The sequence below is a fragment of the Schistocerca americana genome, chromosome 4 (genome assembly GCF_021461395.2).
Source record: "Schistocerca americana isolate TAMUIC-IGC-003095 chromosome 4, iqSchAmer2.1, whole genome shotgun sequence".
NCBI classification, from domain to species: domain Eukaryota; kingdom Metazoa; phylum Arthropoda; class Insecta; order Orthoptera; family Acrididae; genus Schistocerca; species Schistocerca americana.
In genome coordinates, this window is record NC_060122.1 from 171123682 (window position 1) to 171267860 (window position 144179).

A 144179-nucleotide genomic window follows, 5' to 3' on the forward strand; every position below is an offset into this window, starting at 1 on the left:
CCCTTCAGTATGCCCATTTCAGTATCACAAGGCAAGCGTCTATACTGAATAGTTCGGCATGTCCAAGCAGATCGTGCCTGCAACAACCACGTCCACAAGCCATGTGCAGCCTTGCTAACATTGTCCATGCCAAACAACACTGCTGGTTGACTAATCTTGCTTAAGATACGCCTTTGCGGTTCTCAACCAAAGTTGAAGCTATTCTAGCAGACAGAAGAGTGAGTACAGGTTCTTTGAGACATATCGGTACTTATCACTACATGTAAACACCTCCGTATTACGTATTAAATAGTCGCCACTGTATGCACTCTTGAAAAATGTTTAAAAATCTGTCTGTGTAAGACGATATATGAAAACATACATATGCTCTGTGTACGTATCTGACTTTCCTTCTTTTCAGCTCAAGTCTATTTGTATTTTAGTTTGAAATTTTGTACAACCAGCAGCTTGCACACTGTCAACAGACCTGCGTAATGATAATGAATACTAAAAACTGTAAATGAGTTGCAACTATGGGTTGGAATTTGAGTGAAGATTAGATAACAATTCTGCAATTAATTATTTTACTTAGATATATAATACTATTATGCCTGCGTATAGATACTCCATATAGCAATACCAGCTGCCATCCACTCTATATATTTGTAATACGACAAAGATTCTTCTATTGGCTACGTATCAGCATTTAGTATTACTCGTCATTATTTCTCATGAATAATATCCATGCTTGTCTATCAAGATTAATTTATCTCGATAAAATAATGGATTTTAAATAAAAACCTTCTTAATACTGATTTTCGGAACCAAAATTGTAATAATAAGGTGCCTCTACATGTGTAGTCTATCCTTCAGTATATCGTTGACTTTCGTGTAAGAAACGTACGTTAAGCACTCAACAACATATTTAATTAACTTCAGCTCATATGTCGACAATTATAAACGAGGGAGGTAACTGAATACAAAGTCAGCGAGGCAATCTTTAGTCGACATGATTTGTTTTAGTTTAAAGAAATATTTCTTTTCTATTAGCTCTTACTTATGTTTCCTTCCTAAATATTTTACTATGAATTATATCTGTGAATTATATATGTGATAAGATAAATGACCTTTCTTCAAATATTTTGATCTCTTTATCTGAGATTCTGCTCACAAGCTAGACGTAATGAAAAGTTTCTGCATCTCTGAACTTCATTCTTTCGTTCACTTAACTATTAGCAAACAGTTAATATCGTTGCACTAATATCTTTTCCTGTGCGAACTTTTTGAAGTTGCATCTCTTTAAATTAATTTCAATAACCTTTTCCTTCAAGAACTCTGTGGGGAAAACTTTAATTTTCTGTGAATGATAGTCGGGAACTCTTTCATTGTTTTGACTGACAGGAGCTTTATTTTAACTTGTCCAGTACATCAGAATTCGACGGTAGTGTACAAATGCCAGCAGATCTCTATTTGTCAATACAGCGATTTAAAACTTAAAGACAATGCCACCATCATTTTGGGCTCTGAAATGACAATTCAAACAAAACTCAAAATCGAGACCTATTATTTTAACGTAATTTAATGGTTACTCACCTGTTCAGAATTCAACGTTATGATATAACTGTGACGTGCTTGCATAAATGAGTCCAATATTCATTTGTTTAAAGTTAAGGGAAAGATCATTGCGTGTTATGGGTGATTAACACTGTACGACCAATATTTATCTCCGTTTCGAAATTTCCTAGTAACTGATTAACCAAGAACGTTGCCAGTTGAGTCAATATGGCTCAATTCAATTACAAATCCATTCACCACACCAATGGTGAAACACACTATCCTCCAAATAACATAGCTGAGACTCGATTCCCTCCGAGTGGGCTGACCATAAATACAAAATTATAGCAGTCGTCAGTCACCTCTGAGTTGCTGAACAGGAACATTAGCTAGAAGACACCGAACATTCCGGGACAGTATCTGGACGTACATCCTGTCACATATCAAACTTAACAGTTGGTCTCAGTACATTTCTCACTAGGAAATATTTCAATAATCCAGCAAACTGATTAAACTCACTCTTTACCATTACATAGGCGGATCTCCCTAATTAGTCATTCAATGATTCACAATGGGAACTACGAAACAATATTTCATTGGTGTAAACTCGCAGAGTTATATCAATCAATTATCTTGAGCCAGCAATTCCTCGGGCCTTTGATTACTCGGATTACCATACAACTGCGAGTTCCACTACGTCATAGAGACTATCTGTACTACAGTTTATTGTGACTGCCAGCGTATGACCCACATTGAGAATGTTCCAGTGAGAAATTAGCTGTTCTGCTTGACTTCTCCCGACCACTTCCCTGACAACTGACGCTGGAACACTCCTCAGGACAACTGCCTCTGAGAAACTGCTCTTTACAACTAGCTCTTCACAGTTGCCCATAAGTTCCATGGCAAAACATTTTGGGACCATTTAGCCTTACAAATGCAAAGTGATAGCACTACTTTCAACAATTATGTCATTATTTCAGAGGGCCGCCGACTCTCCGTTGCAGAGTCGGATACTACTACTGCAGAATCTTTGCCGTTCGAGCTGCTACTGCCCTCCACCCCTGTCGTAATTACTATCTTCGCCGATCGAAGCGTGAATACAGATTTTGCTTCTCCATGGCTACTCTACACCATACTGAACACAGACACATACAAGTAACATGACAATAAATAATGATGAATCCCCAACCCACAACATCGTAAATTTCCGCTACTACACCAGTAGATTGAGACGACAAAACTACCGAGACGGCAACAAAATTAAAACATCACCGTCTGATTCGTAACATACCATTACATAGCTTTTGTCAGTGTGACAACATACACTGCTGGCCACCGTAAATGCAACACCCTGAAGGAAGCATCCGAATCAAGTGAAATTTACACCATGGGTTTGCAGCGATGAGATATGCAACTGATTAGAATTTCAGCGCAGACGCACATCACGCGCGCCTGTGGCGCCACCTCATAGCGTCATTTAAGGCTTGGCGATTTCGACGAGTGTACGTTCGGCACGTGTGTTTACCTTGTGGTTGTTTCACAAGACGATCAGTTATGCCTCGTAGACAACAGCGAACATCGTTTGATCAAGTATCCGAGTTCGACAGAGGAAGGGTAGTGGCTTACCGAGATTGTGGATTATCATACAGAGAAATCGCTAGTCGTGTTGGACGAAACCAAACAACTGTAATGCGGATATGTGACCGTTGGATGCAGGAGGGTACGACGGACCGACGTGGTCGATCGCATTCACCTCGGTGCACCACTGCACGTGCTGATAGGCAAATTGTGCGCATGGCAGTGACGGATCGCTCAGTGACATCCCGAACCATAGCACAGCACATTGCGTCTGTAACGCATCATCCAGTGTCTGCGCGTACCATTCGACGCCGTTTATAGCAGAGTGGTCTGTCCGCAAGACCTCCATTGCTTCGTCTACCATTGATGCAGAACTATAGACGCCTCCGTCGCCAATGGTGTGATGACAGACGGATGTGGACGGCAGAATGGAATGACGTTGTCTTTACTGACGAGGCACACTTCTGTTTGCAGCACCACGATGGTCGGATTCGAGTGTGGAGACACCGTGGAGAGAGGATGCTGGACAGCTGCATTATGCACCGCCACACTGGTCTTGCACCGGGTATTATGGTATGGGGCGGTATTGGATATTACTCTCGCACGCCTCTAGTACGCATAGCCGGTACTTTAATTAGCCGGCGCTACATATCCGAGGTGCTGGAGCCAGTTGTCCTTCCTTACCTTCAGGGCTCGGCCACAGCCATATTTCAACAGGATAATGCGCGACCACACGTGGCACGCATTGTCCAAAGGTTCTTCGTCAATAACCAGATTGAAGTGCTTCCCTGGCCGGCTCGCTCTCCGGATCTTTCGCCGATAGAAAACATGTGGTCCATGGTTGCTCAATGAGTGACCCAGATTACATCCCCAGCTGCCACACCAGGTGATCTTTGGCAACGTGTGGAAGCTGCTTGGGCTGCTGTACCCCAGGAACACATCCAACGTCTCTTTGACTCAATGCTGAGACGTGTGGCAGCGGTGATCTCCAACAATGGCGGCTACTCTGGCTACTGATTCTGGCAGAAACCACATGTCACCGACGTCTGTAAACGTAATCATTTGATACTTGGTCAACATGTTATCTACAAAATAAATTTTGTTGTGCTACCTCTTGTCTTTCTTGGTGTTGCATTTACGGTGGCCAGCAGTGTACATAAGACATTCAAATCCTCTATCAGCGAAGATGAAAATCAGTCTTTATGTGCACAAAAGTTTTATTAGATTCACTTTATCTGTTTCAGCAACTTAAACTGTTGTATTAAAAAGTTTGAAATAGGCTCAAATCATATGTAAGCTAACTTCAAACAAGGATCAGTCGACAGTGTCCTCCAAAGCATTGGAAAAATGTATGTAAAAAGAATATGCTAAAAACAATAGTACAAAGATTGAACAGTAGAGGAGTGTAACAGGTTTGTGAGCTGTGCAGTGGCTCGCGTTGGTGCCATAGCTGGTTGGCATCGTGTAATAGGGGTAGTGGCGTCTCGTTTTCTTCTTGTATTCACTGGTGCCACTACGTTTGCTACACTGTCTGTTCGTGAGTGGCGGCAGCAGCGATTATCGACATCTAGTACTGTGGTATTGCCTTTGGCAGGACGGCAAGTATTTTCTGGGTCGCAGCGTGTTGGAGAGTTCGGTTGGGACGGGGGAGCAGTGAGGTCGACCACATGCCGGGACTGCTGGCAGCATGCAGGCATGCAGGCACTGCCAGATCGAGGGCTGTAGTTCGGAGTGCCATAAACTCATTGTCCACCGGAACCAGGATGTTTGAGCTGAGTGAACATTAACCCAGTAGTGAAACCGCCACTACTTTGAGATCACGCTGTTTGTTCACGTTTTACTGCTCGCAGGGTCGCTGAGACAAAGAGCAACCAGTGGAGTGTTTGGAGTTGGCGAAATTAATTAGCCAACCTCCACTTCTTATTATTAATCATTGAATTCCTTGTGTTTATTGATGAAGTTCAACCAGTGGTAATTTTCTACCTAGTGGCTGCTAACGCCGCGGTTACCTGCCATGGAGATCAGTATATTTTTGCGGCTGTGTACCTTTCCTCCCCTTGTCTCTTAGACATGGTCTCTTAATAGTCAAATTTTGATGATTGTCATTTTTAATAATATTTTAGTATCTCTTGGAGTAGTTTAACTGGTTCTTAAGAATTTGCTATCCAGGCCTTCAGCCATCAAATTGTTTTTTGAGTTATTACTATTGGGGCCTTCAGCCGACAAGTAATGTGAATTTCTTGTCAATAAGGCCTTCAGCCGTGAATGCAATTGGCCTTAAGAATTTTTAATTACATATTCTCTCTTAATAGTGAAAATTTGTTGATTGTCTTTTTTAAAAAAAATATTTTACTATCTCTTGGAGATACTAAAATATTGCCATACGTGAACCGAGGCTTGTCTCGCGGTTCTAGGCGCGCAGTCCGGAACCGCGCGACTGCTACGGTCGCAGGTTCGAATCCTGCCTCGGGCATGGATGTGTGTGGTGTCCTTGGGTTAGTTAGGTTTAAGTAGTTCTAAGTTCTAGGGGACTGATGACCACAGCTGTTAAGTCCCATAGTGCTCAGAGCCATTTTAACCATTTTTGTGAACCAAGGTTTGTTGTTGAGTATACCATTGCAGGCGTTCCTGTCTGTGATCCAGTATCAAGGGTAACTGCAGACATGGTCTCCGAGCTGATAGTCCATGCTGGTGTAAACGTCGTTGAACTGTTCGTGCAGATGATTGCTGTCTTGAAAACGTCCCCATCTGTTTACTCAGAGATCGAGACGTGGCTGCACGATCCGTTACAGCCATGCGGATAAGATGCCTGTCATCTCGACTGCTAGTCATACGAGGCCGTTGGGATCCAGCACGGCGTTCCCTATTACCCTCCTGAATCCACCGATTCCATATTCTTTTAACAGTCATTGGATCTCGACCAACACGAGCAGCATTGTTGCCATATGATAAACCGCAATCGCTGTAGGCTACAATCTGACCTTTATCAAAGTCGGAAACGTGATGATACGCATTTCTCCTCCTTACACGTGGCATCACAACAACGTTTCACCAGGCAACGCCGGTCAACTGCTGTTTGTGTATGAGAAATCGGTTGGAAACTTTCCTCATGTCAGCACGTTGTACGTGTCGCCACCGGCGCCAACCTTGTGTGAATACTCTGAAAAGCTAATCATTTGCATATCACAGCATCTTGTTCGTGTAGGTTAAATTTCGCGTCTGTAGCACGTCATCTTCGTGGTGTAGCAATTTTAAAGGACAGTAGAGGATATAAATCGCTTCAGGCAATTGTTGGTATGGTTCCTTTGAATGGGGATGGACGATATCGTTCCTCATTTTTGAAATGTTCCTACCCTGTTCTCTGTCCATAATGATCTCGATGCCGACTGGACATTAAACTCTAACCTTACTTGCTTGCTTGGAGCTGTGAGGATAACATAATCTGATAAACCACAAATAGGCCGCAACTCTCCTGATTTGTGTTAAAACCTATTGCGAGGGAGAAAGCAACTCAGCATATAGATGCGTGTACTATTTTTGTTTATGATTGTATATGCGGAGAGAGAATATATTCTGGAGAAACAACTTGTTTATAATGGTTTAAATGCCCTGATAACGTACTTAAAACAGACTGTGCAAAAGAAAACGAGCACCATGTAAATATATGAAGTAAATTGGTCAAGAACTTTTCGAGATTTTTGCTAACAGTGCTTACTGTTTATGTACACTCCTGGAAATGGAAAAAAGAACACATTGACACCGGTGTGTCAGACCCACCATACTTGCTCCGGACACTGCGAGAGGACTGTACAAGCAATGATCACACGCACGGCACAGCGGACACACCAGGAACCGCGGTGTTGGCCGTCGAATGGCGCTAGCTGCGCAGCATTTGTGCACCGCCGCCGTCAGTGTCAGCCAGTTTGCCGTGGCATACGGAGCTCCATCGCAGTCTTTAACACTGGTAGCATGCCGCGACAGCGTGGACGTGAACCGTATGTGCAGTTGACGGACCTTGAGCGAGGGCGTATAGTGGGCATGCGGGAGGCCGGGTGGACGTACCGCCGAATTGCTCAACACGTGGGGCGTGAGGTCTCCGCAGTACATCGATGTTGTCGCCAGTGGTCGGCGGAAGGTGCACGTGCCCGTCGACCTGGGACCGAACCGCAGCGACGCACGGATGCACGCCAAGACCGTAGGATCCTACGCAGTGCTGTAGGGGACCGCACCGCCACTTCCCAGCAAATTAGGGACACTGTTGCTCCTGGGGTATCGGCGAGGACCATTCGCAACCGTCTCCATGAAGCTGGGCTACGGTCCCGCACACCGTTAGGCCGTCTTCCGCTCACGCCCCAACATCGTGCAGCCCGCCTCCAGTGGTGTCGCGACAGGCGTGAATGGAGGGACGAATGGAGACGTGTCGTCTTCAGCGATGAGAGTCGCTTCTGCCTTGGTGCCAATGATGGTCGTATGCGTGTTTGGCGCCGTGCAGGTGAGCGCCACAATCAGGACTGCATACGACCGAGGCACACAGGGCCAACACCCGGCATCATGGTGTGGAGAGCGATCTCCTGCACTGGCCGTACACCACTGGTGATCGTCGAGGGGACACTGAATAGTGCACGGTACATCCAAACCGTCATCGAACCCATCGTTCTACCATTCCTAGACCGGCAAGGGAACTTGCTGTTCCAACAGGACAATGCACGTCCGCATGTATCCCGTGCCACCCAACGTGCTCTAGAAGGTGTAAGTCAACTACCCTGGCCAGCAAGATCTCCGGATCTGTCCCCCATTGAGCATGTTTGGGACTGGATGAAGCGTCGTCTCACGCGGTCTGCACGTCCAGCACGAACGCTGGTCCAACTGAGGCGCCAGGTGGAAATGGCATGGCAAGCCGTTCCACAGGACTACATCCAGCATCTCTACGATCGTCTCCATGGGAGAATAGCAGCCTGCATTGCTGCGAAAGGTGGATATATACTGTACTAGTGCCGACATTGTGCATGCTCTGTTGCCTGTGTCTATGTGCCTGTGGTTCTGTCAGTGTGATCATGTGATGTATCTGACCCCAGGAATGTGTCAATAAAGTTTCCCCTTCCTGGGACAATGAATTCACGGTGTTCTTATTTCAATTTCCAGGAGTGTATTATACCTATAGGTGTTTATATACCATATACATGAAAATATACATAGCCTATGTCGTACCAACTGTCTATTGAAGTGTAAGTTAAAAATCTGAAGTAACACAACCAAAAACTTATATATATATATATATATATATATATATATATATATATATATATATATATATATAGCTCATGCCTATCTAAGTGTTTGTTGTTGTTGCTGTTACTGTTGTTCTCTTCAGTCCAGAGACTGGTTTGATGCAGCTCTCCATGCTACTCTTTCCTGTGCAAGCTTTTCAACTAACTACTGCACCCTACGTCCTTCCGAATCTGCTTAGTGTATTCATCTCTTGGTCTCCCTCTTTGATTTTTACCCTCCGCGCTGCCCTCCAATACTAAATTGTTGATCCCTTAATGCCTCAGAACGTGTCCTACCAACCTATCCCTTTTTCTAGTCCAGTTGTGCCACAAATTTCTGTTCTCCCCAATTCTATTCAGTACTTCCTCATTAGTTATGTGATCTACCCATCTAATCTTCAGCATTCATCTGTAGCACCACACTTCGGAAGCTTCTATTGTCTTCTTGTCTAAACTATCTATCTTCCATGTTTTACATCCATGCATAGCTACACTCCATACAAATAGTTTCAGAAAAGGCTTCCTGACACTTAACTCTATACTCGCTGTTATCAAATTTCTCTTCTTCAGAAATGCTTTTCTTGCCATGCCAGTCTACATTTTACATCTTCTCTACTCCGACCACCATCAGTTATTTTGCTACCCAGATAGTAAAACTCATCTACTACTTTGTCTCATTTCCTAATCTAATTGCCTCAGTATCACCTGATTTAATCAGATTCCATTCCATTATCCTCGTTTTGCTTTTGTTGATGTTCATCTTATATCCTCCTTTCAAGACAATGTCCATTCCGTTCAACTGCTCTTCCAGGTCCTTAGCTGTCTCTGACAGAATTACAGTTTCATCGGTAAACCTCTAAGTTTTTATTTCTTCTTCATGGATTTTAATTCTTATTCCAAATTTTTCTTTTGTTGCCTTTACTGCTTGCTCAGTATACAGATTGGATAACATCGAGGATGGGCTACAATTTTGTCTCACTCCCTTCCCAACCACAGCTTTCCTTTCATGCCCCTCGACTCATATTACTGCCATCTGGTTTCTGTACAAATTGTAAATAGTCTTTTGTTCCCTTAGGTATTTCAGTGCTTTGTCAAATTCTTCACGCAGTATAATATCTTCCATTCCATCTTCAGTAACGTCCTGTTTTATTTCCATAATATTGCCCTCAAGTACATCGCCCCTGTATAGACCCTTTATACACTCCTTCCATCATTCTTCTTTCCCTTCTTTGCTTAGAACTGTTTTTCCATCTGAGCTCTTGATATTCACACAAGTGGTTCTGTTTTCTCCAAAGGTTTCTATAATTTTCCTGCAGGCAGTATCTATCTTACCCCTAGTGATATATGGCTCTACATCCTTACATTTTTCGTCTAGCCATCCCTGCTTAGCCATTTTGCACTTCCTGTCGATCTCATTTTTAAGACGTTTGTATTCCTTTTTGCATGCTTCATTTACCCCATTCCATATTCACCCTCTACTTTTCCTTTTGTTCCTTTTCCTACTATCGAATTCCAGAACCCCATGACTATTAAATTTCCGTCTCCCTTCACTATTTGAATAATTGCTTTTATCTCACGATACATGTCTTCAGTCTCTTCGTCATCTGGGGAGCTAGTTGGCATATAAACTTGTACTACTGTGGCAGGTGTGGGCTTCGTATCTATCTTGGTTTCAATAATGCGTTCAGTATGCTGTTCATAGTAGCTTACCCGCATTCCTATTTTTTTTATTCATTATTAAACCTACTCCTGCATTACCTAATGAACAAAGTAAGAGCATATGGACTATCAGACCAATTGTGTGATTGGATTGAAGAGTTCCTAGATAACAGAACACAGCATGTCATTCTCAATGGAGCGAAGTCTTCCGAAGTAAGAGTGATTTCAGGTGTGCCGCAGGGGAGTGTCATAGGACCGTCGCTACTCACAATATACATAAATGACCTTGTGGATGACATCGGAAGTTCACTGAGGCTTTTTGCAGATGATGCTGTGGTGTATCGAGAGGTTGTAACAATGGAAAATTATACTGAAATGCAGGAGGATCTGCAGCGAATTGACGCATGGTGCAGGGAATGGCAATTCAATCTCAATGTAGACAAGTGTAATGTGCTGCGAATACGTAGAAAGATAGATACCTTATCATTTAGCTACAAAATAGCAGGTCAGCAACTGGAAGCAGTTAATTCCATAAATTATCTGGGCGTACACATTAGGAGTGATTTAAAATGGAATGATCATATAAAGCTGATCGTCGGTAAAGCAGATGCCAGACTGAGATTCATTGGAAGAATCCTAAGGAAATGCAATCCGAAAACAAAGGAAGTAGGTTACAGTACGCTTGTTCGCCCACTGCTTGAATACTGCTCAGCAGTGTGGGTCCGTACCAGATAGGGTTGATAGAAGAGATAGAGAAGATCCAACGGAGAGCAGCGCGCTTCGTTACAGGATCATTTAGTAATCGCGAAAGCGTTACGGAGATGATAGATAAACTCCAGTGGAAGACTCTGCAGGAGAGACGCTCAGTAGCTCGGAACGGGCTTTTGTTAAAGTTTCGAGAACATAGCTTCACCGAGGAGTCAAGCAGTATATTGCTCCCTCCTACGTATATCTCGCGAAGAGACCATGAGGATAAAATCAGAGAGATTAGAGCCCACACAGAAGCATACCGACAATCCTTCTTTCCACGAACAATACGAGACTGGAATAGAAGGGAAAACCGATAGAGGTACTCAGGGTAACCTCCGCCACACACCGTCAGGTGGCTTGCGGAGTATGGATGTAGATGTGGATGTAGATGCAGATGTAGATACCTGTATTTGATTTGGTATTTATAACGCCGTATTCACCTAACCAGAAGTCTTGTTCCTCCCGAAACCGATCTTCACTAATTCCCACTATATATGACTTTAACCTATCCATTTCCTTTTTTAAATTTTCTAATTTGCCTGCCCGATTAAGTGATCTGACATCCGAATGGGGGGACTATTTTACCTCCGGAATATTTTACCCAAGAGGACGCCATCATCGTTTAACCATACAGTAATGCTGCATGCCCTCGGGTAAAATTATGGCTGAAGTTTCTCCTTGGTTTCAGCCATTCGCAGTACCAGCACAGCAAGGCTTTTTTGATTAATGTTACAAGGCCAGATCAGTAAATCATCCAGACTGTTGCCCCTGCAACTACTTAAAAGGCTGCTGCCCCTCTTCAGGAACCACACGTTTTCTGGCCACTCAACAGGTACCCCTCTGTTGTGGTTGCGTCCATGGTACGGCTATCTGTATCACTGAGACACACCCCCTCCAATGGCAGGGTCCATGGTTCATGGGGTGGGGGGGGGGGGGATGTTTAGTAGAGCTTCAAAATGTTTGCTATCATTTCTCATTTATATATAATTCTACACTGCAAATATTAAAAATATGTAGTTTAGTCCTGGCTGAACATTTCTTAGAGCATCATGTAAATATAAACAGCGAATTGCCTTATATATATATATATATATATATATATATATATATATATATATATATATATATATATATGTTTGTGTGTGTGTGTGTGTGTGTGTGTGTGTGTGTGTGGCGTGGGCGTGTGTGCATGTGGGTGTATTTATGTGTGGCCAAACGCTTATTAGAGTATCAGTTCAACTATTGGAGATAATCAGTCAAGAACTTTTGGAAGTTTTTGCTAAAAACATTTTCCTTTTATATGGCAAATATATATTTATATGCCATATATATTGAAATGTGTAGACTATATCCATCCAAACGTTTATAAGAATATCATGCCAAAATTTGAAGAGAATAAGTCAAGAACTTTTCGAGGTTTTTGGTAACAACTTCAGCTGACTTGTCTTTATCACGTATTCTGTGTTTACTGATTCTGTAGCATATGTGTGTATGGATCTCATACTTAACTATTTTATATTTGTTCTAATAAACTTGCCACACTTCTCTGTTGCTCAATGTTTGATCATTTGCTTTTAAACTGCTACTTTTGTACATATATTTTTTCCCAGTTCTTTGCAGGATACCATTTTCTGATACTTATTTGAAGTTGTCTTAGCTATGATTTGAGACTATTCCAGAAGTTTGTAATGGGCTCAAATTGTTTAAATTGTTGAAACCAGTAAAGTAAATTTAATAAAATTTTCTTACAGTTGACGACTGATTTTCATCTTCGTTGAAAGCACACACACTACAGTTGGTGAACTACGACTATGAACTTACTCATATCGAAAAACACGTTGGTGAAGCTACTGAAGTGGAAACATACATGCTCAATGTTTTGAAATCAGTCACAGTTTATTGTGATTTAGCTTCTTGACATAGCCAATCGTTACATACTGATCTAACTGCCAAATATTGAAGTAAAATGTCCATTTCGCAATAAGAGAATATCCTATGCATGAAAAAGAGTAATTTAGAGAAGTACACATCGACTGTGGACTCATAAAAAAGACTATTAGCTATTCATAGATTTTTAAAAGCTTTTGACTCGATTTCAGTAATAGCTGTTCTAATGGTCTGCGAGAAACAAGAAATAAGTAAATATTAATACGTATCACAGCTCATATTTTTTGTAATTTTCTACAGGGCGTGCATAACGTTCAAGTTCTGATCCCCCTATCGAGCCAGTATCTTCTCAGTGAAATACTGGGAACGCTGTCAGAGGGTCAAATGGACGACCGATCAGGAGTATTTGTAGCGGGTCTCCAACCAAAGGAAAACTCCCTAAAAACCGTGACCAGAACCAGGGAGTAGACACAGTTTTAATTTAATTATGAAATAAGGTGTTCCGTATGGATATATGAAAGCCTGATGTATACGTAAGGACGTTTGTCACATTACTACAGGCTGACTAGGTCTGTCTACAGAGGCGAATGTGCAGAAGGCTGTGGTGTGATTCTCAGGTACTGCAGCAAGCCTGAAGTTTATCAGCGACCAATGAAATGTCAGATTGGAAGGATTATAGACCCACGTGTTGATTTAAATTACTAATGTATCTAGCGCATTGAGGATTTATCACAACGAGCTACATTTGGTACGATTTCCTATAACTGAATGCCTCTTATTGAGACAACAACAGTAAAAGCCACGAAGAGATCCTAACATACTGTTAAAGGATGCTTGTGTTCAGCATGGCCCTGTGCTTAGGGACAGCGATTTATACTCTTGTGACAAAAGTCGTGGGATAGCAATATGCATACATACAGAGGGCCCAAGTATCCCGTACACAAGGTATAAAAGAGCAGTGTATTGCCAGAGCTGTCATTTGCACTCAGGTGATTCACCTGAAAAGGTTTCCGATGTGATTGTGGCCGCAAGACGGGAATTAACAGACTTTCAGCACGGAATGGTAGTTGGAGCTAGAGGATGGGACATTCTGTTTTGGAAATCGTTAGGTAATTCAATATTCCGAAATACACAGTGGCAAGAGTGTGCCGTGAATACCAAATCTCAGGCATTATCTCTCACCATGGGCAACGCAGTGGCCCAATGCCTTCACTTAACGACCGAGAGCAGCGGCGTTTGCATGGAGTTGTAGGTGCCAACAAACAAGCAATCCTGCGTGAAATAACCTCAGAAATCAATGTGGAACGCACGACGAACGCATCCGTTTGGACAGTGCGCCGAGACTTAGCGTTAATGGGCTATGGCAGCAGACGACTGGCGAGAGTGTCTTTGCTAACAGCGCGATAGTGCCTGTAGTGCCTCTCTTGGACTCGTAGTCGTATCGCTTGGACCTAGACGACCGGAGAACTGTGGCTTGTCAGATGACTCCCGATTTCAGTTGGTAAGAGTTGAATGTAAGTCAACTGGCTCACACCCCACGTAGCCATGTCCCAAGTCGTCAGAAAGGCACTGTTGAAGCTGGTGGTTGCTCCATAATTGCGTGGACTGTGTTTACATGGAACGGACTGGGTTCTCTGATTCAACTGAATCGATCATTGATTGTAAATGTTTGTGGTCAGCTACGTCATTTTAAGCTTTTGATGGACTTCATTTTCCCAGACAACGATGGAGTTGTTATGGATGACAGGGCGCCATGTTACCAGGCCACAATTGTTCACGATTGATTTGGAGAACATTGTGGACAGTTTGAGCGAATGATTTGGTCACACACATCGCCCGACATGAATTCAATCGAACATTTATGAGACATACTCGAGAGGTCAGTTAGTGCAAAAATTCCTGCACCACAAACAACACTTTCTGAATTATGGACGTCTGTATTCCTGCAGGGGACTTCCAACGACTTGTTGTGTCGAGTTCCTGATCTACACGGTGCAAAAGGAGATCCCACATGATATTAGGAGGTATCCCATGACTTTTGTCATCTCAGTATATGAAACTGAAGTAAGCATGTTCATATCCTGCTGAAAGCAAATGTTTTTTTCTTGTTGAGTTTCTGGGTTCAACAATGGCATTCATGTTCTTCCTTTTCACAAATATTTGGCAGTTTTAACCGAATATGTCGTGAACTTCGAGTGTCTGACTAGGCAGAAGAGAAGAAAGGGATAAACAATGTTGAGGATTTCAACTCCAAAGGTATGGATAAATTCTTCAGCAGGAAACAACGACGTATACAGACTTCACTGAGAGACTACTGAATTTATTTTAATACATTTTTTGTGAATTTGTTTTCGTTTATTTTTGTGGTGTTGCCGCACATTGATAAAACTGTGCACGAATCATCATTGCTTGCTAACTTCTGAACTCTTTCAGTCGAAACAAAATAGGTCCGCTCGTGGTTAATAGGCAGCGAAAGACGATACCAACGGTGTCGTGAGACTGTGGCAGTTGGTGGTAGGCAGTGGAATTGGGTGATGCAAGTCTACCTGTCAGCACGGTGACGTAAGGCTGTGCCAAGTGGTAGCCGAGTGCCGGCGGTTCTCTGTGGTGGCGGAGAAAATTGTGCAGGTCTCACATTAAACCTGTGACCTTCAGAGTCTAGCTGGAGCGTGGCGACGGCACCCACTGGATGGCTTCACTTAGGCTGATCAAAGCCAGGAACCATTAGGGCTAGCCTACAGCTCGTTGACCAGGATCTTTGGCTACTTGTTGATGGTGCTTGATGAGGCTCGAGTAGCTTAGCCGTATACTGGACCACTGGACCAATGTTTGATCCAATATTCGGTTGTGGAAATGCTACATTGTGCTACTGCACATAACAACACAGTCAACCGTTGACAGCAGAAGGACGAGAACGACGAGTTCCAGGGTGCTATGCCATACTACTGCAGGGCCTAAATGCAGAATTAGAGTGCACAAAGAATAATTTGGCTGACAGATGTGCAATCGGCAGGGTGCATGTGGCGAGAGCAGTAGTGGTGGGGGTTACAGGCAGATGCTGCAGGGGAAATGCCAAGTACTGGAGGAGAACCGGCCGCTGTGGCCGAGTGGTTCTAGGCGCTTCAGTCCAGAACCGCACTGCTGCTACGGTCGCAGGTTTGTGTCCTGCATCGGGCATGGATGTGTGTGTTGTCCTTAGGTTAGTTAGGTTTAAGTAGTTCTAAGTCTAGGAGACTGATGACCTCAGATGTAAAGTCCCATAGTGCTTAGAGCCATTTGAACCATTTTTGAACTGGAAGGGAAACGCAATTCTGTACTGACTCACATTTCTTATAAATATTAAGTGCAGCCCCTTCACATCCACACCAGCATGGTGATCTTTCAACGACACCTGTCACCTCTTGTTTGGTTAGTATCTAAAAGGAATTTCGCTGAAAATGCAACAAAAGCAGTGATTTATTTTCACCTAGCTTTTTAATCATTTGTAACTTTCAGAGAAGCTCCATGAGTGAAGAATTTTGAGTAAAAGCTACGTTTCTCTTGTTGCCAAGTTAAAATTTGCTTTTTTTTTGGCAAAACTCTGCGGAGTTTTCACAATGTCACTTCACTAACATGTCGTGCAGGTGTAATTGATAGAGAACCCTGAAACAGTGATTTATTAAGTGAGGAACGAGGAAAAGGAAGGTATGCAGAAAGCACATCCTCGGTACAAGAATAAGTGTGTAATATCTTCACTTATGTTGTTCCAATACTCATAGCATTTCTCGTTTCACCAGCTATCGACAGCCCTTAAAAATTATATTATTTCATCAAAAATGTCCGTAATTAGTGGAATCACCCAGTAGGTAATGAAGTTTTGCATAATAACTATATGGCAAAATCGTCTCCTCTTTGTGTACTATCATTTTCCAAAATCGCATTTCGAGATTTCAAACTGCTTATGAAATGAGAGGAATGCTATGGGCATGTCATTCTGGCTTTATCGCTGGTGCGCGCGATGACAAATGTCAGCTATATCAGATCAATTTTCTCGAGATTGGTGACAGATAGAGAGCTCCATCCAAGTCTAAAGAAAAGTTCATTACGTTAGCTAAATTTCATACGTAGCAACATAGTGTGTAATATGCCCAAACGCAAAATCACAGTGACCCCTATTTGTCATTGCAAACATCGTTTGAGAAAGATTGTAGGGCGTGCGCCTCGATCCTGTTATCGCGGACCAGCCAAAAGTGGGCAGACACTGTCGGCCTCGACTTCCGAAAAAACAAATGAACTCGCCCAGCGCTTTGGATGAAAATTGGTCACTGCTCATCGGACATCGTATCCGACGTAGACTCTACGTCGCTGGCTGGCCTGCATATGACCTGGCTTCTGCGATGACATGCCTAAAGTTCACGCCGAGGCAATGTGTGCACAGACCACTGGAATAGTAATTGAATGAAAACTGAAACGACAGAGAGAATGCCGAAATACTCAATTCGGTCTTCCAAAATTGTTTCTCTGTGGTAGTTCATTATATAGTCTCTCCTTTCAATGAGAGTACAAATTTCGAAAACGCAGATATTGAGGAATAGAAAACCAAATACAAACACTCTGTAGTGAAGGCCTATTACAGGTAGCTGGGACACATTGGGAAAGGGTGGAACGATTGATTGAATTTGGATTACATTTGCATTTTTAAAACATTTATTGAAGACCAAATTTGCATTAAACTTCGGTTGCTGATGTCCTTACAAAAATTTATATTTAGATTGATCCAAACTTAGTGTAATAGTATTAGACATTGAAACGTTGAAACAACGATTACTCTCAGAGGCTAGTATTTAAAAACAACAGTTTAGCGCTGAAACAACCCGTAGAAAGGACCTGACACCCTCTCAATTAAATCAGTAAACTTCACAATACAGCAAAGTAACCAAAACTTTTTCCTGCAATAAATTTCAACGGCGTTTACTTCACGCAAATAGAAAAGAACTGGCTCATTTCTCACACTGACATACGAAGCCCACGTTAACAAAGCAGCTGAAACCGATACAACTCAGTAACCCATTAAGAGTTTCACACTTCAGAAGAAAGTCTGTACCACTAGCTGTTAACACTCACTAATTAGTATATAATCTGGGGAGGTACATAGCTTCTCTCTTTTATAAACGGCTGGTCGTGTTCCGGCAACTGCTTCACTGAATCCACTAGCACACTCATTGTTTCAACTTTAGTTATTCTGGCCCCTGCTGTAGTGTAATAGTACCATATGAATAATTGTTTCAACGAGTGGGCCTGATCTAGTTGATAACGTAGTATCATCATCATTACACAATATCATTTCACAAATATGTTCTGAACAGCTACACAATGTGATCAAAAGTATCCGGAAACCTCTATAAACAAACGTTTTTTATATTATGTGCATTGTGCTGCCATCTACAGTCAGGTATGCCATATCAGCGACCTCAGTAGTCATTAGACATCGTCAGAGAGCGGAATGGGGAGCTTCGCCGAACTCACGGACTTCGAACGTGGTCAGTGTGTCATACATCTGTACGCGAGATTTACCCTCCCCTAAACATCCCTAGGCCAACTGTTTGCGATGTGATAGTGAAGTTTAAACGTGAAGGGACACGTACAGCACAAAAGCGTACAGGCCGACCTCGTCTGTTGACTGACAGAGACCACCGACAGCTGAACAGGGTCGTAATGTGTAGTAGGCAGACTTCTATCCAGACCATCACAGAGGAATTCCAAACTGCATCAGGATCCACTGCAAGTACTATGACTGTTGGGCGGGAGGTGAGAAAACTTACATTTCATGGTCGAGCGGCTGCTCATAAGCCACACATCACGCCAGTAAATGCCAAATGACGTCTCGCTTGGTGTAAGGAGCGTAAACACTGGACGATTGAACAGTGGAAAAACGTTGCGCGGAGCGACGAATCACGGTAGACAATGTGGCGATCCGATGGCTGGGTGAGGGTATGGCGAATTCCCGGTGAACGTCATCTGCCAGCGTGTGTAGTGCCAACAGAAAATTCGGAGGCGGTGGTGTTACAGTGTGGTCGTATTTTTCGTGAAGGGGGCTTCACCCTTTGTTTTGCGTGGTACTATCACAACACAGGCCTACATTGATGTTTTAAGCACCTTCTTGCTTCCAACTGTTGAAGAGCAATTCGGGAATGGCGATTGCATCTGTTAGCACGATCGAGCAGTTGTTCATAATGCACGGCCTTTGGCGTGTAATGGTCTGGCCTGCACAGAGTCCTGACGTGAATCCTACAAGACAGCTATGGGATGTTCTGCGCGCCGGCTTCGTGCCAGGCCTCATCGACCGACATCAGTGCAGCACTCCGTGAAGAATGGGCTGCCATTTCCCAAGAAACCTTCCAGCACCTGATTGAACGTATATCTGGGCGGGAGTGGAATCTGTCATCAAGGATAAGGGTGAGCCAACACCATACTGAATTTCAGCATTACCGATTGACGGCGCCACGAACTTGTAAGTCATTTTCAGCCAGGTGTCTGGATACTTTTGATCACATAGTATGTCTAGTATCTAAAATAAAGGTGCACAATTATAGAACACCAATTTTAATCACCAAGATCAAGGTGACACTAAAACTGCCGAGCTACACCACCTGTACCTAATATACCATCAACACAACAGCTGCATTTCACTACACGCAACTGTCCTCGAGAGACATGTTATGTGCAAGTCGCCAACTGCAAGCTGCTTTCCCATACACAGCATGCAAGCTACTAACCGCTCTTTCCAGCGTAGCTTCCAGTAAACAAACAGCGGCGCTCGAAACCTGCTCCCCGCTTCCGACAACCAGCGTACCGTCCTCTAGCGTCCATCGGCAAAACTCTTACACTCTGCCAACCCAGGTCAAATTGCGTGCGAGGGACAGACCTCAGGGCCAGATGAGATACTGCTATGATTTCACAGAGCTTGTGCGAAAGAACTTCCTTCCCTTATAGCAACAGTTTGACGTAGCTCGCTGGAGCAATGCAGTGTGCAGGAAAAAGGCGCAGGTCATTCCCGTTTTCAAAAAGGGTCGTAGGACAGTTTCACATAATTACAGGCCTAAATTGTTGAAGTCAATCTGTTGTAGAATTACTGAACATGTTTTATGCTCAAGAATTATGACGTGTTTAGAGAACGAAAATCTCCTCTACAAAAATCAACATGGATTCTACAAACAGATCTAGCGAGACTGATCTCCATGAGATCCATAGTGCTGTAGAGATCGGCGCGCCGTGTTCCTTAACTTTAGGAAGGCTTTTACACTGTCCCGCAGTGCCGCTTAGTGTGAAAAATACGAGCTTTTCGAGTATCCGACCAGATCTGTAATTCAAGGCTTCCTTTCAGAAATAACTTAGCACTTCGGTTTTTATTGAACAAAATCGGCAGATGTCATTGTTATTTCCGGAGTACCCCAAGGAGTACAGTTACTGTTTGCAGTGTATATAAATGATCTAGTAGAAAGAGATGGAAGCTCTATAAGACTGTTCACTGATGACGCAGTTGTTTATAAGAAAGTAGCAACGACAGAAGACACTATAGATTTGCAGAATGACTCGCAGAGGACTGATGGATGTTGCAGGTTCTGACAGTTGACCTTCAACGTAAGTAAATGTAACATATTGTGCATACAGAGGAAAAGAAGTCCGCTACTTTACGAATACACTGCTAACGACAAACTGCTGAAAACAGCATCTACCTGCCGTAAAATATCTAGGAGTAACTACGCTGAGCGATCTTAAGTGGAATGACCACTTAAAACAATCAGTAGAAAAATCGGTTGCCAGACAGATTCATAGGAAGAATCTGAAGGAAATTTAACTCATCCAGGACGGAAGTGGCTTACAAAGAGCTTATTCGACCGATTCTTGAGTATTGTTCATCAATCTTCGGTGCTCACCATGTAGGGCTGGTGGAAGAGCTAGATAAGTTCCAACGTTTGGTCAAAGGTTCGTTTTGTTGGCGCCGTAGCGTTGCCCAGATCGTGCACAAACTCCAGCGGCAGATGTTACAAATGAGAGGTTGTGCAAAATGGTTCAAATGGCTCGAAGCACTATGGGACTTAACATCTGAAGTCATCAGTCGCCTAGACTTAGAACTACTTAAACCTAACTAACCTAATGACATCACACACATTCATGCCCGAGGCAGGATTCGAACCTGCGACCGTAACAGCAGCTCGGTTGCGGACTGAAGCGCCTAGAACTGCTCGGCCACAGCGGCCGGCTTGAGGTTGTGCATCACAGAGGATTTACTACTGGAATTCCGAGAGAGTACTTTCCGGGAATAGTTGAACAATATACTGCTTCCTTCTACCATATGTCTCGCGAAACGACCACAGCGAGAAATTTCGAGAAATTAGAGCTAATACAGAGGCTTACCGTCAATCATTCTTCCCACGCGCCATACGCGAATACGATAGGGAAGGTGGGGATGAGTTACTGGTACCATAAATACGCTCTGCCACACTCCGTCATGTGGTTTGCGGAGTACTGTATGTAGATATAGAAGAAACACGATCTCATTTGCTGTTGCAGCACGACAACGAGCGAGGACATTCACCTGAAGATCTCGTCGCGAAACTGTATGACTCGATTATGAACAGCTTCCACTCCCCCGTATTCGCCCGAGCTGGCTTCTTGCAATTTTCCTTTCCAAATATGAAGAAATTGCTTACAGGTAAAAAATTCTTCTCAAACGAAGTCATCAGTGAGACAAAGGTGTATTTTGGAGGGCCTTACAATTTCTCATTTATAGAGGGATTAACAAATGTCTGGGATATTGGGAAGGTGGAACACTATGCTGAAAAATAATGATTAGTTTTTTTTTAACAAAAAAGACGTCTTTATTGCTTGTATGGTTACCTGTAGAGATAGGTTCGCATATTTTTTGCCTCATCTGTTTTTCCGACTGCCACATTAATCATTTGTGTCATTAATTTCATGTTCATAATTTTATCCAGCATTGTAGAATGGAAGCAGTTTTCACCGGGACAAAAAGTACATACGCTTTCCTACGGCACTGCATTTATTAGTTTTCATTCCGGGTCGTTCTTCGTTAACGCGATTCTAACGGTTCAGATTACCAGCACGGACGATATGTTCTGCGTCATGTTTGATTTGATTACCTCAGATTTAATTTTTTCTGCTCTCATAATGTTTTATATTGAATTTAACAGACAGGCGCGCTCGTTTAAAAAAATGCGCTACCAGTTAAATTACGTGACATCAGCCTGTCCGATGTACAAAAATTAAATAAGGTAATGCAGAGTAAAAAATTCATGTTGGAGGAGCATGGTGTGGCAGCTCAGTGATCCAGCCGGTGGATTTCTAACGATTCCTGAATGCGCCGATTTTGAACCAGAAAAAAAGGACGAGGACTGGTGTTTAACGGGTCGTCGACGATGAGATCATTAGAGACTGAGGGTAAGAACTAACTGGGGAAGGCTGCGATAGGAATTCGGCCGTGCCGTTTCAAAGTAAACATTGTGGCATTAGCCTTAAGTGATTTAGGTATATTGTGGAAAACTAACAGCTGCATCTTGCGACTTGGATTTGAATAGCTGCGACCACGAATACGAGTCCAATCTGTGACCACTCCGCCACCAATAGGTTATTCAATTGTGTGAGTGACTTGTGACTGGCGTCTCAGAGTCTTTCCCCACATATCAAATACCGACGTCATTCTATAACTGCAATACCACATCGGATATGTCCATAATCTCACATTTAACAGTGCGTAATACTAAATCTTCCCACATCGCCTTCTTCATTTTGCCCATGACTGTCTAACAAACTACCCTATAATCTGTGTGTTAGCGTGTAATAGCTCACGCTATTCGTCCACGAGACTCAGAGGGCCATAGACACGGGTTCCCAGGTAGATGCCGTCATTCTTGACTTCCGCAAGGCGTTCGACATAGTTCCCCACAGTCGTTTAATGAACAGAGTAAGAGCATATGGACTATCAGACCAATTGTGTGATTGGATTGAAGACTTCCTAGATAACAGAACGCAGCATTTCAGTCTCAATGGAGAGCAGTCTTCCGAAGTAAGAGTGATTTCAGGTGTGCCACAGGGGAGTGTCGTAGGACCGTTGCTACTCACAATATAAATAAATGACCTTGTGGATAACATCGGAAGTTCACTGAGGCTTTTTGCGGATGATGCTGTGGTATATCGAGAGGTTGTAACAATGGAAAATTATACTGAAATGCAGGAGGATCTGCAACGAATTGACGCATGGTGCAGGGAATGGCAGTTCAATCTCAATGTAGACAAGTGTAATGTGCTGCGAATACATAGAAAGAAAGATCCTTCATCATTTAGCTGCAATATAGCAGGTCAGCAACTGGAAGCAGTTAATTCCGTGAATTATATGGGAGTAGGCATTAGGAGTGATTTAAAATGGAATGTTGATTTAAAGTTGATCGTCGGTAAAGCGGATGCCAGACTGAGATTCATTGGAAGAATCCTAAGGAAATGCAATCCGAAAACAAAGGAAGTAGGTTACAGTACACTTGTTCGCCACTGCTTGAATGCTGCTCACCGGTGTGGGATCCGTACCCGATAGGGTTGATAGAAGAGATAGAGAAGATCCAACGTAGAGCAGCGCGCTTCGTTACAGGATCATTTAGTAATCGCGAAAGCGTTACGAAGATGATAGATAAACTTCAGTGGAAGACTCTGCAGGGGAGACGCTCAGTAGCTCGGTACGGGCTTTTGTTGAAGTTTCGAGAACATACCTTCACCGAGGGGTCAAGCAGTATATTGCTCCCTCCTACGTATATCTCGCGAAGAGACCATGAGCATAAAATCAGAGAGATTAGAGCCCACACAGAGCCATACCGACAATCCTTCTTTCCACGAACAGTACGGGACTGGAATAGAAGGGAGAACCGATAGAGTTGCTCAAAGTACCCTCCGCCACACACCGTATGGTGGCTTGCGGAGCATGGGTGTAGATGTAGATGTAGATACATTAAAGAAGTGATTAAAGGTGTATCTGTTATCTCAGGCGTAGCTTCCCTCTCGGTATATTCTAGCTGTTTTCTTCCAGTTCTACAGGAGCCAATATCTCAGTCACACGATAAACTTATCTATGCTTTTCTCATCCCTATCTATTTCTGTTTCTTCCCTCCAAGTCATCCGCAGATCTTCCCAAATATTTCTCGCTTTTTCTCTGAACACTCAGCTTCTGCTTCGTACTGATTCCTTCTGTACTACTACTACATAGTTCTGTCACTACTCACATTCGACAAGAACATAATTAGTAAATTACTTACAAGGGATCCTCCCCATCGCACCCCCCTCAGATTTAGTTATAAGTTGGCACAGTGGATAGGCCTTGATAAACTGAACACAGATCAATTGAGAAAACAGGAAGAAGTTGTTTGGAACTGTGAAAAAATAAGCAAAATATACAAACTGAGTAGTCCACGTGTCGCATAGGCAACATCATGGAGAGAGTGAACTCAGGAGCGTCGTGGTCCCGTTGTAGCGTGAGCAGCTACTGAACGAGAGGTCCTTGGTTCAAAGCTTCCCTCGAGTGAAAATTTTATTTTCTTTACTTTTTCATAGTTATTATCTGTCCGTTCGTTCATTGACGTCTTTGTTCACTGTAATAAGTTTAGTGTCTGTGTTTTGCGACCGCATCGCAAAACCGTGCGATTAGTAGACGAAAGGATGTGCCTCTCCAATTGGAACCGAAAACATTTGATCGCAAGGTCATAGGTCAACCGATTCCTCCACAGGAAAACACGTCTGATATATTCTATACGACACTGGTGACGGCATGTGCGTCACATGACAGGAATATGTTGTCGACCCACCTAACTTGTACACTTGGCGAAGGGATAAAAAGATTCTTCTACATTGCCCGATTTAGGTTTTCTTGTGGATGTGATAATCACTCCCAAAAAAGTGATGAAAATATAAGAGTTTGTCACATAAGCTGAAAATAAAAAACTAATCTTTTCACTCGATGGAAGATTTGAACCACGGACCTTTGGTTCCGCAGCTGCTCACGTTACCACGAGACAACGGCGCTCCTGCGTTCCTAGAGTCCTTGACGTTGCTTATCTTCCCATGAAGTACTCGGTTTGTATATTTTGCTTATTTTTTCATAGTTCCACACAACTTCTTCCTGTTTTCTCAAATGATCTGTTTTCAGTTTTTCAAGGCCTATCCACTGTGCCAACTTATAACTACACTCCTGGAAATTGAAATAAGAACACCGTGAATTCATTGTCCCAGGAAGGGGAAACTTTATTGACACATTCCTGGGGTCAGATACATCACATGATCACACTGACAGAACCACAGGCACATAGACACAGGCAACAGAGCATGCACAATGTCGGCACTAGTACAGTGTATATCCACCTTTCGCAGCAATGCAGGCTGCTATTCTCCCATGGAGACGATCGTAGAGATGCTGGATGTAGTCCTGTGGAACGGCTTGCCATGCCATTTCCACCTGGCGCCTCAGTTGGACCAGCGTTCGTGCTGGACGTGCAGACCGCGTGAGATGACGCTTCATCCAGTCCCAAACATGCTCAGTGGGGGACAGATCCGGAGATCTTGCTGGCCAGGGTAGTTGACGTACACCTTCTAGAGCACGTTGGGTGGCACGGGATACATGCGGACGTGCATTGTCCTGTTGGAACAGCAAGTTCCCTTGCCGGTCTAGGAATGGTAGAACGATGGGTTCGATGACGGTTTGGATGTACCGTGCACTATTCAGTGTCCCCTCGACGATCACCAGTAGTGTACGGCCAGTGTAGGAGATCGCTCCCCACACTATGATGCCGGGTGTTGGCCCTGTGTGCCTCGGTCGTATGCAGTCCTGATTGTGGCGCTCACCTGCACGGCGCCAAACACGCATACGACCATCATTGGCACCAAGGCAGAAGCGACACTCATCGCTGAAGACGACACGTCTCCACTCGTCCCTCCATTCACGCCTGTCGCGACACCACTGGAGGCGGGCTGCACGATGTTGGGGCGTGAGCGGAAGACGGCCTAACGGTGTGCGGGACCGTAGCCCAGCTTCATGGAGACGGTTGCGAATGGTCCTCGCCGATACCCCAGGAGCAACAGTGTCCCTAATTTGCTGGGAAGTGGCGGTGCGGTCCCCTACGGCACTGCGTAGGATCCTACGGTCTTGGCGTGCATCCGTGCGTTGCTGCGGTCCGGTCCCAGGTCGACGGGCACGTGCACCTTCCGCCGAGCACTGGCGACAACATCGATGTACTGTGGAGACCTCACGCCCCACGTGTTGAGCAATTCGGCGGTACGTCCACCCGGCCTCCCGCATGCCCATTATACGCCCTCGCTCAAAGTCCGTCAACTGCACATACGGTTCACGTCCACGCTGTCGCGGCATGCTACCAGTGTTACAGACTGCGATGGAGCTCCGTATGCCACGGCAAACTGGCTGACACTGACGGCGGCGGTGCACAAATGCTGCGCAGCTAGCGCCATTCGACGGCCAACACCGCGGTTCCTGGTGTGTCCGCTGTGCCGTGCGTGTGATCATTGCTTGTACAGCCCTCTCGCAGTGTCCGGAGCAAGTATGGTGGGTCTGACACACCGGTGTCAATGTGTTCTTTTTTCCATTTCCAGGAGTGTAAATCTGAGGGGGGTGCGATGGGGAGGTTCCCTTGTTAGCACAATATTAATATGACCGACATTTCCTAAATTCCATAAATTCATTAGGATATACACACATCAAAAAAAGATTTGATTAACCTCGGTTCCAAGAGTTTCGGAACCTGTATAGAAAAATGGAATAGAGATCAACATAAACATAATTTCCGCCCTCTTTATTGCTCATGAAAACCATACATCTCATGTTGTACCACCATACAGCGAGACCTTCAGAGGTGGTGGTCTAGATGCTGTACACACCTTTACCTGTAATACCCAGTACCTCGTCTTCTTGCATTGATGCATGCCTGTATTCGTCGTGGCATACTATTCACAAGTTCATCAAGGCACTGTTGGTCCAGATTATCCCACTCCCCAACGGTGATTCGGCGTATATATGTGAACACATAATGTGTAGTGGGGCGATCACTCTGTTATAAAAATAATTCAAAAGCCAAGATCGCTTAAATACTGTTTACTGGATAACCAGTTTCAACACACTAAAGGTGTCATCATCGGATCTGAATGTAGATTAACATTTCTTAATTTTTGGCACAATGCTTTTATATCAGCTGGTCTCCCTCATGCATTGTTATCATGTATTTTTATCATGTATTGTTGTATCATGTATTGTTATATCCAAATGGTTTACAAATGTTAATCCACATTCAGATACGCTGATGGGAACTTTAATGTGTTGAAACCGCTTATCCAGTAATATATATTTGTGATAGATGGCGCTGTAATAGTAACAAACGTATAAGTACGTGGTATCACGTAACATTCCGCCAGTGCGGACAGTTTTTGCTTCGTGATACATTATCCGTGTTAAAATGGACCGTTTACCAATTGCGGAAAAGGTCGATATCGTGTTGATGTACGGCTATTGTGATCAAAATGCCCAACGGGCGTGTGCTATGTATGCTGCTTGGTATCCTGGACGACATCATCCAAGTGTCCGGACCGTTCGCCGGATAGTTACGTTATTTAAGGAAACAGGAAGTGTTGAGCCACGTGTGAAACTTCAACAACGACCTGCAACAAATGATGGTGCCCAAGTAGGTGTTTTAGCTGCTGTCGCGGCTAATCCGCACATCAGTATCAGACAAACTGCGAGAGAATCGGGAATCTCAAAAACGTCGGTGTTGAGAATGCTGCATCAACATCGATTGCATCCGTACCATATTTCTGTGCACCAGGAAATGCATGGCGACGACTTTGAACGTGGTGTACAGTTCTGCCACTGGGCACAAGAGAAATTACGGGACGTCAAGTATTAAAGTTAGAAGCTGTGTGTTTGTTTGTGTGTGTTTGTGTGTGTGTCTCGGAAGAGCGTTAACCGACGGCGCGTAAAATACCAGACTTCATCCATTATTTAGGAATGAGAGCACTTAGAGACCTCCAACAAAGTTTACACATTATTTCAGACATTTAAAAAACATTTTCTCGGTGACAGGCCCTACAAAATGATGAAAGAAAAGAGTTCGTAGGTTACTACATTTTCGCTGTTCATGCAGTAAAGTCGGAATCAGGCATGGCTTTTAATTTATTATTTCTTTACTGAAACCTCTTTTGGGAATACATTTTGCAGAGAGTATCCACACACACCTGATCAGCCAGAACATTATCACCACCGACCTGCTGTCGATATAAATCCGTCTAGGTCAGAGCCGGCCAAACGCTGCACAGTGTGCAGACGTGCGGAAGTGCTGCACGTGTGCGCACGTGTGCAACAGCGAGCGACAGCGACATCTGTTATTAGACTTGTGTCCTAAATGAACGGCGGCGGTTTCACTTCCTTGTTTATGTGGTACAAGCAAGAGCGCAACATACCCAGTCTCGTTTACCCCTGGTAACCGTAACCTTAACAGAGAAGTACTGAGAAATGGCAGGTACTGTGAAGAAGCAAAGGACGGGAGATCTATGTTCTCAGTCGTTTAAAAATGACTGCGAACTGCAATTCTTTTTTGTAGCCGTTGGTGAAAACTCACAGTGTTTGCTATGCCGCCGAATAATAGGCGGCCAGCGTAAGTTTTCAATTGAAAGACACTACAATACATATCACAAAGACGAGTGTAGTGTACTCAAGACTGAAGAACAGCAAGCAAAATTAAATGTCCTTAAGAAAATGGATGAGACACATTAACTCGATTATCATTTCTCATGACCAGTGATAAACGTGTTTGGATTTATTCCTTTCATAATTAAAAATTATTGTTTACTAACTGTGCATTATTGCCTCATTCTGCTCCATGTTACATTACTATCAGGAAAGTTAGTTTAAACCGATTGTTACAATGTATACTTACATTTACGGTTTTTTTTAATGTGTGAAGGGCTACGCTCAGCTGAAGTCGATAAAACGTAACATTCATCTAATTGTCGGTTATTATGCAGATTTCAGACGGAGCTGCTGAAAGATGTAGCAATAATGGTATTGAAATAACAGGTAATCATCGAGAGGTCTGCGGTTATCATTCTGTTCCGAGGTCAGTGAGACAGAAATTATGTGGGTGTAACTGAGGGCACCCAGAATTAGTTATAGGAAACCTTGCATTAGTTTAATGTTATATGAAATCATGAATAAGGTTCGTTGGAAGTCGCTAAGTGCTCTCTTTCTTAAACACTAGATGAAAAACATTACTCGTATTTACGTGCCGTCAGTCAAGCTGCCTTAATAAAAACCCACGGTTGTTAACTGTATTACTTGTCTTACTGGGTTAAACTGTTAACATAAAAGTAGACGTCTCAATGAGTAGACTGTGAAAGTATTTTAAATGTTTAATACGCGAAATACCTTCCCATGGTTGGCTTGCATACTGTGGAAAGAGCACTAGAATGCCCCGGTACAGAGTATCCCAGCAAGTGGATAAAGCGACATCTGTGGGTAGAAACACGCACTACATGAACGCTGACGGCTGAGGCGTGCACGCTGTGACCCGGAAGTTGCACATGTGCAGGAGCACCACACGCGTGCAGAATTTCTGGCCGGCCCTGGTCTAGGTGATAGTAGCGTCACCTGGCGAGGAATGACTGCTAGTCAGGCACACACACGGTGCGTTTGGTATCAGTTAGTGTGTTGTCTGCGTGTAGAATGGAGAAGGCGCGCGATCTCTCTTTGACCGAGGGCAGACTGTGACGGTCTGGAGGCTCGACACGAGCATTTCGGAAACTGCACGACTTGTTGGCTGGTCGAGGGGTGTTGTGAGTGTCTTCAACACGTGGTGAAACCAAGGTGAAACCAGACGTAATGGGGTTGAGCGGCCACTCATTGTTCAAAAATGTTCAAATGTGAGTGAAATCTTATGGGACTTAACTGCTAAGGTCATCAGTCCCTAAGCTTACACACTACTTAATCTAAATTATCCTAAGGACAAACACACACACCCATGCCCGAGGGAGGACTCGAACCTCCGCCGGGATCAGCCGCACAGTCCATGACTGTAGGCTGGGCAGAGTGGTAAAAAAGAACAGGCGTGGAACTGTGGCAAAACTAACATCAAACTTTAATGGTGTGCAGAGTACAAGTGTGTCTGAATGCGCAGTGCATCGTACACCCCTAAAGATTGGCCTCCGCAGCAACGACTAACGCATGTGTCAATATTAACACCGTGAGATTGGCAACTACGACTGAAATGGGAACATGACCATCGGCACTGGACGTTGGCGCAGTGGCAGAGCGTTGCATTATCTAATGACTCACGATACCTTATTCATCATACCGATGGTTGCGTGCGAATCTTCTTCCAGGGGTACAGCTTCTTGACACCTGTACCCCGGAACGGAGACAAGCTGGCGGCGGCTCCATTATGCTTTGTGGAACATTCACGTGGGCATCCATGGATCGAGTGGGGCCCGTCCAAGGCACCATCACTGCCGAGGACTATCGCACCTTGATTGCAGACCATGTGCACCCCTTCATGACTATCATGTTTCCCGACAGCAGTGACATTTTTCATCAAGATAATGTGGCATGTCACAAGGCCAGAGATATAATGTGTAAGGTTATGGTTAGGTGGTTTCTTATTCTATGACTGAACACAACTTTGTAAGTTGTAATGACATTGTTTAATATTGCAATTTTGTCACGGAAGTACACACTTTTACACAATTTACGTTGTGACAATGTTAAGACAGTTGTCAAAATGACTTATCTTGGCCTCTGAAAGTGAACTGATCCTAAACACAACAGTATTAAATTGTAACTCTCAGAAAGTTAAATAATCCTAAATATAACAATACTAAATTTTAACTAGAAGTTTCATTACAAAATTATTCTTGCGATTACGTTATGTTGTTGGCCAGTACTACAATAAATCATCCGATTCCAGTTCAAATGTTCGGTACTATTTTTAGGGTGACAATAAAGTCTACAGAGGATGGTTAGTTTTGTGACAAATCGAGCAAACGATTACCCAAGGCTGCTCGAGTTTACAGTGGACACAAGCTGGTGAACCAACAAGTTTACGCCTCGGCACGTGGTATTTACCTTAGCTGCTATGAGTTGTTGTCTGCATGGCTGCTCTCGCCCACTGAAATTCCAATAAAATCTAACTAAGCCTTTGCTGAATTTTTCAGCAGAAACTCTCCCTACATTTCTCGATATGCAAGAAAACATGAACTCATCGCTAGTCTCAGACTATGGCGACATATATACGCATGGCAGGAGCAGTGTGTGTATTATAATGCCCTCTCAGTTCTCGCAAGAACAATTAACTAACTGGCTGGTTCGTTTCCCCACAGTTGGATCACAACGATGCTACAGCTAATTTCTAGCTGGAGGTCAGGTGCTATGAACGCAGTGTTCACACAAATTTCTCCTCTGCGTGGTACAGAGCGTTATGTGCTCCATTCTACAATTGACGCCAGTTCAGAGAACACGAAAATTTCGCACTCGTCTTTCTCATAGCCAAACTCTCTTCCCACCTGGGTTCTTTCGTTCTCCACGTCATGGCTTTTTTCGACCAATAGGAGCGTTCCTCTTATTTTGTGGAAACTCTCTCTACAAATCGCAAGGGTCCTACCAGTGAACCGCATCGAAATCTTGGTACATTACTCCTTCCTGGTGCGTTTCTGCCTATCGGACTTTTGTTTCTGCTCCAGACGCCTAAAAAGTTACATGTGTCTATCACGTGTGTACCACTTCCAGTTCACGTGATCGAATGCATCACTGGTTTTGTGCGTATTCCTTTGGCATTCCGAAATGCAGTTTTCTAAAGCTTCTCTCTGTCCTACTTCTGGTGGCATGTTATTCGCCCTGCAGTATGTGTCAGCTGTTTGGTCGCTGACTCTCGCTGTGGTACATGCCCCCTTATGAGCTTTCTGTAGTGCCTCATGGGGTGCGGCCTCTGTGTCTGCCCGTACTGGAGTCCACACTAAACGTTTCCTCACGCTGCTTGTTTCACCTTCTGCTCAATGACATGCATTATATAGGAGTGGTGTGTTAATACCGTTGATTGAGTGTCATCCCTTTTGCATTACTTACTTATAGGCAAATCTGCTATTACCGCTGAAGTAAGTTAGGTGTCATATTCACCTTACCGTTATGATGTAAAAAAAACTCTTACGTAAGGTGCGAAACTGACCTTCGTTTGTTCTGCCACCTTGCAGATGGAGTGGTTCGAGGAACACAGTAATGAATTCCAATTGATCTGTTGACTCCCCAACTCGCAAGATATGTACCCTTTCGAACACATATGGGATGTGATTGGATGTGGCGTGAGAGCTTATTGCCCCACTCCCCAGAATTTACGGGAATGAGGTGACTTGTGTGTGAAGAAGTGGTACCAGTTCCCTCTAGTGACCTACCAAAACCTCATTGCTTCCACGTCACGATGCATCGCCGCTGTTATCCGTGACAAAGGTGAACATACCAGCTATTAGGTAGGTGGGTACTATGTTCTGGCTGATCTGTGTACTACTGAATGTACCTCCAAAATTATATCATTCTACGACACAAAGTTCAGGAGAAAAATCAAATGGCTCTGTGCACTATGGGACTTAACTTCTGAGGTCATTAGCCCCTAGAACTCGGAACTGCTTAAGCCTAACTAACCTAAGGACATCACAAACATCCATGCCCGAGGCAGGATTCGAACCTGCGACGTAGCGGTCGCGCGGTTCCAGAATATAGCGCCTAGAACCGCTCGGCCACCCCGGCCGGCAGTTCTGGAAATATAACGACATAAACATTGAGACGCGTAAGAACCTAACTTTTACTTGAAACGGAGCTCAAGTTACGCACACTATATTGATCCCGTGTTTGATAATGAGAACACTATGCTACTCACTTCAAACATAATTTCAAACTTTTCCTCACTGAAATGCTTAACGTCCAATATAGTCATCCAGAGTTGGATAATGAGACCACTTAGCTACTTTCATCTAACTTTATGCATAATTTCAAACTTTTCTTAACTTTATCTCGCTCGCATGCTTAACATCAAATATTGAACACATTAACTAATTTGTACAGTAATCAGAGATTTGGAGCAATCTTATGCATGGAAGTTTGATTCATGAAAGGATCAGGGCGAGCTCCACACTAACCGAACATCAGAAGGACTGACGTGTCCAACAACAGTGTTATATATATTGCTGCTGTTGTATTGTTGTTGTTATAGTCGTCTTCAGTCCGAAGACTGATTTGAAAGAACTTTCCATGCTGCACTATCCTGTGGAAGCCTCTTCATTTCTGAATAACTGCCGTAACCTACGTCCAATTACACCTACTTACTGTATTTGAGCCAAGCTCTGCTTCCGTAAACCATCCCCCCCCACCCCCACTCCCCCCCTCCCTGCCTCCCGTACCACCACGTCCGTTGATTACAAAACTGATTATTCCTTCATCACTTCTTTTAGTCAACGTGTGCCATAACTTTCACTTTTCCTCAATTCCATTCGGTACCTGTTCAGCTATTACTCGATCTACCCAAATAATCTTCAACTTTCTTCTGTAGCATCACATTTCGAAAGCCTCTATTCTCTTCTGAAGTTAATTGTCCACGTTTTACTCCCATGCTTTCAGAGAGGACTTTCTAACATTTAAATTTACATTCTATACTACGAGATTTCTCTTTTTCAGAAATGCTTTTCTTGCTATTGCCACTCTGAATTTATTTCATCTCTACTTCTGACATCATCAGTTATTTTGCTGCCCCAATAGAAAAACTCATCTAGTACCTGTACTGTCTCACTCACTAACCTAAATGCCTCAGGATAGTCTGATTTAATTCGACTAAATTCCATTACCATTGCTTTAATTTTGTTGATGATTATCACAAAAATGGTTCAAATGGCTCTGAGCACTATGGGACTCAACATCTTAGGTCATAAGTCCCCTAGAACTTAGAACTACTTAAACCTAACTAACCTAAGGACATCACACACACCCATGCCCGAGGCAGGATTCGAACCTGCGACCGTAGCAGTCCCGCGGTTCCGGACTGCAGCGCCAGAACCGCACGGCCACCGCGGCCGGCTGCTTATCACGTAATAAATTTTCAAGACATGCCGTTCGAATTCATCTGCCAAGTCCTTTGCCATTTCTGATAGAATCTTAGTGTCACTAACAAACTCCATAGCTTTTTATTTCTTCTCCTTGAACTTTGATACACTTTCCAAATTTCTCCTGGGTTTCCTCGACAGCTTGTTCAGTGTAAAGATTGAAGAACATCGAGGATAGGCTACAACACGTTCCTCTACTTTTTCAACTGTTTCCCTCTCATGTTGTTACGCTCATAGATCCGATCTGGGTTCTGTACAAATTGCGAGAGCTATTTGTTAAAATTTTCTAGGTTGTTCAGCAGAATGGAGGCGTCATCTTGTCGCTACGTTTTGTACCCTGTGTGTTATTCCTGAATACCTTCAAAATTTCAAAGAATATTTTCTAGTCAACATTGTCAAAATTTCCGGGTATAAAAATGCTATAAACGTAGGTCTGCCTTTCTTAAACCTATTTCTTAGAGAATTTGTAAGGTCAGTATGATTTCACATTTTGCTACGTTTCTTCTGAAAACCGGTCTTCCCCCCAGTTTTTTTTCATTCTTCCGCAAATTACTCGTATCATTGCAATACAGACACGACTTATTAAACCGATAGTTCGATGATATTCACACCTGTCAGCACCTGCCTTTCTTGGAATTGGAATTTTTACATTCTTCTTGACCTCTGAGGCTACTTACACTGTCTCATACATCTTGCAAACCAAGTGGAATGGTTTCGTCATGGCTGGTGCTCCAAAGGATGTCAATAATTATAAGAGAATGTCTTCTACACCACGTAATATCTTCCATTCCATGTCCCTTGTTTCGACTGACGTCTGTCAGTTTTTGTCAAATTCTTCTCTTCACATCTACATTTACTTTCTCTTCCTTTCTATATTATTTTCTTCAACCTGAGCACATATCTTACGCAAGATTATTAGCTAGATCGAGGCATCTGCAGTTTCTATTATTCATACTGAACTACATCACGGTACCAAAGATTGGCACGACTAAAGACTGGAAAAAGTATTGTTTTATTTGAAGTGGAAATATTTGCAGAAGTTTTGAATTACCTGTATACAGGAGAGAGAGTCCCAGCGTGCTATGACAGTTCTGTATAGGTTTAGAAAAAGGAGGTTTGTTTGATGTTGTCTGAATTCTCTGATGCATCTAAAGCGTTGCCACCTCCTCATGTTTTAACCGTCGTTTTATCACTTTCTATGCATGTTCAATACAGCATGGACACTGAGGCGATAGAAGTCCTGGGATATCTTCTAATGCCGTGTCAGAGCTTCTTTTGTCCGGTGTAGTGCAGTAACTCGGCGTGGCATGGACTCAACAAGTCGCTGGAAGTCTCCTGAAGAAATATCGAGCCATGCAGCCTCTACAGCCGCCCAGAATTGCGAAAGTGTTGCCGGCGCAGGATTTTGTGCACGAACTGACCTCTCGACTACGTCCCATAATTGTTCGAAGGGATTCATGTCGGGCGATCTGTGTGGCCAAATCATTGGCTCAAACTGCACTGAATGTTCTCCAAACCAATCGCGATCAGCTGTGGCCTGATGACATGGCACCTAGTCATCCATAAAAATGAAGTGTGGGAATGGCTGCATATGGTTTCCAAGCAGCCGAACATTACCATTTCCAGTAAATGATCGATTGAGTTGGACCAAAGGACCCAGTCAATTCTATGTAAACAAAGCCCACACCATTGTCGATCAACCATCAGCTTTCATAACGCCTTGTTGCGAATTTGGGTCCATGGCTTCGCGGGGCCTGCACCACACTCGAACCCTACCATTAGCTCTTAAGAATTGAAATCGGGACTCATCTGAGCTCAACCGAGATGGTTAGGAGCTCAGGAGAGGCGCTGCAGACGAATTCCTGCTGTTAACAGAGGCACACGCGTCGTCGGTCACAGCTGCCACAGCCCAGTAAGGCCAAATTTCGCCGCACTGTGCTAACGGATACGTTCGTCGTACGTCCCACATAGATTTCTGCGGGTATTTCACGCAGCGTTGCTTGTCCGTTAGCACCGACAACTCTACGCAGACGCCGCTGCTCTCTGTCGTTAAGAGAAAGCCGTAGGCCATTGTGTTGTCCGTGGTGAGAGGTAATGCATGGAAACGTGGAATTCTTGGTATGATCTTGACTTCGTAGATCTCGGAGTATTGAATTCCCTATCGATATCCGAAACTGAATGTCCCATGCATCTAGCTCCAATTACCATTCTCTGTTCAAACTCTGTTCCCGTCATGCGCTCATAATTGCGTCAGAAGCCTTTTGACACGAATCACCTGAGCACAATGGCAGCTCCGCCAGTGCACGGCCGTTTTATACCTTGTGAACGTTATAATACTACCGTCTTCTGTATATGAGCATATCACTATTCTACGACTTTTGTCACCTCAGTGTTACGGTATCGTTGTTTATGCCCTTACTAATTAAAAGATTATAAACACTTGCTTCCAATTATAAACACCTACTTCCGGTGGCTTTCATATCACTGGCTTTCTGGAAGGTTCCAGCTCGTAAGTTTTCGCGCAAACAGGCGGGGAGTACCCCCCAGTAGATCGTGCATACTTGTGCAAATGCGGGACAAGCTGGTCAGTCTTGGAGGAGCAGCCAATGTTGACAGCCGGGATGCGGCCTCATTGTGGAAGCGGTTATGCTAATCAGAAGAAATACCCGCATGATTAAGATTTCAGGAGTTTAGTAAAGAGAGGAAGTAATTCTATAATTGTGGAAGGCATTTTGTCAACATATTTGCGGGGAATCGGAAGTTAGAACTGGAAGTGAGATCTCCGAATATTACGCGTGTAGCCACCATTAATGCCACGTGGGTGTTTCTACATTAACAATGACCCTTAGTATTACTGAATCTCGGAAAAAGTTATAGTGCCTGTGTCAGTAAGTCAGTTTAACATTTCATAATGTACTTTTCAGGTAAATTTTACGCTGTGGCTAGAAGGAGTGAGTTGCGGAATTTGCTTCTTAGTCGCTTCAGGGACCGTAAACGTGTCTCAAGAGTCAATAAATTCTTTTTCCATAGAGTGGCTTATCATACTTTGGTTTCACACGGCAGAAATGCCAAAACTCTTCTCTCATTGCCCGATAGCCTAGAGAACGATTAATTAATAACAAGGGGGACGTTTACAAGCAGCACGTTAAAAGCCGACCAGCTTCGCCATTTTCGAGATGCTTGTTCCCATGTGCCGGGCTATTGTATTTATTTATTTATTCATTGTTCCGTGGGACCAAATTAAGGAGAAGTCTCCATGGTCATGGAACGAGTCAATACATGAAATTATAACACGACATTAGAAACAGATAAAATGAAATATAAAAAAAACATTTTCAGGTGACAAGTCGTAAGTTTAAATAAAGAAAATCAACAATGTAACACTGGAATTTGCTTAATTTTTTAGCTCTTCCAGGAGCTCCTCGACAGAATAGAAGGAGTGAGTCATGAGGAAACTCTTCAGTTTAGACTTAATAGAGTTTGGGCTACTGCTAAGATTTTTGAGTCCTTGTGGTAGCTTATTGAAAATGGATGCAGCAGAATACTGCATTCCTTTCTGCACAAGAGTCAAGGAAGTGCATTCCACCTGCAGATTTGATTTCTGCCTAGTATTAATTGAGTGAAAGCAGCTAACTCTTGGGAATAGGCTAATATTGCTAACAACAAACGACATTAAAGAAAATATATACTGTGAGGGCAATGTCAGAATTCCCAGACTATTGATTAGGGGTCGACAAGAGGTTCTCGAACTTACACCACATATAGCTCGAACAGCCCGATTTTGAGCCAAAAATACCCTTTTTGAATCAGAAAAATTACCCCAAAAGATAATACCATACGAAACAAGCGTATGAAAATATGCGAAGTAGACTACTTTTCGTGTTGAAGTGTCACTTATTTCAGATACTGTTCTAATGGTAAATAAAGCAGCATTTAGTTTCTGAACAAGATCCTGGACATGGGCTTTCCACAACAGCTTACTATCTATCCGAACGCCTAGGAACTTGAACTGTTCCATCTCGCTTATAATATGCCCATTCTGTCTTATCAAAATATCGGTTCTTGTTGAATTGTGAGTTAGAAACTGTAAAAACTGAGTCTTACTGTGATTTAGCATCAAATTATTTTCCACAAGCCACGAACTTATTTCATGAACTACAATATTTGTTATTGTTTCAATATTACACACAAGATCCTTCACTATCAAGCTGGTGTCGTCAGCAAACAGAAATATTTTTGAATCACCTGTAATACTAGAAGGCATATCATTTATATAAATAAGAAACAGCAGTGGCCCCAGCACCGACCCTTGGGGAATGCCCCACCTAACAGTGCCCCATTGGGACTGAACATCACTACCACTCTCAATATTGCGGAGAATTACCTTCTGCTTTCTGTTCTTAAAGTAAGAGGCGAACCAATTGTAAGCTACTCCCCTTACTCCATAATGGTCCAACTTCTGCAGTAATATTTTGTAATCAACACAGTCAAAAGCCTTCGTTAAATCAAAGAAAACACCTAGCGTTCGCAACCTTTTATTTAATCCGTCCAAAACCTCACAGAGAAAAGAGACTGTAGCATTTTCAGTTGTTAAACCATTTCTAAAACCAAACTGAACATTTGACAGCAAATTATGTGAATTTAAATGCTCCAGTAACCTTGTATATACAACCTTCTCGATAACTTTAGCAAACACCGATGGCGTAGAAATAGGTCCAAAATTGTCAACAATATCAATATACCCCTTTTTATAAAGTGGCTTCACTACCGAGTACTTTAATCGGTCAGGAAACCGACCACTCCTAAAGGAAAAGGTACAGATATGGCTAAGTACTGGGCTAACATACATAGAACAATACTTCAGTATTCTGCTAGATAGCCCGTCATATCCATGAGAGTTCTTGGTCTTTAGTGATTTAATTATTAACTCAATCTCCCTCTTGTCAGTATCATGGAGGAGCATTTCAGGTAACAGTCTCGGAACACTTTTTCTAAGAGCGCTAGATGATTCCCTGTTGGGACTAGGTTTCTATTTAGTTCACCTGCTATATTCAGAAAGTGATTATTAAATACTGTACATATATGCGACTTATCAGTAACACGGACATTCCCACTACGCACTGATTCTGTATCCTCGACCTGTCTCTGCAGACCAGCCACTTCCTTTACGACTGACCATATGGTTTTAATTTTATCCTGAGACTCAGCTATTCTATCTGCATACCACATACTTTTTGCCTTCCTAATAACATTTTAAACACCTTACAATACTGTTTGTAATGGGCTGCTGCATTTAGATTTTGACTGTTTCTAACGTTTTGATATAATTGCCACTTTGTTCTACAAGATATTCTTATCCCTCTAGTCAGCCACCCAGGCTGCCGGTTTGTGCTAGTACCCTGTTTTGAACGTTCTAACGCAAAGCAACTTTCAAAGAGCAAGAGAAAAGTCTTGAGAAAAGCATTATATTTATCGTCTACTGTATCAGCGCTATAAACATCTTGCCACTCTTGTTCCTTGATAAGGTTTACAAAGGTCTCTACAGCAACTGGATCAGCTTTCCTAAACAGCTGATTATATTTAACACGTGTTGCAGCACAAAAATCTTTTAGAGTTAAAATTTGTGCATCATGATCTGAAAGGCCATTCACCTTTTTGCTAACAGAATGCCCTTCTAGTAATGAGGAATGAACAAAAATGTTGTCTATGGTTGTTCTACTGTTCCCTTGCACTCTCGTTGGAAAGAATACAGTTTGCATAAGATTATATGAATTAAAGAGGTCTACCAGCATCCTCTTCCTTGCACAATCGCTTATACAATTAATATTGAAGTCATCACATATAACTAACTTTTTGTATTTCCTATAAAGTGAACCAAGAACCTCCTCTAGTTTTAGCAAAAATGTTGTGAAATCGGAGTCTGGGGATCTATAAATAACAACAGTTAGAAGTTAAGCTCCGTTAAATTTAACCTCACCTGCACAACATTCAAACACCTTTTCAGTGCAGTACTTTGAAACATCAATTGACTCAAATGGGATGCCGTTTTTCACATACATGGCTACTCCCCCACACCGCAAAGAGCTCCTCGAAAAGCTGCCAGCCAACCTGTATCCTGGTAAAGCCAGCCTCTGAGTTATCTCCTTATTTAAGAAGTGTTCAGATATACCAATAATTTCATAGTCAACATCTATAAGCAGTTCACTAACCTTATCTCTAATACCTTGTATATTTTGATGAAATATACTAATTCCCTCATTACTCGGATACCTAAGCTTTGTCAAAAGTGGTTCCTTTGTTAGAGAGACTTCCCTTAAGCAGGAATACCTATCAGCTGACTTCAATCTAAAAAAGGTACAGCTCTAACACCCACTACTGCAGGAATTTTCCCATGAGTGATCCCACCAACCCCACCAATGCTGTCACCTATAAGCTTTGCCAACCTCCCCTTCCCATACCTGTTGAGGTGCAGGCCATGTCTAATGAAACCCGTCCTGCTGATATACTCCACCGACACCACTGAAATGTGACCCATGCTTTCTGTCATCAGCGCACCCCCAAGTCTCATGTTATTACGCCTGACGACTGTATTAAGATGAGGCCGATCGTGACGCTGAAACAGTTCCGCGAAAGGCACATTCGTGTTGCCAGTCTGAGTGGCTATCTTTTTCAGGTCAACATCTATGTTATACTCCCCATCCCTATCAATACTATTACCAGCCCCACCCACAATCACTACCTGATCCTCTTTGGTAAAATCCGTACATAAACCCCCTATGTTAACAGTTACCTGAGCCAATCCTGCATTAGGCTTCACAATGCTGGTGACCTGGTACTCACTCCCCAGCACTTCCTGCAACTGCTGGCCTACACCTCTGCCATGAGAACTACCTAACAGCAGAACCTTCTTCTTTCTCTTCGACTTTGCAACTGTTCTAGCCACAGTAACTACTGAGGTCTGCTGCATACTTCCTACATCTACAGCTACTAAAGATTCCTCTCCACTAGACTCTGACAGTTGGTCATATCTATTGTAAACACCAATAGTAAAACTATCTGAAAATCTTCTTCTCCTAGCAGATCGCTTGCCAACAGCCAGCTCCCATTCCCCATTCCCCAACCCCCTTCTCCCTCCTCATTCTATCTAGCTCCTCCTGTGCGTTTTTCAACTGCACCTGAAGGGCACAGATCTTACGCTCCTGCTCCTATATCAACTTACTCTTGCTACATAACCTGCAGTTCCAGGAGAGGATCTCACCAGAATGCCCACTGGCTTCCCCACTGCATTCCCCCCAGTGAAAATACTTCGAACAAGCCTCACACCGCAATCCACTACTCACGAACCTACGGCAAAGCCCACACTTCTCACTCATTGTAAAATTTTACTTTTTCTAAGTTCCGCTACTACAATAAAAAGATGTTAAAAACCTGAGTACAATAATCACAAACTTACTCTACAAGGGAAGTAACTACTATTATTAACAGTATTAATAAACAACAAATGTGAATATAACAAAAGACTAATACAGAAAGAGAATCAAACGTCTAGTGACACAGTAACGAAGCTGAAAACAGTTCCCAAAAGGTTCTTATGAAATTATTTCACCAGAAAACACCAAGAACACCGGTTGAAGACTACTAAAGTTTCTAAATAAACCACTATACACGAACAATTAATTAGATCTTAGCTTTCGATGCGCCGCTACAGCTGCAACTGGTGAGCGCGGAATGTAAACACAGGCAAGAGGTTAAGTTGCTCGATACGAAACACTCACAAATATCAGGTCACAACACAAGAAAGGCAGAGGTGAATGAAGAAACCACTAATACGTCACTTATACAGTAAATATTATCACAAAAACCGTTAAAATATGAATCTGAAACCTAAAAATATATGAAAACTTGGAGAGCGATCTCACACGCAGTCACTCGCTTATGACGTCACACCAAAGATAATAATCTGCCTTTGTCAAAGTCACTTATGTCAGTGGATTTCCAAATCTGCGGCCCTTATTGTCGCTAGAACATGCACCATGTCTGGCCCACTTATACACTGGATGATTATACACTGAAACTGGTTCACCTGTCCAATATCGTGTAAGTCCCTCTGCGAGTACGCAGAAGTGGCACAACAAGACGTGGCATGGACTCGACTAATGTCTGAAGTAGTGCTCGAGGGAACTGACACCGTGAATCCTGCTGGGCTGTCCCTAAATCGTTGAAAGTACGAGGGGGTGGAGATCTCCTCTGAACAGCACATTGTAGGGCATCCCAGGTATGCTCAATAATGTTCATGTCTGGTGAGTTTAGTGGCCAAAGGAAGTGTTGAAGTGTTTAAACTCAGAAGAGTGTTTCTGGAGCCAATCTGTAGCAATTCTGGACATCTGGGGTGTCGCATTGTCCTGTGGGAATTGCCCAAGTCCGTGGGAATGTACAATGGATGAATGGATGCAGATGATTAGGCAGGATGCTAACGTACGTGTCACATGTCAGAATCGTATTTAGACGTATCAGGAGTCCCATATCACTCCAGCTGCACACGCCTCACGCCATTACAGAGCCTCCACCAGCTTGAACAGTCCACTGATAATATACAGGGTCCATGTATTCATGAGGTTGTCTCCACACCCTTGTATGGCCACCCGCTTGATACAATTTGAAACGAGATTCGTCCTACCAGGCAACATATTCCAGTCATCAACAGTCCAAGGTCAGTGTTGACAGGTCCAGGCGAGGCGTGATGTTTTGTGTTGTGCGGTCGTCAAGGGTACAAGAGTGGGCCTTCGGCTCCGAACACGCTCATATCGATGATGTTTCGTTGAATGGTTCGCACGCTGATACTTGTTGATGGCCCAGCATTGAAATCTGTAGCAGTCTACGGAAGACTTGCACTTCTGTCACGTTAAACGATTCTCTTCAGTCGTCGTTGGTCCCGTTCTTGCAGGATCTTTACCCGGCCGCAGCAGTGTCTGAGATCTGATGTCTTACCGGTTTCCTGTTATTCACGCTACACTCGTGGAATGGTCGTAAGGGAAAATCCCCACTTCATCGTTACCACGGAGATGCTGTGTCCCATCGCTCGTGCGCCGATTATAACACCACATTCAAACTCAGTTAAATCTTGATAAACTGCCATTGTAGCAGCAGTAACCGATCTAACAACTGCGCCAGACATTTGTGTTATATAGGCGTTGTCGGTCGCTTCGTCGTATTCTGCCTGTTTCTATATTTCTGTATTTGAATACGCATGCCTGTACGAGTTTCTTTGGCGCTTCAGTAAAGTTAAATGGCGTTCTTCGGAGTATTGCAGTACGAGCTGTATACATCGCAGGACGCGGAGACGTCATAGGTATATTCATTAATCAGTGCGCTCGCAGAGTATGCTCAAAAACAGAAAAATAGTTTCACTCTCTGCCACTAGCTGAAAATATGGAGTCTGGGTGTGAAATGTTTCCTGTTTTGACATCATTATGCTGTTTGTCGCTTTGCGGTGCGAGTCGTTTTCATTATTGAAGCGACTTTTGCTGTAAAGGGTTAAGCAGGTCACGCTTATTTTCGTGGACGATTGGACGACACCACACGTCGTTTTACCAGGTGAAAGATTTGCTTCGAAAAAAGCCTTCAGTAATGACGTCATCATAAATTTCTAGATGTATGGCTTTCCAGATCTCCAGACCCAAGTCCATCTGACTTCTGGCTGTGTGGCTATCTGAAACATCAGGGATGTATCTGGACTCTTCCTGATCTGAAGAATAGCATACGACGACATATTACTCTGATGACACCAGGCAGCAGTGAGCAAATATCGACTGTGCTGTGTTAAAATTGCAGCAAGCTGCTAAGTCAGGAGACTATACTGAAGACAATCTCTGTTGGTCCATCAGTCCATCAATGACAGGAGACATCGGCTGGTTAAGTAATTGTCAATGTCAATGAAATTCACCAACAGCGATGTAACTGAAGTCGTTATTTTGGAGGCTACCACTTTCAGCATCTCGTTATGCTATATTCAGGCTGCCCTGTATCTCCCAAAATAAACGAAAATGTCATATAGAACCACAAATCTCTTGATGTCGTGAATTCAATCATTATACTAGTACTTCATTAGAAGAACTGATTGCAACTCACTTGACTTGGAATCAAGTCTTTGAATGAAGCACTAGTGTAACGACTGAATTCACGACATCCAGGGATTTATGTCTTTATATGTCATTTTCGTTTATTTGGAGAGATGCGTATGGGGCCTGAATATGGCGTAATGAAATACTGAAACTGGTAGCCTTCAAAATAAAATAAAATAACATTATAAGTTACACAGCTGTTGTTGAATTTAATTGACGTTGACAATATTGAAGACTTTTTGTAACTTGTGACTGTATCTCAATAAATGTGCCAGAACCACTGTAATCATATGTTTGATCGTTTCCCCTTTTCTGCACCCAAACCACATTCTGACTGCTTACAGCGCCATATTTTCACCTGGTGGCAAAAACTGGAAGTATTATTTTTTTTAAGCGTACTCCTTGAGCACAGCGGATAATGAATACACCTCCAACGTTTAAGCTTCCTGCGATGTATACAGTCCGCAGTGCAGCACTCGGAACACCGCCAGTTTAATTATAGCCAGCCAATACCTTCCTTGACGCGTCATATTCCCGTAAGACCGTCATGCGGCATTCAGTCTTGTAGTAGGCAGTGTTCATTATGTTTTGGTTCATCATTATAGGTCGACCAAGAAAACGGTGCTTATGAGCTTTGTGCAGGTGGAACAGGCAGATATTTACTCCCTGCATGTAAGACGATGGTGACGACGACACTGTGACTGTCTGCTCTTCCCAGAAATTTATAATTACGAGTAAATAAAAGCCCCACCCTCTTTTCTTTCCCTCAGAATAACAGCTTTTCCCACTCACGATCCAATTAGCTCCAAGCTGGGAACATCTGCCATTGAGCTGTGAAGAGTTTTTAAAACAAGCTGATTCAGTAATTGTCCAAAAGTTTTTTTCTGTTCGCTTGTTATACTGTTAGCTCGAATTGTAGCACTTGGACAAACTCGAGCAGTGTTTCATCACATTAGCTACCTTTTATCCTCCTCGGATAAAGCGTGTACAATGTTTGTGAAAGTTACATTGCGGTTCAGCTTCCACGGAGAGATTTTTAGGTTAATTAACAGAGTAAAGTACTTTAATGGAATGCAAGTGGCAGTTTCACGTTGAAGCTTAAGACTAGGTGCCAACTGCGCCACTGCTGCCTAGTCCATTTCCACGAAACGTAAAAGATGATACAGTTCAAACTTTAGTAACGAGGAGATTCCTAAATTTTATCACTTTTGAAATTTTATTTACTGCAGCCTAAACGGAAATTTACAAAATTATCTACACATCTGCAGGATGTTGTTCTTTAAGTGGGGGAAATTCAGTGAAAAAATAAATACCTTACACTTTATTTTCTAAATATCTGCAAGTGGTACAAATTAGGAATCTGGTTTCCTAATTTGTACCAGTCGGTTCATAAAGTGTACCACTCCCATAAACTATGTCCCTGTGCTGAAAGATATATACCAGTTCAAAGTTTAAGGAAACGTTGCATATCATAGCTCTTATGTCACTATTAGGAAGCATTACAATGTAACTGTTTCACTCCTTTCCCCACTCCTTAAGACTTTGCACAAATCCACTTTTTGCGTTTCATAGTCTGATCATTTCCTCCGTGTGATGTCCCTCATTCAGGTCGCTGCGCCACTGCTTCATTTTACTAATGAATCTATGATGGCTTCTCACAGAGTCTCCAAAACAATTCTTTTTCCCGGATCGATTAGTAGTCTTCAATTTTTCTTCACGTGCTGCTTATCAGCCCTTTAGCTTCTTGGCTACGCCTTAAATTTTTGTTTAGAGCTTTTGTATCTTCCGCCGGATTCGCCGATATTTATTTGATGGACACGTACTTTTTCCTGCCATGGCCTCTTCTGCAGTCAAATTATGGGGCAATCCATTTCGCTCTGACGTAAGTAAACCAAATCATCTCTTCAGATGTAAGAAGACGCTCTTCGTACTCATCTTCAAATTCTTTAAAAACACTTCAGTGAGGGTAAAAAATTTTACGTCCCCATTCGAATTTTTTGCAACATGTCTCTTAACTGTTGGCTTAGTCATGTTTTATATATGCATACATTCATTCAGTCAGAGATCCTCATTTAGATGTTCTGTTACAGTTAAATGCATATCATCTGTGCTTCACTTCCATAACTCCTTTCTGTTGCCACATTGTAATACAAACTAATTTTTTAAAAAATGGTTCAAATGGCTCTGAGCACTATGGGACTTAACTTCTGAGGTCATCAGTCCCCTATAACTTAGAACTACTTAAACCTAACTAACTTAATGACATCACACTCATCCATGCCCGAGGCGGGATTCGAACCTGCGACCGTAGCGGTCGCGCGGTTCCAGACTGTAGCGCCTAGAATCGCTCGGCCACTTCGGCCGGCCTAATTTTTTAATTAATAACTTAGGGTAAAGAAGGAATTAGAAAAATCATCGAGTCATTTCTAAACATTATGTATCACTAATATTGCTAAACAAATTTTTTAAACTGTGTAATACAAGGTAGTTTCTTAAACAGTACCGGTATAATATTGCAAATCTGTAGTAGTACATTACAGGAAATATTGCCATTTTCTCTTTGACAGTTACCTACAAACGAAAAATAACGGATATAGATTTATGAATATCTGAAAGCTATGGTTATGTCATGTATATTTACCTACAAGTAACAGTTATGTTGACACCTATGTTAGTAATTCTCTTCGCCATGTACAAAAAAGTTTGATGAAAACCACAACAAAATTAAAAACTGTCTTAGTATGATCTGTTGCTGAACACAAAGAACTCATAGCTGACAACATGGCTCCAAGAAGCACGCAGTCGAGGCCGTCCTCGGTAACAATAGGACGGTCAAGAGGTACGATTTTATAGCAGTGGTAGAAATTACGCGCCATTACTTTACTACTTGACAGCAATAACTTTATCATGTCACACTCCATCTTGTTTACATTACTATTAAATGCCCAACGAAAGATACGCACCTAAAGATTGAAAACCTACACCGATCACACCAATACAAAAGAAAGGAAATAGAAGTAGTCCGCTGAATAACGGATCCGTATTGCTGGCATCAATTTGCAGCAAGAAGTTGGAATATACACTACAGTCGAACATTGTGAAATACCTCGAAGATAAAGATTTTTTGACACATAGTCAGCACGGATTCAGAATATATCTTCCTTGTGAAATACAAGAGGCCCTTTATTCAGGCGAAGTAATGAATGTTATCTACAGGGAATAAGTTGATACCATATTTCAAGATTTCCAGAAGGCTATTGACATCGTTCCTCATAAGCGGTTTCTAATTCAATTGCTTACCTGTGGAATATCGTCTCAGTTGTGCGACTACATTCGTGATTTCTTATAAGACTATAAGAAACGACACAGTTCTTAGTAATTGAAAGGGCGTCATTGAGTGATCGAGCTGGCTTTCCTCGTACAGATATTTTTATAGGTTGTACCTTAATATGCAAACATATTAATGTGTTGGTTGTTTTTTCTTCGCATCTAACAGTCTTCTCACAAACACGTCACAAACTTTGCGACCTGATGTTTTCTGCACAGCTGTAACCGTACTACTAACGGGAATACACCTGTCGCCATAGACTAACCGTTTCTGTCCGCATCTCAAAATCTAACCTCCTGCCCAGGCTTCCTTAGGGCTAATAACCAACCTAAAAACATATGACTTGTAGTAGCCGTAATTATTAGTCTGCGAATGGCGTAAATACTGATGTAATTTTGTTCAGTACACCGTCCTCAGACAACAATAGAAATAACTGCACTTATACCTGTTACATTATATACGATTAGAAACCACTTGTGAGGAATGTGAGGAAAGGTGTCAAAAGCCTTTTGAAAATCTAGAAATATGAAATCAACTTATCCTCTTTCGAAAACACTCGTTACTTCACCTGAATAAAGGGCGAGTCGTGTTTCAGAAGAATGATATTTTTTTAATCCCTGTTGACTGTGTGTCTGTAGATAGTTTCCTTCGAAGTATTTCATGATGTTCAAACACAATATATATTCCAACAACTTACTACAAATTGATGTCAGTGATACGGATCTCTTATTCATCAGATTACTTCTGTTTCATTTCTCGTGTGTTGATGTGAAATGTGCAGATGCTCTCACAGCTCTCAGTCATTCCATTCCACAGCCTATGTTGCTGCTAAATCATTCCACCGTATCAGAAATCAGCAACAGCCAGGATTGCAGAATTGTAAAAAGAGCCAAAAAGTAACAACGTCATGGAATTGGAAGTAATAGAAACATAGGAAATAACACGAAACAAAAGAACTGAAGTTGTTACGTGATACCAGTTGATCCTACGAAGATAAGAAAAGTAATAAGGCTGACAGCAGAAAATTCTAAAAGTATTTAAGGATGTACAGAAGAGAGACATTGTGACATAAGGAATTCTGAGATAAGGAAATCAGATGGACTGCCCAGCTAAGGAATTTGGGAAATAAGAAGGACGTTGGGTTGTCTGGGGGAAGAGACCAAACAGCGAGGTCATCGGCCTCATCGGATTAGGGAAGGACCGTGCCCTTTGAACCGTCATCTTCCCTAACGCGAGTCCAATGTGCTAACCACTGTGCCACCTCGCTCGGTAAGAAGAACGTGTTGAGAAAGAAGGTGCGTAGTTACAATGGGGTAGTGGGTGCATAGAAAAACAAAGACAGCCACTATTGTCGTTTTAGTTGATAGGTTCACGAAGGTGAAGGTGTGATTCAATTATCTACTCTGCAGTTCACATCCAGGTGCTTGGCACAGGGATCACAGAACCAGTTTCAGATTGTTTCGAGACCGTTCCACTCTCTAATAGCCGCGTGGGAAAAATGAACACCTAAATCTTCCAGTGTGAGGCTGATTTCTCTTATTTCATTGCGATGCTTATTTCTCGCTGTGAAGGGCGGACTCAACAAAATATTTTCGCATTATGAGAAGAAACATAGCGATTAAAATTTTGTGATAAGATTTCGTCGCAAAGAAAAACGTCTCCGGTTTAAGGAATGCCACCCCAGCTCGCGTATCATATTTGTGACACTCTCTCTCCTAATTCGCGATAGTACAAAACAAGCTGCTCCTCTTTGAACTTTTACGATGTGTTCCGTCAATCCCATCCAGTACGTACGGCACAGCAGTATCCTAGCAGAAGACGGACAATCGTAGTGTAGGCAGCCACTTTAAAAGACTTGCTGCACCTTCTAAGCGTTCTGCTAATAAGATTTTCTATGTAATGGTTACAATTTATATTGTTCTTAATCGTAATCCCTAATTATTTGGTTGAATAGACAACCTCCAAATTTGTGTTATTTATGGTGTAAATCGTTTTTAGTACTCATGTGCAGGTCCTCTCACACTTTTTATTGTTCAGGATCTATTGCCTCTTTTCTCACCATACAGATATTTTGTCTAACTCATCTTGTTATTCGTACTACTAAAAAATGACTCTGAGCACTATGGGACTTAACTGCTGAGGTCATCAGTCCCCTAGAACTTAGAACTACTTAAACCTAACTAACCTAAGGACATCACACACATCCATGCCCGAGTCAGGATTCGAACCTGCGACCGTAGCGGTCACGCGGTTCCAGACTGTAGCGCCTAGAACCGCTCGGCCACCCCGGCCGGCTATTCGTACTACATTTCTAATGAATTAACTAGACGGTAAACAAGAGCAGCCTCAAAAAACAATCTTCGAGGGCTGTTCACATGTTCTCTCACATCGTTTCCATATATTAGAAAAGGCTGAGGACTTGTAACACTTCCTTGGAGAGTGCCAGATATCACTTCTGATTCACTCGGTGACTTCCTGTCGATTAATACGAACTGTGTCCTTTCTCATAGGAATTCACGAATCTAGTAGCACAACTGAGACGATATTCTATAGGCACACAATAGGATTACAAGCCGCTTGTGAGGAGCGGTGTCAAAAGCCTTCTGAAATCTAAGAGACATGGAATCGAAAACAATCGTTGTGTCTCGTGTGAATAACGGGCAAGTTGTGTTTCATAAGAAAGGTACTTGCTGAATCTGTGCCGACTATGTGTCACTAAATCTTTTTCTTCGAGGCATTTCATGATGTTCGACCACAGTGTATGTTCCAACATCTTGCTGCAAATAGATGTCACTGATACAGTCTATTATGCAGCAGATTACTTTTATTTTGTTTCTTATGTATTGATATGATCTGTGCATATATGCCCCCAAAACTCCCAGCTATTCCACTTCACAGCCTACGCTGCTGCTAAATCATTCCACCGTATCAGAAGTCAACAAAATTAAGGTATATTCTTTTACTCTTCACTTGAAGACTTGCCTTTGTCAGGTGACTTAAGTTTCTTCACAACACCGGCAGTATGTACCACTAACTTATTCATCTTAGAATCCGTTTTTTGATTTGAATTCTGGAATGTTTTCTGCATTTTCTTTTGTGAAAGAATTGCGGGAAGTCGTGTTTAGTAACACTGCGTTAGTGGTGGTACAATTGCTATAATGCAGTGGACCGCATTGACTGTGTGTGGCCACCAGTGTACTTTACGTAAGATCAGAATCTCTTTGGATCTTCTGCCAGATGTGGAGACAAAGTTCCATTGTGGAAACTATTAAAAGCACCTTGCCTGAAAGTCTGCCCTAAATTTCGGCCTTCCGTAAGACGTCATCAATCTTTTGCATTCTTTTAAATCCGTCATGCCTTTTTCGTTGCTTCTGCGTCAATGTCTTGACCTATTTTATTTTCTGTTCCGTCTCTTGTTGATTTACTGCGTACGAATCTGTCAGTACTGTCACCAGTAGTATTCCTTCGAATTTTAGCAGCATCTGGTCAATGCTTACCTCAATTTGAAATTAATCTAGACTGTCTCTTAGGACGCTGTCGAGTGAAATTTTATACGCTTTTTTAAATGGATACATTATCGTTGGATGTTACGATATCCAGTGTCGCTACAACGAACTTATCATCATTAATTCCTTCACTCGTGTGACCCTCTCAGTTTACCCAGGATTGTTTGTTGCCAAGATGTCTAGTATTTTATCGCAACCGTTTGAAATTCATGTGGGCTTCTGACTGCTCAAAATAATTTTGTGAAAATGCTTTTAATAAAATTCCGGACGATGATTTATGCTTACCACCGACTTTAAACGCATGTTTTCGCCAACATATAAAGGGAACATTAAGGCCACCTCGAACTATAACAGTATGAGTCGGGTACCTTTTGGAAATGAGACTCAAATTTTTTCCTTGAATCCTTCATTAACTATACTATCCGAGCTGAGGGAAGGCTGTGAGTCGGTAAAAGTGATCAATCTTTAACGTCTTCGGTTGTAGAGTACAAACTCTACCTATACTAACTCACAGTATCCACCTACTTCAGTTTCACAACATGATAGACCTAGCGGCAAGAAACACGCCACCACCAACTGAATCTAATCTGTCCTTTCTGAACACTGTCAGGTCCTTAGTAAGAACCTCGGGTGAATTTATCTCCGGCTTTAGCCAGCTTTCAGAGCCTACAACGTTTACTACTTCGGAGCTCCCTATGAGGGCTCGGAACTCCTTTTCCAACAAAGGCACAACAATTTAAAACTATAATGCCAATGTTTCCTAGGTTACTCTCATACTGCGTTCGACCTTCCTCCTTTTAGACTGATCTCCCGTTTTTACACTCCCTAGCCTTTTTTTTTAAAAAAAAAAAAAAATCGTCCATTCGACTCCACATAGCGTCCGCTGCATATGTAGCCGCTTCCTGTATGTAATGGACCCCTGATGTATTAAGTGGAGAGACATTATTCCATATTCTGATTTCTGCTACGCCGGCCGCTGTGGCCGAGCGGTTCTAGGCGCTTCAGTCCGGAATCGCGCTGCTGCTACGGTGGCAGGTTCGAATCCTGCCTCGGGAATAGATGTGTGTGATGTCCTTAGGTTAGTTAGGTTTAAGTAGTTCTAAGTTCTAGGGGACCGATGACGTCAGATGTTAAGTCCCATAGTGCTCAGAGCCATCTGAACCATTTCTGCTACCCAGAAGGGATCAGAAAATCCAGCTCCGTTATGGTGTATATTCTATGATGGGAATGAGTTTTTCTGCTGTGTTGTTGGACAAAAACTTAAGATTGAAGAGAGATATGAGGGAATGTATTTAAGCACACTATCCGTTTTGATGAATATTGTGTCATTGAGCTTATATGGGTGTTGTATGCTAGAGATAATGTTGTGTATTTCCATTTTTTCTGCAACATTCGCAATAAACGCTACGGCTACTACCAGTTTTGCCTCCTCTACATCGATTTTCAAGTAATAATATCTTAATTTATTACAACAGATTCATCACTCGTGAACCCAAACTTTGGCACGACTTATTATGTCCTTGTAGTCAGAGTGGGAACTGGTGTGGAACATTCGATGGTAGTTGTCAGCAGGACTATTGATATTTAAAAAAAAAATATCGGAACCCGATGTAACGATATTTAAATCATTACATTATCGGCACTCGATATATCGACGTACAGTTCCTATTTATTGAAGGAAAAAATTTGGACCTGCAGGCCTATAAAAATATCGGATGCACATTGTAAATATACTGCCAGTCTTAGTGTTGTATTTTAAGTACTGATTTAATATTAGATTTTCTGTATATCAACAAGTTAGCAGCCTGCCTATCCCCCTTAGAGCAAGAGTTGAGAGGAGAACACTTAATTTGAAAATTTGTAAGTTAGTAGCTGGAGTTTTTGCAGATGAAAAGCTTGTATTACAATACTTTTTTGTTCGGCTGTTGTGTTGTTAATTAACAACCGTGTACATGGTGCAGTGTTATGCAATATTTTATTCCTGTTAACCTCTCGTAGCTTATTTTCTTGATTTGTCACTGGCTATGCACCGAAACAATTCTTTTTTCACGCTGATGTAGGAAAATTGAGTGGTGGAGCTAAACACTGAAGTTCCGATTACGTCAGAAATTCCACTCACGAGTATCCACTCGCCGCAAACAGCAATATCGTCATCTAGACTTTTGTTCATCATTTTCAGCAACTGTTCTTGAAGAACGCCGATGTGAAGAAATAACACACTAGGTGGTTAAAAATTGTTTTTTTTTTGTGTGCTATTTCTTCAATCGAACATCTCGTTATTCCGTTCAAAACGCCATCCCCCCCCCCCCCCCCCCCCCCCGTACCATCCCACGCAGTGGAATCTGACTACTTCTTTTGCTGTGCTTCACACAGTCAAAGTGAAAGACTGGATGCGATGAAAACTGAAAAAGTAGTAAGACTCCTTCACACAGTGAAAGTAAAATTATGTTCTGCTACAATTTCAAAGGAACTGTTTCAAATATTTACGAAAATTGTGAAAAAAAGTATGATATAAAATAAAAATATAGGCACTGATACTGCAATTTTGATGTCGAGATATCGATATATGGGAGAAGAAAATATCGCCGACATATGTCGATACTTTATGGGTGAAATATGGATATACCGATACTTTATAAACAGCCATAGTTGTCAGCCTAGTGTTCATTGCGACAATGACGTATGAAAAATAATAACTAGATAGTTCATACGAGCCTTGTTACACACGCAAAGCTGGCCAATCTACATAGAGATAATGTTAGATTCGTATTTACAAAAAGTAAAAATATAAATACGTTAAATACATCATGATCTGTAGCTGCCCGCACAACAATCCATGTAACTTGTGAGGATTGATTCAATAGCATCATCACATTATAAACTTGATCGATGTAATTAGTCGTAAACATAACTAGATGGTAACTATTAAGTTCATCATCATTATGTGTGTTGTTTTGTCCTCTTTATATAATTGTACAAAATTATAGTTAACGTTTTAAATAACGCAGCAGGAGATTGTCATGAATTGCTTAGCTCGCTGATTTTTTGGCGCATCGACGTGAACCAATCAGGTCTTGTGTGAGCTAACACGCAAAATGTTCTCCTTCTGTCGTGGGGAAAAATCACTACATTCCATTAAACACATAGCGCGAAAGGACAGAAGACTACAGCTGTGGCTTTAACTTTCGCAATACCATCGTATTTGCAATTACAAGTATTACCAAGTAGGGGGGGGGGGAGGGGTACTTCATGCCTACCCTAAAAAAATTAATTAAAAAAAACAAAATTTGTTAAATGTTGTTGACTTAAATCTACAACATAATTTTTAAAGAGGCACTGGTGTGTAAGTAGGGTTCAGAACTTGAAAATTTCTTTCAGTACTGTCTTAGCAGTACGAATGCACTTTCAGTAACGTGTTACCGAGGGGGCTACTTTGTGATCACCACAAAAAATTTTCAAAAAAATCAAATTTCATTATCTATTGTTGACTTTTACTCACAAGATAATTTTTAAGGAGCTATTGATGTGTAAGTAGCATTCTGAATATTGAATACGACTTTCATTTTGAAAAGTCACATTTACTGTTGAAATTTAAATTTGGGGGTAGAGTTTAACTGAAAATAACCATTTCATATTTTTAGGCCACAATTTTGTAATAATGTTTGAATGATGTTTGCACCATTCGAATGCACGAGCTTCTTTATTTTATATTGCTAACATGATGTCGACCTTAAGCCATAATCAAATACAATCATGATGAGTATAATTAGACTTTGTTTTAATGAAGTCGTCATCGAGATCTACTGAGCTGGGTGTCCCAGTCAAGTAGAAAATCGTAGAAATATATGGCAGACGGATAGCAAACATGCCATAGCCACAGAACAATTGAGCCACAGAATATACAACAATATAGTAGCTACACGTGCAGTGGACGTAGTCTGAAAATATACTACGAAAGTTGCAGTAACCAGTTATAACCAGCACGGTTGTACTTGCTAATAGCTTAAGGCCGAAACTGCACTAGCAGAATAAAATAAAGAAGCTTGTACAGCCAAATGGCAGAATTATTCAAACTTTAACTAAAAAGTTTAAAACATTTATGGTATCTAATAGAAGACTTCATTAACACAATAAATATTTTTTTCAAAATTTTAAAATATAAAGTACGTCACTAGACTACGATATTTTCCCCCCTCCTCCTTCCACCCTGGTATTGCGAGGGTTAAGACACAAAATGAAACAAGAATGTTTCATGTATCATAGTTTGCCGGTAGCATTTGAGGACAGACAAAGTAATCCACGCCATTGGCGCAACCTTGTCATGTGAAAATTGAGACACTTTCTGTGTCAGAGCAACATGGTGTTTATGTGCTGCAGATATTTCACGAAGAAGCTAATTCCTTCAGCCAGTCATAAAAAACAAAGACACCTGACACTCCAATCGTATGTTCCTTCACGCTTTTAAATAGATAACTGTGACTCCGTTGCATGCCAAACGCTTGTGAATCTGTGCTGTGTATCCCGATTGGTACCATGCTTTCAAGCGAAACGCAGTTACCACCTGGTGCCAATAAAACAGAAGACTCGCCGACGACCACGCAGAATGAAACCCGTTCGAAGCAAAAATCGTGGAGCGGATCGGACCCAATTCACTACGAATCGGCCGCTCGCACCGTGAGTCAGTGCGGCCGAACGTCCCGAAACGATTCGGGTGTCCGGAACCTGGTCGCAGCTAATCACGCCGGCCGCTGCCGCTGTTTGAATATTAAAACGCGCGCCTCTTTCGAAATTACTTCGTAATCCTGCACCGGACAGCTGCCGACGGCGATCCGCGCGCCGCCATCCGGGCGTCCGGCTAATTATATGGAGCGCGCCAGGGTCGCGGCGGTGGGGGGACCAGCTGGTACACACTGTGCGTCAAAGCACGGTGCAAATAAAGCAATTACTTGCGATAATCCCCGGCACACGTGCTCGAAATTAGAGATGGCGCGCCGACACGGGCGACAATGGACGAGCGACGTAATTAATGCGCACTAACGTGCGATCAATCGGGGAGCGCGGCGAGCGAGACCCGGGTCGATAGCAGGCGACGACTTTGCAGCCAGGATCACAGCCCACACTGGCACGTCGTTAGTGAAACCTGCCATCACGGCGGCGTCGTGCTCTCCTATGTGACAACAGCCTCGCTACCTCGGCAGTCAGGTCTCCACGTCCCACAAAGAGGTGGTATCTCAGTAACATACCCAAGACTGCGGTTTGGTGAAAGTATCACACGTATACATTTCCCCAGTGTAACTACTTCAGTATTGTCTTGAGAGAGGCCCACTGTAGTTTGGTTGGTGTGCACGTGAACTAATGGCAACACGTACTGGTTGAATCACCTACACTACTGGCCATTAAAATTCCTACACCGCGAAGATGACGTGCTACAAAAGCGAAATTTAACCGACAGGAAGAAGATGCTGTGATATGCAAATGATTAGCTTTTCAGAGCATTCACACAAGGTTGGCAGCGGTGGCGACACCTACAGCGTGTTGATATGAGGAAACATTCCAACCGATTTCTCATACACAAACAGCAGTTGACCGGCCTTGCCTGGTGAACCGTTGTTGTGATGCCTCGTGCAAGGAGGAGAAATGCGTACCGTTACGTTTCCAACTTTGATAAAGGTCAGATTCTAGCCTATCGCGATTGCGGATTATCGTATCGCAACATGGCTGCTCGCGTTGGTCGAGATCCAATGACTGTTAGCAGAATATGGAATCGGTGGCTTCAGGAGGGTAATACGGAACGACGTGCTGGATCCCAACGGCCTCGTATCACTAGCAGTCGAGATGACAGGCAACTTATCCGCATGGCTATAACGGATCGTGCAGCCACGTCTCGATCCCTGAGTCAACAGATGGGGACGTTTGCAAGACAACAACCATCTGCACGAACAGTTCGACGACGTTTGCAGCAGCATGGACTATCAGCTCGGAGGCCACGGCTGCGGTTACCCTTGACGCTGGATCACAGACAGGAGCGCCTCCGATGGTGTACTCAACGACGAACCTGGGTGCACGAATGGCAAAACATCATTGTTTTGGATGAAGTCAGGTTCTGTTTACAGCATCGTGATGGTCGCATCCGTGTTTGGCGACATCGCGGTGAACACACATTGGAAGCGTGTATTCGACATCGCCATACTGGCATATCACCCGGTGTGATGGTATGGGTGCCATTGGTTACACGTCTCGGTCACCTCTCGTTCGCATTGACGGCACTTTGAAGAGTGGACGTTACATTTCAGAATTATTAAGACCACTGGCTCTGCCCTTCATTCGATCCCTGCGAAACTCTACATTTCAGCAGGATAATGCACGACCGCATGTTGCAGATCCTGTACAGGCCTTTCTGGATACAGAAAATGTTCGACTGCTGCACTGGCCAGCACGTTCTCCAGATCTCTAACCAAATGAAAACGTCTGGTCAATGGTGGCCGAGCAACTGGCTCGTCACAATACGCATAACTACTCTTGATGAACTGTGGTATCGTGTTGAAGCTGCACGGGCAGCTGTACCTGTACACGCCCAATGCCCAGGCGTATCAAGGCAATTATTACGGCCAGAGGTGGTTGTTCTGGGTACTGATTTCTCAGGATCTATGCACCCAAAATGCGTGAAAATGTAATCACATGTCAGTTCTAGTATAATATATTTGTCCAATGAATACCCGTTTATCATCTGCATTTTTTCTTGGTGTAGCAATTTTAATGGTCAGTAGTGTAAAACTAGCGCAGTAAGTATTGCAGAAATGGAAATTGCCGTTGGTGTGTGGTTTTCTCAGAATGTGTTGGTAGTCAGGGGCACGATATTATTACCCATTCAACAGATTGCAATAACCCTTGGAGAATGTAGTTTCTGTGCAAACATACACTTTTTTAAATGGAACAATGTCTATTGACACTAAAAAACTAAAGGTAGGGTAAATTAGAATGTGTGTGATGTTTATTGCAGGATTCTACTGCTAGTCGTTTACGAGATACCGTATTTTGAATAGTTTCCACACCGACACTTGTACAATACCTGTGATAGCACACACTAAAGAACAACACAAGAGCATATATTTGTTATGTGGATTCTTACCAGTAACGAGACAATTGACCATCACAGTTTGTGTTCAAAATGACCACTGTCAGCGGCGATACACGCTTCAAGTCAGGCATGGAATGACAGCCGCACACTTGCTAGCATGTCAGGGGAGATGTCGGAGCAGGCTGCAGTAATACACCGCTGCATATCATCAGGTGGACTTAGTATGTCCTTGTAGACAGCTTTCCCGACAGAAAGAAGTCTACAAGCGTCAAAACTGGGGAACCAGTCAGCCAGTGTACAATTACTCTGCTTCCCACCCAACGATTTGGAAACAATTCATGTAGGCACGCTGTAGCACTTCATGCACTATGGGCTGGACAGCCATGATGTTGGTACCACAGATTGTTCCTACTCTGCTGAGGAACGTCTTCTAGCATCAGTGGAAGATGGTCCGTTAGGAGGCTGCGATACTTGGGCCGATTCAGTGTAACGTCTATGAAAAAGTGGCCTATGAGCTGATGGTTCATATGCAACACCACATGTTTACATGGACCCTGATCTTCCGTCTGACGAATCCAACGAGGATTGTCAACATATCAGTAGTGCATGTTTCTGCGGTTTACCTGGCCGTGATGGGGTTTCATCACTAAACAAGATTTATGATACATCATAACGCCCATGCACAGAAGTTAACACGCTTCTCAAAATCGTTTCTCTGCAGGTCCTGATGGAGAGAGACGTGATAGGGATGTAACATATGCCTGGGATATATATAGGGATGTAACATATGCCTGTCTCGTGTCAGTTCCTCTTGCGATTGCGTGGGAGCTAACGCGCGGTTCAACTCCAACAGCAGCGTTAATCTCGTGCTTTTCTGTCGCCACTTGTTTCCTTCTTCGACGTTGTCTACATTTTACACAACCACTTTCAAGTACCTGGTTGACGTCGTAGATAAATAATTGCCGATATGGTTGACATCTACTGGGATATCCCGCTGTATACATCGTACAAGAACGAGCTGTATTCGCCCGACACTCTCCATACAATATGAGCATGTTGGCTTTCCTGCAGCGGTAAATCCCATCGTCCACTCACTTCCTGTTACTTGGACTGCCACACACTAACTGAATAGCAAGTCGCAGTGCACTCAAGGAACACACAAGCACACTATATGCAAACATAGCAAAATGGTTCAAATGGCTCTGAGCACTATGGGACTTAACGTCTTAGGTCATCAGTCCCCTAGAACTTAGAACTACTTAAACCTAACTAACCTAAGGACATCACACACATCCATGCCCGAGGCAGGATTCGAACCTGCAACCGTAGCAGCCCCGCCGTTCCGGACTGCAGCGCTAGAACCGCACGGTCACCGCGGCCGGCAACAAACATAACAACATTGCACTTAGCAGCTATGTCGGTTGAATGACACAAACAAATGACGGTGTGGAAACTTTTCAAAACACCTCATGAAGGACTCGGATTAGCATCCTGAAAGAAACACCACTGGCATTGTATTTTACCCTACTTTTAGTCTGTTGATGTCAATAGGAATTGTTGCATTAAAAAAAAGCATTTGTTTCCACAAAAAATACGCTTTCTAAATATTATTACACTCTACAGGGCTATTACAAATGATTGAAGCGATTTCATAAATTCACTGTAGCTCCATTCATTGACATATGGTCACGACACACTACAGATACGTAGAAAAAATCATAAAGTTTTGTTCGGCTGAAGCCGCACTTCAGGTTTCTGCCGCCAGAGCGCTCGAGAGCACAGTGAGACAAAATGGTGACAGGAGCCGAGAAAGCGTATGTCGTGCTTGAAATGCACTCACATCAGTCAGTCATAACAGTGCAACGACACTTCAGGACGAAGTTCAACAAAGATCCACCAACTGCTAACTCCATTCGGCGATGGTATGCGCAGTTTAAAGCTTCTGGATGCCTCTGTAAGGGGAAATCAACGGGTCGGCCTGCAGTGAGCGAAGAAACGGTTGAACGCGTGCGGGCAAGTTTCACGCATAGTGATGTGAAAGATTCAGTGTTTAAACCTCCTCTACCAAGAAACGTGCCAGAACTGCGAGCTCGCATCAACAATGCTTTCGAACTCATTGATGGGGACATGCTGCGCCGAGTGTGGGAGGAACTTGATTATCGGCTTGATGTCTGCCGAATCACTAAAGGGGCACATATCGAACATTTGTGAATGCCTAAAAAAACTTTTTGAGTTTTTGTATGTGTGTGCAAAGCATTGTGAAAATATCTCAAATAATAAAGTTATTGTAGAGCTGTGAAATCGCTTCAATCATTTGTAATAACCCTGTATTTATCGGCTAACAATGCGAACACCTGACTACCATTCTATGAAAACCACACATCAATAGCGCTTTCCATTATCGGAATATTTGCAGTGAAATTTTAGGTGAGTCATCTTGTATATTCATTGGACAAAAATTTACTCAACTGTAGCAGTTGTTCAGGTCTGTCACCTGTTGACACAGAGCAACAGTGAGCACAGCGAATTAGGTTGCGGAAGTTAAAAGTCAGTGCGCCTACGATAGGCATTCGCATGGGGTGCAAGAGGGGCAGTTGTCCCCTCCTGGAATCTGGAGCACAGATTTTTTATTCATTACAGAATTCTCACAATTTTCTAGAAATGATTAACTATAATTGTACTATATGGCAGCTCTTAGCAATGATTCAAGAGTTACGACGATTTTGGAGAATGAAAATCTGCTCTATAGAAATCAACGTGGATTCCGCAAATAGAGATCTTGCAAAACTCAGCTCCCTCCACGAGGTCCAAAGAGCTCTAAAAAACGGCGCTCAGCTAGATTCCGTCTTCCTTGGCGGTCCCAAAACGACGTTTAGTGAAAAAAATTACGAGCTTACCGATTATCGGTTCAGATTTGAGAGGGGATTCAATACTTCCTTTTAGTTAGAACTCAACAGTTCGCTCTTAACGGAACAAAATCGCCAGAAGTAAAGGTAATTTCCGGTGTAGCTCATTAATGTGTGATAGGATCATAACTGTTTGCAATGTATACAAATGGTCTAATAGAAAGTGTCGGAAGCTCTTTCAGACTGTTCGCAGATGGTACGTTTGTCTGTAAGAAAGTGAGGCTGGCTCTGACCGTTGACCCTGAACGTAAATAAATATAACATATTGCGCATATATAGAAAAAAATTCCACTACTGCACAACTACAATTTTCATGGCAAATTGCTGGAATCAGTATCTACCGTAAAAAATCAAGGAATAACTATCCAGAGCGACCTTAAGTGGAATGACCACATAAAACAAATACTACGAAAAGTAAATGTCAGACTGATTCAAAGGAAGTATCTTACGGAAATGTACCCCTTCCACGAAGGAAGTGGTTTACAAGGCTCTTGTTCGACTGATTCTTCAGTATGGTTCATCAATCTGGGATCCTTAACAGGTAAAATTGATAGAGAGGTAGAGAAGGTCCAACGAAGAGCGGCACGTTTCGTCAGAGATGCTCAACAAACTCCAATGGCAGATGTTACAAGGCAGGTGTGGTGCATCACAGAGAGGTTTATTATTGAAATTTCGAGCGAACACTTCCCGGGGTGAGGTGGACAACATAATACTTCCTCCGACATAGATATCAAGAAATGTCCACGACTAGAAAATTCGAGCAATATGTACTAATCGAGAGGCTTTCAGGCAATCATTCTTCCTAAGCGTCATTTGCTAGTGGAACACGGAAGGAGTATCAGAAGTACTCTCCGCCACACACCGTTAGATGGCTTTCGAAGTATGATGTAGATGCACATACACGAGGGTGAGTCAAATGAAAACCTTAAATGTTTTTTTAAATATTATTTATTGTGCAGAAGTGGTACAAAGCTATATCACTTTTCAACATATTCTGCCCCACACTCAATGCAAGTCCTCCAGCACTTACAAAGTGCAAAAATTCCTTTAGAAAAAAATTCTTTTGGTAGTTCGCGCAACCACTTCATCAGAACTGAACTTCTTTCCTCCCATTGCGCCTTTGAGTGGTCCATACATATGGAAATCACTTGCAGCAAGGTCTTGTGAGTATGGTGGACGAGGGACGCACTCAAAATGCAGGTCTGTGATTGTTGCAACTGTTGTGCAGGCAGTGTGGGGTCTTGCATTGTCATGTTGCAAAAGGACACCTGCTGACAGCAATCCACGTGGCTTTGATTTGATTGCAGGCCGCAGACGATTTTTTAGGAGATCTGTGTATGATGCACTGGTGACAGTGGTCCCTCTAGGCATGTAATGCTCCAAAATTACGCTTTTTTCGTCCCAAAAGAGAGTCAGCATAACCTTACCTGCTGATGGTTCTGTTAGAAACTTCTTTGGTTTTGATGATGAGGAATAGCGCCATTACTTGCTCGCTCTCTTCGTTTCTGGTTGGTGGAAGTGAACCCAGGTTTCGTCCCCAGTAACGATTCTTGCAAGGAAGCCATCGCCTTCTCGTTCGAAGGGCCGAAGACGTTCTTCACAAGCATCAACACGTCGTTCTCTCATGTCAGGAGTCAGCTGCCGTGGCACCCATCTTGCAGACACTTTGTGAAACTGGAGCACATCATGCACAACGTGGTGTGCTGACAAATGGCTAATCTGTAAACATGCTCCAATGTCATTCAGTGTCAGTCGGCGGTTTTCCTTCACTATGGCTTCAACTGCTGCAATGTCCTGTGGAGTCACAACTCGTTGTCCCTGACCTGGACGAGGAGCACCTTCCACCGAAGTCAGACCATTTGCGAACTTCCTACTCCATTTGTAGACTTACTGCTGTGACAAACATGCATCACCGTACTGAACCCTCATTCGTCGATGAATTTCAATAGGTTTCACACCTTCACTAGGCAAAAACCGAATAACAGAACGCTGTTCTTCCCTGGTGCAAGTCGCAAGTGGGGCAGCCATCTTTATACTGATACTGCAACGGTATGTGTGCATCTGCACCATGTTGCCACCTACAGGCCATTCCGCACCCTGTTTGTAGCACGCTTACCAACTTACTGGATAACGGCGCGAAATTTCGGATTGTTATTACAAATTTAAGGTTTTCATTTGACTCATCCTCGTATATAACTTGGGTTTGTTTGGTTGTTAGCCTGGCCAAGAAAAATGCTTCTTTCTCCTTTGGGTTATGATGGTTTCAGCGCAGTCGTCAGTCATTACGAATGTGAAGATTTAGAGAACATTGCCAAAATAGGATCGCCATTATATTTTCTGCCACTTCCTCGTACAGCTCTTATTGCACTGCGGAAAGGAAGCATTCCAACATGATAGTGCTTGGAGTCCGGCGCCAGTCACAGAACAAAATAAATATGACTTCACTAAGCCTATACCTGACAAGACTTCATACCAGTTTCCACAAGGGCATCCTCTCATACCACTGCACTACTTAATCACAGCACTGGTTTATGATCTGTCTGTACTGAAAGAAGACTCATCACGGCTAACCGATACTGCATTCTGTTTTACAATCACAGAGCGATTGTCGTAAGGTCTGAAAAATATGTTTTTGCAATACGGCAGATGTGTTCATCTTCACTTCATCTGATGCTCCAAATGAGTTAACTAAAAAGAAAAAAATTCAATTTTCTTTGGTTGAGGAGATAAAAAAATGAAGAAATCGAGGAACTAGGACCATCTCAAACTCCACTGAGTGCAACACAACTGAAGACGTGGCTATAGAATTAAGAATTCAGCACACCACTTGCTTTCGCTTAACAATAATATCTGAATCCGGATGACAGAGATGGTATGGTCTTCGTTCAGTCCTATGCGTAAAGAGTCGGTTATCCTGATCACTTTGAGGTTGTTTTAGGAGATTCTCCACATTCATCTCATGGAATGCTGGCCACACTTACACTTCACACAAAAAAATGGTTCAAGTGGCTCTGAGCACTATGGCACTTAACATCTAAGGTCATCAGTCCCATAGACTTAGAACTACTTAAACCTATCTAACCTTAGGATATCACACACATCCTTGCCCGAGGCAGGATTCGAACCTGCGACCATAGCAGCAGGGCGGTTCCGGGCTGAAGCGCCTAGAACCGTTCGCCCACAGCGGCCGGCACACTACACACAAACAACTCAAAAAATGTAGCTTAGAAAGCTGATTTTATTGAACTTTGATTATGCAAGTCAAGTCTGAAAAATAGAAGACACGAAAGTAAATCAACAAATTCATGTTCTAATGAGCAGTTGTCAAGCAAAAGAAGTCTTACACATGGAATCAAATGTGAATAACCATTTTTAAAGTTTATATCCTGTGTCCTGTGTTAATCAATGACATTTATCCTGGTTGTTTTTGTTAGTATCCAACAGGATTTTCTCAAGGTTTGAGACTTAGTTTGTATTTAATATGTGGTGTGGCGCTGCCGGTCATTGTGGCCGAATGGTTCTAAACGCTTCAGTCCGGAGCCGCGCTGCTGCTACGGTCGCAGGTTCGAATCCTGCCTGGGGCATGGATGTATGTGATGTCATTAGGTTAGTTAGGTTCAGATAGTTCTAAGTCTAGGGGACTGATGACCTCAGATGTTAAGTCCCATGGTGCTCAGAGCCAATTGAACCATTTGGTGTGGCGCTACTCTGTTTCCGTTTCGACTTACTGAACCCCTGTGTCATCGCCTGTGACAACGTTCGACAAAAAATTTGTTACGATCAGCCGTATAACGCGCAAGCAATTCCACACGGTTCATCATTCGTCAATCTTTCAGGTTTTCTGTTAGGTGGCGAGGAAACCCGCGTGCACACACTTTTGAATACCGCATCTGACGGATGAATGTAGCAACAGAGACGTCCAGTTGAGCAGCGAGGTGTTAGATTGTGATCCATCGATCACCTCGAATGAGAGTGTCCGCACGTTCCAACACTGCTGTGTGCAGCCGGCCGGCACGAGGGAGATCGAACAGGTCTGCGCCACCTTGTTGCGATGATGACAGATGCCTCGCCCAACGACTCACCGTGTTTTTGTTCACTACCAGGTCTCCGTGGACATTCTGCAAGCGCCTATGAATATCGGCAAGGCTCTGGTTTTCCTCCAAAAGAAACTCAATGACAGCTCTGTAATTGGAGCGAAAATCCGCTAGGGATGTCATTTTGAAGGCTACATTCTGCGTCGCCACTCATCGGATCTTCATTAAACTATGGTGGCTGAAGCGGGAATAATGCACGATATCCCACATAAGTTAAGCGTTTCTTCAACTGAAATTGGTCAACAGAAAAAAAAAAACTGGCGCATTACTTACTGAACGCACTCGGATACTGTCTTGTGTGTCTATATTGCAACGTACAGATATCAAGAGGGATAGAAAGGAATGGAAGACCGCGACAGGAGTGCTATGATTAACAAGAGCGTGAGACGGGGATGCAGTCTTTCGCCTCTCTTGCTCAACCTGTTTATCGAAGAAGCAATGGAAAAAAATAGAAGAGAGTTCTAGAAGTGTAACTAAATTTCAGGGTGGAAGGAAGTAATAGTACTCTAGCAGAACATAATTTCATTGGAAAAGGTTCAGTCACTAAATATTGCAAACCAAGACACTGTGGGGCGATCGTCACTAACAAAGGGACCGCACCTTCCTGTCAACACCTACTACTTCCAAATTTATGGTATATGCAGGGCCTGTCCAAGAATCAAAGAGACGGAAATGGGAAGTCCAGATGGCAAAGAGTTTAGAAAAAAAAAGAAAAGAAAAATAAAGCATTTCGGCACAGGTCGGACGAGGCATGAATAGAGCTCTAAAACTACTTAGGTTACTGTAGACTATCGTAAACATGCACAGGCTATGATGGTTTCCGTAGTAGCTTTGGTCAGTTCAGATCGTAACCACATTACTTGTAGGATAGGCGTGTTGCATACCTGTAGGGTATTACCTCATTTCCATCGCTTTGTCTGCGTATGCGATCAGTGTCTTTCTAGATTCCCCTAGAGAGCGGAAGCGGTGAACCGACTAGAAACTGATTATGAATATACAAAAGGGCCGGGTAACGTACGGAACATTCTTGTTCCACATAGTTATCCTCCTGTCTTTTACTTAAAAGTAAATAGTGTTTATAGCAAAACTGAAATTGTCATTAATTCAGGTTTTATTCGAAAGTTGTTGATCTGTGAAACAGCGACGTAGAAGCAAAAATTAAAAAAAAAATACAGATTCATTATATAACGCCAGAAAACATATTTTTCCTCCAAAAAAAATAATGAAAAAAACGTGAAACAAAAACACATAAAACATCATTTCACTACATAGTCGAGGTTGTGCAAAACATGTTTCTATTATTGCTACATAATTCACGTACTTATTAATTATAACAGGAAGCTGTTGTCTTTGGTCATGCTTAAGAATGTTCTATGAATACAAAATAACAACAACAATGACATAGATTTTTTTTGTGTTTGTGCTCGTAAACTGTTCTTGCTTCGAAATTAATTATTTTGGTTAGATGGAAGCGCAGAAGTTACGCGACAATAATTTTTTTTTACTTATCAAACGCACTTAATATTCTGTAAGGATATAAAATACACAGTTGACTAACACTGAACGACGTGCGCTTGTAATCAGGCCACACAAACAAACAAAAAACAGATTCTCTCTCACGTATCCATTTATGTTTCTTTCCCTACCAGTTCTTCCAGTACTACCTGTAATTCTACCACTTACAACGTCATTTATGTATTTTACCAAAACTACCGAACTGTAGTTTTGATAGAGCGCAAATCTACACGTCATCAGTTTACGTTTACGTAGTGTCACGGCAGCGGTTGGCGCAGCGGGAAGAGTACAGGACGGTAATCCGACGATCGTGTGATCGAGTGCCTCGGTAGAATTTTTCTTTTATATCCAATGCAAATAAACAGAAATAATGGTCAGTATGTTGTATTTATTAATACTTTCATAAATGGCACGAAAAGGAGTGAAGAGCTATCACGCGAATGAGTTCCATTGTCCCCAACGTTCGATGGGCCGATTTTGCCTGCACTGGGAATCTGTTTTTCTCGTGAAGCTGCCGAGGTCAGCTAGATGGTCAAAATGAAACTAACGAAATATGACGTCCTGTATAGTATAATTACAGTCCCTTCTTGGAAAGCTTTTGCAGAGTGCTTGTGGTCGTTGAAAGTACAATCCTTTCTTGAAAATTTATTTGCACTTCCGAATCGTTTGCTCTTCCTTTTCAGACCTTTTATGGCAATATTAATAAATGTTATGTACTGAGCGCTATTTCGGTTTATGGGCAGCGTAAGTAACATGAAAACTGAAACTAAAAGAAAATTTAAAGAGAAAACTTCTCCATCTACGGACTCGACCCTACGAGCCTCGGGTTACCGAAGTCTTTCAGCTGGGACAATCGCTGCCTGGAAACTATGCTAACATAAATGGCTCATGTCTCGTCCAATCCGTGAGGAAAATTTTATTTTTTAGCGTTCCGTAACACAGTCCGTAACATCGGAACCGTCACAGGGCCACTTTGTTGTTCGTCTGTATGTTTGTTTGTCTGTCCATTTCCTCAAAGGTCACATTTCTGTGTCGACAGATGCCAGCAGTTCCAACGCTCTGCGGGAATAACTCGTCAAATTAGATATAAATATAGATTGCAAATTTAAACTTCTGCGGGTTAAATAATGGATAGCGATGGTAGTAAAGTCACTAAATGTACGCAGTATTGTCGGTAGTCAATTTAGTTTCATTTCATAATATGTATTACGTAACTTGTTTGTTGGACTGATGCTCATTCCGTTCCGTGCGGTAGCTATATTGCCATTGCAGATGTTATTACGAGGACATTCCATGTTTGCAACGGAATATATTCTGATTGTGGCTGATGCCAACAACACATTTGTAATAAGCTGTAGTCTGCTCTGTTGATGGCTTTTTTTAAATTTTTGTCCTGTGTGTATTTCTAGCAGTTTGCAAAAATGTAGAATTTGATAACTTTTATCATATTCAAAGCATGAAGAATACAAGGGCCAAAACCGATATGGAAGGAGGCGTAGACAAGCACGAAAACACAACAAACCACATGGGAGGACACAAGCATGGCCGCAGATTCCGAAACCGAGGAAGGAACCAACACACTTAGTGAACATGACTCAGAAGGGATCAGCACGTAACCAACAACACATGACACTGCTTGCCATGAGACAGTCACAAAAAAACACAACGGTCAGTAATCATCATAAAATAAACAAACACCAACACCGCAGAGTAACACTCTACTAATAAGATAACGTCGCTTGGGAGGAGAAGGCTCAAAGAACCTTTATTCCAGGGTTCCAACTCCCCAATGAAATTGCGTATTGTTTAAAGTACACTGTACACAAGCAGTAATGTATTATTCGTCTTGCTATGTGTAGAGAGAAGCATATTCTCTTCTTCATGTAAAGCTACAGTGAATGAATTTTATAAATCAAATGTATTTTCTGCGTAAACGATGAATAAAACTACAAATGTAATGAATCAAGCTAATTAAGAAATACTGCACTCAAGTAGCAATGAACTACATTCCATTTCTACTAACAAAAATATATTCTCCATGTAAAGCTAAAATTCATGTATTCCATGCATCAAATACTAAATCAGTATTTAATCAGTATAATACCAGGTGTATGTATCTAAGGTGTGACACAGAATATACCACAACTACCAACAATAAGACAGACAACTGCCGATATCATGTAGTGTCTTGCTATGCAACATTCCATCTAATATATCAGTACAACCAAACATAATAAACATACATAAACGCAAACCATTTCAGATGAGAATAGCTCGAGGTTCCATCGGGACTTTCTCACCTGAAATAGGTGGAAATCGGCTATTATCAACCAACAAGATGCTTAGATTATATCCCTCTACATATTGCCACTTATTTTCACCACACTTATTGTATTACATTTTTTCTTTGACGTTTGTATTATATAAATTATATTCTTCCCAAGTAGGCAAAACAAATTATATAGAACCACTCTAACAACTGTTAAGCATTCAATTCACGGAAACCTTAGAGAAATTTTTATGTACAGGGTGATTAAAAAAGAATACCACAACTTTAAAAATGTGTATTTAATGAAAGAAACATAATATAACCTTCTGTTATACATCATTACAAAGAGTATTTAAAAAGGTTTTTTTTTTCACTCAAAAACAAGTTCAGGGATGTTCAATATGGTCCCCTCCAGACACACGAGCAATATCAACCCGATACTCCAACTCGTTCCACACTCTCTATAGCATATCAGGCGTAACAGTTTGGATAGCTGCTGTTAATTCTCGTTTCAAATCATCAATGGTGGCTGGAAGAGGTGGCCGAAACACCATATCCTTAACATACCCCCATAAGAAAAAATCGCAGGGGGTAAGATCAGGGCTTCTTGGAGGCCAGTGATGAAGTGCTCTGTCACGGGCTGCCTGGCGGCCGATCCATCGCCTCGGGTAGTTGACGTTCAGGTTTCATAACTAACCTTTTTCGTAGGACTCTCCATACGGATGATTGTGGAATTTGCAGCTCTCTGCTAGCTCTGCGAGTCGATTTTCCTGGGCTGCGAACAAATGCTTGCTGGATGCGTGCTACATTTTCATCACTCGTTCTCAGCCGTCCAGAACTTTTCCCTTTGCACAAATACCCATTCTCTGTAAACTGTTTATACCAACGTTTAATACACCACCTATCAGGAGGTTTAACACTATACTTCGTTCGAAATGCACGCTGAACAACTGTCGTCGATTCACTTCTGCCGTACTCAATAACACAAAAAGCTTTCTGTTGAGCGGTCGCCATCTTAGCATCAACTGACGCTGACGCCTAGTCAACAGCGCCTCAAGCGAACAAATGTACAACTAGATGAAACTTTATAGCTCCCTTAATTCGCCGACAGATAGTGCTTAGCTCTGCCTTTTGTCGTTGCAGAGTTTTAAATTCCTAAAGTTGTGGTATTCTTTTTGAATCACCCTGTATTATGTTTTTTATATTATTTAAAAAGCGTTAACAACTGTATACCAATAACATTGTAAAAATAAGAAGTCTTTGCTGTTGGATTTAGAAGCATTCGACCCACATTAAATTTCAAGGCGGTGGCTTACTCTGTACTGTTAATGAAATAAATAACATATTGAATTGTTACATTATTCGATTTTAAAGGAAGGTAGGATGCCTGCATATTATAGTACAGGAGATATAGGCAGTGGAGTAACAACTGATAGGGGGGGAGGTGGGGGGGGGGGGCGAGTGCACTCCAGCTTCGAAGTCCGGGGGTGTGAGATACTGCACCCTTACATCACTGTGGTACCTCGACAATATTCTACTCTGCGTTTTCAAATGGCTCTGAGCACTATGGGACTTAACATTTGACGTCATCAGTCCCCAAGAACTTAGAATATCTTAAACCTAACTAATCTAAGGACATCACACACATCTATGCCCGAGTCAGGATTCGCACCAGCGACCATAGTGGTTGCGCGGTTCCAGACTGAAGCGCCTAGAACCGCTCGGCCACAACGCCCGACCTCTGCGTTTTGTTGCTCTTCATGGGAAGCCATCCTGGGCTTACATTCCAGCAAGATAATGGCCGCCCGAACATGGCGAGAGTTGTCTTCGTGGTTTCCAAACCATATCTTTGCCAGTAAGGCCGCCGGATCTCTCTGCAACTGAGAACCTTTGGTGCATTATGGACGGGATCCACCAACCAGCTCGGGATTATGGCGATATAACTCGCCAATTGGACAGAATTTTGCATGATATTCCTCAGGAGGACATCCAATAACTCTAACAATCAATGCCAAGCTGAATAACAGCTTACATAAGGTCCAGAGATGGAGCAACACGTTATTGACTTGCCCAGTTTGTGAAGTCTTTTCTCTTAAAAAAGCCATCAAATATTACTGACGCTGTAATTAGTTATTTCTCAGTACTTGTATATCACATACAGTGGTTTCTGTCCCATTAGGATAATTTCTGCGTGGTGGGTCCGGTTTTCTTTTTCCTAGAGTGTTTTAATGTTGTTGTGATGTGCTCTCTGCTTCTGGTAAACTACATCACTATTAACGACTGCGCCAGTGTAGGTTTATGAGAGTACTGCGCAAATGAATTAGCATACGAAAAAATAGCTCTTTTTTTATTATAAATGCACTACAGTGCAAAAATATTCCACACAACAGAAACTTATTCCTTGACAAGGTTTCACTACCAGGAATGTCCTCCAGAAATCCAGAAAATGTAACAGCAATACTGCACTAGGGTTGTGGTGGTTACAGCAACAAGTCTATTTAGTAACACAGTGTATTCCTGTATGACATCTGTCAATAGTCCACAGGACTTGCAGGTAACTTTGTCAACTGTCAACTGTAGAACCTGACATGAGGATGCGACTCCAGAATGAGACTGACTATGTGAGTGTGTGGGAGCTATTCTGTCATTCTGTGCAATGGATTAATCTGAGATGTACCCTTTACCTTGTGGCTCCTGCAAGATGCAATTTCCACACCCACACTACTACAGAAGTCAAACAGACGCTGCTAACGTTCTAAAGAGAAATGCCTGAAAAACTTGCAGCAATAAATATCATCTGGAGTCGTCCGCTGTAAGGAAATGACACAAAAAATCACAAAATTTCTTACGTAACTTGTGGGATACTTGGGTACTGGAGTAGTGCTAGTTAGTGTAAGAAAAACATGAAACTAAGGAAAATTATTATTTATTTTGCAAAAAATCAGAGAAATCACAATGGCACTTTTAGTTATGAACTGAACTAGTTATTTCTGGATTCTTTTTGGAATGCGAAGTTACCTCTTAAGGACAGGATTCGCTAATGAAATTTCTATACAAAGTTTAAGATTGTTATTGACTTGGCAGAATGGCTGAGAGCTGCGATTACTCAACTTGAATAATTATCCGTTAGAATGTTGCTAGGTACGGTAAAGGCTGTCACGTGTGAAATGCAGTGAAGTGTACTGTTGTGGAGGAAATATGGGGCTCGCAAGAGCTGCGGCACACAATACCGTAAGCTGCGATGACTGCTGTCTGTGCCGCTCGGTGCTGACAAATAAGATAACTCTCGTTCTATCTGGATTGACCTTTGCCAATCAAACTCTCCCTACGCCTTGATGAAGTCAAGGACTCCTATTCGCCCCTAGTCTAACTATTGGCGTGGTACACCGGTTAGATAACCAGTCCACCACGATGCCACTCAAAAATTCGCTCGCAGGCGTTTAACTATAACTCTGTTCGTTCCACTGTACAATAAGTGTGGTGCCCAACACAGTGAACAATGCTTAATCGCAACGACTCAATATAGAGTCACACTCCGATTCGCTCTCGACAAAGGTGCTCTCCCAGTGAAGTACTGAGGAGCGACTTGTTCCTCACTCTTTGAGTACACGTACGTGCGCACACGCTGTCATTACGTGTTCTCGCTCCAACAGTGACAACGGAACGGCCCCTCTCCATGACAGACGTGAAGGGGTATATCTTTCAGTCTCTTGCATTACTCCTTCAGCTCAAGGCATCAGTAATATCATCTGCCAATCAGCATTGCTCTTCTAAAACGGGAGAATGACGTTTTGTTTAAGGCGACCAATCTGGAAATCTGTAGCATTGGCGTTTGGCGTTTGAAGTCTCCCTGTGAAAACCTCTGTAACTGCATGCTGTGTTTGTAAACAATGCGTAGGCTGGGCGCTCCCACACAATGTAGCGGAATTTGCTTTTAAGCCGAACACGGGGTCGTTCTCCCCTTTCACTCGGGCAAACGCACTCCGCTCCACGGGTGGTCGCCATCCGACGTAGATAGGCTGAATCGTCCTCTGAAGGGACCGGCCTCTCGGCGTGCGGTCCGCCTCTCCCGAACTAAAAGCTCTTGTGGTCGTCGTGTCTTGGATGTGTGTGTGTACAACAGGCCTCGAGTATCTCAACACCGGTGTGCACTTGTTATTTGCGTATCGTTTGCATGAAGTCATACAACATTGACTTTATCTTATCGAGTTTGGGTTCGAATGAAGCGTCTTGATGTGCGGAATATGATTGTGAGGGCGGAATATGTAAGCAATGAAGGTCAGGATACCACGACGTCTTACATACCACCCTCCTTCTGACAAAATTTTTGTCTGGGGTTTGTCAATGCCGGGGGAAACATTGACAAAGTCAGGCAAAAATTGTTCTCTTAGATTTTCCAATAAACGTTTCTCAGCCATTCTTAACAATTTTTTTCTAATGGTTTCTTTATCGCTATTGTTTATATTTTTTTCCTACAATTTATGTTTTGTTTTTAGGCAAATATAGACTTTACAAAGGTTGTTATTCTTTGTCATTGCCAGTATGTGTCTCTGTTTTTCTTTTTCATTTCCAAAAATTGTTTTTACAATATTTATTTTTCTAAACTCGTTAGTGTACAGTGTATCATGTTTTAGTGTGGTTGTATTTTTTCTTTAGTTAACCTTCGCGTGAATGTTCCCAAAAAATCTGTTGTGCTACTTTGTTTTATTTATTTGGGCGTTATCTTTTTCTTTTTAAGTGTCACTGTTTTTTTGTGTAAGAATGAAGAAGCGTTTCCTCTTAATTCTATCCTCGGTATTAATATTATTACCCCAAAAAGGTGTTTTTGAATGTTACTTAAAGAAGCAAAATCCTGCATAAATCCTTTTCCAATTTTACATATAAAAGAAATAGACTTTTCATGAGTTTGTGAGATTATATAACTATACTGAGTTTCTTTACAAAAGGTTTTAAGGTATCTATAAATTATGGACTTTGCATACATAATAAAAATAATTACTTTTACAAAGAAAGAGAAGATAAATATCATATTACAAATGTATATAATTTTCCTAAATTTACACTTGTTTTAGTACAGAGAGAATTTATTTATTTATTTATATTTCGAAATGGTCTTTTCGTTTTGTGCTGCTCTGCCAGTTTCTGTGCTTGACGATTTCCATTGAAGTACTGCATGGCATCGACTAATTTATATGGGTGTCACAAACCATATGAGATGCACTATAGCATGCGATGCCGGGGCTTATTTGTTGACGTTGTCATCATGAAATGGTATTCTAACCAATGGTTGTTCATGACTGTGGGTTACTGAATATACGGTGATCTCCTTGTACTCCTTTACTGTCACACCTGGTGCGGTATGGCACTTCAATGATTGTAGTAGACTACTGACGATCGTCACCCAGTATTGTGCTGTGACGTCTTGGTACTTCACACCTGGTTTGGTACGGCGATTTGATGATGTGGTAGGGAGAAAACTGTTCATTTTACCGAATCTATTTCTAGATAATGTTGGTTGGTACTACTTAATATTCTGTTTGCCGTTCGCTTCTATTTGTTTGACGATTCAATGTTTATTTTTGGAGATGTGTTTGTGGTAGCTGCCATGCCTCAAAGTTCATGGAAAGACGTTTGTAGCAATTTGCTTTGTAGGATAGGAGAGAAAGGTATCTTGCTGTCTTCTGCCCTTCTTCATCTTGCGTCTTCTGTTCTTCTCTTCTTTCTTTCATTCTTCTGTTCTTCTTGGGCTACGAATATGCGAATTTTAGTGTAGGAGTGACATAGGATTTGTAGGATCTGACTGCCTTTCCAAATGTTATTTGATGAGTTTGTAGATCTTAGTAATTTTTTGCACCTTCATTGTCATCTCGTCGTATTATGATTCTCCCCATGCTCTGCCGTTGTGTAGCAGTGTCGTGACATATGAAATGTCCGTGCTGCGCGTTGTCCTCCTGAAATCCAACCTGGTTGCAACCTGCATTTCCAGTATGGCGTTGGTCTTCATGTCGTTGTTATTGCCCTAAGTGCTTTCTCAACATGTCTGTACCCTCTCTGTCGCTATCTCGAAGCATCTGGTGTTAAGGGAGATGGTGATTGGTGTTGGTGGCGATGTCCCTCTGATGCGTAGAAATATTTACAATTTTTGTTTTGCATGTATTTGTTATTTACAAAAAACTCTGATTTTATATAATGCAAGAATTTTTTGATAGTGGCAAAAATTATTGTATATATACGATTTCTTTTCTTTATTCTAATTATGTACCACCACTTCTTCATTCTTTTAGTTGTTGTGTACCATTCATTGTTTGTGGCTATGTTGTATGTACTTGATACTACAAGAGATTGTCAGTCTGTTTTTTTTCCCTTTTTTTCTTTTAATTATGTTGTTCTGTTGATCTATTAATTTAACTTTTATTTAGTGGTTAGTATAAGATGGGGTAGACGTTAGTTTGCCTAACCTCTTCCGCATTTTTCAGTTCAATCTTTACGTTTTGCAGTATTTGGTGTCCTAACTTCTACATCTGGTTTCTCTTTGCTGTGTTGTTCTTGTCTCTGTGGACCATAATTTCCTCGATAATTATTCGCGCCCTGGTCTCGCCAGTTGCTGTTTCTTGCATCGTGACCTCTTTCAAAGTACCCTTGATCGTTGGCATTTTGATTCCTATACCCATATCCGCCACTGTGTGAGTATTCATTGCCGTTCCTATTTCGGTACCAATTATTCTGGTTATCGTTTCTATGCCAATTGTCTCCATTGTGCCACTGTCCTTGTCTGTTAAATTGCCTGAAATTATTGGTGTTAAGATTACGATTATTACTATTGGAATATTCGTTCCTAGTCCTCTCCTTTTGCTTTTCCCTTTCCTTTCTTTTTTCTTTCACCTCGTCTTCTTTAAACATAAATTCAAGTTCCCTTAAAACCTCTTTGGATTCTTCGGTATTTTCATTTTTTCCTACTGTCGTCTGCTGATACTTTACCGGTAATTTCATTCTACATAGACGTATCAGCTCTCCGTTACTGTATGGTTTGTCTAGGCATTGATTCTTCTTGTCCATTGTATCAAAGAATTTTACCACGCTTTTCTCTCCTGAGTTTTCATATGGTGTCATTTGAAGTAATTCGTATTTAATTTTGTTTTGCGCCTCCTTGGACCAATATCTTTCGAGAAATCCTGTTCTGAACGGTAGGTAAGACGTACAGGTAGCCGCGATCTTTTGCATCACCTCTGCTACTGTCCCTGACATGTGTGCACAAATGAAGTCAAGTTTGTGAGCTACGCTGCAGTGGTTTGGTAAGCCTACTTGAAACTGATCGATGAATGTGCGTGCATGCAAGCTACCGCCTTCTTCCTTGAAATGTTGAAATTTTCTAACTGTAAGGAAGTGGTCTGTATCATGTCTACTCATAAATCCGGTTTGTGGCTGATTCATGGACTCAAATAATCTGCCACTGCTTGTGTCGTCGTGTTTATTCTCTGGTAATCTACTGCCTGTCTGCCTATTCTCAATTTCCTGACTCATATCCGCGTCATATCATATCATTGGTGAACAAAAGTGATGTTCGTGTGTTTCTACTCTCGTCGTTCGCGGTATGGTACCTGTGCTGTTATTATGTTGTATCACTGGATTTACTGGTTCAGTTGCCTGTCTTTCGATTGGTATCGGCTGAATGTATGTGTTCCGTTTTTCTAGATACTGTGCCTGGTCATGTGGCATGTCATGTATTACTTCAATCGGGGTTTTCTGTTTCGATTTCAGCGCGAGTGTTACATTTAGCCTTGGTTCTACTAGAACTTTCTTAGACGGCGCGTGTTCGTGTACTGAATTAATGCTTGACGTATCAGTTGTTTCGCTACAGGTGTAATCAGTCTCGATCTCTTCTTCGATAGTTTGTATCAACTCCGTTCGAAGTTTTTCAAACTGATGTTTGTTTTTAAGTTCTGTTCTATTAATTCGCTGATAATATTTTTCAGTGCAACCTTTGCGACCTTGCTTTGAATTGCTTGTTCTTCTGAAATTTGTGTTGCTGTTCGAATGGCTTTTTTCGTAAAACGTTCCACCTTTTTGTCAACGTTTACGATGTCCAACTGGACCTTGTCCACGTCAGTGCATAATTGCTGCTGACTTTGTGTCAGTACCTGAATTCTTTCTCTAGATTCTTTCGCGTCTTTGTTTATCTGAGTGATCTGACTATCAATTCTGGCGATCCCTTCTTCCATCTGGATTTTAACCTGTCTTTATGGCCTGATTATCCTGTTGCAATTCCCAATTATCCTGTTTCAATTCCTGAAACTGTTTCGTTATATGTGTATTAATAGCCTGATTCTGTTTCGTCATACTAGCGTTCATTTTTTGTAACATCTCCATGATCGCGTCCTGTCTTGTAACACTCCCTTCTGCTGAACTATGTATTCTCGATCTGTTGTTTTCTACTCGGTCAGTTACGTCGTTTACTGGGCTATGCTGTGGCGTTTCTAAGTTTGATAACTGCAATAACCCGTGCTGTCTGTGTTGAGGACTAGTTGCGTTTGTCGTAGAACCATTACGTGGCGCAAACAACTCCGCATTCTGCCCTCTCTGTTGTGTATGTCTTGTGTTTGCAGATACAGTTGCGTCTATTACGGAACCTTTTCGTGGCGCTAGTAGCTCTGCAAAATTCTGTGTCTGTTGTTGGGGCATATTTAGAATGTGTACGATAGGTTCGACGTATTCTAAATGTTCCCCCTCTTCCTCACTGTCTACTTCTCTTTGAACGTTAGCTAAGTGCCGGTTCATTGACTGCATTGGCGCGTATTCTGTCCTTGAATATGCGGCAAACAAACGCGTTTCCTTCTAATCTTTGCCATTTCCTACGTGGGCTGTCTATTTCTGGCTCAGAATGTGCCGTACCTGGAATTTCATAATCTGGAAATTCGATGTTCTCGTCCCCTCGATTCCCATTTGTCTGATCTGTCTCAGTTTTATCCCAGTCTAAATGAGCCTGATGATTCTGTAGCTCCCCAACTATCCTATTCTCTGATACACCGTCTGTCCTATTCTCAGGTTCACCTTCTGTCCTATTCTCAATAAGCTCGTTTACTTGCTGTCTATCTTGTTGATTCTCCCCCATCTTGTCTATTTCCTGTCTCTCACGTAACCTTTTGGCTTGTGCTCTCGTTAACATGGAAATTCTTTCAACACACCACAACCCTATCTACAAAACTGTACGACCACTTACCATTTGGTTGAACCAACAACAACAACAACAACGTCGTGACTTCTCGGCTAATGTTCTGTCTGCTCTGCTACAGTCTCCAATCTTCACCTGTACGCTTGCAAAGGGAGAAAAATGTTATTTCTTAATTCTAACTTATATGATGCTGCATCACACTGCGTCTCTGCGTCACTCTGCGTCTGTGCCTATCACCTGAAAATCCTATGCCTTAACAGCTACAGAAAAATCGTAAAAAAATGCAAAATTTTCCAACACAATAACACACGCCCTTTTCCCTACAATTCTGCTTTCTTCACTACCTGTATCTATTCTGATACCAATCTTTACAAATAGCTATTTAATACACGGAGGAAAGTTCTTCAAAGTGCTACTGCTGCGACCTGACGTACCTAACTATCCTGACACTTTCCTATCCTGGTAGCTTACCTATTTTACCTATCCCGGCAGGGTCGCCATTTTCTGTGAGCGTGTGGGTGCTATTCTGTCATTCTGCACAACGGATTAATTTGAGATGTACCCTTTACCCTGTGGCTCCCACAAGATGCAATTTCCACACCCACACTACTACAGAAGTCAAACAGACGCTCCTAACGTTCTAAAGAGAAATGCCTGAAAAACTTGCAGCAATAAATATCGTCTGGAGCTGTCCGCTGTAAGGAAATGACACAAAAATTCACAAAATTTCTTACATAACTTGTGGGATACTTGGGTACTGGAGTAGTGATAGTAAGTGTAAGAAAAACATGAAACTAAGGAAAATTATTATTTATTTTGCGAAAATTCTGAGAAATCACAATGGCACTTTTAGTTATGAACTGAACTAGTTATTTCTCGGTTCTTTTTGGAATTTGAAGTTATCTCTTAAGGATAGGATTCGCTAATGAATTTTCTATACAAAGTTTAAGATTGTTATTGACTTGGCAGTATGGCTGAGAGTCACACCTACTCAACTTGAATAATTATCCGTTAGAATGTTACTAGGTATGGTAAAGGCTGTCACATGTGAAATGCAGTGAAGTGTACTGTTGAGGAGGAAATATGGGGCTCACAAGAGCTGTAGCGCACAATACCGTAAGTCGCGATGACTGCTGTCTGTGCCGCTCGCTGCTGACAAATAAGATAACCCTCGTTCTATCTGGATTGACCTTTGCCAATCAAACTCTACCTATGCCTTGATGAAGTCAAGGACTCCTATTTACCCCTAGTCTAACTATTGGCGTGGTACACCGGTCAGATAACCAGTCCACCAAGATGCCACTCAAAAATTCGCTTGCAGGCATTTAACTATAGCTCTGTCCATTCACACCACACAATAAGTGTGGCGGCCAACACAGTGAACAATGCTTAATCACAAGGACTCAATATAGAGTCGCACTCCGATTCACTCTTGACAGAGGTGCTCTCGCAGTGAAGTACTGAGGAGCGACTTGTTCCTCACTCTTTGAGTACACGTACGAGCGCACACACTCTCGTTACGTGTTCTGGCTCCAAGAGCGACAACAGAACGGCCCCTCTCAATGCCAGACGTGAAGGGGTATATCTTTTGGTCTCTTCCATTACTCCTCCAGCTCAAGGCATCAGGAATATCGTCTGCCAATCAGCATTGCTCTTCTAAAACGGGAGAATGACATTTCGTTTAAGGCGACCAATCTAGAAATCTGTAGCATCGGCGTTTGGCGTTTGCTGTCTCCCTATGAAAACCTCTGAAACTGTGAGCTATGTTAGTAAAGAATGCGTAGGCTAGGCGCTCCCCCACAATGTAGCGGAATTTGCTTTTAAGCCGAACACGGGGTCGTTCTTCCCTTTCATTCGGGCAAACACTGTCCGCTCCATGGGCCATCGTCGTCTCATGTAGATAGGCTGAATCGTCCTCTGAAGGGACTGGCCTCTCGGCGTGGGGTCCGCCTCTCCCAAACTAAAAGCTCTTGTGGCCGTCATGCCTTGAATGTATGTGTGTATGCCCGCCTCTAGTATCGTTTGCATGAATTCATACAACATTGACTTTATCTTATCGAGTTTGGGTTCGAATGAAGCGTCTTGATGTGCGGAATATGATTGTGAGGGCGGAATATGTAAGCAACGAAGGTCAGGAGACCACGACGTCTTGCAACTATGCAATCTTTGCAGTAGAGGTCATAACATCGCACAGATGGCTACAATGGATCTGGGTGACAGGCTATCGGTGATCGACCATCGTCTCTCCTGGCCGCATGAAATCATCGTCGTCCCTGTCTGGTGTCTGCTGTAGATGTGACAAAGTAGTTCCTTCGCCGGAGACGAACTCTTTTGAACAGTCGCCAAGACTTGCGTTGCTCACTGGAACACACAGATGTAGGAAGGGGTGTACCCGTTGAATCAAACGAAGTATTGTTTCGCTTTGTAGATACTTATTACTCACTGCCTAACACAGCCTCTAACACTACTGGTAGCAGGACCACTTTGAATCAAACAAAGGTACTCTTTCGCTTTGTATAGATACTTATCACTCACTGCCTAACACATCGTCCAACACTACTGGTATACTTTTCCATGTGAGCTTGACAGTTTTGCTGAAAGGTTCATGTCTAATTCAGGTTAGCCATAATCAGTGAATATGTTTCATTGCCACCATCCGCTTTCCAAGAATCAGTAAATAGATTTATTTGCCCCCTGATGTATATTACTTCCTCATAAATCAGCTACCATGACTGAATTATTGTGACATCCCTAGTTATTGTGGCAGCTTTCCTATGAGAAGACTGAAACAGTTTCGCTGTCAATGCAAGAGAAAGATGGAAGATGTCAAAACGTGTGTCATACTATGGTTTTTGTGTTTTTGAATGCATTAAGTGCAAGGAAGTGTCAGCAAATAAATGTTTCACATTAGAGTGGAATGTAAAAAGTGTAATACTAAAATGTTAAAAATGTTGTGCAACTGATAAGATATAAAAACAGAAAACAGAAAAATAGAATAGTTTAATTTCACACAGCAGTTGCGGCTGCCTCCGTCATAAATATGTCGCAACCAGTGACACATACAATCGCACTGTTTTTTCATTTTTTTTTTTTTTTTTTGAGTCATCAGTCTTCTGACTGGACTGATGCAGCCCACAACGAATTCCTCTCCTGTGCCACCAATTCATCTTCATCTCAGATTAGCACTTGCAACCTACTTCCTCAATTATTTTCTGGATACATTCCAACCTCTGTCTTCCTCTACAGTTTTTGCCCTCTACAGCTCCCTCTAGTACCATGGAAGTCATTCCCTCATGTCTTAACACATGTCCTATCATCCTGTCCCCTCCCCTTGTGAATGGTTTCCACATATTTCTTTTTCTCCTATCCTACGCAGAAATTCCTCATTTCTTACCTTATCACTCCACCTAATTTTCAACATTCGTCTGTAGCACCACATCTCAAATGCTTCGATTCTCTTCTGTTCCGGTTTTTCCACAGTCCATGCTACACTAACATACAATACTGTGCTTTAAACGTACATTCTCAGAAATTTTTTCCTCAAATTAAGGAGGAGGAGGAGGACATTAGTGTTTAACGCCCCGTCGACATCGAGGTCATTAGAGACGGAGCACAAGCTCGGATTAGGGAAGGATGGGGTAGGAAGTCGGCCGTGCCCCTTTGAAAGGAACCATCACGGCATTTGCCTGAAGTGATCCAGGGAATCACGGAAAACCAAAATCAGGATGGCCGGACGCGGGATTGAACCGTCGTCCTCCCGAATGCGAGTCCAGTGTGCTAGCCACTGCGCCACCTCGCTCGGTCTGAAATTACTCCTGGTCAGAAATGCCGTTTTGCCAGTGCTAGTCTGGTTTTGATGTCCTCCTTGCTCCGACGGTCATTTGTTACTTTGCTGCCTAGGTAGTGGGATTTCTTAACTTTATCTACTTCATTACCGTCAATCCTGATGTTAAGTTTCTCGTTGTTCTCATTTCTGATACTTCTCATTACTTTCGTCTTTCTTCGATTTACTTTCAGTCCTTCTTCAGAACTCATTAGACTGTTCATTCCATTCAACAAATCGTGTAGTTCTTCTTCAGTTTCACTCAGGATAGCAATGCCATCAGCGAATCATATCACTGATACCTTGCAGCTGGAATTTTAATTCCACTCCTGAGCCTTTATTTTATTTCCATTGAACAGTAGGGGCGAAACACTACATCCCTGTCTTACACTCCTTTTAGTCCGAGTACTTCGATCTTGGTCGTCGACACTTATTATTCCCTCTTGGCTCTTGCACATACTGTATCTTACCCACCTGTCCCTAAAGCTTACCCATACTTTTCTCAGACTTTCGAACATGCCGCACCATTTTACACTGTCGAAGGCTTTTTCCCGGTCGAAGGTCCTATAGACGTGTCTTGATTTTTCTTGTAACCTTGCTTCCATTATCAACCGCAACGTCAGAATTGCCTCTCTGGTGACTTTGCCTTTCCTAAAGCCAAACTGACCGTCATTTAACACATCCTCAATTTTTAAAACTTCCTGGCAGAATAAAACTGTGTGCCGGACCGAGACTCGAACTCGGGACCTTTGCCTTTCGCGGGCAAGTGCTCTACCATCTGGGCTACCAGAGCACGACTCACGCTCCCTCCTCACAACTTTACTTCTGCCAGTACCTCGTCTCCCACCTTCCAAACTTTACAGAACCTCTCCTGCGAAACTTGCAGAACTAGCACATCCGTAAGAGGAGATACTGGCAGAAGTAAAGGTGTGAGGACGGGGTGTGAGCTGGCATGGGTAGCTCAGATGGTAGAGCACTTGACCGCAAAAAGCAAACGTCGAGTCTCGGTCCGGCACACAGTTTTAATCTGCCAGGAAGTTCTATATCAGCGCACACTCCTCCGCAGAGTGAAAATCTCATTCTGGACCTTCAATTTTTTTTTCATCCTTCAGTATATTACTCTTGTAAGTAACTTTATTGCATGGAATGTTAAGCTGATTGTGCAATAATACTCGCACTCGTCAGCTCTTGCATTCTTCGGAATAGTGTGGATGATATTTTTCCGAAAGTCAGATGGTATGTGGCTAGACTCATACATTATACACACCAACGTGAATAGTCGTCTTGTTGCCACTTCCCCTAAAGATTTTAGAAAAGCCGATGGAATGTTATGCCTCACTTCTGCCTTATTTGCTCTTAGGTCCTCCAAAGATCTCTTAAATTCTGATTCTAATACTGGATCCCCTGTTTCTACTAAATCGACTCTTGTTTCTTGTTCTATCACATCAGCCAATTTTCCCCTCATGGAGGCTTTCTATTTATAACTCTTTTCACCTATACGCTCTCTCCTCTGTACTTAACAGTGAAATTCCCGTTGCACTCATAGTGTTATCACCCTTGCTTTTAATTTCACCGAAGATTTATTTGATTTTCCTGTATCCTGAGACAGTCATTCCGAGAATCATTTCTTTTCCATTTCTTCTCATTTTTCATGTAGCTGTTTCGTCTTAGCTTCCCTGCATTCTTGAATTTCCCTGAACATTTTTGTACTTTCATCTTTCATCGATCAACTGGAATACTTCTATTACCCATGGTTTCTTCGTAATTACCTTCTTTGTACCTATGTTTTTCTTCCAACTTCCGTGACTAGCCGTCTTAGAGATGTCCAGTCCTCTTCAGCTGTATTTCCTACAGAGCTATTCCTTATTACTGTAGCTATAGCGACAGAGAACTTCAAGCGTATCTCGTCATTCTTTAGTACTTGCGTATTCCACTTCTTTGCATATTGATTCTAATTGATTAATCTCTTCAGCCTAATCTTCATCACTACTACATTGAGATCTGAGCGTATGTCTGCTCATGGGTACACCATACAGTCCAGTATCTGATTTCGGAATCTCTATCTGACCATGATACACTACTGGCCATTAAAATTGATACACCAAGCAGAAATGCAGATGATAAACGGGTATTCATTGCACAAATATATTATACTAGAACTAACATGTGATTACATATTCACGCAATTTGGGTGCATAGATCCTGAGAAATCAGTACCCAGAACAACCACCTCTGGCCGTAACAACGGCCTTGATACGCCTGGGCATTGAGCCAACCAGAGCTTGGATGGCGTGTACAGGTACGGCTGCCCTTGCAGCTTCAACATGATACCACAGTTTATCGAGAGTAGTGACTGCCGTATTGTGACGAGCCAGTTGCTCGGCACCATTGACCAGACGTTTTCAATTGGTGAGAGATCTGGAGAATGTGCTGGCCAGGGCAGCAGTCGAACATTTTCCATATCCAGAAAGGCCCATACAGGACCCTCAACATGCGGTCGTGCATTATTCTGCTGAAATGTAGGGTTTCGCAGGGATCGAATGAAGGGTAGAGCCACGGGTCGTAACACGTCTGAAATGTAACGTGCACTGTTCAAAGTGCCGTCAGTGCGAACAAGAGACGTGTAACCAATGGCACCCCATACCATCACGCCGGGTGATACGCCAGTGTGACGATGACGAATACACGTTTCCAATGTGCGTTCACCGCGATGTCGACAAACACGGATGCTCTATCATGATGTTGTAAACAGAACCTGGATTCATCTGAAAAAATGACGTTTTACCATTCGTGCACCCAGGTTCGTCGTTGAGTACACCATCGCAGGCGCTCCTGTCTGTGATGCAGCGTTAAGGGTAATCGCAGCCACGGTCTCTGAGCTGATAGTCCGTGCTGCTGCAAACGTCGTCGGACTGTTTGTGCAGATGGTTGTTGCCTAGCAAACGTCCCCATCTATTGACTCAGGGATCGAGACGTGGCTGCACGATCCGTTACAGCGATGTGGGTAAGGTGCCTGTCATCTAGACTGCTACTGATACGAGGCCGTTGGGATCCAGCAGGGTGTTCCGTATTACCCTCCTGAACCCACCGATTCCATATTCTGCTAACAGCCACTGCATCTCGATCAACGCGAGCATCAATGTCGCGATACGATAAACCGCAATCGCGATAGGCTATAATCCCACCTTTATCAAATTCGGAAACGTGTTGGTACGCATATCTCCTCCTTGCACGAGGCATTACAACAACGTTTCACCAGGCAACGCCGGTCAACTGCTGTTTGTGTATGAGAAATCGGTTGGAAACTTTCCCCATGTCAGCACGTTGTAGGTGTCGCCACCGGCGCCAACCTTGTGTGAATACTCTGAAAAGCTAATCATTTGCATATCACAGCATCTTCTTCCTGTCCGTCCAATTTGGCTTCTGTACCACGTCATCTTCGTGGTGTAGCAATTTTAATGGCCAGTAGTGTATAATCTAACTGAAATCTTCCCGTATCATCTGGCCTTTACGAAGTATACCTCCTTCTCTTGTGATTCTTGGAAGAGTATTACTAGCTGAAAGTTATTACGAAACTCAAATAATCTTTCTCCTCTCTCATTCTTTGTCCCAAGCCCATATTCTCCTATAACCTTTTCTTCTACTCCTTCCACTACAGCTCTATTCCAGTCCCACCTTAACTATTAGTCAATCCCTCTGCGCACTGTGTACCCTTACAATATCTTCATATACTTCCTCTCTCTCTTCATCTTCAGTTTGCGATGTCGGCAGGTATACCTGAACTATCTTTGTCGGTGTTGCTCTGCTGTCGATTCTGATAAGAACAAGCGTATCACTGAATTGTTCACAGTAACACGCTCTCTGCCCTACTTTCCTTTTCATAAAGAATCCTACTCCCGTTATACTATTTTCTGCTGCTCTTGATATTACCCTACAGTCATCTGACCATAAAACATTTTCTTCTTTACATTTCACTCAAATGTCCCCCAATATATCTAGTCTGAGCCTTTGCATTGCCTTTTCAAATTTTCTAGCTTCCCTACCATGTTCAAACTTCTGACATTCCACTACGCGACTCGGATTTAATTATCTGCAGACTAGTAGGTTTTTGTATGTTCTGTTTCCTGTAAAATTAGATAACTTGAGTTTAATATCTGGAGTTGTGTAAAATTATTACATTCTGGAGACATACGGGAGTAGACAACATTCCATTAGAGCTACTGACGGCCTTGGGAGAGGCAGACCTGACAAAACTCTACCATCTGGTAAGCAAGATGTATGAGACAGGCGAAATACCCTGAGATTTCAAGAAGAATATAATAATTCCAATCCCAAAGAAAGGAAGTGCTGACAGATGTGAAAATTACCGAACGATCAGATTATTAAGTCACAGCTTCAAAATACTAACGCGAATTCTTTACAGACGCATGGAAAAACTGGTAGAAGCCGACCTCGGGGAAGGTCAGTTTGGATTTCGTAGAAATATTGGAACACGTGAGGCAATACTGACCCTACGACTTATCTTAGAAGAGAGATTAAGGAAAAGCAAACCTATGTTTCTAGCGTTTGTAGACTTAGAGTAAGCTTTTGACAATGTTGACTTGAATACTCTCTTTCAAATTCTGAAGGTGGCAGGGGTAAAATACAGGGAGCGAAAGGCTATTTACAATTTTTACAGAAACCAGATGGCAGTTATAAGAGTCGAGGGACATTCAAGGGAAGCAGTGGTTGGGAAGGGAGTGAGACAGGGTTGTAGCCTCTCCCCGATGTTATTCAATCTGTGTGTTCAGCAAGCAGTGAAGGAAACAAAAGAAAAATTCGGAGTAGGTATTAAAATACATGGAGAAGAAATAAAAACTTTGAGGTTCGCCGATGACATTGTAATTCTCAAAAATGGTTCAAATGGCTCTGAGCACTATGGGACTCAACTGCTGAGGTCATTAGTCCCCTAGAACTTAGAACTAGCTAAACCTAACTAACCTAAGGATATCACAAACATCCATGCCCGAGGCAGGATTCGAACCTGCGACCGTAGCGGTCTTGCCAATTGTAATTCTGTCAGAGACAGCAAAGGGCTTAGAAGAGCAGTTGAACGGAATGGATGGTGTCTTGAAAGGAGGATATAAGATGAGCACCAACAAATGCAAAACAAGGATAATGGAATGTAGTCGAATTAAGTCGGGTGATGCTGAGGGAACTAGATTAGGAAACGAGACACTGAAAGTAGTAAAGGAGTTTTGCTATTTGGGGAGCAAAATAACTGATGATGGTCGAAGAAAAGAAGATACAAAATGTAGACTGGCAATGGCAAGGAAAGCGTTTCTGAAGAACAGAAATTTGTTAACATCGAGTATAGATTTAACTGTCAGGAAGTCGTTCCTGAAAATATTTGTATGGAGTGTAGCCATGTATGGAAGTGAAACATGGACAATAACTAGTTTGGACAAGAAGAGAATAGAAGCTTTCGAAATGTGGTGCTACAGAAGAATTCTGAAGATTAGATGGGTAGATCATGTAACTATTGAGGAGGTATTGAATATGATTGGGAAGAAGAGAAGTTAATGGCACAACTTGACTAGAAGAAGGGATCGTTTGGTAGGACATGTTCTGAGGCATCAAGGGATCACCGATTTAGTATTGGAGGGCAGCGTGGAGGGTAAAAATTGTAGAGAGAGATCAAGAGATGAATACACTAAACAGATATAGAAGGATGTAGGTTGCAGTAGGTACTGGGAGATGAAGAAGCTTGCACAGGATAGAGTAGTATGGAGAGCTGCATGAAACCAGTCTCAGAACTGAAGACCACAACATCAACAACAACTGGAGAGTTTTGTGGAACTATGCGATAGTAGGTGTGGTGAGCGTGTAGTAGACTGTTCGTTCGACGGTAAGTACAAGAAAATGTTCTTAAACCGCCCGGCGGCACTATTGAGCTCTCATTCACTAGTCATCCGACAGTCGTCCCCTCGTTTACTAGGTCTTGGTATTGGTTCTGGGATCCTTAAGGGCCTCAGACTGCCTGACATGGTCACTGAAGCATGGTTATGGCAGCCCCAGTACAGTTCTGTACGAAGCGTAGTGCTGCGCCCCGAAAACGTTTGGCGCGCGAACTGTAAATTTTTACGATGTAAGGGGGAAAGTGGCTGGAGATATGAACTGGATTTTGTGGCTCAAATGGCTCTGAGCACTATGGGACTTAACATCTATGGTCATCAGTCCCCTAGAACTTAGAACTACTTAAACCTAACTAACCTAAGGACAGCACACAACACCCAGCCATCACGAGGCAGAGAAAATCCCTGACCCCGCCGGGAATCGAACCCGGGAACCCGGGCGTGGGAAGCGAGAACGCTACCGCTGGATTTTGTGTTGGGGAGGGAATTCGACTCCGGTAGTTCGTGCAGCAATGTTGGCCGTATTGCTACGGTGGTGAAATAGTCAGCATTTCTCCGAAGTAAGCAAGAAGACCCGGGTTTGGGTCCCGGCCGCGGCACAAATTTTAATTTATTTCTTCAGCTTCCAACATTATCGTATTCTTTAAAGTTTTTTTCCAGCTGCAGCCATGCCGTGGAGGCCGACTAGGGTGATGTAACAAGCCACTTAACAATACTCTGTTGACATTACGCAGAAACACTGTGGACAAACGGAGTCTAACTGTGACACACAGAACCACTATCGCACAACATAGTGTGACAAGGAGTGGAAAAAAAACATTTTTTTTTTTAACAAGGAGCACTTGCCTGCTACTGAGAAACTCACATGTCGCAAATTTATCTGGGCCTAGCTACATGTAACAGGACAAAATATGCTAGGATAGCTAGTTTATGGAAAAACTAGACGTCTCCCCCTCCCCCCAGTATGACTAGGTTAGAAACGTAGGTATAAGGGTGTAAATAACTGAGCTTAAGGTTCAAATGGTTCAAATGGCTCTTAGCACTATGGGACTTAACTTCTGGACATTACACACATCACACACACCCATGCCCGAGGCAGGATTCGAACCTACGACCGTAGCGGTCGCGCAGTTCCAGACTGTAGCGCCTAGAACCGCTCGGCCACCCCGGCTGGCTTAGGTTAAGGGCTCAAAGCATTCAGTCATGCTGCCATTCTGTCTATTTCTTGAACCGAACAGAAACCACGGCTAACGATACGTAATGAAGACCTGCTGGCTACCTGTCCGCTGATTAACTAATCGCCCGCATCTCGTGGTCGTGCGGTAGCGTTCTCGCTTCCCACGCCCGGGTTCCCGGGTTCGATTCCCGGCGGGGTCAGGGGTTTTCTCTGCCTCGTGATGGCTGGGTGTTGTGTGATGTCCTTAGGTTAGTTAGGTTTAAGTAGTTCTAAGTTCTAGGGGACTGATGACCTAAGATGTTAAGTCCCATAGAGCTCAGAGCCATTTGAACCATTTTTGATTAACTAATCGAGGCCTTGCGTGAGGCTTGCTTTGCCTATAGGGGGGCGCCTGCGAGACTTGGGAAGTTTCAACGATACGCGGAACGGATGTGTGACCAGCCGCCGCCCTTAGGGATTTCGGTCGATGGACTACAAGCAGTCTATGACGCAGCTGGGTTAGGCGCGCGCTCACAGCCTCCTAGCCCCCAAAAGCCACTGGCTATGCTTAGGTCGACCACAGGAGTTCACTGGGGCATTGCTGCTCCCCACCGAACAACTGGTGTCGGCTACCGCACGCAAGTGCACAACATGGGGAACACGGGTACGTGTGAGGCTGCCGGTACAAATCCGTCGTGAGGCGTGACGGCTCATTTCATTATCGATAATTTTTTGTTGGTGTCACCAGGGCTCCGGATGACTTCCTTGTGCGATTATCGCTGCCTCGTCTAATCTTCAAAACCGGCCGTTAGAGTTGCGTCTACAGAGAGAGAGGCCTCCGAAGACCGCGGCGCAAACAGTTGACGGTAGTTTTCGCACAATGGGGAGCCGGGGACAGCAGCGGTGCTTGGAGCAACGAACACGAGATGCGGATCGGCACGACGTCTTTTCCGTCGATCACTCTTCTTCGCCAGGACTGGGCAGAAGGCAAAGGTCTGGTTTGTTTACGTTGCGTGAAACTAGTTTTTCAGCTCTGTGCACCGATATCCCGCTCCGCAATCTGTTTGAACAGATGTTCGCGTTTATTTATGTTCATTGAATCGTCATGTAGGTTTTGTTACTTGGTTCTGTGATTTTGGGAATTGTGTATTGTCCTGTCTGCTCTGTGTGCTTTTGAGGTTAATCTGCTGGCCAGCGTTCCCTCTCACAAAATTTCGCCATGGTTAATGTTGCTATGGTTGTGTAATGCGCCTAGTTGTCAAGCATAGCTACACCAGGAGCCTACGCCTTATGTGGTTTCTTTTTAATTATGCTGGTTTTAAAATTCTCATTCAAGAAAACCTGCTGATTTAAGATTTAATATTTGTTTTCACGATGTTTAGAGGCTGCTGGGCTTTGGTATCACTAATTTTCAGTCCTTTTAAGTATGTTGTGAGCTCCAGTTAATGGTAAAACCCTAGCGAGTTGTTTATTACATTCCTTCCTGGAAGAAACTGCAGCTTGCTTTCTGTAGTTCTGTGTTCCCGAAGATTATTTCCTGGGGCGTATGAACTTATTGGAAGCGTTCTGTAGGTGTAATCATGGGTAAACCATACCTTTACTAGTAGTCATGTCCGAAAGAACAGATACCAACTTCATATACAGGGTGGTCCATTGATAGTGACCGGGCCAAATATCTCACGAAATAAGCATCAAACGAAAAAACTGCAAAGAACGAAACTTGTCTAGCTTGAAGGGGGAAGCCAGATGGCGCTTCGATTGGGTCGCTAGATGGCGCTGCCATAGGTCAAACGGATATCAACTGCGTTATTTAAAAATAGGAACCCCCTTTTTTTTATTACATATTCGTGTAGTACGTAAAGAAATATGAATGTTTTAGTTGGACCACTGTTTTCGCTTTGTGATAGATGGCGCTGTAATAGTCACAAACGTATAAATACGTGGTATCACGTAACATTCCGTCAGTGCGGACGGTATTTGCTTCGTGATACATTACCCGAGTTAAAATGGACCGTTTACCAATTGCGGAAGAGGTAGATATCGTGTTGATGTATGGCTATTGTGATCAAAATGCCCAACGGGCGTGTGCTATGTATGCCGCTCGGTATCCTCAACGACATCATCCAAGCGTCCGGACCGTTCGCCAGATAGTTACGTTATTTAAGGAAACAGGAAGTGTTCAGCCACATGTGAAACGTCAACCACGACCTGCAACAAATGATGATGCCCAAGTAGGTGTTTTAGCTGCTGTCGCGGCTAATCTGCACATCAATAGCAGACAAATTGCCCGAGTATCGGGAATCTCAAACTGCGCAGGAACTCTAAAACGTCGGTGTTGAGAATGCAACATCAACATCGATTGCACTCGTACCATATTTCTATGCACTAGGAATTGCATGGCGACGACTTTGAACGACGTGTACAGTTCTACCACTGGGCCCAAGAGAAATTTCGGGACGATGACAGATTTTCTGTACGCGTTCTATTTTGCGACGAAGCGTGATTCACTAACAGCGGTAACGTAAACCGACATAATATGTACTATTGGGCAACGGAAAATCCACGATGGCTGCGACAAGTTGAACTTCAGCGACCTTGGCGGGCTAATGTATGGTGCGGCATTATGGGAGGAAGGATGATTGGCCCCCATTTTATCGATGGCAGTCTAAATGGTGCAATGTATGCTGATTTCCTACCTAATGTTCTACCGATGTTACTACGTTTCACTGCATGACAGAATGGCGGTGTACTTCCAACATGATGGATGCCCGGCATAGCTCGCGTGCGGTTGAAGCGGTATTGAATAACATATTTCATGATAGGTGGATTGGTCGTCGAAGCACCATACCATGGCCCACACGTTCACCGGATCTGACGTCCCCGGATTTCTTTCTGTGAGGAAAGCTGAAGGATATTTGGTATCGTGATCCACCGACAACGCCTGACAACATGCGTCAGCGCATTGTCATTGCATGTGCGCGCATTACGGAAGGCGAACTAGTCGCTGTTGAGAGGAATGTCGTTACACGTATCGCCAAATGCATTGAGGTTGACGCACATAATTTTGAAAATTTATTGCATTAATGTGGTATTTACAGGTAATCACGCTGTAACAGCATGCGTTCAAGAAATGATAAGTTCACAAAGGTACAAGTATCACTTTGGAACAACTGAAATAAAATGTTCAAACGAACCTATGTTCTGTATTTTAATTTAAAAAACCTACCTGTTACCAACTGTTCGTCTAAAATTGTGAGCCATATGTTTGTGACTATTACAGCGCCATGTATCACAATCCGAAAAAAGTGGTCCAACTAAAACATTCATATTTCTTTGCGTACCACACGAATATGTAATAAAAAATGGGGGTTCCTATTTAAAAGAACGCAGTTGATACCCGTTTGACCTATGGTAGCGCCATGTAGCGGGCCAACCATAGCGCCATCTGGTTTCCCCCTTCAAGCTAGACAAGTTTCGTTCTTTGTAATGTATATATATATATATATATATATATATATATATAGTTCATGCTCACCGGCCATTCGACCATCTTCTTCTATGCGGATGCACAAACAGTGCCCGAACTCTTACGGGAATCAGCAACAATCCGCGAGTAATGAGTAGAATGGGCAGGGTCACTGTGAATATAGTGCGGGACAATAAGCTGGGAATGTGGGTCTCACGGAAGGCGTGCCAGAGATAAGTCCCTGCAGTCGCACTATCGTCTGTGCCCTCGGTGGCTCAGATGGATAGAGCGTCTGCCACGTAGCCAGGAGATCCCAGGTTCGAGTCCCGGTCGGAGCACACATTTCCAACTGTCCCCGTTAACTTATATCAAAGCCCGTATGGAGCTAGGGGTATTCATTTCATTTTAATTCTCGACTTCACCGATGACCTGAGCTGGCGACCCATACTGCTGTGACCTAGAACGACGGATGTCACAGGCGCCATCGGGGCGCCAGGGCATCTGCAGTTAGCTACATTTGCGATTTGCGTACACGCAGTGCGTTCCTGCGGGGAGCCAGTGTTCTGTGTAAGGCTGCTTGAGTAAATACCAGTCTATACTGCCACTGTTTAACTGCACGCACTCACATGAATCTACCCTCTCTCTCACCATTTCTCTTATCCATCCTCACGCTCAGCAGCCTTGAATAGACTGAGACAGAGCGAATGAACTTGTATTTCTTGTAGCAGCAGTCTGCCATAGGGCCCTGGAGTAGCTATGCGGTCCTAATGTTTGGAAAAACGCACAAGTAATTACACTAGTAGCCATTAAAATTGCTACACACGAAGATAACGTGCTACAGACGCGAAATTTAACCGACAGGAAGAGAATGCTGCGATATGCAAACGATTAGCTTTTCAGAACATTTACACAAGGCTGGCGCCGGTGGCGACACCTACAACGTGCTGACATGAGGAAAGTTTCCAACCGATTTCTCATACACAAACAGCAGTTGACCGGCGTTGCCTGGTGAAACGTTGTTGTGATGCCTCGTGTAAGGAGGAGAAATGTGTACCATCACGTTTTCGACTTTGATAAAGGTCTGATTGTTGCCTATCGCGATGGCGGTTTATCGTATCGCGACATTGATGCTCGCGTTGGTCGAGATCCAATGTCTGTTAGCAGAATATGGAATCGGTGGGTTCAGGATGGCAATACGGAACGCCGTTCTGGATCCCAATGGCCTCGTATCACTAGCGGTCGAGCTGACAGGCATCTTATCCGCATGGCTGTAACGGATCGTGCAGCCACGTCTCGACCCCTGAGTCAACAGATGGGGGACGTTTGCAAGACAACAACCATCTGCACGAACAGTTCGACGACGTTTGCAGCAGCATGGACTATCAGCTCGGAGACCACGGCTGCGGTTACCCTTGACGCTGCATCACAGACAGGAGGGCCTCCGATGGTGTACTCAACGACGAACCTGGGTGCACGAATGGCAAAACGTCATTTTTTTCGGATGAATCCGGGTTCCGTTTACAGCATCGTGATGGTCGCATCCGTGTTTAGCGACATCTCGGTGAATGCACATTGCAAGCGTGTATTCGTCATCGCCATACTGGTGTATCACCCGGCGTGATGGTATGGGGTGCCACTGGTTACACGTCTCGGTCACCTCTTGTTCGCATTGACGGCACTTCGAACAGTGGACGTTACATTTCAGATGTGTTTCGTCCCGTCGCTTTACCCTTCATTCGATCCCTGCGAAACCGTGCATTTCAGCAGGATAATGCACGATCGCATGTTGCAGTTCCTGTACGGGCCTTCTGGATACAGAAAATGTTCGACTGCTGCCCTGACCAGCACATTCTCTAGATCTCTCACAAATTGAAAACGTCTGGTCAATGGTGGCCGAGTAACTGGCTCATCACAATACGCCAGTCACTACTCTTGATGAACTGTGGTGTCGCGTTGAAGCTGCAAGGGCAGCTGTACCTGTACACGCCATCCAAGCTCTGTTTGACTCTATGACCAGGCGTTTCAAGGCCGTTGTTACGGCCAGAGGTGGTTGTTCTGGGTACTGATATCTCAGGATCTATGCACCCAAATTGCGTGAAAATGTAATCACATGCTAATTCTAGTATATCTGTCCAATGAATACCCGTTTATCAACTGCATTTCTTCTTCGTTTAGCATTTTTAATTGCCATTAGTGTACCTTTCTCGAAAGGTCGTCGGACAGATGCATTAAATAATAGACCAGCGCTGCTGATGCCAGTCTGTTGCATTGTTCTATGGTCACATATAATGATCTCCCTGGCGATCGAAAATCTCCTATGTAGGAATCAGCTTGGACTCCTCGAACAACCGTCATGTGAAACCCAGCTCATTCTGTCCATCCACGAGTCGCAGGAAACAGTTAATATCGACGCCAAGGATAATAATAATAATGTCGTGTGGCGAGGGCCTCCCGTCGGGTAGAGCGTTCGCCTGATTCAGGTCTTTCGATTTGACGCCACTTCGGCGACCTGCGCGTCGGTGGGGATGAAATGATGATGATTAGGACAACACAACACCCAGTCCTTGAGTGGAGAAAATCTCCGACCCAGCCCGGAATCGAACCCGGGCTCTTAGGATTGACATTCTGTCATGCTGACCACTCAGCTATCGGGGGCGGACGACGCCAATGATGAAGGTGCGGTTCTTGGCTTCTGGAAGGAGTTCGATACGGTTCTGCACTGTTGCCTAATGAATGTAATACTCGTACGAAGGTAGGGAATACCAGAGAGCCTTTGTGATTGCGTAAAAGAAATCTTAGTAAGTATAACACAGGTCCGCCCGGTTGGCCGTGCGGTCTACTGTACTGCTTTTCGGGCGGGAAGGAGCGCCTGCTCCCCGGCACGAATCCGCCCGGCGGATTTGTGTCGAGGTCCGGTGAACCGGCCAGTCTGTGGATGGTTTTTAGGCTGTTTTCCATCTTCCTCGGCTAATGCGGCCTGGTTTCCCTTATTCCGCCTCAGTTACATCATGTCGACGATTGTTGCGCAAACAAGTTCTCCACGTACGCGTACACCACCATTACTCAATGTTTGGGCAAACATAGGGGTTACACTCGTCTGGTGTGAGACGTTCCCTGGGGGGTCCACCGGGGGCCGAACCGCACAATAACCCTGGGTTCGGTGTGGGGCGGCGGAGGGTTGAAGTGGACTTCGGTAGTCGTCGTGGGGTTGTGGACCACTGCGGCTGCGGCGGGGACAGAGCCTCTCCGTCGTTTCTAGGTCCCCAGTTAAAATACAATACAATACAATACAAGTATAACACAGCTCTTCATTCTTAATGGGAAACAATCTTCAAACATAAAAATAACACAGGGAAGTTTATAGGATCATTAATGTTCACAGCGTCTATTGGAAAGGTCAAGGGGGCTTTTTGACGCTGACGCTGTTGTATTCGGAAAAGTTGCAGCGCTAGAAAATTCTTGAGAAGTACAGGAAGACATGCATAGGATAAACGCTTGGTACACTGACTGAGAGTTGACCCTCGACATAAACAAATATAACTTATAGCATAAAAAGGCAATAAATGGTTATTGTATAAGTACATTATCGCCGAACGCTCACTGGAAATAGTTTCACCAATTAAATACCTGGCGGTGTGCCTACGGAGCAATTTAAACAAGCTCATTGAAAGTTCTCTTTAAATAATAAAAATATATCTGAAGTGTTCTGTTTCTGATTGTAATCCAGCGCTATGATGGTAAATGAACTGTCACAATGTGAGACCCAAGCTGCAGTGTAAAAATAATTGGTTGTTATAGTGAAAACGGAAGTATTTCATATTGCAGAAGTTAGCAATCTGACTGCAAGGATTTTGAACAGAATAAACTGCCTGAATAACTTGAACATGAGACTTAGAGTAATTGACTTTGCAAAATTTGATCACAAAATCTGTCTCTGAATAACATAATTTGGTCCTGATTGAATAAATAAAACAATCAAAATATTTTCTCCTTACCTCTAATCTGCGCAAACCTGGATAACGCCTTGCACTATTGCTCTATCTTGCGCGCCGCTATGCTAAAGCTGCAAATTACTGTATCTACATAGAGAAACACGAGCGATGCAATGAGTTCTCTATTAATTGCAGATCAAACTAGTTTTTGAACAGGTTTGGTAGAATTATCCATTAAAAGAATTGTAAGAGAAAAGTTGGTAAGAAATTGAAATATGCGCAAAAATGACTACACTATGTTTTTTGGTGTGAGAAAAAAGTCCTCAAAGCAGATTTTAAATTTAATGAACTTCTCAACATCCAAATAATACATTTTCGTATCTCTCAAATCTAACAACTTTCAGTACAATAACCAAGTTAGTTCGATGGCGCAGGAATAGTGAAAAAAAATAACATCATTATTGTATTTACCTGACATTCCATCAGATTTATTCCTTCACAAATCAGTTTCGTAATCATGTTTATTGAACGAAAAGAAAAACTGAGATATTAAATTTGAATCGAAATATTGCCATAGCTTCCTCAGTAACACTGCTTAAAATTATCAGCCTAACTCTAACACAGCTGACCTTCGACTCTGTCACTCTAAACCTAAACAGTGTCTGCTCCACTGTCCCTCAGCAGCTCAAAGATACTTAACTTCTGCGATACAGCTTACAGCATCGCTGCTCGCTCACAATCGATTCAGGTACGAAAAATTCATATACCAAAATTGTACATGGCACATATCATCATAAAACTAACAACAGGAAATCCAGATATCAGAGAGATTTATTGGAAGTATTCTGAGAAAGTGTATTCCCCCCTGATGATAGTAGCTTACAAAGCCGTCGTGCGACTCATGTTTCACTGCTGCTAGTCAGACTGCGCTCTAAACGCATAGCATTGGCAGATGGAACACAGAGGGTCCAAAGAAAAGAGGGTTTCCTCGTGGGTTCGTTTAGTAACAAAGCCCGCCTCACAGAGATGCTCATTCATCTCTTGTGGCAGACGCTACACGGGAGAAGCTGGCTGTAACGTGGAGTTTACGTGCAAACCGGTGAAAAGTGAAATAATAACAAGTACAGAGGACTTGAAAGATACAACTTATTTATTACTGATCAACAGTTTAACCCAAAGGGCACAGTATTTACCAAAAATTTTCTACAAGTGTCTCTTATTCACAAGTCAGAAAAATACATTACACAATATCTTTCTAATTGAATTAGGTGCAAACAAGAACTTCTTATAACTTCTATACTAACTGTAAGCACTTCAATAATAAAAGGTAAAATCAGTTTCATTTAACAAGGGCACTTGAATAATAAAAGTGAAATAAGTTTCTTTTGAACAGGATACACAAGTCAGAAAGGTACATTGCACAAAACCTTTCTGACTGAATTATTTGCAAACAAGAACTTCTTGTAACTTTTACACTAACTGTAAGCATTTCAATAATTAAATGTAAAATCAGTTTCATTTGACAAAGGGCACTTGAATAATAAAGGTGAAATAAGTTTCTTTTAAATAGGTCACCTGGGCAAGCGCAGTAGGACAATTCACAGAATTTCCAATTTCCGCTACCCATCAAGTATTTCTTTTTAACATGTACATAAGTTCAATTCCCGCTGCACGTAAGGTATAATTCAGAACACTAGTCGAGCAAGGCGTCGTACCCCGGACATCGATTTAGACACGGACTAGGTGCCCGCTGCAGTGCTGCAACGGAAAAGCTCAAACACACAGCCACAGCCAAAAGAAACAATGCTAACAGCCCCAGAATATAGTAAGATAAAATTCTGCAAAGATAGATCACAACGAGACAAAAGCAAATTAAAAAAGGTTAAAAGAATTAACTGTAGACCTAAAATTTCAAAATATGTAAAATTGCCCCGGCACAAACAGACAAGTTTTAAAAGGGCAACGATAAGCCAAAGCATAATATTATTACACCAATACGTCGCAGTACCAGTACAATATTGACACTCATAAGAAAATGTAGAAGCTTGTGATAACACTGGTAGGCCCGAGTGCAAAACTAGAATGCTTGAATGTCTACTTCTTCAATAGACAGCTGCGTGGTACATAGTTCAATTTCACTATCCAAAATGAATAACACATTGCTCAGCGTCCTGTGTAGAAAACCATGACCCAGTCACGCCTCAAGAACTTGCAATAACAGGTCCGCTTACGCACTCCGAGCCGCATACACCGGTCAAATGCAGCTAACTCCACGCAGACACAAGTTTCGCTCTCTGAGCAGCGACACGTACCGGCCGTTCCGAAGCCAAAAACCCAGTCTGCCCGCCAGCTCACCAACACCATCACCGGCCAGCGAGGCAAAGATAAGCAACGCCAGAGGGAAACAGTCGACCCGGGTGAATCGAACGGAGAAAGCGACTGGCGCCAGCGCCTCCCCACGTATCACTGGCCACCACAGTAATGCATACATTTAAACTTCCGAGAGCGTACGTTCCTAGAGTAGTCAACCAATACGTTGCTTCTTCCTACATATATCTCGCGAAAAGACCACCAAGACAAAATCAGGTAAATTCGAGCCCCAAGGAAGCTTACCAACAACCGTTCTTCTCGCAAACCATTCGCGACTGCAGCAGGGAAAGGGGAGAGGGAGGGAGTGACAGCGGTACACAAGGTACCCTCCTTCACATACCATAAGGTGGCTTTCAGGGCAATTTAATAATGCAGCCTTTAACAAATTCCAAGTCGGTGGCCTGAGAAGTGTAGTAGAACAGTAATTAAGAAATTAGATACCCATTCTAGAGGACCATAGATAGGTTAAGGAAATTCCTGGACATCTTCTTTGAAAAACAGGCTGCCGGGTTCCTCCCCTCGCCCCCCCCCCCCACCCAGTCACCAATCCCCTCCATAACCTCTCCACAGTCCGAGGAAGACAGGAGTAGAGATGCATGGGACTAGCGTACCACTCTCCGAGATGTCTGCTTTCCGTACTTTGGAACTTCTTCTTCTAATCCGAAACTGTAACATACAGGGTAAACTACAACTCAATCGACAAAATTTCAGAGGTTGTCAGTGATGTTTTCTAGTTTGGTACAAGCGACCAGTGCATTCCAGTGGGTCGTAGCAGAGGAATAATGTAACTGTGTCTTATTTGATTTGATGACCCAATTAATTTTGTTTGATGTCAACGGTAAATATGAAATCATCAAATCGTGCAACAACTGGTACACTTATCACAATATCCTCACTCTGTGATAGAAGCAGACTCTACATTACATGGTAATGTAGAACTGTTCCGTTCCAAGTTTCTATCCAGAATGGTGACCGCCACGATTACGACAAGGTAGGCAGTGAGACACAGTCGATTGTTTTACAATCTCAAGAATCCCAGGACTTTAGCGTGCTACTTCTGCGGCTGCGACAATTCTAGAGGCCATGTCCATGTGCGTATCGACAGGAGTCTTGTTTCTGAACAAAACAATCAGCGCATATTTACACGGCTGTGTAGATATTTTCGGAGCAATACGCACACAAAGGTAAAGAGAGGATGAGAAAAAAGTTAGTCTGCTACAAGCCATATAAAAATACTCAGGAAATATCCCAGAACAACCCCAAAAATTTTGTCTGTTGATTTCAGTCTCACCCCGTATAGCAAATATTTCGATATATTTCGTCAGGAGATTAAATTTACGTATAGGGTGCAACGGGAGTAAGTGCATATATTTGTGTTGCTGACTGAGGATGGTACGCTGAACAACATTAGATCCGTATTTACAGAACTTGCGGACAAATAATTATAGCTATTAGGAGTAGTAGCATCATTAACGCTTGTTTCGCTCTGGGCGGCGGGCTGAGTGTAGAGAAAAATGGACACGTGGGTGCCAAATGACAGGCATAGCCCACTTAATGGTGCAGTTACGACTGTGCAGGAAACATCAGTTCTTGAAGTTTGTGACGTGTTTGTGGGAAGACAGACGCAGAAAAAAAGAAAGAAAAAAGGACACTGATGTGCGTACGTCTCAGGGTACGTCCGCCACTGGTAGCTGAGTTGACCGCGCGACGAAATGTCATTCCTAACTTCCCGGGTTCGATTACCAACTGGGTCGGATAAGTTCTCCGCTCAGGGACTGGGTGTTGTGTTGTCCTTACTGATCATCCCCATCGACACGCACGTCGCCGAAGTGGTGTCAACTTGAAAGACTTGCGCCAGGCGACCGGTCTACCCGACGGGAGGCTCTAGTCACAAGGCGTTTCCAAAAAAATGGTTCTCAGCACTATGGGACTTAACATCTGTCATCAGTCGCCTGGAATTAGAACTAAGTAAACCTAGCTAACCTAAGGACATCACACACATCCATGCCCGAGGCAGGATTCGAACCTGCGACCGTAGCAGCAGCGTGGTCCCCGACTGAAGCGCCTGGAACCGCTGGACCACAGCGGCCGGCCACTGCATTTCCATTCCCATCTCAAGGTACCATATATAAAAATATCTGCTTGTACCATTTACACCCTGCACACTGCCTGAAAAAAAGTGAAGCTCGCAAAAGACATGGTTCGATGTCAACGTAACTTTCCACAGGTTCACACCGTTCGTAAATGAGTGAGTTGCAGTCCCCCTGGGACAGCTAGAGCGGCCACCAGGAAGCTTTACTGTTCTTTGTGTATAGTTTTGCTTCCCTGTTCAAAATGTTCAATTGTGTGTGAAATCGTATGGGACTTAACTGCTAAGGTCATCAGTCCCTTATCTTACACGCTACCCTACCTAAATTATCCTAAGGAAAACACACACACCCAGGCCCGAGGCAGGACTCTAACCTCCGCCGGGACCAGCCGCACAGTCCATGACTGTAGCGGCTGAGACCGCTCGGCTAATCCCGTGCGGCGTTGCTTCCCTGCCTGGTAGTATATGCCAAGAGGTATGAACAACCTCAGATGTTGACTGGTCACTATCAAAGACATGGGGGTGCTGCGTACTCGTTTGTGGATACAACATTCTCAGGACGTGATAGGGATTCAGAGGGGCCAGTTGGTCGGTTGGTCGGATCGTGCAGCATCCAGATTTAAGGAGCATACGGAAGTGACAGCGGCCAGATGTTGGCGTGGATGAGAATATTAGGGCCGGCATTCTCGCTTTCAAGGTTCTGGTCGAGCACGTGTGAATACCACATTGTAAGATTGCCTTATTGTGCACCAAACACGTCGCAACCCCTTCACCTCTGCTCCTGCTCTCCCTGCAACGTTCTGTGTCATCTTGTACCAATGGCTGGAGGCTAACAGCAGCCGGACGAGGGTATTACAGCCCCGTGCGTAGGCTGCCGTTAACACAACACAGACAGCTGTATCTGAAGTGATGCTGAGACCAGGACGAATGGGACCACATTGAGTTAAGTGGTCAATTGCAGTTCTGCACTGACACAGTTGACTATCGTTGGCGTGTAAGGCGGTGACTTGAGTAAGGGTCCAATTCTTCTAGCGTTTTGGAGGGGCACAATAGTGTTACTCCTGGCTTCGTGGTATGGGGGCCTTCGGGTATGACTTGGGGGGGGGGGGGGGAGGGGGGGAATCTCTGACGGCAGAATGGCTCGTCACGAACATCCTGCGTCTCCGTGTCTTACTTCTGATGCGACAGTGGCGTGGCGCCATTTTTCAACAGGACAGTGCCTGTTCACACATGACACTTGGCTCTATATCCTGTTTGCATGATGCTGAGCTACTCCCGCGGCCAGAAATATATCCTCAATAGAACAGACGTGGAGCGCCTTGGACGTAACTTTGTCCAGGATACTAAAAGCAGCTGCAACAGTTGTGGGCCACTATACCTCAGGAGAGGCTACAACGGGTTTATGACATCCTTTGCAACCAGTGCATGCATCCAGACCAGAGAATGGGCAACGGAGTACTGGTAAGAGGGATCACACTGCCAAGTTCTTTATAAATTTGATTCGATTTTGCAATCACCGAAATAACATTACATACCCTCACAGCTTGCAAAGAATCGTTTCGATTGTTCCTCCCTGAAATCTGGTTTCGCAGAATAGAGCAGATCAGATTAAGGTTGCGGAGGGGGCCGTAGTCAGTTACTGTTAGTTGCACAAAACACGCTAACTTTTATTTTCCTAAGAACCACCAAATTACACATTGCCTTAAAAGGATCAAAATAAAAAAATATGGCTGAAGGCCTAGTTAAGAAAACTTGAGATACCTCCTGGGCTGGAGGCCCATAACCACACCAAAAACAAGAACGGCTGAGGCCTGCACACAAGTTATAAAAATTTGCTTAAAAGAATACACACAGCTGAAGGCCTTACTTAAAAAAAAATATTTCACGTAAATGCTTGGCTGAAGGCCACACACTGGACACTGAACGCCTTAGGGCTTAAGGCCTCGCTAACAAGAATTTCCGAAAGAACAAATTTTCAATTTAGTTTTTAAACAAATCAAACTTCAAATTTTAATTTAAGTCGGCTGAAGGCCTTATTTTAAAATTAAAACAAACTAAATTAATAGACGGATGAAGGCCTCGCAAGGTGCTCAGAAGTGTTCCAAAGGTCGGCCTGAGGAGGTAGCTCTGATGTAAGGGGCCGGCCGGTGTGGCCGTGCGGTTCTAGGCGCTTCAGTCTGGAACCGCGTGACCGCTACGGTCGCAGGTTCGAATCCTGCCTCGTCATGGATGTGTGTGATGTCCTTAGATTAGTTAAGTTTTAGTAGTTCTAAGTTCTAGGGGACTGATGACCACAGATGTTAAGTCCCATAGTGCTCAGAGCCATTTGAACCATTTTTCTGATGTAAGGTGAGGTGAGACATGCAGCCAAGAATAAGGTTAAATAATCGGATGGCAACCCGACCCAGGGACACATGAAGGACCGACCAACACCCTAAGCAATTCCCTTCTGCCTGAACAGTGGTACGACAATGGAAAATATGAGCTGAGGACGAAGATACCAGCAGCATTACATCTTCCAAATTGGCATCTAAGAACAGCCAAGGCGCAATTTTTTTTTTTTCATCAGTCTACTGACTGGTTTCATGAGGCCCGCCACGAATTCCTTTCCTGTGCTAACCTCTTCATCTCAGAGTAGCACTTGCAACCTACGTCCTCAATTATTTCCTTGACGTATTCCAATCTCTGTCTTCCTCTACAGTTTTTGCCCTCTACAGCTCCCTCTAGTACCATGGAAGTCATTCCCTCATGTCTTAGCAGATGTCCTATCATTCTGTCCCTTCTCCTCATCAGTGTTTTCCACATATTCCTTTCCTCTCCGATTCTGCGTAGAATCTCCTCATTCCTTACCTTATCAGTCCATCTAATTTTCAACATTCGTCCATAGTACCACATCTCAAATGCTTCGATTCTCTTCTGTTCCGGTTTTCTCACAGTCCATGTTTCACTACCATACAATGCTATACTCCAGACGTACATCCTCAGAAATTTCTTCCTCAAATTAAGGCCGGTGTTTGATATTAGTAGACTTCTCTTGGCCAGAAATGCCTTTTTTGCATAGCGAGTCTGCTTTTGATGTCCTCTTTGCTCCGTCCGTCATTGGTTATTTTACTGCCTAGGTAGCAGAATTCCTTAACTTCATTGACTTCGTGACCATCAATCCTGATGTTAAGTTTCTCGCTGTTCTCATTTCTACTACTTCTCATTACCTTCGTCTTTCTCCGATTTACTCTCAAACCATACTGTGTACTCATTAGACTGTTCATTCCGTTCAACAGATCATTTAATTCTTCTTCACTTTCACTCAGGATAGCAATGTCATCAGCGAATCGTATCATTGATATCCTTTCACCTTGTATTTTAATTCCACTCCTGAACCTTTCTTTTACTTCCATCATTGCTTCCTCGATGTACAGATTGAAGAGTAGGGGCGAAAGGCTACAGCCTTGTCTTACACCCTTCTTAATACGAGCACTTCGTTCTTGATCGTCCACTCTTATTATTCCCTCTTGGTTGTTGTACATATTGTATATGACCCGTCTCTTCCTATAGCTTACCCCTACTTTTTTCAGAATCTCGAACAGCTTGCACCATTTTATATTGTCGAACGCTTTTTCCAGGTCGACAAATCCTATGAAAGTGTCTTGATTTTTCTTTAGCCTTGCTTCCATTATTAGCCGTAACGTCAGAATTGCCTCTCTCGTCCCTTTACTTTTCCTAAAGCCAAACTGATCGTCACCTAGCGCATTCTCAATTTTCTTTTCCATTCTTCTGTATATTATTCTTGTAAGCAGCTTCGATGCATGAGCTGTTAAGCTGATTGTGCGATAATTCTCGCACTTGTCAGCTCTTGCCGTCTTCGGAATTGTGTGGATGATACTTTTCCGAAAGTCAGATGGTATATCGCCAGACTCATATATTCTACACACCAACGTGAATAGTCGTTTTGTTGCCACTTCCCCCAATGCTTTTAGAAATTCTGATGGAATGTTATCTATCCCTTCTGCCTTATTTGACCGTATGTCCTCCAAAGCTCTTTTAAATTCCGATTCTAATACTGGATTCCCTATTTCTTCTAAATCGACGCCTGTTTCTTCTTCTATCACATCAGACAAATCTTCACCCTCATAGAGGCTTTCAATGTATTCTTTCCACCTATCTGCTCTCTCCTCTGCATTTAACAGTGGAATTCCCGTTGCACTCTTAATGTTACCACCGTTGCTTTTAATGTCATCAAAGGTTGTTTTGACTTTCCTGTATGCTGAGTCTGTCCTTCCGACAATCATATCTTTTTCGATGTCTTCACATTTTTCCTGCAGCCATTTCGTCTTAGCTTCCCTGCACTTCCTATTTATTTCATTCCTCAGCGAATTGTATTTCTGTATTCCTGATTTTCCCGGAACATGTTTGTACTTCCTCCTTTCATCAATCAACTGAAGTATTTCTTCTGTTACCCATGGTTTCTTCGCAGCTACCTTCTTTGTGCCTATATTTTCCTTCCCAACTTCTATGATGGCCCTTTTTAGAGATGTCCATTCCTCTTCAACTGTACTGCCTACTGCGCTATTCGTTATTGCTGTATCTATAGCGTTAGAGAACTTCAAACGTATCTCGTCATTCCTTAGTACTTCCGTATCCCACTTCATTGCGTATTGATTCTTCCTGACTAATGTCTTGAGCTTCAGCCTACTCTTCATCACTACTGTATTGTGATCTGAGTCTATATCTGCTCCTGGGTACGCCTTACAATCCAGTATCTGATTTCGGAATCTCTGTCTGACCATGATGTAATCTAATTGAAATCTTCCCGTATCTCCCGGCCTTTTCCAAGTATACCTCCTCCTCTTGTGATTCTTGAACAGGGTATTCGCTATTACTAGCTGAAACTTGTTACAGAACTCAATTAGTCTTTCTCCTCTTTCATTCCTTGTCCCAAGCCCATATTCTCCTGTAACCTTTTCTTCTACTCCTTCCCCTACAACTGCATTCCAGTCGCATATGACTATTAGATTTTCGTCCCCCTTTACATACTGCATTACCCTTTCAATATCCTCATACACTTTCTCTATCTGTTCATCTTCAGCTTGCGACGTCGGCACGTATACCTGAACTATCGTTGTCGTTGTTGGTCTGCTGTCGATTCTGATTAGAACAACCCGGTCACTGAACTGTTCACAGTAACACACCCTCTGCCCTATCTTCCTATTCTTAACGAATCCTACACCTGTTATACCATTTTCTGCTGCTGTTGACATTACCCGATACTCATCTGACCAGAAATCCTTGTCTTCCTTCCACTTCACTTCACTGACCCCTACTATATCTAGATTGAGCCTTTGCATTTCCCTTTTCAGATTTTCTAGTGTCCCTACCACGTTCAAGCTTCTGACATTCCACGCCCCGACTCGTAGAACGTTATCCCTTCGTTGATTATTCAATCTTTTTCTCATGGTAATCTCCCCCTTGGCAGTCCCCTCCCGGAGATCCGAATGGGGGACTATTCCGAAATCTTTTGCCAATGGAGGCGCAATAACCACTCTTAAGAAAAAATATGAACAAACAATTAAAATGCTGTCGAACTACGTGCCTTGCCAGACAGCATCAACATCGTGAGGAAAAACACAGTGCCGGAAAACTACACTAACGATCGGGGCAGGTAACTGGGCCGTTAACGGTCACAAGGCAGAAAATACCACTGGTGCACTTCACTGATAAGTAACAACCAATTTAATAGTTAAAGGCCATACAAGAAGACGGCTGCAAAATTTCGTCGACTCCAACACACCACACTTTGCTGCTAGCCAGAACGGCCCAGGAAGCAACATCTGGCAACGAACGGAGAGATGTCACAGCAGTTGATGTTTCATAACAGGTTAAATGATCACTCAACTTCAGTGTCCAGGTTCGGTAGGCAACAAACTTTGTAGCTCTCGCGGCTAGCGCCTCACAATCCGACCCCGCATGCACGCCGCCAGTGGTCCCGGCCTGACCTCATGCAGTGGAGACTTCTTTGCTGCTCTGTCCCAACCAACTGACTAGCACCAGCTTGCAGACAGCATTAAAATAACTGCTCAGTCAAAACCACACAAGCTACACACGGTTCCACGAAAACACTTCCACAAACAACCCGAACAATACTAAAACCAAACACAGTGGAACAACAAGGACGAATCACAAGTCGACACATACAGGGAACCCAAAAGCGGTCGGCGACTAAGTACACGTGGTCCAATGAGACGACCGAGCGAGCGACCAACCAAGATCATCCCCACTGAGGTCATGTGTATTGGCAATGCTTGGGTCACTGTCCGGACCTCACAGCTGCTCCGTCCCTGACTCAACTCCCGACACATGATGACCCGGCAATACTAGTGGTCGCTCCAAAGATAGTACGACAGTGCTCTTATCGATAAGCTCTGCTGCTGCCACTCACGGGCGGGCAAGCTAGCAACTTATTGACGCCCGTAAATAGATTGAGAAACGGGATGGCAGTATCACAAAGACAAGACGTGAAGCAATAAACGGCACGAACACGAACCACGCATGGCTCACTCCCCTTGCGGGTAATTCACGTTTTTGTCATACAGTGCACATAGCGTTTCCGATAAGTTGTATCCCTGACGCCATTAGTTGTTTAGTCCACCATTTGCAGTACAGTTTCATGTCGTACTTTCACAAGCATACTGTAGTCACGTGCTCATTGCACAGATGGCGTAGCTGGCAAGCAATTTCACACTGCGTAGTCTGTTCCATCTAAGACAAAAAAACTGTTCCGTCTTACCAGCCAATTCTCTTCCCAGTTTTTCCCCAATCTAACCTTAAGCTCTGTCTGTAATAACCCTATCGTCAACGGCACGCTGAAAGCTAATATTCTTTCCTGTCTCCGAATGTCATGCAGAGATTATCAGTGAACCCTAGAAAAGTATCTGACAACAACTGAAACACCAAAATTAAGAAAAGAAAGAAACGTCCATTAGCACGTATGACATTTATTTCAATCTGAAATAAACTGCACACAACGAGGAATATTGCAGTTGGTGTTAAAGCTTTTTCTTCGGACAGCAACGTACAAATGTAACGGGTTTTGTGGATGGTTAAAAATTTTGCTTCAGATACGATAATCTAATATTTTCTGGAGGTGATGCATAGTGCCACGGTCGCCAAACTATTGCGAACAATAAAAGTCATTCAACAGTTGGCGACGGCACCATTCAGCAGTGATGCAATTACAGTTTTTATTAATGTACTGCCGCCACGGTAGGTCATAACTCTCTTGTTTCTTCTGAAATTCGTGAATTACAATCGTTTTCAAAGAATGTAAATTACTTGGCGTCTGTTATGTCATTTTGTCTCGATTATTGCTGTAAAATTTATGAGCAATACTCAGTGCCACAGAATATAAAGAAGCAGCAGTTTGTCACGTTTCAGTATAGCTTCGGAAGGGTTATGATCGCATGAAAAGAACGGAATCGTGTGCAGTTCTTGTCATTCAGAAACCGTAAAATGTGGCAAACAGAGCCATGATTTTTTTCCATTGTTGTGTGTATTGCTGTATGATCAGTTTAACAGGAAGAACGCAACACAGACCCGGCGAATCTAACATTTATTTCGGTACGATACGATATCCGTGACGAGTTCATCAAACTGAAAGGCTTATGAAATATGCGAACTTCCGATCCATTCATAAGTGCATTCCTTCATCGAGTTAAGTTATACGTAACGGACGAAAAGACAGCTATTATGAAAAAAAACCAATGTTTCTCCTCTTTTTCCGCTCAGCTGCTGTTTACATCTAAAATTTCAAACGAAGCATTCATTCTATAGGCCAATATCCGCTATCTTTGTAGAGACGATTCAAGATCTGTTTGATACAACTTAGGACTTCTGTGGAATTTACACCTCTAACCGAAAATATGCTGATAAATTGTAGAAGATGTGCCAAATGAATTAATATTTTATTTTTATTTATTTATCTATTTGCGTATCGTATGGCGACAACAGCAAGTATTAAGTAATACATATAGTTGTACATTAAAAGAATGAGACCAGGAAACTGATATGTTTAGTTTTGAAAATTAATAATTGTAACAAAAAGCAATCCGTCATCAGACCACAGGCGGTCCATCGGGACCATCGACCGCCGTGTCATCCTCAGATGAGGATGCGGATGGGAGGGGCTCATGGTCAGCACACCGCTCTCCCAGTCGTTACTATGATTTTCTGTGACCGGAGCCGCTACTATTCGGTCGAGTAGCTCCTCAATTGGCATCACGAGGCTGAGTGCATGCCGAAAAATGGCAACAGCGCAGACCCGGACGGTCACCCATCCAAGTGCCAGCCACGCCCTACTGCGTTTAACTTCGGTGATCTGACTGGAAGCGGCGTATCCACTGCGGCAAGGCCGTAATAATAGTAACAAAGAGAACTGTTAAACTATAAAATTAGGATTATTGATTAAAATAGATTCATTTTATCAGTGCTCAACATTTATTAAATGAAGCCAACTGATAGAAGATGGAGCAGGCCACTGAACGGTCCTGGATACTTTCTCGGAAGGCAGTCTCTGATAATATGCTGAACGGTTTGTTCTTGGGCACCAAAATCGCAGTAGCGTGTTATTTATTTTAGGTGTACGACCATATTTCTGAGTTATGTTGGGTAATGGAAAGACTGATTATGTCACACGAGTTGCAGCGCAGCATAATAACTACTGCAGCAGGTTTTAACAGGTAGAGGGCGAAAAGATGGACTAAGAACCAGAAGCTAGGTCTCTCTCATCACTCGATCATGCAACCCTTTATTATTCCTTTTATGGCTGCAAACAGTTCGTTCAAACATACATGCGTGCTTGTTTTTGTCGTTATCTGTTTTAAATTGATGCAATAATTATTCATAGATATATAACCTGAGACGTTTTAAACTAATGCAGTGCTAAATCAGTGTACTAAATAACTGTGAGTAAGGAGGGTTGACGTAGCAAACTGATGTATTATGTTGTCGGAAACGGTATTGAATACTAGCCGTGTCGGCTCGCGTTGGTGCTGTTGGTAGCTTGGCATCATGTAATAGGGATAGTGGCATCTCGTTTTCTTCTTGTGTTTACTGGCGCCACTTCATTTGCTAACATTGTCTGTCTGCAAGTGGCAGCAGCAGCATTTATCGATCTCCAGTACCTGTACTATCTTTGGAAGGACGTGAAGTGTTTTCCTGGTCGGGTGTGTCAGTAGTTCGGTTGAACGGAGCAGCAGAGAGGCCCAGCAGGTTGAGGACATGCCGGGATTGCTGGCGGCACGCAGGCATTGCTGGATTGACGGCTGTAGTTGCGAGGGCTACAACCTCGTTGCCCACCGGACCCATCACGTTGAGTTGAGTGAACATTAATCCAGTTGTGAAACCTCCACTATTTTGTGATCACGCCGTTTGTTCATGTGTCACTACTCGAGGGTCGCTGTGAGGTGAACAGCAGCAAGTGGAGCGTGTCAAGTTGGCGGAATCCATTAGCCATCTTCTACTGCCTGTTATTAGTTTTTTAATTTTGTGTTATAATTTAGTGACGTGGAACGAGAGGTATTTTACTGCCTAGTGGCCGCTAACACCTCAGTTCCCTGCCCTGGAGGTTAGTGCATTTTTGCGGCAGTGTACTTTTCCTCGTCCTGCCGATGCTGTCCGGCATGACGCGTAGTTCGACAGCCTCTTTGATTGCGGTGTGGATTGTGGTTTCTTTTGTCTACCTTGGTTGTAGTGGTTCCTTCTGCCTTTCGCTGTTTTAAACACCGGATTCTGAAGATGCAGTGCTGTCTGTCACTTTGCTCTCGCTTGAATTATTCCATCGTTGTACTGGTTATCACACGTCGGGTGGATTTGGTAAGAGGATTGATCGTTGTTTAAACTGTCCCTAGTTTGAGTTGCCATCCTGTTAGTGAGCGTAACTCTTGGCTGCCTATCTCACCGCTTACGCAGCTGTAGGGACTTTTCTCAGGTCAATCCTTAGAGCACTGTCTGTGGATCACTCCCTTTTTTGTTTGGTCTGATTGTATCAATTGCTTAAAAATAATATTTTGATTAAATTATTCCTACTGCTTGTGGCCTTCAGCCGACAAATAATTTGAATTCTTTCTTAATAAAGCCTTCAGCCGTCAGTGTAGCTTGTGTTACAGTCGATTTTTTAATGGTTGTTTTAAAAATTATTTTGGTATTTTTGATGTGTAGTTGTCTTTCTCACTTGTAATTCCGGCCTTCTGCCGCTAATTGTTCTGAAGTATAGCTTGTGGTCTTCAGCCGACAAAAAATTTTGAATTCTTTCTTAATAAGGCCTTCAGCGGTGAATGTAGCTTGTGTTGCAGTCAATTTTTTTTAAATGATTGTTTTTAAAAAAAATTATTTCCCTAAACAAAGTGTATGTGTTTACTGTGCAACCAACGGTAACTCATTAGGCCCTGTCCACACCTTTTCCTGCTTTCCCTATTCCACGTCTCAAATACTGCTGATAAGCAATGAGTGTAACAAGTTTTGTAGAGAATTCACCAAACGCGAGATGTGTTTAAAAAGGAACACTGAGAGGACACATGTGGTTGGGCTCGTCATTTTAAAGCCAGAAAGGTAGAGTTACGAAATTTCATCATTCCTAGCCGGCGGCGGATAACATCGCCTTGCGGTCGTGTATTTGTCCATGGGTGAGTCCAGCTGGAACTACTGGCACTCGGGAGACGCGCTGGCGACAGAGGGTTGTAGTTCTGTGATTATACAGCAGAATGATAATTTGTACCACCAGTGACTGCCGTTGATGTGTCAGCGAGCAACGAAAAATGCAGGACAGCCTAAGTTCTTACCTACATTTTCTATTGTTGTATGGTGTTTTAAAACTTCAGAATGGAATGGACACATGTAGGGTCCCAGCAGGATCTATGTCACAAAGTAATGCAGAGCATGATGCTGATAAGGGCAGGTATAGAATGAAAGTTAACAATGTCAAATTTTTCGGTCCACAAACGTGTTCTTCTTATACGAGGGGCGTTCAGTGAGGTTTGATACTGAAAACATGGTCCAGGTAGGATGTATTCCTGAATGAATACTTATCGTCAGAAATTCAGGGGGAGTTGTTGGTCGGCTTCCGGAGTGGAAATATGCACCAACCAGATCGCAGAACTACGAAATGTTTTCCGGGTACTGGTGGAAGCGGATTACATAAACTGACGTGGGAATGGCTACAGAGTTGTTTGCTGAATGTATTGAGCAGGTGTTGCTCTTGTACATATGTATGGAGTTGATTGCAGCGCTGACAGACAGTCACAAATATTACTTTAAGCTTTTGAAAAGGGTGGAACGTTCACTTTACCACGATGGCGCGAAAAAGAACACACAGCCAAGACAAGACGGCGGTATGGTTGTGCATATATGTGTGGCTGCTGTGGGTGGCGTAACTCATGTAGTGTCCAACTGAATGGGAACCTTTATGAAGGAGAAGTAAACTGAAGCGCCAAAGAAACTTGTATAGGCATGCGTATTCAAATACAGGTATATGTAAACAGGCAGAATATGGCGCTGCTGTCGGCAACACCTGTATAAGACAACAAGTGTCTGGCGCAGTTGTTAGATCGGTTACTGCTGCTATAATGGCACGTTATCAAGATTTAAGTGAGGTTGAACGTGGTGCTATAGTCGGCGTACGAGCGATGGGACACAGCATCTCCGAGGTGGCGGTAAAGTGGGGATTTTCCCGTACGACCATTTTACGAGTGTACCGTGGGTATCAGGAATCCGGTAAAACATCAGATCTCCGACATCACTGCTACCGGAAAAAGATCCCGCAAGAACGGGACCAACGACGACTGAAGAGAATAGTTCAGCGTGACAGTAGTGCAACCCTTCTGCAATATGCCGGAGATTGCAATGCTGGGTCATCAACAAGTGGGCCGGTCGGGGTGGCCGAGAGGTTCTAGGCGCTACATTCTACCTCTACGGTCGCAGGTTCGAATCCTGCCTCGGACATCGGTGTATGTGATGTCCTTAGGTTAGTTAGGTTTCAGTAGTTCTAAGTTCTAGGGACTGATGACCTCAGCAGTTAAGTCCCATAGTGCTCAGAGTCATCAACAAGTGGCCGCATGCGAACCATTCAACGAAACATCATCGATGTGGGTTTACGAAGCTGAAGGCCCACTCGTGTACCCTTGATGACTGCATTACACAAAGCTTTACACCACGCCTGGGCCCGTCAACACCAACATTGGGCTATTGATGACTGGAAACATGTTGCCTGGTCGGACGAGTCTCGTTTCAAATTGTGTCGAGTGGATGGACGTGTACGGGTACGGAGACAACATCATGAATCGATGGATCCTGCATTTCAGTAGCGGACTGTTCAAGCTGGTAGAGGCTCTGTAATGGTGTGGGACATGTGCGGCTGGAGTGATTGGGACCCCTGATACGTCTAGATACGACTCTAAAAGGTGACACGTACGTAAGCATCCTGTCCGGTCAACTGCATCCATTCATGTCCATTGTGCATTCCGACGGACTTGGGCAATTCCAGCAGGACGATGCGACACCCCACACATCCAGAATTGCTACAGAGTGGCTTCAAGAACACTCTTCTGACCACCAAACGTTCCAGATATGAACATTACTGAGCATATCTGGGATGCCTTGCAATGTGCTGTTCAGAAGAGACCTCCACCCCTTCATACTCTTACGGATTTATGTACAGCACTGCAGGATTCGTAGTGTCAGTTCCCTCGAGCACTACTTCAGATGTTAGTCGAGTCGCCGGCCGGTGTGGCCGTGCGGTTCTAAGCGCGTCAGTTTGGAACCGCGTGACCGCTACGGTCGCAGGTTCGAATCCTGCCTCGGGCATGGATGTGTGTGATGTCCTTAGGTCAGTTAGGTTTAAGTAGTTCTAAGTTCTAGGGGACTGATGACCTCAGTAGTTAAGGCTCATAGTGCTCAGAGCCATTTTTTTTGTTAGTCGAGTCCATGACACGTCGTGTTGCGGCACTTCTGCTAGCTCGCGGGGGACCTATACGATATTAGGCAAGTGACCCATTTTCTTTGGCTCTTCAGTGTATATGCCAATCAGCAAATCCCCCATGAGTGGTAAACTAAGTATTGTCTCAACACAGTATTCGCTATAGAGAGTGAAATCCAAGGACCCAAAATTTCTGAGAGATTTGGTGTTGGTAAATACCAGTTTCCGGGTGAAAGTGGTGTGGAATGATGACGTCATGTTTGACACTGAAGGAGAGAGTGCCCAGAGACAAGCAATCTGCTGGCTCTCCAGGCAGCTCAGCTGATGGGGTGTTCTAAAAACCCTGCTCTTGGTGGCGACACAGTTGACTTCCGTGAGTGGAGGCGGGAAACGTATGTAGTGACGGACTTGTGTGTAGTGCTGCGTGATGTCCATTTCAGCAGTTCTGTACACACTGACGTCCTAGGTGAGCTCTGAGCAGATGATATCATGTCCAGCATTGCAAGTTTACGAGTATTTAGTCAACAAGAAAATAGTTCGTAACGGAAAGAAAGAAAATCTTTAGTTGGCAAGTATGGGAACTTTGGGCTCTGAAACGGAACTTGGGAGGAGGTGAGGTTGCGAACGTTTTCGAAATACGGTGCATGGGGGCTTAATTATTTAGTTTGAAAATAATTTTTAAATTTTTAGCAGCTGTAAGTCCGATTACGCTGTTTCGTAATCGATTGGCCCTGACTAGTATTTGTACGCAATCTGACTGCATAGAATAACAACAAAGAATGAAAGAAAATTTTCGTTAACACAAATAATTAATTAAGTCCCCAGCAACTCTAAAACCTACGAACCCAAAGCACAAGTGTAATTGTTCTGTGTGTGGGAGTGTGACTCAACGTACACATCTGGCACGGTTCTTCTTCAACAAGACAAGAAATTTTAAATATCATTTATACTGAAGTAATTAAAAAATAGAAATACTATAATTGCGTAAGAAAACCAGAATTACACTCTAATACAAGAACACAAGCCAGATGCTTTGTTGACTGAACCTGTAATGACGCATTATTCAGGACATTGAAATAATGAGAAAAAAAGAAACGGAGTTTGTTACCTCATTTATATTGATGAAAATCACTCTAATCCTTACAATATATCTCCACACCGTCTCTCTACTACCACATCTCAACAAGACTCTTCAGTATCACACTCAGCAAGCACTGCCTGCTAGCACATCTCAACAAACACTCCTCACTACGACATCTCAGCACAGACTACCACGAGTTCTGCCCACGCACTGACTACTACGAGCTCTGCCCAAGCACTCCGTGGAGGCGGCTGAATAATACTCTTTGGCGCAATCTCTGGCGATGTGGCTCAGTGTAGCCACCTTTCAACGGGCCGTGGTATTCCATAAAATGGAACAATTAAAAAATCCCAGGAGTGTCTAGGGGAGAAAGTGATATTATGTATAGATTTGTATTCGACGCGAAATCTGAATACAAATTACCCTTCAGGTGCAATAGCAATGCTGCATTGCTTCTTGATGCACATACAGTGGCGAGATGCACAGCACATATGTTACCTATTGACACAAAACAAGATGCTTAAAGAGTTCACATGGTTGCCTTTGGAAATACCAAAAACTTACAATTCGCAGCTTAATGTAGATTTTGACCAAAAAGTAATGACTAAAGATTTATTACATGAGGAGGTGCTGTCGCCAATTAGGGCTTGCAGTAGTCGTACTGGAACTGTAGGAATAGGTGGGGTAGAGATTAAGCTACAGATAGACAGTGTGTCCGAGATATCTGTGGTTTTTCTATAGTATTTTGAGATCTTTACAAGCAAAACAGACATGGTAGTTACGTCACTGTTGAGTGTCAGAGTTTCTGGACGGACAGGGAAAGTGTCTAAAGCTATGAGGCGAAAAGTGATGCTGCCTTTGCAATTTCAGGATGTCACAACAGGACAATCATTTTTAATTATTCTCAGTTTAGTATAAAAATGATTGTTGGCGATGATTGTCTGAGTACTTACTGGTATGTGCTAGATTTTAATATATCTCAATGGAAAAGTACATGTAGAGGGAAGTCCAATAATGGCACCTTCTGTAAAAGAAACCGACAAGTGGGTGGGTATTTTGAAAGTTCAGTATGTAGAAGAATTCAAGGGAGACCAACGGAAGAGATTAATTTATGTACAAAGGCTTAGACTAGAGAGTCTGAAAACCTGGTCAAGAAATAAGTGCAGATCAAGGATGATATACAGCAAGAATAAAATAAATGTATGAACATTGCCTGACATAATTAGTGGAAGTAGGAGGCGATCTCTATAATCTGAGAATCTAGTATCCTTTTAGAACATTTTATTGCCTAAATCGCAAGTTTTGTTACGTATATAAACAGTTTCAGCCAATTAAATGGACATCTTCATATCTTTAAAGGTCGGTCCATCTTATCTGAACCAAAAATGTTAAAATACAATTAAGCAGAGTAAACAACCCATACAGTAACATGAGTGCTATTAAATAACTAATTGCATGTTTATGTACACATAAAAAATAATAATTTACAGAACTGATCCAAAGTCACCATTAACACCATTGTGCTATATGTACGTTAGCTACCCATAATCACATGATTGCAACATATTGGACAACTCTCTATACAATGTATGCCGTCTTACTGACTACACTCGTTCCCTAACGCTGAAGTCAGTAGAGTAAGGGAAGAAATGATAGTGGAGCATACCTTTATACTGCTTTGTGCAAACAGTATCTAAGTCCGACCTTTGGATCGGTAGATATTAGAATTTTAATTGAGCGAGTGCATCAGAATTTGCCGAAGTGTGAGATGGCTACATCCTACCTTTGTAGTGCTGAGGGCCGCCGAGTGTACTGTAAAAAAGTCTCCCTTAGCAGGGCCAGAGTCAAGCTTTAGGAGATACTGGAGTCGTCGCACAGCGATACTAATAGAAAAACTAAAAGTAAGAAGCAGTTTGCGAGGGGGAGTAACTCCTTAGCAACAGGTGGTTGGATTCGTCTCAAGCCCTGAGGGTGTTAGAAGCAAAAGTAGGTATTTTGAAAGTTCAGTATGCAGAAGAATTCGAGGGAGAGCAAGGGAAGAGATTAATTTATGTGCAAAAATACGTTTACGAGGTGACAGCATGACGGTAAAATTGTTTCAAGCACTGTGACTAGAGAGCATGTACTGTAGGAACCAGAGTGTGTGTATTAGGGAAAGTGACTTGCCTGACGTCATAAGCAGCTAAAAAGCGATAAATAGGGGTCACAGGTCATTGCTGAGGCAGAATATGAGGGCTGTTGACTGAGGGTGGACCTGTAGCTGATGGCAGTTACACTACAGTGGCGCAATAAGATTTTTAATCGTTCTTCTTAGGTTGGTGAATTCAAAGTATGAACAATCGTGTAGGAAGTGGCATTTTGAAGTTATATTTTTGACTGTGTCAATACTTACACGCTTAGACGTCGGTAGCTTAGGTGAACAAAGCTTATGTCATGTCATTACGTGATCTTTCACCTTGCTGATGGTAGCTAGGACAATTTTTTTTATCGTTTTGTGCACTTTTTCAGTGTTGTGTTAATAGTTGCTGTTGGTAATTTTGGTCTAGATTGTGAGATTCATTCTTTAAAGTCTTGGAGAATGTGTTGGTTGTTGCCAAACAGATTCAGAACTATCCCGGAGTTTCTTTTAAAGTCCCGCTTGGCAGCTATTTTATTGTGAACCCAGACGGGAGTCCTCAGTGCTTTAAAAGTGTTTATTTTCATTCGGAATTAGAAAATATAGTTTACGACACAGAAACTCTGGTGCATGGCAGTTACATCTTTGCGTTTGTCTTGTTGCTGGTGCACACTAAACTAAATGGAGGACAAATGGCCTCAGCTATACGGTGTGTAATCATAGATTGCAGGCTTTCACAGCCAGTATTTTCGTTACTGATGATATTTGATTTATAGGCATAAGGCCTAACATTTCGCCTTCCACTGCAAAGGAGATACACTCCCCGCTTGCCACAACAGGAGTATATAAAATCCCTTGCACTTGTAGCCAAGTGTACATAGGAACTACAAAAAGAAGCCTTAACACACGTCTGAAGGACCACAAGAGCAATTGCCTCCTGGGAAAGGCAGATAAATCAGCGGTAGCAGATCACGCACTACGTCCGGGAAACCATAAGATTCGTTTATCTGATAAAATGATTATAGTAAGATCTAATAATTACTCCGTTAGGGTATACAGAGAGGAAATTGAAATTCAAAAGAACAAAAACAATTTCAGCACAAGAGAAAGATTGAAATTAGGTAAGTTGTGAGCCTCAATTCCAAATAAAACAAACAGTTTCAGCTCTTGCCCACTACAAGGTCCATAGGAAAAGTCGGCACTATTCCACAACCTTAGGCAGCAGTCTAATGACGTCACGAAACCATCGTTACGTGGATACATATTAATAGTTCAGAATGATGAGCTTGTTTGAGTGTCTGACAGCTTTCTGAATCATCAAAGCCTCTGAATGATAACTCTACCTGTGGAAGACGAAACGTTAGGCAGAGAATTATGCCTTGGACCACAGCCTGACGCCCATAAATATCAGCAATATAGTTCGCTTTTACCAGAGTAGCGCATAATATATTTGATTGGTCTACGACGTCCTCTCTGACTTGTGTTGGGTTAGTACAAAGAGAAACAATGCCATACCATTGAAGCACAGCATAAGAACGACTACAGACCAAATAAGTACAGGCATGTTTTATCAGGTAGTGGATGCACACAAGTACACAGAACGAGAAGGGAGGTCTCTATTATCAGTCTCTTATACTCCTCTTATGGCTGCACACAGCTCGTTTTAACATATGTTAACTGCTTCTTTTTGGTGTATTTCTCCTACGGTATCTGTTTTATATCGATGATCTGACTATTCGCGGCTGTACAGCCTGCTACTTTTCCAAGTAATTCTGTTGCAAATGTATGCACTAAATAATAATGGATAAAGAGGTTTGACATTGCAGTGTACTGCTCTCTCTGCATATGGCAGGGTATAGTAGCTAATGGCAGATACAACAGTTCGCATATGGAGGACCTCACACTTTATACTCCAAAGAGCCAATTGCCACTTTTCACACAATGTAGGAATCTTGTGTAAACCATTTCGTAGTGAAGCATGGATCTTACCGTTCGTGGAAAGGGGGGGGGGGGAGTCTTTGCGTGCCTCAGCGATACAGCGAGCCACACCATATATTCAACCACAACGGAGGGGTATCTGTTGAGATGCCAGAGAAACGTATGGTTCTTGAAGAGCGGAAACAGCCTTACCAGTAGTTGCAGGGGCAACAGTCTGGATGATTGACAGACCTGGTCTTGTGACATCACCCAAAACGGCCTTGTTGTGCTGGTACTACGGACGAATGAAAGCAAGGGGCATGAAGCTCTACTGTATAGTTAAATGATGATGGCGTCCTCTTGGGCAAAGTATTCCGGAGGTAAAATAGTCCTCCATTCGGATTTCCGAGGGACTACTCAAGAGGGTGTCGTCATCAGGAGAAACAAAACTGGCGTTCTATGGGTAGGAGAGTGGAATGTTAGATCACTGAATCGGGCACGTAGGTTAGAGAATTTAAAAAGGGAAATCGATAGGTTACAGTTAGATATTGCGAAAACTAGTGAAGTTCTGTGGCACATGGAACAGGACTTCTGGTCAGCTGAATACAGGGTTATAAATGCAAAATCAAATACGGGTAATGCAGAAGTAGGTTTAATAATGAATAAGAAAATAGGGATGTGGGTAAGCTACTATGAACAGCTTAGTGAACGCATCATTGTGGCCAAGACAGACACGAAGCCCACACCCACCACATTAGTACGAGTTTATATGCCTACTAGGTCTGCTGATGATGAAGAGATTGAGGAAATATATGATGATCATTCTGGTATTTAAAGGGAAGTGAAAATTTAATAGTGATGGGTGACTGGAATTCGGTAGTAGGAAAAGGAAGAGAAGGAAGAAAATGGTTCAAATGGCTCTGAGCACTATGGGACTTAACTGCTGAGGCCATCAGTCCCCTAGAACTTAGAACTACTTAAACCTAACTAACCTAAGGACATCACACACATCCATGCCCGAGGCAGGATTCGAACCTGCGACCGTAGCGGTCACGCGGTGCCAGACTCTAGCGCCTAGAACCGCTCGGCCACTCCAGCCGGTGAAGAGAAGGAAACATAGTAGGTGAATAGGGACAGGGGGAAGGAATGAAAGAGGAATTCGCCTGGTGGAATTTTGGACGAAGCACAGCTTAATTATCGGTAACAACTGGTTTAAGAATCATGAAAGGATGCTGTAAATGTGGAAGAGACCTACAGACATCGGAAGGTTTAATACTGATTATATAACGTCAAGACAGAGAAAAAGGAATCAGATTTTAAACTGTAAGACATTTCCAGGGGCTGATGTGGACGCCGACCACAATTTATTGGTTAGGAACTGAAGAAATTGCATAAAGGCAGGAAATTGAGGAGATGGGACCTGGATAAGTCGAAAGAACCAGATGTTGTTGATAATTTCAGAGGGAGAGTTAAGCAACCTTTGACAAGAATGGGGGAAAGAGATGTACTAGAAGATGGTAGCTTTGAAAGATGAAATAGTGAAAGTAGCAGACGATGAAATAGGTAAAAAGACAAGGCCAAGTCGAAATCCTTGGCAACGGCTTTGTCGCAGTGGATACACCGGTTCCCGTCAGATCACCAAAGTTAAGCGCTGTCGGGCGTAGCCGGCACTTGGATGGGTGACCATCCAGACCGTCATGCACTGTTGCCATTTTTCGGGGTGCACTCAGTCTCGTGATGCCAATTGAGGAGCTACTGGACCGAATAGTAGCGGCTCCGGTCAAAGAAAACCATCATAACGACTGGGAGAGTGGTGTGCTGACCACATGCCCCTCCTATCCGCATCCTCAGCTGAGGATGACACGGCGGTCGGATGGTCCCGATGGGCCGTTTGTGGCCTGAAGGCGGACTGCTAAGTAGAAATCCTTGGATAACAAAACAGAATTTAATTGATGAAAATATATAAGAATGCAGTAAATGAAGCAGGTGAAAGGGGACACAAACGCCCAAAATATCTGATAGACAAGAGGTGCAAAATGGCCAAGCAGTAATGGCAAGAGGACAGATGTAATGATCAAGAAGCATATGTCACTAGGGGAAAGATGAATTCCGCCTACAGGAAAATTAAAGAAACCTTTCGAGAAAAAAGAAGTAGCTGTATGAACGTAAAGAACTCAGATGGGAAACCAGTTCTAAGCGAAGAAGGTGCAAGGGAGATGAAGGCAATATTATAGAAACGGAAGAGGACATAGAGGAAGATGAAATGGGAGACACGATACTGTGAGAAGAATTTGACAGAGCACTGAAAGACTTAAGTCGAAATAAGGCCCCGGCGGTAGACGACATTCCGTCAGAACCACTGATAGTCTTGGGAGAGTCAGCCATCACAAAACTCTTTCATCTGGTGTGCAAGACATATGAGACAGGCGAAATACCCTCAGACTCGGAAAGAATATAATAGTTCCAATTCCAAAGAAAGCAGGTGCTGACAGCTGTGAAAATTACCGAACTATCAGTTTAATAAGTCATGGCTGCAACATACCAACACGAATTATTTACAAAATGAACGAACAAATCGGTAGAAGCCGACTTCGGGGAAGACCTGTTCGGATTCCGGAGAAATGTGGGGACACTCGAGGCAACACTGACCCTATGACTTCTCTCACAACAGAGGTTAAGGGAACGCTATCCTACGTTTACAGTGTTCGTTGAATCTGGATAAAACTTTTGACAATGTTTAATGGGATACCCTCTTTGAAATTCTGAAGGTATCAGGCATAAAATACAGGGAGCGAAATGCTATTTACAACTTGTACGGAAACCAGGTAGCAATTAAGATTCGCGGATCATGAAAGGGAAGCACTGGTTGAGAAGGACAGGGTTTTAGCCTATCGCTGATATTATTCAATATGTACATTGATCAAGCAGTAATGGAAATCAAAGAAAATCTGGGGTATGAATTAAAGTCCAGGGAGAAGAAATAAAAACTTTTGAGGTTTGCCAATGACATATCATTCTGTCAGAGACAGCAAAGGACTTGGGAGAACAGCTGAACGGAATGAACAGCAAAACAAGGATAACGGAATGTAGTCTAATTAAATCAGGTGATGGTGAGGGAATTAGATTAGGAAACGAGACCCTTAAAGTAGTAGATGAGTTTTGCTATTTGGGGAAGCAAAATAACTAATGATAGCCAAAGTAGAGAGCATATAAAATGCAGACTGATAATGGCAAGATAGGCGTTTCTGAAGCACAGGAATTTATTAACACCGAATATAGATTTAAGTACCAGGAACTCTTTTCTGAAAGTACTTTTATAGAATGTGGCCACATAAGAAAATGAAACATGGAAGATAAAAAGCTTAAACAAAAAGAGAATCGAAGTTTCTAATATGTGATGTTACAGAAGAATCCTGAAGATTAGATTGGTAGATCACCTAATTAATGGAGAGGTACTGAACAGACGTGGGGAGAAAAGCAATTTGTGGCACAACGTGACTAGGAGAAGGAATAGATTAATAGGACAAATTTCGAAACATCAAGAGATCAACATTTTAGTACTGGAGGTGAGTGTGGTGGGTAAGAATCGTAGAGCGAGACCAAGAGATGAATACAGTAAGCAGATTCAGAGAATATAAGTTGTAGTACTTATTAGATGAACAGGCTTGCACAGCATAGAGTACCTTGGAGAGCTGTATCAAATCAGTCTTAGGACTGAAGACCTCAACAACGACTTCTTTTGATCTAACGATGCATTTACTAGACAGTATTCGACAGCATAATCGGCAAACGATGTGCTCAGATTATCACCTAAATTTAATTTGACAATGCCGACGATTCACAGGAGATATATGATCTATTCGTGACACGGACCGGGACTCGAGACCTGGATTTCTCGCATATCGGGAACGGTCGCCTTAACCACTAAGACTACCTGTGCACCTTCCCAAACCTCAATATGCCACGAATGTCTACATTCGCTAATGCTCGCACATTACATTCCCGTAACAGAGAGAATAAGACTACAACGAATTAAGGCCAATGTTATTTTAATATTGATTTAATTTTACAATGTCTGTTCCTACAGACATGTTTAGGTGTTCAGCAAGAAGAATTTAACACACATGTCTGTGAAATGGCTTCAGATCGAAGCGTTTACAGGACGCAAGAAACCACATCATGTTCTTGTGTATAAAACGTGTACGAACCATTGCTTCCGAGTGTTATTATTTCAGTTTTCCGTTAGTGTATTTCGTTTATCGATCTGTGAGAAAGTTCCTTAATTTAAATAACATAAGACGAAGTAAGGAAAGCAAAACGCACAAAAAATGGCTCCAAGCACTATGGTGGGACTTAACATCTGAGGTCATCAGTTCCCTAGACCTAGAACTACGTAAACCTAACTAACCTAAGGACATCACACACATCCATGCCCGAGGCAGGATTCGAACCTGCGACCGTAGCAGCAGCGCGGTTCCGGACTGAAGCACCTAGAACCACTCGGTCACAGCTTCCAGTTAAGTCGCACATGCAAAGAGGAAAACATTCCTGGGAATGATGTGATATCAGTAGAAATGATAGACGTGGGGGTGAAGTGTTGAAAGCAAACCATGTCCAATGATTCAAAAAATGTTTGCGTACGAAGACATCACCACGTAGTTTGAACAACTTTGTAAGAAATGGAGTAGCAAAGATGTGAAGAACTAAAGTCCTATAGCTCTTCTGTCGGTGGTTACACAATTTTTATAAAAATGGTAATTCATCTTTTAGGAAATCTTTACAGCTTAACCAGAGTAAAAAAATAAGCTGTCATTGTAAGTGGGCCGGCCGAAGTGGCCGTGCGGTTAAAGGCGTTGCAGTCTGGAACCGCAGGCCCGCTACGGTCGCAGGTTCGAATCCTGCCTCGGGCATGGATGTTTGTGATGTCCTTACGTTAGTTAGGTTTAACTAGTTCTAAGTTCTAGGGGACTAATGACCTCAGCAGTTGAGTCCCATAGTGCTCAGAGCCATTTTGTAAGTGGGGGCTGCACAATTGACCTTCTACGTACGTAATGACAGTGTGTATCAGTTATTGAATTATGTGGGTTTTGTAGATTATGGGAAATCGTTTGACTCTATCACATTGATATCTGTCCTGGCAGAGCTTCATAACCAAGTAATAGAATCTACCAACATCAGTTTGTTGAGGAATGCTTACAACGACGCTACAGCTTCTATTTTATTACATCACTGGAGTGAATAGGTCAGAACTGAGAAACGAGTTTGGCAAGGCGGCTTCATTTCACCAGAAACTATTTGCTGCAGCCTTGGATGATGCCTTCAAACCATTAAACTATGACTGACTGTTCATGACAGGTCATATTAACCATTTTAGATTTGCTCATGACATTGTTTTGGTCACTTTAATTCTAGAAACGCTATACCGAAATGTATCATTTATAGCAAAGTTGGTAGCGCGCTATTCGTAACACTGTGCAACATATAGTACGCCCAATTGCGGGTAGCATATCATGTCGTTACTGAGTCTTGGTGGGAGATAAAGCCTGCCAGTCTCTCGAAAACGGGGCCTCCATTTCCGACTGGATGGTCAGAGCACACCCACGTATGGTTGTGTGGATTTTCCCGGCCATTGATTGGTCAGAACGTTCGAGGCAGAAGCTCCACTGCCAATGATAGAGAAAGTTAGGTGGTGGAGGCCCACGATATTTGCAATTGCGTTGGTTAGGTTTCGGGTCATGATTGTTAATATTCTGAATCAGTACCAACGATCAGTATAGCTATACAATACTAATCATTGGTACTGATTCCGTGATCACAAAGTGTGATCAGCATTAAAATTAACAAGTACCAAGTACTGCTCTGCCAAGAAGACGATCATGTAGAATGTTGTGTAATATTTCGTGTTTTTTTTCTTCTTCCTTTTTTCCACTTGGTGATTCGTTCTTTCCGGATATTGGGTTAGGGGTAGAATTTTCTCTTTATGTGGTAATGACATTCAAAGGTGCTTGGGTGCACAAATGGGTCCTATAGCCCTTCGCATTGGTAATGGTTGGGTGTAGAGTGTTTATCACTATTATTATCTTTGGGTTTAGCTGTTCATGTGCTGATCTTGGTAGTAGAGTGGCAATGATCTCGGCATCCTCACTACCCTGCGTTATATTTGGTGGGATGACAGCTCGAGGTACATAGTATTTGTAGCACCGTTCCGAAAGGACTTGGCCTACAGTAAGAGGTTGTCGAATGTGAACCTTATACTCGTTTTTGAAATAGTTTTTGGCACGTTCTTTGTTTTTGTCTCTGTGCAGTTGCTCACGTAACTCCTCGTGGATTTCTCCGGTTCTGGCCCCTCTAGGGTCTTCCAGGCTCCATTTTAAACACTTATTTTGTAGTGGTTTCGTATGTGTAATTGAACAGTACTATGGCAGGAATTACAGTACTGACTGAATGACTGCTATGCTTTAAAAAAATTACGTGCTGTTTACTGAAGATCAGACCAGTACGTGAGACAACAAATGAAATGACAGTTACATAACTAAACGGAAGGGTAAAATTGATTTGGAGTTCGCCGGCCGAAGTGACCGAGCGGTTCTAGTCGCTACAGTCTGGAACCGCGCGACCGCTACGGCCCCAGGTTCGAATCCTGCCTCGGGCATGGATGTGTGTGATGTCCTTAGGTTGGTTAGGTTTAAGTAGTTCTAAGTTCTAGGGGAGTGCTGACCACGGCAGTTAAGTCCCATAGTGCTCAGAGCCATTTGAACCATTTTTTTTATTTGGAGTTCATTTCCAACGTGCCTTAAACGGCAAGTCCATGACCAATTTATACTACCAGTAGTATGTTGCTAGTTGCTAACTAATCGAAGTAAAACATGTCCAAATTTAACCTGAGTACCACATTAAAACAGTGTGACGAACAGGAACTCGAAGCCGAAACCTTGCTTACCGTCTGGGCTATACACGACTCCCTATCTCGCTTCGCAGGTCTGCTTCAGCCAGTATCTCTCTCCTACAATCTAAAATTTGCGGAAGTTCTCCCGCATACACTGCGGTACTTGACTCCTGAAAGGGCCAACTTCTTAACACGAAATAATGGGTGCTGTTGATAGAGGATCTCAAACTAATTACATATTTCTAGATTTCCAGAAGGTTTTTGACAAGCGCTCACAAGAGACTTCTAAACGAATTGCTCGCCTATGGAGTATCGCTTCAGTTGTGTAACTGGATCCGTGATTTCCTCTCAGAAAGGTCACATTATGTAAGTACGTAGTAACTGACGGAAAGTAATCGAGTAAAACAGAAGTGATATCAGGCGTTCCCCATGCAAATGTCACAGACCATCTGTTGTTCCTAATCTACATAAACGATTTAGGAGATAATCTGAACAGCCCTCTTAGATTATTTGCAGGTAATTCTGTCATTTACACTCTAGTAAAGTCATCAGAAGATCAGAAGAAACTGCAGAATGACTTATACACGATATCTGAATGGAGCTAAAAGTGGCAATTGCCTCTCAATAAGGAAAAGAGTGAGGTCACTCACACACGTACAAAAAGGCATGCATTAAATTTCGATTACACAGTAATTCACATAGGTCTGAAGGCTGTCAGTTCGACTAATACCTCGGAACTACAATCACAGACACGTTAAGTTGGAACAATCACACAGATAATGCTGCGCGGAAGGAAAACCAAAGACTACGTCTTATTGGCAGAACACTTAAAGGATGCAATAAGTCTACTATAGAGACTGCCCTCACTACGCTTGTTCTCTTTCGGAGTATTGTTGTGTTGTAGGGGTTCCTTATCTGTTAGGATTGACGGAGAACATCGAAAATGTTCAAAGAAGGGCAGCTCGTTTTGTGCTATCGCGAAATAGGGGAGAGAGTTTTATGGAGCTGGTGTGGCAGGTATTAAAACAAAGCCATTTTTCGATGTGCCGAGATCTTTTCACGAAATTTCAATCACCAACTTTCTCCTCTGAATGTGAAAATATTTTTTTTTGTCACCGAACTACATAGACCGAAATGATCATCACACTAAAATAAGAGGAATCAGAGCTCGTACAGAAAGATTTATGCCTTCATTTTTCCCACTCGCTGTTAGAGAGTGAAACGTTAGAGAAATACTCTTAAAGTGGTTTGAAGAACCCTCTGTCAGGAACTTGAGTGCGAATTACAGAGCATTCATGTAGATGTAGAAATTGCTACAGCATTTTGAACTGTTTGCAGTATGAATCTTTCAATGTGGAGTGCATCGTGCAAAGAAAGCAGGAGTCCTGACTCGTACTTGCATAACTCAGTAGGTAAGAATAAGCAAATTTCCAGGTTCGAATGCCGTTTCGTGACAGAGTTCTAATTTTTCCACCAAGTTTCAAAACAGCGCACACTCCTCTGCAGGGCGAAAGATTTATTATCGAGTTCAAAAAGTTGGCGATTGCTCTATGAGCGAAGGAAAGGGGCGCAACAGGAAGGGATCGAACAAAATATGTAAGTGAAAAGAGAGTTGAAGACGTGATAACGGCTGTTATAAAACTGAAAAGCGGATGAAATGGGCTTGTAGCGAGACGAAGCAATGGGTCATGGGCTAAGGAAATTTTGTGCTTGATCCCTTTTGAAGAAAAGAATTAATGGTTCAAATGGCTCTGAGCACTATGGGACTTAACTTCTGAGGTCATCAGTCCCCTAGAACTTAGAACTACTTAAACCTAACTAACCTAAGGACATCACACACATCCATGCGCGAGACAGGATTCGAACCTGCGACCGTAGTGGTCACGCGGTTCCAGACTGTAGCGCCTAGAACCGCTCGGCCACCCCGGCCGGCAAAAGAATTAATGGTAGATGGGCTGACGACATACAGACGCAAGCAATACAAACTAGGGAGAGAATAACTGAATATCAAAATGTACGAAAAATGGAATAGAACTATATCCAGTAGCGGTTATTAAATGACTGATGATAATGACGATGAATTTGCAGTGCAACTTGTCCCTTAACGTGGGACGTATCAAACACGTGTCTGTGCCATCACGGGGAGAAAACGAGTAACGTAACTCTTCAGAGACCTGGAGGGTATGAGGAAAGAGCTGTGCAGCGGATGTTTTTCGCAGTTCTGCAGACAAGACCGCTGCACGTAAATTGATGTTTTGAAAATAAACGTTTAACGCTGTTTCCCGTGAAACTTCAGGAGATGGGCGTATTTATCGAGCAGGGACGCCTGGGGCAACGTGTGTTTGTTCTCTCTGGAACTCTCGATATCATAAAGTTTGTTTTGTAGACCCGCCCGAGAGTAAAATAGCGTCAGAGGGCGCTCTCCTGTTTTGTTTCTTCGTCAGCGTCTCATATCATACACGTCGTACTGTGTTAAGAAAACAGCGTCGCAGCAATGTCGAGACCTGTTACCTTTGGAACACATATGTTTCTGAGCTGTGGTCTCTATATTTTCAGCTCCAGAATCACCTCACGTTGTGCTTTGATTACTTTACTGTGCTCAAATTGCTTGCTTACTTCAGTTAATCATAAGCACAACAAAATTACTTAATACAAAGAGCAAACACGCGAATGGAAAAACAGAATTAATCAGAAAAGGACCACAGAAATGACACACAGTCTCGGTAGTATAAGGTTCTTAAATAGGCCACGCAGAGGAAGCGACCTTAAGATTCAAAAATTTGTTACAGAAATCAATTACAGAAATAATTAAAAATGGAAAGAAGTGAATCTGAATCATTACAACATTGAATTCAACAAACGACTCCGGTTGTGGGAGCAAAGAGCTACATGCCCTCATTGGACGCCAGCATCGGCCGCTTGAGATCAACTTTATACAACAGTTTAGAAGATTATGGACAGGAATATCTAAAACACACATAAAATAAAACAATATTTTAATAATGCACTGACATAATACAAAACCCCCTTTATAAGAAAACCCACCTGAGTTTGGGACTATATGTGACTTTTAACCAATAAATGGTTAAATAAGTAACATCGCTTATACTTAATAAAACGCCGGCCTTTGTGACCGAGCGGTTCTAGGCGCTTCAGTCCGGAACTGCGCTGCTGTTAGGGTCGCAGGTTCGAATCTTGCCTCGGGAATGGATGTGTGTGATGCCCTTAGGTTAGTTAGGTTTAAGTATTTCTAAGTCTAGGGGACTGATGACCAAAGATGTTAAGTCCCATAGTGTTCAGAGCAATTTGAACCATTTTTGAACTTAATAAAACACATAGACTGCCCATAGGTGCAGAGATTAGCATGAACTTAAAACAATATCTATAAAACAAATGAAACTTTAAAAGAAGTCGGCGAGTACAACAATAAAAAATAACGGCTCAGTTCAAACATTTTAAATAGCTGCACTAACTGTTTGCTGTTCTGTTCTCAAGCAAATTACGAGTAGAGACAGTTGTCAGTAGAATGAGTCACAATATGCGTTTCAGAAAGTTTCAGTGATGTTAGCTACCTTTGGACACTGATATGAATCAATAGTAAGAGATCAAAACTCTGTGCCTGATCGGGACACGAACCCGTATCCTACGCATAACGCGAGTTTATTTTTATGAACTATTCCTCTTCAAGCGTTGCCCCTAACTATCTCCAAAAAATCTCCCAAGGGATAGATTCCGAAGGTCTATAATTTGATTTTCCTTATTTATTTTAGGTAATTAGTCCTCTTCGGGCGTTGCCCCTAACTATCTCCAAAAAAAAAGTCTCCCAAGGGATAGATTCCACAGGTGTATAATTTGTTTTTACTTATCTATTTTAGGTAATTACATTATTATAATTAGTAAATGTGCACAAATGAAAAAACTACAATAAAAATGTGATTCGAGGTAGAAAATAAAATAGCGTTGTATATTGCTTGCGCTACTTCAGCGAAAGAATGTTTCTTCAAGAAATGGTGCAACTGGAGTTTTCTTGTCCACTGCCACTAGCGTTTTCTACGTCCATCAATACCGTCTAAAATATGTAGAAGAAACTCATGCTGAATTGCGAACGCCTCAATGAATGAAGCGTTCCTAGAATCAACTAATCGCCTTCCCTTGTCATTCCTTCCAATTCAGGTCATTCTGTCTCCGATGAGATTCTGCGCCTTACGTTACACTGAGCCTGGCACGCCCCAACTAGCTGGAGGGTTTACGAAAACGCTGCGTAAATAATTTGCAAAGAGCTTACAGAATCTCTGTGTGCGTGGGAGAGCGGTGTGTCCGCCACGGCCATACGAGCACGCTTCCTCTCCAGTCCAAATTCCCAGCTTGTTACTACTAGTGTAGCGTCATCTACCCATGAACCTCTCACTCTCTATTTCGAATTCCCTCAAGAGATATTCCTTGATGCGCATTCTAATTGAACCACACACACACACACACACACACACACACACACACACACACACACACACACACACACACATATATATATATATATATATATATATATATATATATATATATATATATGTCACGTACCCAATGTCGTGTAGGGCCCCCCCGAGCACGCGGAAGTCCCGCAACATGACGTGGCATTGACTCGACTAATGTCTGAAGTAGTGATGGAGGGAACTGACACCATGAATCCTGCAGGACCGTCCATAAATCCGTAAGAGTACGAGAAGGGTGGAGATCTCTTCTGAACAGCACGTTGCAAGGCATCCCAGATATGCTCAATAACATTCATGTCTGGAGAGATGGAGAGATGGTGGCCAGCAGAAGTATTTAAACTTAGAAGAGTGTTCCTGGAGCCACTCTGTAGCAATGCTGGAAATGTGGGGTGTCGCACTTCTTCATTCTCGAAAATCGAGACATGGTAGAGGTTTCTAAGTGCTTGGTGACGGGATTGCCAACTTCATGATAAAAAAGGGGCACTTAAGAATATTTTGACTCACAAGGAACCCCTTGCGTGCGAAGTCGCAGGTTCAATCTTTAGAAAGACTCTTTTGAAAGTGTTGTGTTAACAATTGTTGTTGTTGTTGTGGTCTTCAGTCCTGAGACTGGTTTGATGCAGCTCTCCATGCTACTCTATCCTGTGCAAGTCCCTTCATCTCCCAGTACCTACAGCAACCTACATCCTTCTGAATCTGCTTAGTGTATTCATCTCTTGGTCTCCCTCTACGATTTTTACCCTCCACGCTGCCCTTCAATACTAAATTGGTGATCCCTTGATGCCTCAGAACATGTCCTACCAACCGATCCCTTCTTCTGGTCAAGTTGTGCCACAAACTTCTCTTCTCCCCAATCCTATTCAATACTTCCTCATTAGTTATGTGATCTACCCATCTAATTTTCAGCATTCTTCTGCACCACCACATTTCTAAAGCTTCTATTCTCTTCTTGTCCAAACTATTTATCGTCCATGTTTCACTTCCATACATGGCTACACTCCATACAAATACTTTCAGAAATGACTTCCTGACACTTAAATCTATACTCGATGTTAACAAATTTCTCTTCTTCAGAAACGGTTTCCTTGCCATTGCCAGTCTACATTTTATATCCTCTCTACTTCGACCATCATCAGTTATTTTACTCCCTAAATAGCAAAACTCCTTTACTACTTTAAGTGCCTCATTTCCTAATCTAATTCCCTCAGCATCACCCGACTTAATTCGACTACATTCCATTATCCTCGTTTTGCTTTTGTTGATGTTCATCTTATATCCTCCTTTCAAGACACTGTCCATTCCATTCAACTGCTCTTCCAAGTCCTTTGCTGTCTCTGACAGAATTACAATGTCATCGGCGAACCTCAAAGTTTTTATTTCTTCTCCATGGATTTTAATACCTACTCCGAATTTTTCTTTTGTTTCCTTTACTGCTTGCTCAATACACAGAATGAAAAACATCGGGGAGAGGCTACAACCCTGTCTTACTCCCTTCCCAACCACTGCTTCCCTTTCATGTCCCTCGACTCTTATAACTGCCATCTGGTTTCTGTACAAATTGTAAATAGCCGTTCGCTCCCTGTATTTTACCCCTGCCACCTTTAGAATTTGAAAGAGAATATTCCAGTCAACATTGTCAAAAGCTTTCTGTAAGTCTACAAATGCTAGAAACGTACTGTTAACAATTATGACTTGAAAAAGATCAACTGCTAACGACCCACCACGTGCATCAGGAGGGCGACAGAAAATGAGCGTCCGGGAGGTGCAGAGCTCAGCCTTCTATGAGATGTATGTACGAGGGCAGTTCAATAAGTAATGCAACACATTTTTTTTTTCTGAAACAGGGGTTGTTTTATTCAGCATTGAAATACACCAGGTTATTCCCCAATCTTTTAGCTACACAACACTATTTTTCAACGTAATCTCCATTCAATGCTACGGCCTTACGCCACCTTGAAATGAGGGCCTGTATGCCTGCACGGTACCATTCCACTGGTCGATGTCGGAGCCAACGTCGTACTGCATCAATAACTTCTTCATCATCCGCGTAGTACCTCCCACGGATTGCGTCCTTCATTGGGCCAAACATATGGAAATCCGACGGTGCGAGATCGGGGCTGTAGGATGCATGAGGAAGAACAGTCCACTGAAGTTTTGTGAGCTCCTCTCGGGTGCGAAGACTTGTGTGAGGTCTTGCGTTGTCATGAAGAAGGAGAAGTTCTTTCAGATTTTTGTGCCTACGAACACGCTGAAGTCGTTTCTTCAATTTCTGTAGAGTAGCACAATACACTTCAGAGTTGATCGTTTGACCATGGGGAAGGACATCGAACAGAATAACCCCTTCAGCGTCCCAGAAGACTGTAAGCATGACTTTACCGGCTGAGGGTATGGCTTTAAACTTTTTCTTGGTAGGGGAGTGGGTGTGGCGCCACTCCATTGATTGCCGTTTTGTTTCAGGTTCGAAGTGATGAACCCATGTTTCATCGCCTGTAACAATCTTTGACAAGAAAGTGTCACCCTCAGCCACATGACGAGCAAACAATTCCGCACAGATGGTTCTCCTTTGCTCTTTATGGTGTTCGGTTAGACAACGAGGGACCCAGCGGGAACAAACCTTTGAATATCCCAACTGGTGAACAATTGTGACAGCACTACCAACAGAGATGTCAAGTTGAGCACTGAGTTGTTTGATGGTGATCCGTCGATCATCTCGAACGAGTGTGTTCGCACGCTCCGCCATAGCAGGATTCACAGCTGTGCTCGGCCGGCCCGCACGCGGGAGATCAGACAGTCTTGCTTGACCTTGCGGCGATGATGACACACGCTTTGCCCAACGACTCACCGTGCTTTTGTCCACTGCCAGATCACTGTAGACATTCTGCAAGCGCCTATGAATATCTGAGATGCCCTGGTTTTCCGCCAAAAGAAACTCGATCACTGCCCATTGTTTGCAACGCACATCCGTTACAGACGCCATTTTAACAGCTCCGTACAGCGCTGCCACCTGTCGGATGTCAATGAAACTATACGAGACGAAGCGGGAATGTTTGAAAATATTCCACAAGAAATTTCCGGTTTTTTCAACCAAAATTGGCCGAGAAAAAAAATGTGTTGCATTACTTATTGAACTGCCCTCGTATTACACTTCACGACATGGACATCGTAGGCATTCAAGAAATGTTCAAAACAAACCATTAACTTGCAACGCGAACACTGAATGACAAATGGCGCGCCACAGTGCTCACAGTGGTTCACTCCATCAGGATCGAAGGCGAACTCTTTGGGAGTTACAAACCGCGCAGAACGTTCAGCTAGGTGCCAATTCTTAAAGAATGAATATAGCATCATATTGGTTTAACGGGGTGACGAGAACTGATGGAATGTGATGGCATAGATCCGAATGCGAAACAGTCTGTCGTGGAGTTTATCTTGAAACTGACTGACGCCTTAATGGCGTAGCTTCAGATAGCGCGACAATATACAGTCGCGGAAAAAACATCCAGAGGCTGAATTTGCTCAGTGGTTCCATGTGGTATGAATTGCAATGTCACACACTTTCCAGGAGGGATAGTTTGGTAAAGGAGTATGATTTCTGTGGTGTCACCGCCAGACACCACACTTGCTAGGTGGTAGCCTTTAAATCGGCCGCGGTCCGTTAGTATACGTCGGACCTGCGTGTCGCCACTATCAGTGATTGCAGACCGAGCGCCGCCACACAGCAGGTCTAGAGAGACTTCCTAGCACTCGCTCCAGTTGTACAGCCGACTTTGCTAGCGATGGTTCACTGACAAATTACGTTCTCATTTGCCGAAACGATAGCCTTCAGCTACGTCATTTGCTACGACCTAGCAAGGCGCCATTATCATTTGCTATTTATCTTGTGATGCATGTACCGTCAGACCGATGTTCACCAATTATGGATTAAAGTTAAGTATTCCAGAAGCTACGTACTTTTTTTTACTAGACTCAACTCCTTTAACTGTTCCAGACCTCACGCCAGCCTGCGTGAGCTTAAACGCGTTACTTTCGGCTATCTCATAGTGGCTTGGCTGTCTTACCAAGTCACAACAATTTCTATACGCAGAACAGGAGTATTTTGACCAGCTATTGGCCAAAAGCAGTGCTCATGCCGCTCTTGTAATTGTCTTAAGCCCATTTTCACACTCTTGCCTGCTGTGGTGTAAATATTCCCTACTACCCTTGCAAGATCATGCACCCGAGAAAGAATCGTAGAGGGCAGAGCACCTTCCTTCTTCTCACAGCACAATAAATGACTTTCCAGTCAATTTACCACCCTCCTTAACGGTCGGCTTAATTGTATTATACGAATGCGCTAAGACATTGGTGTTAGCTGATTTTTATACAACTCTCTTGGTACCTCTAATTTCCAGTGTTCCTTTCACATGATTTTCCTCTCCAAATTCCGACTGATTGCAGTAGAAAACAATTTCCTTACTGAACGATCGGGTAAGTTTATCACATCTACAAATTTTCGGGCCGATTCCGCAGTTTGCTATGTATCGTCAAGTTGACACTTTATTTGAAATTTCGTTATCTTACGTCTTTCTATTCTTTAGCTCTGTTTGAAATTATACAGCCATACACTGCTTCCCTTTAAATCACTCTAATCTATGTCACTCAATTTAATGTGCATAACATCCTGTAAGTTATATCGAATATCCTTGAAACGTGCATATAGCATTTTTTGTAACAAGTGCGCTGCGCCTTTCGTTGAATGGGCTCTATACGTAGCTTTTCTTATGCTCTACACAGTCATACTGCTGCAAAATTATTCGAAATCTGTTAGTAATTTTTTTACTGTGCTACGGTTGATCTTCCACGTACGTAAGTATGTTTAGTACCCGCTCTTTGGACAACAATTGTCGTTTGCTACGTTTCACTCAAGACGGGATCTGTACTTCCCTGTCCTACAAGCATGGTGATCTACATGGGTCGACGTGGGTTTCAGTATCACTTTCACTTGTTAAGCATTTATAGTCATCATTGCACTCCTCACCTTTATTGTTCGCACAGTCAAGCGTATACGACACCACACATTCCACTGACTTATCTTGCAGAAACGCTGTTTCATCTGCCACTTCTTTCTCTTTCTGAGAAATTCCTTGGGTACTTTTCTCACGAAATGCCAGCTTCGGCAATGTTTGATTCGTTTATCGCTGCCGCTGCTATGCTTTTATATCAACACCACTAGCAATGTAGCACTGTTGTGAGTCACTCGTCAGGTAAGTAGTTCGGCTACGCTCCGTGGCCTTATGCTGTGCTCACCATTGGATACCTCTAGTCTCATCCGCTATTCCCATTAGCAACCAATATTATGATTGCATGGTAGACAATATGTTGGTCGTCGAATGCTGTAAACGTTATTGGCCTTTGGCAATCGAGCCGGCCGCTGTGGCCGAGCGGTTCTAGGCGTATCAGTCCAGAACCGCGCTGCTGCCACGGTCGCAGGTTCGAATCCTGCCTCGGGCGTGGATGTGTGTGATGTACTTAGGTTAGTTAGGTTTCAAATGGTTCAAAGGGCTCTGAGCACTATGGGACTTAAGTTCTGAGGTCATCGGTCCCCTAGAACTTAGAACTACTTAAACCTAACTAACCTAAGGACATCACACACATCCACGCCCGAGGCAGGATTCGAACCTGCGACCGAAGCGGTCGCGCGGTTCCAGACTGTAGTAGTTAGATTTAAGTAGTTCTAAGTGTAGGGGACTGATGACCTCAATGTTAAGCCCCATAGTACTTAGAGCCATTTTTGAACCTTTTGCGATCTGGCACTCATGGGGTTTCTTGTCAGATTCTAGCAATGTTAAGGCAGAATCAGCGATAACGATATGGATTTCTTTGGCTGTCGATGAAAGTCGCATCAGCCATCACGCAAGTCCAGACAAGAGTCAAAACGTTGGGACAAATTTTGTGACAGTTCATCAATGGAGGCAGATAACAGTTATAATTATTTCACTCTGGAGCGGACCGTGCGTTACTTTGAGATTCCCTTGCAGATTAACACTGCATATCTAACCGATCCTTACTTTTTTTTCGTAGACAGTATGTTTAGTGACTGATCTGTAAAGTTACAGTACTATTTTTAGCTTTACTTCTAAAAAAAGAAAAACAGTTTTCTGCTCGTCACCTATTTTTTATACCACTACGCGTTTGAGTAGCTCATCTGGTGGAGAAATACATTCGCAGTATCAGTGAGAGCCTTTTGACAGCAGCATTCAAATGAAAATTTCTGTTTCTTCTTCTGCTAAAGGTAGAGAAATTTAGATAGCACCGCTAAAGTTAGAAATCGTAATTATGCCAGAGTAATGTTTGACCCTACTACGGTGTTCATTTCGCACATACATTTACGATATTCGGTACAGAAAAGACCCGGCTTTGTTTCAGTTTCTTGTAGGAATGCTTTTACACATTTGTGTATTGAAACCATAAATAAATTTATAATTTAGGTATTTTAATGTATAAATCATTCAAACTGCATAATAGAATAGTACAACGATAAAATAATGGAATATTATAATTAAGTGAGCGTTGATTTTATTACACTATGCCTAAGTTTTACTAATACACTCCTGGAAATGGGAAAAAGAACACATTGACACCGGTGTGTCAGACCCACCATACTTGCTCCGGACACTGCGAGAGGGCTGTACAAGCAATGATCACACGCACGGCACAGCGGACACACCAGGAACCGCGGTGTTGGCCGTCGAATGGCGCTAGCTGCGCAGCATTTGTGCACCGCCGCCGTCAGTGTCAGCCAGTTTGCCGTGGCATACGGAGCTCCATCGCAGTCTTTAACACTGGTAGCATGCCGCGACAGCGTGGACGTGAACCGTATGTGCAGTTGACGGACTTTGAGCCAGGGCGTATAGTGGGCATGCGGGAGGCCGGGTGGACGTACCGCCGAATTGCTCAACACGTGGGGCGTGAGGTCTCCACAGTACATCGATGTTGTCGCCAGTGGTCGGCGGAAGGTGCACGTGCCCGTCGACCTGGGACCGGACCGCAGCGACGCACGGATGCACGCCAAGACGGTAGGATCCTACGCAGTGCCGTAGGGGACCGCACCGCCACTTCCCAGCAAATTAGGGACACTGTTGCTCCTGGGGTATGGGCGAGGACCATTCGCAACCGTCTCCATGAAGCTGGGCTACGGTCCCGCACACCGTTAGGCCGTCTTCCGCTCACGCCCCAACATCGTGCAGCCCGCCTCCAGTGGTGTCGCGACAGGCGTGAATGGAGGGACGAATGGAGACGTGTCGTCTTCAGCGATGAGAGTCGGTTCTGCCTTGGTGCCAATGATGGTCGTATGCGTGTTTGGCGCCGTGCAGGTGAGCGCCACAATCAGGACTGCATACGACCGAGGCACACAGGGCCAACACCCGGCATCATGGTGTGGGGAGCGATCTCCTACACTGGCCGTACACCACTGGTGATCGTCGAGGGGACACTGAATAGTGCACGGTACATCCAAACCGTCATCGAACCCATCGTTCTACCATTCCTAGACCGGCAAGGGAACTTGCTGTTCCAACAGGATAATGCACGTCCGCATGCATCCCGTGCCACCCAACGTGCTCTAGAAAGTGTAAGTCAAGATCTCCGGATCTGTCCCCCATTGAGCATGTTTGGGACTGGATGAAGCGTCGTCTCACGCGGTCTGCACGTCCAGCACGAACGCTGGTCCAACTGAGGCGCCAGGTGGAAATGGCATGGCAAGCCGTTCCACAGGACTACATCCAGCATCTCTACGATCGTCTCCATGGGAGAATAGCAGCCTGCATTGCTGCGAAAGGTGGATATACACTGTACTAGTGCCGACATTGTGCATGCTCTGTTGCCTGTGTCTATGTGCCTGTGGTTCTGTCAGTGTGATCATGTGATGTATCTGACCCCAGGAATGTGTCAATAAAGTTTCCCCTTCCTGGGACAATGAATTCACGGTGTTCTTATTTCAATTTCCAGGAGTGTAGTTTTTAAATGTGCATGGAAGATGTTTCTTGCAATTGAATTTTTTGTACTTAACACATTTCACTGAACTTTTATCAGTTTTTCCACATAGATGACAGCCGCTCGGAGTGGTCGCGCGCTCTGAGGCGCCATATCACGGATGGCGCGGCCCCTTCTGCTGGAGGTTCGAGTCCTCCCTCGGGCCTGTGTGTGTGTGTGTGTTGTTCTTAGCATAGTTTAGTTTAAGTAGTGTGTAAGTCTAGGGACTGATGACCTCAGCGGTTTGGTCCTTTAGAAATTCACACACATACAAGGGCGGGTCAAATGAAAACCTTAAATTTGTAATAACAAATCGAAATTTCGCGCCGTTGCCCTGTAAATTGGTAAGCGTGCTACAAACAGCGCGCAGAATGGCCTGTAGGTGGCAGCATAGTGCAGATACACACATACCGTCGCAGTATCAGTATAAAGATGGCCGCCCCACTTGAGACTAGCACCAGGGAAGAATAGCGTTCTGTTGTTCGGTTTTTGCGTACTGAAGGTGTGAAACCTATTGAAATTCATTGACAAATGAAAGTTCAGTACGGTGATGCATGTTTATCACAGCAGCAAGTCTACGAATGGAGTAGGAAGTTCGCAAGTGGCGTGACTTCAGTGGAAGATGCTCCTCGTCCAGGTCAGGCACAACGAGTTGTGACTCCACAGAACATTGCAGCAGTTGAAGCCATAGTGAAGGAAAATCGCCGAGTGACACTGAATGACGCAATGGGAGGAAAGAAGTTCCGTTCTGATGAAGAACTACGCGACGCGGTGCAGGAGTGGTTGCGCGGACTACCAAAAGAATTTTTTTCTAAAGGAATTTATGCACTTTGTAAGCGCTGGAGGACTTGCATTGAGCGTGGGGGAGATTATGTTGAAAAGTAATACAGGTTTGTACCACTTCTGCACAATAAATAATATTTAAAAAAGTATTTAAGGTTTTCATTTGACTCACTCTCGTACATAGATGACATCTACCTTCTTCTTACTCCTTGGATCATTTTCTTCCGATGTAAAGAATGCAGATTCAAACGCTGTTGTTCTCTTTACAGCTTCTCTTGCAGCGTTTCCTCCTGGAAAATGTCTTCGTCTCTTCGCATCCGCCCGCATCTCGTGGTCGTGCGGTAGCTTTCTCGTTTCCCACGCCCGGGTTCCCGGGTTCGATTTCCGGCGGGGTCAGGGATTTTCTCTGCCTCGTGATGGCTGGGTGTTGTGTGCTGTCCTTAGGTTAGTTAGGTTTAAGTAGTTCTACGTTCTAGGGGACTGATGACCGTAGATGTTAAGTCCCATAGTGCTCAGAGCCATTTGAACCACTTTTTTTCTTCGTATCTCCATCAATTACTCGCTCTCCAAGAGTTTCTACGAATAGTGTTCTTCACTGCAGAGTGTTTGCTTTCCATTAAGGGTAAATTGCCTTGTACAGCAAATAGGAGTCATACGAAGATATGTTTATGATATTTGAGAACACAACAATAGGTTATCTGTTTGACTTCCTCTTTACTGTATTATTCACCACTATCTTGTGTAGTGTTTCCATGGCGCCTTTCGTAGCGTTTGCAGTGTAAAACAATTTGAGTTTTTGCATGCCCATCCTTTTGACTGGAGGTCTTGGGGACTACGACCGTTCACTATCGTAAGAAAATAAACGCCTACAGCGTCCTTATGATATTTATGTAGCTACCAATTTTGGCGTTTCAATCCGTAATCTTCAGGCCTTAAGCTGGAGGTGTTGACACTATCCATACACACGTTGCATCAGTGGCCAGCATAACTGGTTTACGCAGACTATAACCGTGATGTCAGCACTCCAACCATCAACTGGCAACTCAATTGGCAGTTGATGGTTGGAGTGCTGAGATCGTCGTTACGGTCTGCGTAAACCAGTAGTGTTGGCCTCTGATGTAGCGTGTATATGGATCGTGATAATCCCTTCAGCACCGACTAAGGCCTGAAGATGTGGCATTGAAACGCTGAAATTGGGATGTATGATACAAGCGTTGTGTTCTTCGTGAAAGCAAATGTTGATGTGTATAAGAAATCTCCCAGGTCTGGAATAGTTTTGGTAAGATGAAAGGCTTGTTTTACCGCATAGTTCCAATAATTGTGATATTTCTCTTCATCTGCATTATTCCTAACTCAAAGGAGTTCGAAAATTGGTCGCACGTAATGTTATACCCTTTCAATCCGTAAGACAAGTCAGTTACAACGTTTAGATCTAGACTCTTTTCAGGGCCACAACCTGTTATTTCCCGATATATGACTAAAATATTCCATACATCACCTGTTTTACTATCACAAAGTACCCAAAACTTGATGCCATTGTTTGTCTGTTTACTAGGCGTACACAGGCGGAAAGGGCAGTTTACACTGAATGCAACAAGTTGTTTGTCTAATGTAACAAGCATATTGCGATTGTACACTTTAGGTAATATCTATACCCAGTTCTCCCCCAAATCTGTTATAGTTACAAACCCATCTTTTTCATGTCTTTGTAGTCTTGTTTCACCGTCATCAAACTGAATAACCTTTGATGTCACTTTGAACGTTTCTAGTGATACTGCAGCTCTGAAAACTGAGTGACTTTCCTACTCAATTCATAAACTTTCAGTAGACTCATTATGTGACTTATAAACTGCTCCTAATAACAACAGAACTAAGTAAGTATCCAGGTCAAGAACATCTAATTTTTTCCACTTATCTCCATACAAACGTGTTCCTTCAGCATTAGAACGGGTAAGTGTAAGCTTTAAATTGATGGAGAAAGGAACAATTTAAGAGTTCAGAGCCGATTTGTAATGCGAGAGGTGGCATACCTTGCCGCTCCTGCATGCCGTACCAGCGGAGGTAGCGGTTCTGTGATCATTTCAGCTGATTTATCCTCTGCTCTGCTTACCATTTCATGTTCTGATGTATCATCTGCATCTTCTAATGAAGATGAAGAGTTGCATTCCTAAATACGATTTGTTTCCTCCGAAAATACTTCATCACTATCAGACACGCTATCAGTATGTCTGCTATTTCATCATGTTGCAAACAGGCCATATGTTGAGAAACAAACTGATTTGTCTACGGGAAAAAACAATGGCTCGCACTCCCCCTTTTCACAGAAACAGGCGTTCCATTCTTCAAAACAACTATGACTTTACTTCCTTAAACCAGCCTTACTACACCCATCCAAAATATGGACAAATCGACTATTGTCAGAATTTGCTGTAATTATAAAGGTTTAAATACATAGGGCCTAAAAAGGGACAAACAGCTTGAGAAGTTCTATGTCTGTGAATGCCAAACTGAAGCTCCAAAATATTTTTTTTCTGTCAGAATGTACTTCACTACGGGGCAAGCAAAGTCAATGAAGGGTATTTATTAGAATGAAATATTTTCAAAATTATAAACCTTCAAAAATCCTTGTGGGTCAAGGTAGACCCGAACACCTTACGACGGTTAATTACAAGTAAAGGAGAATAAACGGACGGTGCATAGTGGTAACTGTTCTTAGTGATCATCACTATAAATGAGGTACTTCACTGTTTCTTCACTTGACGCAAAGATGTCATACCACAAGAAATATGGCTGTTATTACATTAGTGCAAAAATGACTGATTGGTGTAGTTTCTGGCCATTAAAATACCAACACCATGAAGTAGCATGCAACAAACATCAGACAGACGTCAAATGTATGACATCCTAGGACATATAATTGATTATCGTTTCAGTGTAACTGTACAAAGTAGATAGGAATAACGGTGTATAAGAAAAATTGCACAGAGTCCTTTTTAGTTAGACATCTCATCAGTGTTTGTCAGAAAACCGTGTTATGCCTTGTAGAAGAAAGAGCAACACTTACCAACACGTGGCACAATGGTTTATCGTTCCGCGATATTGCTGCTCGATTTGGTCAGTGTCCCAAAACTACCATGAGAATGTAGAATCGATGCATTAAAGGCCACGCTACTGTGTGCAATAACGTATCTGTCCGTTAAAGTAACTTCAAAGAAACGATATAATTATAATCAGTTATTTAGCACACCGAAGTGTTGAGTATAATAGTTTAATGTTAACATTTTTACAGTTTAAAAATATTAATGAGATCTGTGATAACAATAATTAACCAGTATGTGTTGAAAAGACAGTTTCATAGAATATGTTACAAATACGATACACACAGATCACTCATTCACGTTTACATACACAGGAAAGTTACGCTACAGTACGCACCCAGACGTTGCCTTTCAAGGCAAATTTGCAAGCTTTTAGGGCTGGTCATAAGTCTCTCCCCAAACACGTCATCCGATAACTACAACGGTAGTGAAACTTAAGGGCCCGGATTAGGGCTTCGTTTCGGAAACCAATCTAAACCCATCTCTGGAAGTTACAAGGCGAAGATTCTTTGTCCCCGATATGACCACTGCTTTGTACATTCGCAAAATGTAAACCTGACAGACCACTTATTTGATTGTTAATTAAAACAACCCATAAACTGTCGTATCAAAAAGCGCGTTTTTTCTTGAGCAACCGTCCAGCGTATCCAACAGCAACCACAATGCTGAACATTCATACTTTGTGATTATAAATGGATCAACATTATCCATACTAATGAATCCCCATTATGCAACTGGAAAATCAGTTTGGTTGCAATAAACTTCTCTTCGCATGAGAAAGAAATAATGTGCGTAACATTTTTCAGTCCGATATAGATATTAGAATCTCACAGGATAAGGTGTATAATCACTGAGGGAATCTACGACAAAAAATACAGTTTTTTTAATAAAGATATCAGTGTTTTTTCAGCGTACTTGTCAGAATACTATAGTTCACCTGTGTAATATTGTGTAGGACGCACCGAGCACGCAGAAATGCCGCAACACGACGTGGCGTGGACTCGACTAATGACTGAAGTAGCGCTGGAGGGAATTCACACCATGAATCCTGAAGGGCTGTCCATGAATCCGTAAGAGTACGAGGGGGTGGAGATCTCTTCTGAACAGCACATTCCAAGGCATCCCAGATATGTTCAGTAATGTTCATGTCTGCGGAGTTTGGCGGCTAGCGGAAGTGTTTAAACTCAGAAGAATGTTTCTGGAGCCACTCTGTAGCAATTCTGGACGAGTGGGGCATCGCATTGTCCAACTCGAACTGCCAAGTCCGTCGGGATGCACAATGGATATGAATGGATGCAAGTGATCAGACAGGATGCTTACGTATCTGTCACCTGTCAAGTGCCATATCTAGACGTATCATAGGTCCCATCTCATTCCAACTGCACACGTCCCACATCATTACAGAGCCTCCACCAGCTTGAACAGTCCCCAGCTGACATGCACGGTCCATGGATTCATGAGGTTGTCTCCGTACCCGTACACCTCCATCTGGTCAACACAATTTGAAACGAGACTCGTCCCACGAGGCGACATATTTCCAGTCATTAATAGTCCAATGTCGTTGTTGTTGGGCCAAGGCGACGCGTAAAGCTTTGTGTCGTGCCGTCATCAAGGGTACACGAGTGGGCCTTCGGCTCCGAAAGCCCAAATCGATGACTTTTCGTTGAATGGTTCAAAAGATGACACTTGTTGATGGCCCAACACTGAAATCTGCCGCAATTTGAGGAAGGGGTGCACTTCTGTCGCGTTGAATGATTCTCTTCAGGCGTCATTGGTCCCGTTCTCGCCGGATCTTTTTCCGGCCGCAGCGATGTCGGACATTTGATGTTTTACCGGATTCCGGGATATTCACGGTACACTCGTGAAACGGTCGTATGGGAAAATCCCTACTTCATCGCTACCTCGGAGGTGCTGTGTTCCATCACTCGTGCGCCGACTATAGCACCACGTTCATACTTACTTAAATCTTGATAACATGCCTTTGTAGCAGCAGTGACTGATCCAACAAATGCGCCGGACACTTGATGTCATACATAGGAGTTGCCAAACATAGCGCGCATTCTGCCTGTTTATATACCACTGTATTTCAATACACATGCCTATATCAGTTTCTTTGGCGCTTCAGTGTATTACATCCTGCGTCTTCAGTTTATCCCATAGTTAATTAACTACTAATGGACATCCTTTTGTTGTAGAAATACTACTAATTATTCACAGTAATTTCTTCGCCTACTCCTCTAATGTATTTTTTGATTCGTACTGTTAGACCGTCAGCA